This window comes from Hesperophylax consimilis, chromosome 2, assembly GCF_061612785.1.
Source record: "Hesperophylax consimilis isolate HC1 chromosome 2, BYU_Hcon_1.0, whole genome shotgun sequence".
In the NCBI taxonomy this organism is placed as follows: domain Eukaryota; kingdom Metazoa; phylum Arthropoda; class Insecta; order Trichoptera; family Limnephilidae; genus Hesperophylax; species Hesperophylax consimilis.
In genome coordinates, this window is record NC_142837.1 from 4,811,820 (window position 1) to 4,955,998 (window position 144,179).

At 35.1% G+C, this 144,179-nt stretch overlaps 4 protein-coding genes across 11 annotated transcripts; 2 read left to right on the forward strand and 2 right to left on the reverse strand.

The window, feature by feature from the left end:
* Positions 1 to 6,431: 6,431 nt before the first annotated feature.
* Positions 6,432 to 9,540, reverse strand: LOC149425640 (uncharacterized). The gene is made up of 3 exons (XM_089644304.1): positions 9,382 to 9,540; positions 8,898 to 9,307; positions 6,432 to 6,721 (listed from the first exon to the last, which is right to left on the reverse strand). Exons 1-3 carry the CDS (start codon positions 9,422 to 9,424, stop codon positions 6,497 to 6,499), a joined length of 678 nt encoding a protein of 225 aa, XP_089500430.1. The 5' UTR covers positions 9,425 to 9,540; the 3' UTR covers positions 6,432 to 6,496.
* A 1,183-nt stretch (positions 9,541 to 10,723) lies between these two features.
* Positions 10,724 to 77,177, forward strand: LOC149425641 (ral GTPase-activating protein subunit beta). 6 transcript variants are annotated; one of them, XM_089640836.1, is made up of 29 exons: positions 10,724 to 10,839; positions 12,184 to 12,378; positions 14,630 to 14,870; positions 21,546 to 21,780; positions 22,966 to 23,126; positions 27,415 to 27,557; positions 31,192 to 31,309; positions 35,563 to 35,703; positions 38,215 to 38,304; positions 38,598 to 38,720; positions 38,844 to 38,918; positions 41,586 to 41,751; positions 42,382 to 42,591; positions 45,402 to 45,580; positions 48,283 to 48,414; positions 49,457 to 49,591; positions 52,664 to 52,675; positions 53,780 to 54,007; positions 55,765 to 55,871; positions 56,800 to 56,906; positions 57,609 to 57,700; positions 58,614 to 58,794; positions 59,373 to 59,505; positions 60,003 to 60,104; positions 61,410 to 61,615; positions 61,904 to 62,436; positions 68,107 to 68,193; positions 75,271 to 75,514; positions 77,035 to 77,177. In XM_089640836.1, the coding sequence occupies exons 1-29, from the start codon at positions 10,804 to 10,806 to the stop codon at positions 77,156 to 77,158; spliced, it is 4,536 nt and encodes a 1,511-aa protein (XP_089496962.1). In that variant the 5' UTR covers positions 10,724 to 10,803; the 3' UTR covers positions 77,159 to 77,177. The 6 variants fall into 6 exon arrangements, with proteins under 6 accessions (XP_089496962.1, XP_089496971.1, XP_089496979.1 ...); XM_089640845.1 differs by lacking the exon at positions 52,664 to 52,675; XM_089640853.1 differs by lacking the exon at positions 48,283 to 48,414.
* Positions 77,178 to 80,215: 3,038 nt separating this feature from the next.
* Positions 80,216 to 86,090, reverse strand: LOC149425642 (uncharacterized). 3 transcript variants are annotated; one of them, XM_089640894.1, is made up of 6 exons: positions 86,002 to 86,090; positions 85,393 to 85,578; positions 84,877 to 85,261; positions 84,075 to 84,212; positions 83,856 to 83,998; positions 80,216 to 80,828 (listed from the first exon to the last, which is right to left on the reverse strand). In XM_089640894.1, the coding sequence occupies exons 2-6, from the start codon at positions 85,507 to 85,509 to the stop codon at positions 80,241 to 80,243; spliced, it is 1,371 nt and encodes a 456-aa protein (XP_089497020.1). In that variant the 5' UTR covers positions 85,510 to 85,578; positions 86,002 to 86,090; the 3' UTR covers positions 80,216 to 80,240. The 3 variants fall into 3 exon arrangements, with proteins under 3 accessions (XP_089497020.1, XP_089497028.1, XP_089497037.1); XM_089640902.1 differs by having other exon boundaries at positions 85,700 to 86,081; XM_089640911.1 differs by lacking the exon at positions 86,002 to 86,090 and adding an exon at positions 85,951 to 85,996 and having other exon boundaries at positions 85,393 to 85,528.
* A 6,011-nt stretch (positions 86,091 to 92,101) lies between these two features.
* Positions 92,102 to 108,451, forward strand: LOC149425643 (uncharacterized). Its single transcript, XM_089644312.1, has 6 exons — positions 92,102 to 92,215; positions 92,328 to 92,701; positions 101,034 to 101,421; positions 102,297 to 102,397; positions 103,713 to 104,058; positions 107,952 to 108,451. The coding sequence occupies exons 2-6, from the start codon at positions 92,399 to 92,401 to the stop codon at positions 108,134 to 108,136; spliced, it is 1,323 nt and encodes a 440-aa protein (XP_089500438.1). The 5' UTR covers positions 92,102 to 92,215; positions 92,328 to 92,398; the 3' UTR covers positions 108,137 to 108,451.
* Positions 108,452 to 144,179: the final 35,728 nt, after the last annotated feature.

Here is a 144,179-nt window from a genome sequence, read left to right on the forward strand (position 1 = left end):
ACACGACGATTTGAAACTTTAAAAAAGAATCTTTACTGAACCATTAAAAAGGACACCATCAAATAATAATAAATGGAACGTACAAATAAATTTACAGACGAATGAAATACAAAAAGTCGCGGTAAAACAGGACTTCGCCACCCTCAGTTAAAAAACGTGTGCAGGGGGGCATATGATAATAATAAAATTTACCCAACAGCACCCATGTGCAATTGCTGTACATCAGTGCCAAAAGAACTAATGATGCTAGTTGTTTGTATCACCTTATAATTAAATACCTGCAGAACAGGCACAATATTCAGTATTTTAAAAACTACAATCCGTCCTTTGATAGGGTAAGATAATTTATTATTATTTACATAAAGAATATTGTCTGTAGCGGGCGGGCGGCGTGGATTTTCATTTTTATCCAGTTTCATTCTGAATAACATCAAATTTTGCATACTTGACCTTCAAAACAAGAGGAATGCCACTGCATATGTGAGATTTCAATAAAAAACCACCCCATCCCCTTTTCCACCCGAGGAGAATTTCGATTCATCTCGTCGAAATTTAGCACACTTGACGTTCAAAATAAGAGGAAAATTACTGTCTACATCCGATTACGCGGGCTTTACACCGAGCGTACTTCATACAGACTTCTGCTGGTTTATCATAATTAAGGAATACAGGGTTTTTAAATGAACTATAAGTTACATAGCCACAGAAGGGTTAACAAACGGGTTGCACAAACAGGGTTGACCCTACCAGCAGCAATACATCTCATGTTACGAACGGTCATACCATGTCGTATCCTATTGCATTTCTACACCAAACGCTAGGCGGTAGGCATTATATAGCAGGACTATTAGGAGCGTAACACGATATGCTACCTTCACACATGGCTGCGCCTAGGCCAGCCGGTGTCCAAACGTATTCCACACCCGACCAGGATTTCCAATTAGGAGAATACCGCAAACATAATTACGGTCTATCGCCCATCCCTGCCGGGCACTTCGTAGGTACTGTACGGGTAGGTGGCAAATTACTTAAGCACCTGCTGGAAATAAATTCAAACTGGATATGCCCGCCAAATTTACGGCGGATTTGCCGCCCAAATAGCGCCTAAGTACCGGCCATCACTTTTCAATACAACATGACAAGGGATCTTCGAGAACTTCCTTATGCGAAATGAATGTCGTTCGTTTTAAACGTTACCAGATGTGCAACGCGAATTGCATTTTTTACCAATATCTATAAAAATAATATATTATATTTTAAGTTGGTTTTTATAGTTAAATTAATTAAAGTTTGTATATTTTTAAAACCGCCAAAACCGAGCGGTAAGAGGCGGGGGGGTGATGACATCTGTACTCTGGATACCCGTCGTCAGGGCATTCTGTCTGGAGATTTTTTATATTTTTCAGGAAACATTAAGGAAATACAGTACATTAAGGTATTATAATATGCTGTGCTTTAAGACGAAGTGGAGACGAGACCCTCTTCCCTCGCATGGCCTTCAGGGAACCAAGTGGGAGTGGATTCCTCCGTCTTGGGGCGTTCATTCCGGGAACCAAAGAGGAGTGGAGAGGAGAGACGAGACCCTCTTCACGGAACTCTCCTCTTCGGAACCGAGGGGGTTCCGTCATGGGGCCTTCAGGGAACCAAGGCGGAGTAGACTCCTCCATCGCGTAGCCTACAGGGAACCAAAAAGGAGTCGAGAGGAGGCACGAAACACTTTTCCATCCTAGGGCCTTTAGGGAACCAAGGAGGAATATAGAGGAGAGACTAAGTCATTTTCCATCCTGGGGCTTTTAGGGAACCAAGGAGGAGTGGAGAAGAGAGATGAGGCCCTCTTCGAGAGGAGTGGACTCTTTTGTCATGGTTCCTTCAGGAACCAACGTGGCGTGGAAACTTCCCCCCCCCCCCATGGAGCCTTCGGGGAACCAAGGAGGAGTGGAGAGGATAAATGAGACCCTCTTACCTCTATGGACCTTGAGGGAACCAAGGAGGAGTGGAGACGAGATATGAGGCCACCTCCGTGAACTCTTCTCTTGTGGGGCCTTCAGGGAACCAAATGGAGTGGAAAGGAGAGATGAAAGAGATGAGCTCTCTTCTCTTGTGGAGCCTTAGGAAACCAAAGGGGAGTGGAGAGAAGAGATGAGGTTCGCTTCCCTTGTGGGGCCTTCAGCGAACCAAGGGGGATTGGAGAGGAGAGATGAGATCCAGGAAGACACATCGTGGAACTTTATAAAAGGGACCGTGTGACTATTGTTGTGAAAGGAATGAGGTAAAATGGGAGATAGCACAATGGGCCCTATGGCCTAAGTGCTCACGGGAACTATATGTAAACCGTATTCGCTCTATAAATAAATGAAAAATAGGGCAAATGAAGACACTAAAAGCAAAGGTAGAAATGTTCATCAGTCAATTGATTTGCTTCTAGTACCCTCGTTGCTTTCTTGTTACTATGAAGAAATGCACATTTCTTTCTGGTAACCAAGAGGAAATACATATTTCACTCTTAATGTCCATCATTTGACAGATGGAAATTTCTACCTTCGCTTCTAGTACCCTTAAATATGATCTCTCGATGATTTAACAAGTGTAGCCCAGAAGCAAATAGGCAACTTTTACTGCACCAGCTTATATACCTACTGTGGAGCTGTGGACCAACTACAATAAAACGTCTCTAAAAAGAATGGTAGTTCAATACAACAACGCGTACCGAATGCTTTTTGAATTGTCCCGGTACTGCAGTGCCACAGAGAAGTTCTGTTCTGTTCTTTTGTCATTATTGGCCACTTATTTCACAAAACTGAAATAATAACAGAACTTGAATAAATCCTTCACAGAATTTTAAAATTAAATTTCAACCTTTATTTTTGTGTACTGTGAAAGTCATACTTAAGTTCTGTTATTATATCATTATGGGCAAGTTACTCGACAAAACTGAAATAATAACAGAACTTGAAAATTAAGTTTTAAGTAATTTGAAGAATTGTTCAAATTTTCTGAAACAACCCGTCCTTCAAATTAGAAGCAACTGACTGATCTAATATGTTTACACAAAATAATTCACGGCCATCTTGATACTGCATTATGTCTTAACAATATTGAAATAAATGTTACAATTCCCATTTTAAGACGCCATAGCATGTTTCACCTGAAAACATTAAAAAATTATATCGCCTATTCTAGCCCTGACCCATATGTGTCGACTATATAATAAGAGTGTGCTGAAGTAGACATATTCATTACATTGTGATACTTGCGTTTCTATTTGTGTCTCTTTCTTTTCTGTAGTATTTGTCTTTCATATAATTTTATAATTTTGTATTTTTATTTGTTTTATATTTTCCTCTTTATTTGGATATATCAAAATTAATGTATCCTATGTGCGAGTAGATTTTTATTATTAACTTTGTAAATACTGCACCTGGACGCACACATTCCGTGAAATGGGGTAGCTTTAGTTTTTTTTTCAAGTTTTATTAACTCCCTACATTTAATTTATTGTTCATGGTTTTTTTTTTATATAAATGTTTGAATCTTAAATTGCAAAGGTATGCGTATAGACATAAGAGTGGTTTATTTATTTAAATATTTTAGATGTACTTACTTTCTTCTCATCATATTGAGTGGCCATATTTATTAATTTGTAATTATGTCCTAAAATATCACATGAAAATGTAAATAACTTAAACATCTATCGACTTCATTGATGTTTTAGTCAATGATCGACTCACTTAAAAGGGATGCTTTTCAACATCTGTAAGGTATGGTGAAAATTGATGAAAAAACGAGTTCTTCCTTCATGGATAAAAAGCCCTGGACGGAGCATTTCGGAGGAGTGAGGGAGGAGATTTATGGAAAATCCCAAAACCTACTTAATTTTTTTAATGACGTATTCCACTCCTTGTCTTATCAAATACCCTGAAAAAATCATAAGCCAATATAACTGCGTTAACATCACAAATTTTAAATAATAATAGTGCATTATGCACCACTTTGTATTCAAATGAGTTCAAAAGTTAGTCATACAAGATGGTTGCCAGTCAATTTCCCCTCACCAAGATTGGGCTTCAATGCCATTCATACAAAATCGCACTAATGCTCTGTCCAGAGCTTTTAAGGTCCATGTCTTCGTTTGAAAAGGAGTAAAAATCACCATGAAAATAAAATGAATAAATTAGCATGCGCAGAGACATCTAGTACTAGTAAACTGCAACAAATTGTTAAGTATCTAGTAAGTTCCTAGATGTCGCACAGTGACACAGGGGCAGAAAAATATGATATACAAAAAAGGACAATCATCAAAAAGAAGCTCAACTGCGATATTAGCTCAAAAATCTGACCAAATATTGGCTAAAAAAAATTTTTTTCACCAGGTTTTGATGGTCGATCTTCAAAAACGTCTACTAACTGCTCTACTTAATAATTCTCCGAGTTTCTGTTTCTGTCTGGACCTTCAATTGCACTATATTTCAATTATAGATTAAATTCAACCAAACATAATGCTGTATGCAGGATGGGACAAAGGCAGGCCGAGGAGGAAAAACTCACTAGCCTCAAGTTTACTGTAGTTGCCTTCAAGTACTTTTTTGGAAAACATTTGGATGTATCGGTCGGATAACTTCCCTGCTTGTATTCTACCCCTGGGCTCTTATAGTCCATTTCGAGAACATAAATCACGCGCAAGGAAGTAGATGCTGCACACTATATTATAGAGAGGAAAAGAAACAATTGCAGATTTTTCAGCATAATGTTTCCCAATAATTGGGTTAAATTTGTGAGAAACTGAAACCCAACAAAGCCATTTGTAACACTTAACTTACAGTGAAAAGGCTTTTAAAAATATCCTTACTTGAGTACTAAGGTTGTCTTGTAAGTAGAAAAACACAACCGACAGAGAAAATGTCTATACATCATCTTGTGTTTGGTTGCAATTCAGAAAATCCCACCAAGGAATTGTGTTTTTCAAGACCTATCGAACGATCACTCGAATTTATCAACTAATTCAAAGAAAATGTCGCTAACTCACAGACCTTTCGGCTCCTTAGCAACAGTCAGGCCATTGAAATTGATTTTCAGTTTCGAGAATTCAAGAATTTGTGGTCAGGGTGTGGGTAAAGTTTTAGAGTAACTGGACACACTTAATACAAATATTTTTTTTGAAAGAACACTTCGATTCAACAAAATACAATTGTTCAAGTCGGGCAAATACTGCATTTCAACGGATAGTTTTAAGTATTTTTTTACATAATAGGAAGAAAAAACTTTTTATATATTCATAATATATAGGAATACGTGTTCATGCTCCTGCATTTGCCCTGATAATATTTAATGACGAATTTTTATGAAAATGTAATAATCCGACATCGTGATAATATACTTGTATTCTATTGAAATTTTTTCCGGAAATATATTATTCACTCGTTAAGGGCCTGCAATCCCGTTTTTAACCAGATTTCCAATAATTTGAAGAGATTCTTAGTAAATTAACAATACCCATTACTCTCTGTGTAGGTTAGGTTGATAGATTACTTTTTTCATCGCTTTTAATGACTTTATCACTTTTTAAAGGTGTATTGAACTGTCATTGTTTAATTATTATGGAATTCCATTTGGGGATTCTGTGATGATCTTTTTGAGGAAAGGAAGGAGTGAATCTGGGCCTTGTAGAAAGGAAAGACCCGTGTTGTAGGAGGGAGGAAACAATGAAGCCGGCATGCATTAATATATATGTAGTCCTTATAGAGCGGTGAGATTCTTGTCTCTAAACACAGAGATGGGTGTTGAAATTCTGTGAGAGGAAAACAAACTACCTCTTTTATTTTAATTCAAGACACAATTTTCATCTCTTTGTTAAACTCAAACTAAAAACCTGTTATAGATTCATAGTTTGAGTTAAATAAAAGAAGAAAAAAATTAACAGTAAAACTGTCATTTCAAAAGTAATGTCCTCAAAGGTTCTAATTGGTCGATGCCTCCAAGTGAACAAGCAATTTTAAGATTAACAGAATAACCATAAAAAAGCATTATTTTCCATCTTCCCCAACATAAATGGTTGTCTTTTATAGTAATGAAGTTTTATCAAAGTGTTCTTTCAAAAACGTGTTATTAAATTTTATATTATATTTTTTAAATAAGAAAGTTATTACTTTTAATTATAATTATGTATATGTAACAACCAGTGAAAGTTTAAAATATATAATTTATTTATTTTTTCAAAGTTGATTGATTCAAAATATTTCCAGTTTTTTTATATAACCTGACCAACAATTTTATCGTCAGTTCCCGAAGTAAAATAAAATTGACCTTGATTCAACTCACAGACATGGGGCCACAATATCATGTTATCGGTTTCACTTCAGTGATTGAAAAGGTTATGAAAAATAGATTATCTGTATCGATTAAGAAAAAGATAAGATTAAGAAAACACAATATGATGAAAATTTGAAGAAGCTTTTTAATTATTTAAACATTTAATAACATGACACTAAGAGTTGAGGTTCTAATATCCCCTGTAGTTGATCTTGGGGTCCAGCCCAATGAGCTGCCTCATGATGAAGACCGGGAGTCTCTTTCCCTTCCAGGTGCGGGGCATGGGCGGCTCGTAGGCCTGCCGGAACTTCTCGTTGACGTACGCCTCTGCCGAGAAGTTTTCCGCATCCTTTATCCTGGCGATCAGCACCGCCTGAAATGCTTTCTCTTTCCTCATCTCACGGCGCTGCCTGACCTGGAAGATAAGAACAGTTTCATTAACTGTGTCATGAGATATATTATTGCACATAAGAATATAGCTCCTGAACAAATCTCTTCCAATATCGACAAATTTTATGTCAGTGAGGTAGAAACAAAAGAGAAATCCTATTCATGCATCCTTCACCACATCCTAAAAATGTCAAAAAAAATCATAAATCTTTACCTATACATTAGCAAACATTATACCTAATTTCTTATCATACAATAAATACAATAATAAAGTTAGTTGTGTAAATAAGAAAACAATTTATTAGTTTTACATTTATTTTCAATATTATTAACTGCACACAGAACTCATATTTAGTGATGCTGTGTGGAGAGTCTTTTAAGAGCAGGAAGGAGTGAACCTGAGTCTTGAAGAGACCCCGGTTGCAAACGACGCATCCTTATATGGAAAATTTCAACCGTGTCATAATTTTTGTGGTAAAATTTCGATCGCGCTGGCCTCGCTTATTATGAATATTTTTTAGATAAAACCTTTAGATTCACCTTAATTACTGTACGACACAACTTTTTGCATTCGGGGCGGTGGAAAATATTGCAATAAAAATTTCAATTACGTAAAATTAAAATTTGCTTTCGTTTTGTGAAACGAGACCGTCCATTTTCAAACTTTATTTGTTTATTCTCAAATGTCATTTTTTTTTGTTGTTATTTCTGTTACTGTAGGACGAAACGAACGGCTAGAAGTAGCTAGAGACAATCGCGCGGGCGTTTTTTTTAATGTTAAAAAATTCCATCAAATTAGTATTTACCTAATATGCATGCATTGTGTGCGTTGTGATTGAAATTTATTAGCGGGATTTTATTTTTTTACGTTCAAATTTTATTTAAGTTAAATATTTCTGCGATGTTGAGCGGCTACGCTAAGTTTGTAATACAAAAGAAAGTGCCCCCTTTATAGCTCCTGCTCGCGTCAAGGCAAGAAAAACATCCCAGTTTTCAAGTAGTTTAGCGGCTACGCTAGGTTTGTGTAACATGGTTTGTGATACAAAAGAAAGTGCCCCCTTTATAGCGCCTGCTCGCGTCAAGGCAAGAAAAACATCCCAGTTTTCAATTAGTTTAGCTGCTACGCTAGTTTTGTGTAACATGGTTTGTGATTCAAAAGAAAGTGTCCCTTTTATACCGCCTGCTCGCGTCAAGGCAAGAAAAACATCCCAGTTTTCAAATAGTTTAGCGGCTACACTATGTTTGTGTAACATGGTATATATATATATATATATATATATATATATATATATATCTCAAAAACCATGTTACACAAACCTAGCGTAGCCGCTAAACTAATTGAAAACTGGGATGTTTTTCTTGCCTTGACGCGAGCAGGCGGTATAAAGGGGGCATTTTCTTTTTCATCATAAACCATGTTACAAAAACTTAGCGTAGCTGCTCACCATCGCAGAAATAGTTAACTTAAATAAAATTTGAACGTAAAAAAATAAAATCCAGGTAGTAAAATTCAATCACAACGCACACAATGCATGCATATTAGGTAAATACTAATTTGACGGAATTTTTTAACATTAAAAAAAACGCCCGCGCGATTATGTTTCTAGCCTCCTCTAGCCGTTCGTTTCGTCCTATAGTAACAAAAATACCAACAAAACAAAATGACATTTGACAATAAAGTTTGAAAATGGACGGCCTCGTTTCACAAAACGAAAGCTAATTTTAATTTTACGTAATTGAAATTTTTATTGCAATATTTTCCACCGCCCCGAAGGTTAAAAGTTGTGTCATACAGTAATTAAGGTGAATCTAAAGGTTTTATCTAAAAAATATTCATAATAAGCGAGGCCAGCGCGATCGAAATTTTACCATTTTTGATATTCATGTTGCTCACTCGCAATTAATAAAATTAAAAGTTAGATTGGAAAACATGGTAAAATTTCAGAATCGCTCAGCACGCTAACAAATGAAATTTTCAAGCTTTAGATTAAGAAAAATGGAACTTAATGTATCTTTTACCATCTCTACCGAAGTAAATAGTTATCTTGTATAGTAATTAAGCTGAATCTAAAAAAAGCTGAAAATATTTGAATTAAAAGCGTGTCCAGCTATTCTGAAACTTTACAAATATTATATAAATATGACTGGAAACATCTCACTATCTGGCAAATGTAAAGAGCAATAAAAAAATAACACTTTACTTTAGCCCATTCGAACTTCATACGTTTCCTCAATTTTTTAAGTTGGTGTTTCTTCATTTTCCTTCTGCGAATAACTATCAATCTGACAGCTTGTTTTTCAGGTAAATCGCTTTCTGTGGGGCACTCCATGGCATTGTTTGTTAACGGGATATCTTCAATTCTTATTATATTCCTCTTTGGAGCTGAGGGAGTAAACGGTAGGAGTGGCAGGTCCATAATAGGTGGTCTGATTCGGTCGAGATTTGGGGTTATGCTTATAATCGATCTAGGAGAAAATGTAAGGTTTCTAAGACTTTTCGACCCCACATTATCTTTTGATTTGTCAATACTGAGGCAGTTAAATGCAGAAATTAGATTAATTTCACATTTTGACACATTCGTGCTCAAAAACTTGACATTCGGTATCCCAGCTGAAAGAGGTTAGGTTTATTAATATCAATTATTTGTATTTACTTGTGCATAATTAATATATACTTTGACTTACCTTGTAGGGCTCTTAAAGGCGGAATAAGCCTGTTAAGAATCATATTTGTAAAATGCGATCGTAAATCGCTTAACGTAGTTGAGAATTTTATATAGAAAAGCTAAGAAAAACTAAAACCATAGATAATCAATTTTTGACGGATGAAAAAAAAATGTGGCCATACTTGTACATATATTTTAGGACCTAAAATATATGTATAAGTATGGCCACATTTTTTTTTCATCCGTCAAAAATTGATTATCTATGGTTTTAGTTTTTCTTAGCTTTTCTATATAAAATTCTCAACTACGTTAAGCGATTTACGATCGCATTTTACAAATATGATTCTTAACAGGCTTATTCCGCCTTTAAGAGCCCTACAAGGTAAGTCAAAGTATATATTAATTATGCACAAGTAAATACAAATAATTGACATTAATAAACCTAACCTCTTTCAGCTTTTAGGATGCAACAACGGCAGTTCCATGATAAATCAAAACAATGCCAATTCAACACACCTTTAAAAACTGATATAAACTCAGAAGAGACGAAAAAACTAGCATGTAAACCTAACATACATAACCTATTTAAATTCTTTTTTGTTGGATCACTTTTGGATTTTATATCACTATTTAAAGATGTGTTGAATTGTCGTTTTGATGAGTTATCCGGTCACCAACCTATTGCTTTTACTTAAAATGTCACGAGGGGGGCGGGATTTCAAAAAACTAAGGAATGTTATGGGTATATTTTATTATTCGGATTACATTGTCAGAGTTCTTACCGAAGAGCAACTTTATGAATGTAAATTTCTCTCAAATGTCTTAAATTGCTCGGTCAGAGAGATATTTACTTTAGTTAAGTTGCTCTATTGCTCTATTCTAAAAACCCTGTAAAGCAACTAAAATATGGATTCATGCACCATAGATACCTACATATCTACATTTACAATTTGTACATGAATGTTTTGGTTTGCGTGCGTGTTCAATTTTTTTTTTAATGTTCCTCCATGGCAGTCACCTTTTTATAGATTTACCAGTCTAAACAATAACATAAATGATTTCTTAAATAAATGCATTTATATATATATATATGTCAATATACCATCGTCTAGTATCGAACATCGACAATAATTGGCAATGGTGGCATAAATACATAATAATATAATGAATTTATGCCTGAATTATGTAGTGACATAAGAATTAAGTACTTTTGATTTTTTTAAATTCTGCGTACACACTATAAACATCCAAAATTAACGTATTACTCAACGAACGTAGGTACTTCAGAAAACCCTACAGACAAGGGATGTGGCAACATATAATCAAGAATAATTCTACCTGTCAAAGTAGTTGTCAAATAATATAAAAAATTATTGACAATTTTGACGATCAGTCAAAATAACTTTTGTTGTTTGTGTAGTGATAAGCGAATTTTTCACCTATGAATGTGGGTGTATTTAATAAGGTCAACTTCAAGGTAATTATGCGGAACTATTTAATACAAAAAACAACAATGTTATTATTATTTACCGGGGCATCATAATATGTTTTGCATTATAATACATAACGGTAATTTCATTCGCTGTGTAGTTGTAATTTATTTCAGTAGGTACAGTACGTGTACTATTATTATTACACTGTGATTTTTTAACTAGTTCAGCCGTGTTTTGTGTTATTACTCTTTTTTTTAAAGGAGCCATTAGTTTTTCTTCCATATCATCATAAAATTGAGTTTTCACCGAAGGCCAATATAGTTACGGAAGTATACCGCACTTTTATAGTTATTTGATAAGCATATTAATTTAACAACTACAACATTATCAAACGGTGTACACACATGGTTTATACTGCAACAAGAATCCATTTAATAAATACTGTGCACCGGTGATAAAAGTATGATAAACATTTGCCTATTCAACAATAAAAATATCACTCAATGACTTAGGTAAAAACCATTTTGCTGTTGTGTTACTGGGTAAGTGTTTCACTGGCTTAACCTAACTATGTTCCTAACTTTAAAAACCATTTTCTTTTAATTCACGTGGAGTGCATGATATCGCCTAGTGAGAAAGATTCCCTATGTCTTAACAATCTTTTATGCTGTAACGTTGATAGTAGATAAAGATTGTAAGAAAATGTGTAACTTACTATATCATGGTTTCTCACGTCGGAAATATATTTTATAACTTTTATCTAGTTAACCAGTAGTTTTTTGAACAGTATACCTCGCGTCAAAAAGTATGTTTCTAATATTCTCTTATTAAATAAATACCAAAATGTCCTCTGAAATCATGAGATTTGTAAGTAGATAGGTACTTAAACACCCACTTTAATTATAAACCATATATTTTATGTAAGAAATTTTAACTTTCAAATAAGGAATTAGACAATTTTTAAAAGAAAGGTTACTATCCCAATGACAATTCTTTTTCGGATATTTTTCTTTTCTTATCGATAATATTGAAAAAATGCAAAATAGAAAGTTCAAACCAACACAACGATTTCACATTTGAAAAAAGAATCTTTAAAAACAAATTTACAGACAGAATAGGTTAAAACGGGACTTCGCTATGCTCAGTCAATAAAACTGCTGCGGTAAGTAAAGTTATCATTGAGACTCTTAAGGAAGACACTGTATTTTTACTCACCGCGGCAGAATATATAAGAGATACAAAAATACAGGAAATTAAAATTCAGTGACGATATATAATAACAAATTGTTCAGCTAGGTGGGGCTACAAACAATCAGAAGAGAGAATGGGCCTGCGTGGCGACCTGATGTGTTTTGTTGTGTCTGTATCTTGGAACCCGTATGTCTCAGGATCGCAGCCTGAGCGGCTCATCCGACATGTATGGGGAATGGGGCTGTGTGGTGCTTGGCGGGGGCGCTGGCAGCGGGGTGTTGGGGGCGCTCCGTGGCGGGGGGCGAGACGTAGCGGCCGCGGTACTACGGCAGCTGGTGCCCCCACCGCAGCAGGCCAAGATGGAGCAGCCGCCACTCAATACTCATCAAGAGGTAATATTTATATTATTTATTATGTTTTACCTTTTTGTGTGATTACCGCACAAGAATTCTAATTGTCTGAGGTCAGTGGGACTATGGCATTGCAAATAAATACAATTGTTAGTAGTTTCTATTTAAGCGAAGTTTGTAAATGATTATTACTCAATCTCTTGAACTTTGGAGTAAGAAAATCTCCCAACCTCACCTCATTTTCCAAATATATTGATTTTTTTTGAGTTTGTTGTTGATTTTTTTGTGTTTGTGTTTGTGTTATTTTAATAATTTACTAAAAATCCCTAAAACAATTATTTCTCTTTCAAATTATCTCCCACTGTCATAGATTTTTTTTGTGAGAGCGATTTATCGCTGACATCTCACAGACCGAGTGTAGGTAGTTACATGACTAAAATAGGAGGGACGTAGTGAAGAGTTAAGTAAGTATAATAATAATGTCACAGTGTTCACAGACCTTCTCAATAGGATTTCCTGTTCTGAGGCAGCCTGTAGTTTTGATATTTTTGCATATTTTTGAGTTTGTAGTTTAGAAGTGTTTTTTCAAAACTCGTCAAGTTATGCCAGAATCCAAATTTTTCAAGACAATTATTATTTACTAGCTGTACTCTGCCACGCGTTGCTGTTGCTCAGTTTGTCTGTGCAGATAGAGAAACAATAGCACATGCTGCTTTTATGTCCAACATGGCACTGTTAAAAAAACATGTTTTCCAACAAATGGCGCAGTTTTTCAAAAAAAGCATGTTTTTTCCTGTCACAGGGGACATCTCATAATGTAGGTAAATAAAAACACATGCGTATTCGAATGCAACGTTTTGTCAAAATTTTAAAGCAAGTGGTGAAGAACTCTCGGAGATTTAGGGTTTTGAACAAACGAACTTTAACATTTTTATTTGCACAGATTTAGTTAAGCACTCTGTATCTAAATGTGTATTTGGAGGTATGTTGTGAGGCTGAAGGATTCGAGGAGGAGAAGAAGAAGGTTGTGAAGTACATACCTGGCTTTTCAGATCTGGTCACTGAACATGGCTAAACCATTTTCAAGCAATGTCTCAATTTTGAAATTTGATCTTTTACCAAGGCGATGCAGACGAGTATGTACCAATCTGATCAAGACTGATTCTTATTTAAGCGTTTCATTTTTTTATCCCAAAAATTTAATCAATTTAGACAGTTTTTGAATCACTAAATGGCGCTAAATAAAGTTGATAAAAATTTGACCTGTAACAGCTTTGACAGCCAGAAATACACCAAATGCACGCCCAACGTTTGTACACAATTGACATGTGAATGGGTAATTTCTATAACTGGTTATCGAATTCAACAGCCCCGCTGTTTAATAATAATAATAATAATAAACATATTATTGGGATGTTCTATATTAGCACCGTCCGAGTATACATTAAGGCACAATCAAGTTTTAAAAATAATTCACCAAAGTTTGGTAAAAACATAACTTGATTGACTGTCGTAATATAATACCATATTATGAATACAAACCAAATTCATTTTTAGAAAACGAATTTACAAAATATATTATGATAAAACTATACTAACAGACCGAACGATTAGTCATAATAGACCCGATATAGTTTTACATGACAAAATGAAAAAAATAACTTATATCATTGATGTCGCTATTCCAAATTCCTGTAATATTCAAAAATCTGTTAATGAAAAAATAAGAAAATACACAGATTTAGGAAATGAGATTAAAAGAATTTGGCATTCTCAGACTATAAAAATATTACCATTTGTTATTTCTGCTACTGGCATTATACCTAGCTCTCTCATTAAAAATTTAGGCGTATTAGATCTATCAAAAAATTTATATATAAAAATGCAAAAATCAGAAATGTGTGCAGGGATAGTGCAATGCAATACATTCCATAATGTTTTTAGGCTTCTGTTTTTCCTCCCTCCTACATGGGTCACTTCACGACCTTCATTCCTTCCTTTCCTCAAAAAAGCATTAACACATCCCCAAAGATGACATAGTCACTGGGGAAATTATTATTATTATTATTAAAAGAAAAAATGTAATGAGTATAATTTTTTTGACTTTATTTATTTATTTATTAATTTACAGACAATATGTCCATTAAAACCATAATATTGACACGAATAAGAAAACATAGATGACAGTGAATGGAGAGTACATGAATGTGAAGGGCAAAGACAATGTACATATAGAAAATAACTACAAGTCAGAGCATCAATAACGATTATATAAATACGATTCTTTTTATAGGTGGAATGGGTCATGGAGGTAATCCGACACGGTCTATCCCTACCCCTGACGGAACAAGACATTCTCCGGAACTGTGTGACGGTCTACTGTGACTGGTTGTCGGCCCTTATCCCTCCCCACTCCGGACCCATCCCACACATTCTCCCCGCCATCCCAGAACCCGTCATGAAGGAACCCGAGCGCTATGCAAGGAGAATTATACAACACCTACATAATCTGTTTGTGCCGAGGCCTGGTGAAGGTAAGAACATCTTTTTTTATTTTTTACGTTAACTGTACGCAGGAGGCCCTGATGAAAATAATTTCCTTAGGGGCACGTGTCATATTTGGAAATGCTTGGTGGAGGGTCTTTTTTATGAAACAAAAGAGGGAACCTGGGCCTTGAAGAGACCCACGTTGTAGGAAGGAGGAAACACCGGCGGGCAAATCATTCTACAGCAAGTCATGGAAACATGTAGGTAACAAATGTCTACTGTCTATGAATGTTGGACGCGTGTTCGGCTTGTTTCCCGGTGCCGAAGGGATCAATGACACTAGTTCCACGGAACATTGTGCATTGAAATATCGTTAGAACAAAGACAGCATTAGGATAAGGGAATCTATCAGACGGAGGGTTTTTTTAGGAACTTCAGATCAGAAGTGGCTGCCAAATTTAACAGTGAGGCTCACTAAATATATTAAAAACACTAATTTAAGCTGCCGGTGATAGGTACATTGGTGATTGCGTAAGTGTCTTGTCCTGTAAAGCCACGTACTCGCCTACGAGCTGTACCATTACATTTGAAAGTAAAGCCCTAGTGTAAACACTAGAGCCTGATTATTGATAACCGAGTACGCACTGTGTCACGGCTTTATGTGAAAGTTAAACTCGAATTTAAATGTCATTTTCACCATTGGAACTGATTGTTGAGACAAACGAAAAAATACCTAAATATAATTATTTTACAAGCGATAAAGTAAGCGCCAAAATTATTTTATTAATTAATACAATTCATTATTTGAAACTAGTTGAAGTCTCGGGAATTGCTCGTGCTGTAACCCTTTCAGACCTGGCTGATATTATCGCGTGGGTCTGTTTATAAAGATATTTGTTGAAAACGGTTCTAAATTTCTGCAGCATTTCAGCCCACAATGACCTCGCAGGTTCATATCTAACCATACTGGCATATGTTTTCGAAATGGTGCGTCAACAATGAAGCCAATCACTGCATCGTAAGTTATTTAATTATACAATATTTGCGATGTGTTACAGTTTTTCTCGTCTTTTTCAATTTTCGAGGAGATAATGTCACTCTAATAACACCAGATATTAACTTTAGCTATGTTTGAGCACATAATGTCATTTCGTTTAAGTATGTTTGTAATTTTTTACACAATTTTCAAAGGTGAATTTTCTGAAATATCACCAGATGATGAAGAATTCAACACTTTTGTCCTGAATGCTATTGGAGACGGAAATAAAAGGATATTCGAATGACGATGAGGAGCCTCTTGCTAATAGGTACCCTCGCATTATTAGCAGATAGATCCATTATTCCGGACGTCGAAGAGAATGAAAGTGAAAATGATCACTGTTGGATCATGTAGAACCTGTGGCATCTACTTATTCGTGAAACGAATACACAAAAACATATTTGGATGTTCGTGCACCACAAGTTATACAAAAATATATCTAGGAGGTGTTGGTATGCGATATGAGATTTGCATCCTGCAAATGAAGTATTATTGCACTTGGATCAAATCCAATAAATGGACCCTAAAAACCATAATACACTTTTTGGACTCTGTTTGGTAAATTCTTGGTTTTTGTATCATAAAGAACTTTGGACTTATTAAAATTTCATTTGAAGGTTAGTGAAGCGCTTACCAGAAGTCCAGAATGAAAAAGAAAGTCACCTGAGGATCTGAACGCAGAAGAATGTGAGCACACCCAAAGTAAACAATACAAGGCTGTGGATCTGCCATTGTCAGATATGAGATGCATCAGCTACGATCATTTGACAATATTTGATGATACTATTTTTATTTTATTTTTTATTCTTCATTACAAGCACCCGCTATAATGCCAAAGCAGTTTGTCAGCAGGTCAATTTCGCAATATTAATTATAACCATAAAGCACACATATTACGAAAAACCACAATATAGAAAATAGATATAGAAGAATAATATTTCAAGTGACTGCAGTACATAGTCAGATAGATATAACGCAGTCAACATACTCACAGGCATACACACACCCAAAGGTGCACAACATACTTTACACTCTCATAGGCATATTTATACAATTACATGCATATAATCAATGGATTCTAATGTATTTTGTAAAAAATCATGATCTATTAACCATTTTTTTAAGCTTTTTTTTTAGTTTAGTGGCGCTGGTTGATACGCTTTTTACATCCATTGGCATCTTATTTATAGATGGTACAAGATAAGCAAAGTTTTGTTGACCTTTATTATTACTAAATTTTGTGTTGTGTGTGTGATCTACTTTATCTTTATATGTATATGGAATCCTGCAATAGGTTTAAAATTGTATTTTAATTTAGTTAATACTGACTCATATAATAATTTTATATCTCTTCTTTGTGCATAAATACTTTTGCACAAAGAAGATATGGAAAGTTATAATAGTTAAACCAAGAATTTGCCCAATAGAAAATTGTAAAAGCAGAATGAAAATTTTGTCGGAAAATTTTTAATTTTTGGGGTCTCCCGAAAACGCCACCATATATATTTTAACAGGCACTGTATTTTGCTTGGCGGTGTCGAGAGTCCAAACGTTTTTTATTCTTAAGTTCAACCACTTTCAATATTGGAAAACACTAGGTAAATTGTCATAAATATCTCTTCATTACAGTTATTGTACTCTACCAAAGTGCAAAAATACATCAGTGACTGCTCCTGATAAACAATTTCAGTCTTCCAAAACCTGCATTACTACGAAGAAAATGGTGTGACTCCAACAAACTAATCAATATGAAAATGCTCCTTTATCACTTAAGTCAACTGCATTTTATTGTGGGAATCATTTTAATGCAAGTAAAATGTTTAAATGTTTTCCTACAAATGTAACCTGTATGTATTATACAATATTATACAATACTTGGTGTTTCAACTGCATATTTTATTTTAAATTTTCATGAGGGTTTCTAGAAGTTTTCCTTTGTGGTTCCATTGAGGTATATTAATATCTCAATACATGGTACCCATTACCATTGTATAATTATTATAATCAATGATGATAAATTCATATACATTAATATTTTTTCAAATGAAGATGTGGCATTATAATCTGGAAATGGTAAAAAACAAAGTCACTATCCGGTTCTGTCTTTTTGTGCGCTTAGTTCTTCCAAAGTATGCAACAGAGTTTGATAGGGTTTTCACTTAGATCATTTAGAGAATTTCTTCCGGAAGGTTTATGTATACAGGGTGTCCGGGGTGAAAGTGCAGTAACTTCGGGAGGTGATTCTACATAATGGTAGAAGTAAAAAAGAAAAATAACTTTTTTTGTAATTTCAACTTTTAGATGTACTTTTCAGCTACAAACGAAAAATTTCGCCAGCGTGTGCGTACTGTTAGATCATTTAGAGAATTTCTTCCGGAAGGTTTATGTATACAGGGTGTCCGGGGTGAAAGTGCAGTAACTTCGGGAGGTGATTCTACATAATGGTAGAAGTAAAAAAGAAAAATAACTTTTTTTGTAATTTCAACTTTTAGATGTACTTTTCAGCTACAAACGAAAAATTTCGCCAGCGTGTGCGTACTGCATTATTATTGCTTTTGTATCATTTGAAATTGACCGGTAACAGAACAGCTGTGATTTGTTTACTTGAAAGAAATATTATAAACAAATACCTCAGATTCATTTCATTTTTCATCAGATTCACCTCTATTAAATATTATTAATCAGACAATTGAAGAGGGAAAATTTCCACAGTCATGGAAACTATCTACCATTATACCGGTCCCAAAGGTTAAAAATACCAGAAAATGTGAAGAATTTCGACCAATAAACACCTTACCGAAATATGAACAGATACTTGAAGTGATAATAAAAGAACAAATATTGCAATACTTAGATGAACACAATATTTTATACCAAGAACAATCGGGATTCAGATGTAATAATTCTTGTGAAACAGCGTTAAATGTAATCGTTGAAGAATGGAAAGAAGGAATGAATAGTAATAAATTTATCTTAGCAATATTCTTGGATTTTCAAAGGGCATTCGAAACCATAGATCGAGAAATATTGATAAGAAAGCTTAAAGAAATTGGTTTCTCAACTCTAGCCATTAAATTAATAAAAGAGTATTTGAAAGACCGAATACAGGTAAAAAAAATTAATAATCAATTTTCAAAACCAATGGAAAATAAATTAGGAGTACCACAGGGATCAGTCCTTGGACCTCTATTGTTCATACTCTATATTAATGACATGGTGAAAATATTTTCAAAATGCAAAGTACGACTATTTGCCGATGATACACTTATATATATAATTGGAGAAAACTATGAAGAACTAATACATATTTTAAATAATGAACTAGATAATGTATCAAGATGGCTAAAAATAAATAAGCTTAAATTAAATACAAAAAAAAACAAAATGTGTGGTAATTGGTTATAAGAAGACATCCAAAGAAAGCAAAATCAAAATTGATGGTGAAATTATTGAAAATGTTACCAATATAAAATACTTGGGAGTTATAATAGATTCCAAACTGAACTTTAACAAACATGCGGAATATACCCAAAAGAAAATTGGTAAAAAAATATCTTTTTTGGGAAGAATTCGCCAAAAACTGTCCGAAAAAACTGCAATCACCATTTATAACTCCATTATTGCTCCACATTTTAATTACTGCTCAACTATCCTTTTCCTGTGTAACGACCGAGAGCAAAATAAATTTCAAATTCTCCAAAATAGGGCAATGAGAACAATACTCAGACGAAATAGGTATTCAAAAGTAAATAAAATGTTAAACGAACTAAATTGGCTAACGGTGAAACAGATGTTGACCTTGAACACAATGATATTTTTACACAAAATTGTAAACAACCTGCTACCCAAATATTTTTGGAATAAAATTGTATACAACAAGGACATACACAAACATAAAACTAGGACGTACAATCAAATTAGGCTACCAAAGAAGGACAAAGCGAATACCCAGAATAGTATATTATATAAAGGGATGAAATACTATAACGCACTGCCGGAAAACCTTTAGTCTGCCCCAATTGAAAAGTTCAAGATGTTGTGTAGGAGCCACATCAAGCAAGAAAAAAAAAATAGTATATTTGTATGTAATAATTAATTAGTCATTTGTAAACTTAAATGTACAAATTACTAAAATAAAAACAATAAATAAAAATAAAGATACATTCAAGAAGCTGCAGATGAAATGCGCATCAACGTACGAGTAGTAAATTATATCACTTTACGTTTACATACTTACATGCAAGCTGAAGGTGGACATTTTGAAAATCTGTTAAATTAGTAAAAAAAGCGATGACATTAGTTAAGTGTTTAGTAAGTTATTTATATTTTTTATTGTTAAAAGTGTAAATTCGTATTATTATTGTAGTGCAGTTCTCTTTGTTCTTCTAATTTGGTTTAAAACATCACAAAACAGACGATTTTGAAACGCATTGTTATAATTTCGAACTGTCGGTTTACGCGTCACTGGCAAATAATAAACAACTTCACCAGTCTCGCGCTCGACAAGCACACAGCGAATTTATCGGGAAAGTGTGTACCTCCACCAAGGATTTTTAGTAGGTATGCCTTTTGTATGGAAAAAAAATGTTGGAATTTAGGAAAAAGTTTTTTTATCTTTTTTGCTCCTTCCATCATGTAGAATCACCTCCCGAAATTACTGCACTTTGACCCCGGACACCCTGTATACAGGGTGTCCGGAAACTCGTAGTACAAGCGGGAAACTGGTGAATCTACATCACATTTGGAGTCGATTTTGTAGTATATTTTTTTTTTATTTGAGCTTTCGTTATCGAGTAAATCGAGTTTGAAGTTGATTTTTTTTTTTTTTTTTTTTAATCAAATTCTTATAAATTATTACTGAAGATCAAAGTACCCAACTAATTAAAACTATTTGAAAGTAAAACAAATGAAGAAACTCGGATTTGAAGCATTATTTTGAAATCACCCTTCATTTAACCCGGTGTAATCATAAAATATTTCTGCTCTGCAAGGTTAAAACATCTGTTATTCAACCCTAAACACCAGAAAAAACTTTGACCCTAAAATAGCCGAAAAATTTTTTTTTTTGGTTTTTTTTTTTTTTGAAAATGCTCAAATCAAAAAACTTTATGTTTTTTTGGGTTCCCCATGTGGTGTAGATTCTCCAGTTTCCCGCTTGTACTACGAGTTTCCGGACACCGTGTATAATACATGTATTACCAATATGGCTGAAAATTTCAAAGTTTGTTTTTATTAGTTCCAGGAGTGTTAAAAGAGTGGTTTGAATGGCAGAACAAGTCGGGGAGGCCTGAGGAATACTTAACGCAATATCTCTACACCGGAACAAATTAAAATCAATGTAGTTTTTTAACATTAACATTACAGATTTCTTTGCATTCCAAGGGTTTATATGTAATAATAATTTGAATGTATTTTTTTTCAAGTCTTGCCATTTATTTACCAAGAGGAGCTCGGTGAGATATGTTTTTAATGAAAATTAATATTTAGTGTGTCAATTTTGTTTCTTAAATTATAAAACGTTATTGCCTGGCTTTATTGGAGATTTCGACACTCTTTTTTTTATAATTTAACTATTGAAAAAAATATTTAACAATTGAAAATTCGGACCAACATTATGTGTATATTTTTTGTGTTATTTCTTTAAACTCCATATTTATTTAAAAGCATTTGTGTTTATTTTTAGGTTCTGACACTATAAACAAACAAGCCGTCCTTTGTCACCGCGTATTGCGCAGCGTGCAGCAGGTTTGCGCGCGTGCGGAGTTATCGCGTGAGACATGGTGTTCGTCCCTCTCCTTCTTGCTAGCGATCAATGACACTCTGCTCGCTCCTCCTGCTGTCAAAGACGACGTGGCTGACCAACTCTGTGAACGAGTGCTGAGCGTTCTGTTTGAAGTTTGGATTATAGCCTGCCACAAGTAAGTTGAATTGAAAATATATATTTTTTTAACGAATGTAAACATTTGAATGCTTTCTACTACCATCTTACTTAGCGGAAAATGTTCCTTGTGCATTGGAGGACTTAGCTGGTAAACGATTAAATCCACAACGCCTGGGCAGGAGCCTGATGCTTTGGCCGCTCGACCAACTAATATGTAGCTGTTAAAATTCCTTTTCTCAACACAAGCATTGCTTAAAAGAGAAGCATAGTATTGTAATTGAATTATGTATTTGATCAATCATTTAAATAATATATAAATGAAATTTGCATGCCCTGCAATTTAAATGCCTAAAACATGTGCTTCCAATGAAAAGTTATGTGAGGAATATACGAGTTTTGTCTTTAAATGATTAAAAAACTAGGGGCTTACCGCTCTATGTCATCAAAAAAAGGCATTTTCACAATTTTTTATAACTGTTATTCATAATATGTATTTGGTTGTTATATTGTGTTGTCGTGATCTAGTAAAGCACCCCAATATATTGCTAATTATTCAGAAGATGGTCACCCGTTATAAAATGACAACACCGGCCACTCGAGTCACCGAGGGTCCCAGCAGACACGCGGGCGACCGAAGCGTCATTCTGTTCTTGAGCGTTGTATAACCAACACGTTGTTATCCATTCAAATCACTTTCGCTCTAAAATGTTATTCGTAACCTTCTGATTAATAAATTATTAATCGTGGAAGTTTCTTTCATTACTCCGAATCAATGACCCCGCAGCACCGAGTAAGTATCCTGGCGAACCACGACTCCTGCAACATGAAACTTCCACAGTGTATTCAGTATTTCGCTATGTTTTTACTTGCAGATGTTTTCCGAGCCCACCCCTTTGGAAGACACTCAGAGAATCAGCCATGAGGTGGCGTCACCGTATGGCTCTGACAGAACAGTGGACCAGGGTCACCCTGTGCTTTACAGCTAGACTCCTGCAACATGAAACTTCCACAGTGTATTCAGTATTTCTTATATGTTTTATCTTGCAGATGTTTTCCGAGCCCACCCCTTTGGAAGACACTCAGAGAATCAGCCATGAGGTGGCGTCACCGTATGGCTCTGACAGAACAGTGGACCAGGGTCACCCTGTGCTTTACAGCTAGACTCCTGCAACATGAAACTTCCAAAGTGTATTCAGTATTTCTTATATGTTTTAACTTGCAGATGTTTTCCGAGTCCACCCCTTTGGAAGACACTCAGAGAATCAGCCATGAGGTGGCGTCACCGTATGGCTCTGACAGAACAGTGGACCAGGGTCACCCTGTGCTTCACAGCTAGACTCCTGCAGAACATGTATGGACCCACGTTCCCGGCGTTGAACATAAGTGAGATAACTTATTATTATTTACCATGTTGAGTCACATGTGGTTTATGTCATCAATTTTTGGGCTGCTTTCTAATGTATGTGTTTCATTACCGCCACGCAGCACACTTTTTCATCTCGTCTGGTCGACCAATAATACTTTTCAAAACTGTAATTTAACATATTTCACATGATCATTCTTTTTGTAAACCTTGCTCAAATAACGCAACCATATCTTAAATATTCATAAAGAACTCCAAATTATTGTTTTGGGGCGATTTTTATGTAAACAAAATTATATATTACCAAATTTGTAGATAAAACATTACAACTTCAACACGGGCCAAGCGATATCGAGAGGCACTTACATATAAGGCAGGTCTGTTTGTGTTTGAATTTTTATGCCCGTTTGTTAGATCTGTACGTCGATATCATGAGATAATTTAAATAAGGATCTGTTATGAACTTATTTATTCTGAATGCAATCTTACAAATATTTTTATTATTATTATTATTATGTAATGAGCAGGCAGCATTCTGTTGATGCGCTCATATCTGATTTCACAACAAGTTTGACAGTAATTGAGTTGTTTTAAGTTTGAACTAAGTCCTTTCTTCTCTCCAAATGTGAATCCAATAGAGCTTTGAATTGATTTATATTTGTTGCATCGATGACATGTTGTGGGAGTTTGTTCCAAGCATCCACCACTCTATTTGCAAGGAAGTGTTTTCTAGGATTAGATGCAAAAGGCGTTTTGGTAATTTTTTTTGAGTGTCCACGGAGATTTATATTTTTATTAGTAGTGAAGATTTCTTGGATTCTAGGGCAACTGTAATGTCCAGATAAAATTTTGAAAGTCTCGATCAAGTCACCCCTTTCTCTTCTTTCTTATAAGGTTGGTAATCTTAGTTCCTTGAGTCTATCTTCGTATCGTAGATCTTTCAGAGCTCTTGGTATTTTAGTGAAACGTCTCTGTACTCTCTCTAACAGATTTATATCCTTTGCGAAGTAAGGACTCCATATTTGGAAAGCATATTCCAGGAGAGGTCGCACATATGTTTTATATATTTTTAACATCATGTCCGGTGTTAGGTCAAGGAAGGTTTTCCTGATTAGATATGTTAGTGAATTTGCTCTTTTCACAATTCCAGCGATGTGTGGTTCCAATTTCAAGTCCTGTGATATGGTAACTCCTAAGTCTTGTTGTAATGTCACTGCTTTTAGAGGTGTTCCATTAAGTTTGTAGGCAAGTGTAGGGTTAGTTTTTCCAACATGTAGGACAGTGCATTTTTCGACATTGAGTTTTAGAAGCCAATCATTTTTCCATTGATATATTTCGTTTAAATCGTTTTTCAGTTGGTTGTGATGAGTGTGTGGGTTGGCAAAGAATTTTGTGTCATCTGCAAAGCAGCTGGAGTCTGATTTTATTATAGTATGCAGGTCCGTGATGTACAAAATAAACAGAACTGGACCGAGAACTGATCCTTGAGGGACACCACTGGTCACATTTCGCTCAGATGACAGTTGGTTGCCAATTCGAACTTTTAATTTTCTCTAAACATAGAAAATAAAGATGGCATTATTTCCCTTTAAACAATTATATTTAAAAAATATATTATTCTGGGCACTGCGTTAGTTAAAATTCTATTTAAATAAAAAACGTTATGTTCCAACACTTAAATTCTCTAAAATACAAACAATGTGTAGCGTAATATAACAAATCACGCAAATCACAAAATAGAAATGTAATTTTTAATAAAAATATGATTGAAATGAGATTGTCAAATCAGATATCCAAATTCACACTTGTTAAAAAATCGTCATAAAACAAAAATCGGCGCACATTCACACTAATCGTTTATCGTGCCTGCTCGCTTAACAAGGCCCTTTGAACTGGCGCAGGAGATTTGAATCGAGCTCAAAGGACAAAACTGCCTGGGTCGCTTTAAATCCTTACCCAAGATAAACAAATAAAAATTTTGAACATGTTTCTAGAGATGTTGCTAGAGATATAAATACAGAATTTTTACAAATGATATTCGGTTTTGTAGCATGCTTGTACGTAATACAGCGACAACTCAAACTAAGAAATGACTTATGTTGGCTCCCTCTGAGAGGTAAGCGCGTTGAAAGGGCTTTACATAGAGTTTACTAGAGTGTTAATATAGCAAGTTTTCACATTTTTACCATGACACATCTTCGATAAAATCCTTAGCATATCTGAATGCTGAATATATGATACTATCATATCACACTACTAATGCTTATGCTCTACCAGCATCAAGCGCCACTCCTGAGTGAGCGCTGGGCCCAAGCTCACTCAAGACCACGCCCTGCATAATAGTTTAATAGTTGTTAATTTATTATACAAAAAATACATGTATACAATCTATATGGGTTGTGTGGGATTGCACTAACCTCCCCACATCCTGGAATAAACGCATCCTCAAGCATGAGACCAATGCAATTAATTTTAATGAATTTTCGATCTTATCAAGCATTTTAAAATAATACCTTTTGTTCAACTTTGCTCTCTCATGTATTCCTGTGAGGAGGACCACCCCTTTTAAAAATATGTTGGAATGTATAATTTTGGCCAATAAATAGAGAAGTGACTGCTACAAGCAGTTGGTCATTCCTCATCTGACAGCACTTGGGAAAAGTAATTCATTGTTTGGTTGAATATGTTCATACTCCTCCTACAAAGCTCCTGCTGCCTTCACAAGCTAGACTCTACCTGAACAAGGTGTCAATGTGTGCCGGTGTCATGTTGAATTTATAGTATTTGTGCACCCTCCGCTTATCTCATACACTGTTGATTTGATTGCTTTTCAGCTTTTGGTTTTTTAAGAAATTTAATTATGAGCTCTAAAAGTAAAAGCAAATTGTGCATCTAATAAACAGAAGGTTCTGCCAGTAGATCCATGAAAAAATCTTTGCAAAAACGGCCAATGGATTGCGATCTCTGGAATGTAATTGTCAGGTTGAAATGCTGTATGTTTCTGCTATCGTGGTACGAGAACACGCCGTCAGATGGAATGCAGGAAAACACTTCTTCTTGTTGACATATAAATTTATTAGTTCACAATATAATTGCAGAGGATCTTATTTTCCTCTGCTCAAACTTAAACTGAAAGAAATAAAGGTCTAGTTTCCTTTATTCTTCAGTTTTCTCTAGGTTTACATAAACCTAGTAATTATCTCATAACTGACTGCGTAGGTACGCATGTACCTACCAGTTATTTCAATACTGCCCTCCTGCGTAGGTACGCCTGTACCTACCAGTTATATCAATACTCCTCTTTCTGGGAGGTATCTCTATTTAAACTAAATTCTGAAGGACATATTACAAAAATAAAGTTGTTCCACCCGCTCGTCGGCAAACAACATTCTTAAACATAAAAGATAATGCACTTAACTATCCTAAATGATACAGACGTGACTTAAACAATACAAATATTTTAAAGGGATTATTTTAAGGGAGATGAAACTTTATTTGGGTTTTTTATTACTATGGGACATGGGTGGGAAAGGTATTGGCAAATATTTTTAGGCATAATGGTTTAACTAGGGTGATCATAAAATGGAGAGCGAACAGCTCTATTTGAAAGCCGTCGCCGCTTGAAGTAAAATGTCACGAATTCTTAAATCATAAATGATACACAAACAAGACAATATTTTCATAAAAATACCAGGCCAATGAATTGTTTTATTGTAGGGTCGAATGTGCAAATGTGGGAAACTACGCTAACTTTGAAAATACGAACTGTGGGAACGGGCCTGAAGGCTAAATTTTATTGAGCAATATGTAAAAGTCGCATTCTGGAAGATCCACTGTATTTTTTGTTATATTGGTATTTCAATGTAACGATCCTCCACACAGCATTCCCAAAGATGACATTTGCCTCCTGTATGCAGTTAATCTTTGGTATGCACTCAGCTCGAATTTGAGTCCCAATAAGTCTCCATAGTTCTATGTAATTATATAGCACTATGTAATTCAAATTCAAGTCCTACAAATGAAATGTGTGCGTACTACGTATACGTACATTTAAAAGTTGTAGATAAAATCTCTCGTTCTCAGGTTTAACCAGGTTAAGGGTTAGTTAGAAAGCGAAATATGTTTATTTCTTCAATAAGTAACCTAAAAAACGAAAAGTAGAATTGTTGTTTTAAAATAAAATTGCATTTCAGAATGACTTACATACTGTTGTGATATATTCGATGATGTATCAGCTATATATTATTATTCCATTGAAAAGTTGTAGAAATCACTCATAAATATAATGTTGGTGTATCTTGTTTAAAGGTGAAGAGGATTGCAATCTCATTCCTACAGACATGACGTATGAAAACATTTCTCAAAGTTGGTACAGAATGCTGCACACTATTGGTAATCCCGTTGACCTGAGCAGGCCTCAGGTCATTAGTCAAACACCGCAGTTTCTACAGGTAAACTACAGCTCCTGTTTTTCAATCGTTGTGGAACTCCATTTAAATATGTATGAATTAATTATTCAAATTACTAAGTTTTTATGTACGGTTTTTCTTTAAAATATTGAATTATTTTTAAACTCCGAGCGAATCGAACTCATTCGCGGATTAACGATTTTTTTTATTTATTTAAAATGATACATAGTACATGGTATATAATACAGTGTTATCTTTAAAGCAAAGTTAACACATGGCTGCTTGTCTGCCGGTTTTACCTTAACGTTTGTTCATGAATCAATTTTAAATAATCTTTTGAATACATACTTCATATTGTAAATCAAACTCATCAATTCAGTTGAATATGAATCGTCCACCGTCTTCGGTTAGCGGACAGCTCCCCCTACGGGAGAGTGAAAAAAATTATTTATCTTTTTTACTTGCACTATCATGTAGAATCACCCCCGAAGTTAGCGCACTTAACCCCCGAACATCCTGTATATATTATATTTGCGGCACGTTGCAGAGTGGTAGATATTTTCAGTATCGCCCTGGTGAAAGACCGCCATTCAAAATCGAAACGCTGCTTGAAATGGCTTTAGCCGTGTTTGGTGACCAGATCTGAATAGCCAGGCTCTTCCTCACCTTCCTCTTCCCCATCTCTTTCCCCTCCCCGCTACCTTCAGCTTTACAACATACCCCCCTAATTGGGGTATGCCATAGTCTCACTGGCTCCAGACAGTCGGGAGCAGTTTGGTCTCTTGTGCGGTATTCACATAAAAAAAATATCTGCTGATTTCACTTCATATTATGCAACCTAACAAGTATAAGGTCAGTAGGGGCAATTGCGTCATATTTTTTGATTTTTTTTTTACAGTCATCTTTACAGATCACCTGACTGCAACTCATTGGATTTTAATTTGTTTTTTTTGTGAATAACTCATCAACAATAATTTGTTTATCAGAAAATGTTTGCTTTAATTAACAAAATCCTCTTGATTTCGTTAAAATGAAGTAAAAGTAAAAAATGGAAATTATACGCATTTGCCCCTCTTTTGGCCCCTCTATGAGGTAAATGCGTCAAAGATGTATTTTTCATACCTAAATTTCAAATTCCTATAACAAATATTATTATCTTAATTGTTCATACATTTTTACTTCTGATCAAAATATAACAATATAATTCCAGATAATGACAGCCGAAATATATTGTTTTTGGAAATTTCGGGGCAAATGCGTCAATTTAGTGAATGCCGCATTTACCCCTTCTACTAAACATGCATTGCCAACCTTTAGTTATGTGCCTACATAATTAGATAGATGGAACCCCCCCCCCCATACACACAAGCCCTGCTTATTTATGGGGGTAAATCAAATATTTAGATATATACATATATACATATTATGTTATTAATTATTTTATAAAATTTTGTAATTTAATTACCTATCTTATATGAATAAAAAAAATAATATATATATATATCAAGGGAATATGTATAGGGAACTTATCTTCTTTAAATATATTGCGACTGACTTTTTTTCTAATTTGAGTTGTTTCAAACACACGCGGTATATTAAAAACAGCGGTTAAAACCTTTAAATAAGGTAAGCAGAAGGCCGTGGGTTCGAGTCCCATTGGTGGCATGTATCTTTTCTCGTGAGATTTTTCAATTTGCATTATTCTTCTTTTACAATAATTATTGTTATAATAATTTTAAAAATATATATTATTTTAAGGTAATTTGGCAATTTTTAACCATTACCAGAGATTTTAGTTATGGCTTTATGCAATAGGAAAATAGCTTAAATACGGGCTTACAGTATTATTATGCATACCACCGATCAAATAACTGGCTCTGGAGTTTGTAATATAACAAAATAGCTTAAATACAGGCTTACAGTATTATTCGACCATCAGACTAGGCTAGCCCGTGTTGTGACTGTCGGTAACAACACACACATATAGGCAAATCCTGTCAAATACAAATACATAGTATAATATATATATAGAAGTGAAAAAAATATAAACACAGTTATTTTTTAATTAAATATTTATTTAAACAAATGAACATTCATTATAATTACCTTGTTATTTTACAACATAACTATTACTGATAAAGAATGTAAGATTACGTTAGAGAAAATTTAACATGGTCTTGTGAAAACAAAAATAATGATGTTTTCGAAGGGAGTGAATGTCTAGCCAGACACAACAACACCAAAAAAAAAAATGACACTGAAACGCCATTAAAATAGTTAACTTATTATTGTATATTAAAATCAGCGAAATTTTCTTTAAATATTATGTGACCTCTTCTAGCAATAATAGGTTTATTCAGAAACCGAACTATATCTCCTAGGTCTTTTAATTCAGATATATCTTCCACAACAGGATAATGGAAAGCAGTTTCATATTTTCTTTCGGAGGTTAGAATTTTTCTGACATATTTCACAACAGGGATATTGCTACGAGTAAGTATCGATGTCACATTGCCTACGTAATATTTTATTGATTTTTTTGAGGCAAATTTAACCAACACCCAGTCGCCCACATCTGGTTTTCTGGTCATCAGAAAAATGTTATCGTCATTAATTACTTCGGTATTTGTGTTAAATATCAGTTCATCCATGTCGTCAATATCGCTTAAATAGTCATTGCAAAAGTCACTAATATTTTCGTGGTCTGAGTCAGTATTCAATACAAAATTTTCAATGTCAGATTCTTCAGAATCACTAGAAGAGTGTTTCTTTGTAACATTTTTTTTGGAATTATTTTTTTTATTATTAACCCCACACAATTTTTTTTTCGATCTAGACCTGCGTTTTTTAACAGCAATTTCTTGATTAATCTTTTTTTGTATCATATCGTGTTCCTTTTTTTCCCCTTCATCCTTTAGTTTTTTAATAAATTCCTCTCTAGTTATGACCTCGCATCCTTTAGCAACTCTAATTTTCTTTCCTTTTATAATATCAGTTCTTTTTAAATTTTTTAACAACAAGGACTCAAAAGAAATTTTCTCAGTGTCGTTCAAGATTCGATTTTCGGTTATAGTAATTATTTTAGAATTTGTTGGGGTATTTATATTAGATATATCACCAGAAAATATTAGATATATCATTAGAAAATTATATTATATTAGATATATCATTAGAAAAAATATACCATTTATGGTTGTCGATATCTGGAAACGGGGTAATTGCGCCTACTAGACGCATTTGCCTCAAAAAAATAGTCGCATTTACCCCGGGTCACTACTAATAAATCGTATTTTTTCAGTTGTCGTATCTCCAAAATACGCAATGGTTTCTTTAAAATAATTATTTTAATTGAAAACAGTATTACTTTTTATTAACTCACCGTAAATTCAAACTCCACACTCTAGTGATAACAGAGATATTCAAGAATATAGAAGACCACAAAATGCGACACGTCACTCGTTTTTCAGTCACTTTTTTTAAATGGCGAATTACTTCCAACCTGTCGCCAAAAGCGTTGCCTGCAGACTTCTGAGTTATGACATAATACACAAGAAAACCGCTAGATGGCAATAATTACACTTATTGTAAACATTAAACGAAGCAGGATGGATATACGCAATTGCCCCGTAGACGGATTTACCCCGGTTGACCTTATTTTAATTTTGAACACTTCCAGTTTGCAATAACCCAAGGGGCAGAAAGCGATCCCAGCCAACATCCGTGTCTCCTCGTGTTACCAATCATCTTCCTGAAAGCCATGAAGGGGCTTGCAGCTCAGGTCGACGCATTTCTTGGTAAGTTTTCATTATTAGAACATAACATTCTCATTTTCTTTCGCTTCCATTCAAAATCAAGTTAAGTTTTTTAACCAACATTTCCTAAAAATATTGTTAAATAAAATTCATGTTCCATTTCATCAGGCATGAAATTTGTATTTGTTTTATTGTACAATTGCCGATGCCCAGTTTTATTGCGTCAGTAAGTTTGACAGGGATTTATAATATTGATCTTTCGTTTTACAAGTTTGATTGTTCCACATTATACTATACAGTAGAACCCCGTTAATTCGAATCCCGTTAATTCGAAATTTGATGTCCAGTGGATTTCGAATTAACGAGGTTCTACTGGATGTATATGTCAGCTTGACATAAAAGAAAATTGGCCGTAAATTTATGACAGAACATGCCCCTTATTTGGAAAACATAATTACCTGCAGTCTGTCTTTAACTTGACATTTTGGGAGTTAATTCTGTTGCTTGACAACATTTACTCTCGTAATCTAAACATATAGGTACTTATAAAGATTCCCTAATACACCGCTGCAGTGTTGGTGTAGCTATACAGTGAAGAGGGCCGTATACTGCACGGGTTAAAACCTTTACTCATACTAATATTCATGCAAGATTTTTTTAGACTGACACCACTATGTTCCAATCCTCAAAAACACATTTTTGCATTTAGTTGCTAACTAAACGTTTCTTCAAGCGACATTTCCTATGTCATTGACCCGGTCTGTTTTGAATTTGCTTTGAAATTCGGCCAATTATGCCTACCGTATTAGCTTTGGTAAATCGATATTTCGATTTTAAATATTCCTCTGATAGTGTTGCAAATGGGTATTACTGCTTTTTCACGTTTTCATTGTGTGACTTATCGACATTTGTCAAATCAAGCAGATTGTTAACAAAGTCCACAATCTCCGTCCTAATATATTCGTAATACGTTTCTATACATAGGGATCGGGCTGTTTAAAAATCTGTCAACTTCTAATACTGTCATATTACGGCCAGTATACGCAGTGCGCATGCACGTGATTATGAGTAACGATTTCTACTAACCCGTTCTTATCCCCCCATAGTACTTATTATGAGTAAAACGGGTAATGTGCCTGAGAAGGTAGGATTATAATGTTAACCGGTGCAAGGTTTGTCATGGAGTGTTGTTCCATATCGCGTCACTCCCCAGCCCTAGTCCCTTGTAACTATACTGACCAATTAGCTGGGTGCTCCAGGTAATGTTTTATTAATGCTTTACACTGAAATTACTAATGAAAATTTTGCATTTTTGACCAGTGAACAAATTACTACATTCAGTCAAATATCATTTCATCATAAATTTGCTTTGACAAAAATACTCCTGAAAGGAGAATATTCTAATTTTAACAAAACAATTATGTACCTACCTAAAGTCAAAGCTATAAACATTTAAAAAAAATCATTAATTTAGAAATTAATTACCTAAATAACACATCCATTGCATTGCTATTGCTTTTCAGATTATGAAATACATTTTATGTACAACCTCAGGTTTTCTTAAACTTGAATATTATATATTTAATTAAGTAATATGGAGTGTCAAGGACAATAATCTTTATTTTTGTAATAAAATCGCATGATTTTTTTTAATGGACGAAGGACAAAGTTATGTACATATTTATGCTACGTCTTGGGTGGATAACCTTGGATGTCTTTCTCCATAGTTTTTAATAATACTTGTTATCTTGCATCTACATGTTTGGCTGTACTATTCTTTTTTCTGGTTATTGGTTATTGTAACTATAAAAACATGTTCATAATAATTATTTTAACCAAATGGCAATAAGTTCTTACAGTTTTAATAAAGTGCTACATATTTATTTATTGGTGGATCAGGTTTACACACTACACAAATCTGTAACAAAAATACTTATTAATTAATTTTTTCACAAAGGGTTTCCAAAATAGTCTGTGCTTTTTGGTGGTTTATTTTGACTTTCTAACATTTTATTTGTCATTTGGAATATTTTCTGGAATGAGGTTCTTTCTGCACCATGTAAAAAAATTTGAATACTTAGGACGGGTTGTTTTGGAAAATTTGAACAATTCATCAAGTTCTGTGAAAGATTTTTTCAAGTTCTGTTTTATTTCAGTTCTGTCAAGCAACTAGCCTACAATGATATAATTACAGAACTTGAATTGCATTTTCACAGAACCCGAAAATGAACGTTGAAATTTGATGAATTGTTCAAATTCTCCGAAACAACCCGTCCTTAGTTATTTCTTTGACATTATTAAATTTATGCATTAATGTTTTGTTCATTATTGAAATGAATGACAATCTACAATATTCTTTTTTTTTTCATAATTTGTTTTTAAATCCTATAATTTTTTAAGTATAACTATAAATCACAATTATAAATATATTTTTTTAAATTATCGAAGGAAGCAAACACTTTGTGGCTTGACATTATTACACAAATAAAAAAATATCTTTGTTTTAAACCACTTTATTACATTTATAGACGTCGACCGGTTTCGGTTGAACTCAACCTTCATCAGGACAGTACAAATATAAACTAAAAAACTAAACTATAAAATAGTTTATATTTGTACTGTCCTGATGAAGGTTGAGTTCAACCGAAACCGGTCGACGTCTATAAATGTAATAAAGTGGTTTAAAACAAAGATATTTTTTCATTTGTGTAATATTTTTTTAAGTTCAAAGAAATGCACTTTTCTGTAATTAAATTGTCAGTATAATATCATTAAATGTAAATAATAGATTAATAATAAACTTTATGTCTTTCAGCATAAATGAACCTGAATTACGCCGCAGCTGTTTATTTGACGTCAATTTATTTCGTCATACAAACAAAAATAATTCAATTGAAAAGATTATAGTTCACGAAATGTATCCCTTGACTCATGAAACGTGTGTTTAATTGACCTTTTTTTGTAATTATGCATAATAATTACTCTATGGTACTGAGATCAGCAAATAAATTAATTAACTCTAATGGAATCATAAGTCAAAGTATACCTGCAATTCATTTCATATAAGATTTTAAAAACTCATTTTTCATAATAATTCATTCATAGTGTCGGCATGGCAAGCAAGCATGCATTGATAAATTGTTCCCTTTTCATTGTTAAGTACTTTTAAATGCTTGCTGCTCCTGGTATCTGTACCAATTCACATTGTGTGTTGATTCCTTTAATGAGACAGAGAGTTTGGAAACAGCCTGTTAATAAAATTCATGTTTTCTTGAAAAAATAATACTTTAATTTTTTTATTTGAATGTGTTCCAGTTTCAAAATATAGTATGCGAAAGCAAAGGAGTTGTATTTGACAATTGCATTATAAGCGGGGAAGAGAAATGAGTAGGAATAAAACAAGTTTCAATAGTTTTTAAATGAAATAGAGTTTAGTATAATTTTCTTCTTTGAGTTACAGACAGAAGAGAAAGAAGAATTGAGAAAAAACCATATACTGGAAACAGACAACATCATAGTAAAATTAAGTTTCATATCCTGTATTGGAACGGGCATTATCTAGTAAGGCGGCTAACATTTATGTAAACAAAGAAAAAAATTAAATTATAAATGCCCGCGTTGCCTACGATGAAATCTTATCATTAAATATGATTTTTTTCTATTTGCGAGTAAACCAATTCCTCAACCCCGTAATAATGCTGGTGAGATTCACATTCAATACTGTGTTATACTGTTCCGAAAATTGTGTACATCTCGGATTTTCCTATAAATTGCATCATCGGTTAGTTGGTTGAGCCGTTCTAAGCATCGGATTCCTACTGCGGCATCGTTGGTTCATTCCTGTGTTACCCAAGTCGTCCATCATTACACAAGCAACATTTTTCACTTATTATGATTCTATTTTGAGGAAATCAAATATTGTGGGGTTATTTGTAACATGGAAATGTTTGTTTCCTTTAACCTTCGACATGCCATGATGAAAACAAAACTTGTGTTACCATGAGGGGTCACTGAGATACCCCACACATATCATGCTATGTTTACAGGTTTTGTAGGAATACAAAAATACCAATACAATAAATTCACTATTTAAGCTGATATATTATACACAAAGTATAGTACTATTTCAAAGATTTTGGCTATCCCTATTGGCAACGAATGCCCTCATGATCTCAGTGGTATTATGACTCTTCTCAGACTTCTCTGTCTCGTAATGGTAATATATCTATGTAACTGTCAATGAATCAATGCTTGCTTGCGCTTGTTTGGGTTGTGTTCTCATGTTGTCACCGTAGGAGTGGCCCCTCCCGGCTGGTGGGCCGAGCTCTACGAGGGGGGCGGGGTCCGAGATTGGGGAGGCACGGGGGGAGCCGCCACCCCCCCTCCCCACCGCCGCTTGGCCAAAAGTTTCAGCGTCAGCACGTCACAGACAAATCGTAAGGCGACATTTCATCACATGATCAGTGATGTCTAATTTACTACTTAAATTTTTTTTTTCAATTTTCTCTATGGAATGTTATAGTTTTTATTGTTCACGCATTCGGTAGTGCTTATGCCAAAGAAGTGCGACATTCTACTATAATATGACTACAATGATAAAGTTTATAAGCACTGTGCAATATATGTACAGTCAATCATTAGGTTCTTACAATATGTCGGCGCTGATAGCAAAACCATTGGCTATGCGATTAGAAGCCAAAATAAAATTATGAGTTGATGCAATATCACCAAAGAATTGGAACATTTATAGTTAAAATTAAACAATCAAACCCAGGGATTACTGTAACTACATCGTATAAAATATAATAAAGGTTCTTTTACGATGGCACCCTAAAAAGACCTTTGGGAATGAACAATCTTCAAGGTGTTATTTGAAGTTTTCATTGCTAAAAGTATTATTGTGATTCATTTTAGGGTTATTATGCCGTGTTGCCCTTCTTCCTACTTTAGTCAATAAGGACAACAGGACTAAGCTTATCCTTGATATCCGTTATTTGATGGTTACACCAAAACTAAACTCCGAAAACCACATTTATTTCACTAATTAATTATTAAACTGAAATAACGGCTCTGAGAGGATTGATGCGTGCAAAACGGTAACACTTCTGCATACATAAACACGCACTTCACCACAATCTGAATGTACACATCTGCTCTGACGATGGACACTGTAAGGCTGTCTGAAACATTGACGAAAGGAGGAAGAGGCGCATCACGTCATAATAACCATGACGTCAATCATGATAATCTTCAAGGTAACTAAAACTGGCTCAAATTTTTCAGTTAAATTATGTCGACCTTCTTTGGTGTACTCATACCTTTTCCTAAATGCTCCACGCATGTTTTCTAGTCTATTCAATGTCTTTGGTTGATTTTCTGCAATAAACTGTTTTATTTAAATTTTTTTGAAAAATAGGTATGTATTACATGTTTATTGTTTCACTGTTCATTTCCAATGCAATTATTTATGGAGCTTGTGTGTGAATATGTACAATTATTTATTATTATCTGTGTAAACTTGTGTTATTCAGCAAATCATGTCGGTTTTTGTTTGTTCTTGTGAACAAAAATGCTTTTGTCTATTGTAATTATTATTTGCCATGATTTATTCTGTTATGTATCTCAAAATTCTGTGTTTGATTTATACACGATATTGTCGCCTCAAATGAAAATTTAATTTATTTACCATTTTACTAAGGAATACATACTTGAATGGAACTTTTTGAATTGTACCTATGATTTGGCAATAATTTTACATAAAATATTTATTTGTTTATATTATTATTTAGTTCTATACTGTATTGTATATTCAGGATTCGATTTGTAAGTATGAAAATATTTTTCTAAGCACGTTTTTTTCTTCATTTTAACGTTTGCACTTTGAGCTTACGCACAGCTTTTTAATATAAGATGTAAATTTAAACACATTGGAAGAACATATAACTGATAATATTATGAATAGAATGCATTCATATAATTTGTTGTAAATATAGAAACCAAGCACAATTCACAAAATTATTACACACCTTAGAAACTTTAGTCCATTAGGGTGCAGGTATTTTGTTCTATTCTTAGTGATGTTTTGAACATTTGAAAGATTCATTAGCGCCCCTGGGATGATGTTTCAATAATGTACATTAAGAAGTATACTTTGTATAAATTTGTTTTAACAGATCTTGTATGCTATGGATATAATGTACTTATATGAACTCCCTGCCAGGGAAATGAAACTATACTTCCCTTGTTATAAGCAGAACTTAATGTGTTTTTTTTTTTTAATAACTTAATGAATAAAATCTCTAATTGTAATATTTAATTATTGAAGACAATATTAGTGATTCCTAAACAAAAATTTGAAACAGAAATTTTTTTTCTGAAAATTCTGAAATTTTTTCTGTATCAAATTTTCGTTTAGGAATTTCTAATATTGTCTTCAATAATTAAAATAACTTATTGTGTTATCCACTTAAGCGATAGGCGTTCAGGTATTTGGTTTTGAATTCTGCCACGGTCGTTCAAAAAATCATACCTCCGAATGTTAAAACGGAAACTTATAAACTGCTTACTGTGGTTTAAAAGCACTGAATTGTTTTTGTTTTTTAGTGAATATGGAATTTGAGTGAACAATATTTTGACTCTTAAAAAAATTTTTATGCAGATCAAAAAACACCGATTCTGAATATATATATTATTTCTATATTATTATTCTTAGAATTAATATCATTCTTTTAAAAAAAATTATTATTTTTAATTACCCAAAAATCGCTCAGCTGGTTATCTACAGTCAGTTCTGGTGGATTTTTTTTGTGCTTGTAGATTTTTGAGACAACTGCCAAATTGCAGGAAACAAAATCCACTAGATCATTTTTGAATCGGGAAGTAAAAAAATCATAAATTTTTGCACATTATTTACATCATAATCACTTTTTTGTTTGTTATTATGGAAGGTTTACCAAGAGCATCCCTGATTGGACTGACAAGCAGTCGCCCGGTTAGTGTGGCTCCTACAACACCACCAAACCCCGTTCCTGTCATAAGCAAGTACAGATTTATCTTTATCCAATTTGAATATTTTAGTACAACAAAGCTGTTAACGGGACAAAAACTTACTGAATCCAATTCCGATGTTAAAAACAGTATTTTATTGGTCACCATCATCTTCTTCCCTTTCTCATATTTGGGCGGGGGACCCGATTGCTTCGACAAGGAGCCCCTGTCCTTCATCAGCTCTGGAGTTGCTTTCTACAGCTTTGTCGGGGTTGCCAACTGAATGTCTTCCCTCTAGAATTGTTGGATGCCAGTGTTTTATATATTTTTTTTACTCATCTAGATACAACGGAAAGACCCCCGCTGGCTCCTGAAAGACCGAGAGTCAATTCCATCCTTCACCTCTTTGGAGATTGGTTGTTTGAAGCCGCTTTGATCGCCACGTTCAACCCACAATCTGGACAACGTAAGTTAAAACAAACCTCCTTTACATTTCGCTACCTTCTTTCAGGATAAAGTTACACTTATTCAACCAATTTGAATTAATATTGCATATTTTTATCATAACCCTTTGTTAAATTATTTTTAGAGAGATCAGAAGGCACACCACCTCCATCTTTACCAGATGTGCCATTGGGTCATCAGATTCAAAATTACCAGCCAGGTCTGTATGATTTATTTTACATAATATATATTATATATTAGCCGACTGTTCTGTTTTGACTCGACAACTTTGCATTTCGTAAATTTGTTTGTGCATTCCGTGTCCGATCAATCCTATGTAGATGGTAGCCGTTTATTTACCAGAGCGCTTGAGCGTTGCGACTATTGCGAGCTGTCACGTCGGAGTAATCAATACTGTTCACAGAACTACTAGTGTATTTGAATTTTATTCAACAGTTTGACAAATTAATAATACACGGTAGAAGAAAATTTAGGACGCTGCAATTATTTCTAAAATGACTCAAAGGTATAAAGATATAACTTTTAAAAAGTACTTCAATCCAAGTGCATATTTTTGTACATGCAAAAGGGTACATCAAGAAAATCGATTGTTAATCAAAGTGAGACATCAAAGATTGTCTCACGCGTTTATAAGCGCAGGTAGCAATTCAGATAAAATGAAAATCAGCTGGTTAATGTGCCAAAAATCGCTTGAGTGGTTAAAGTGACAGAGCGTTACTACCTACTGCCAAAGTTGACATACCTTTATTGTCATATTCGAAAGACTTACGCTAGGCTAATGTATCATATGGAGAACCATAAGAAATCAATATGTTGTTAGGAGTTCTGCTCTTCCCGCATTTCCTACTGTCCAAAAGGATTCAGGACCCTTCTCAGAGACATAATCTGCATGCTTTAGAAACAATTGTAGGATAACTCGAATTAAGGCTAATACTACCGTATCTTGTTGTGCCATGCTAGATGAACCAGAAGACATTTGTCTCAAAAGATAAGAAGAGGTGAACGTACCGTCTATTAAAAGTCTGAAGATCGTGAATGTGAGGAAATATATCAAAGAACTATGTACTTCACGAGATCCTGTAAATGGAACGTATATAGTAGCCTAGCTGAGTTGTTTCATCCCTCGGGGATTCGTTTAATCTGAAGAAACATTTTATGCCTTGAACGTAAATTGAGAGCTTCGCCTAAATTAAGAGAAGCTTATAACAATATTATTAATGAATATTTAGAGAAGGATTATTTATCTTCCATCACTCCAAATAAGGAGGATGAGACGCCCTCATATATAATACCGCACCACGGAGTCGTACGAGAAGATAAGATCTCAACACGTTTGAGGATTTCTGGTACAAAAATGAGCACTTCCTTATGCTTTAATAATATTTTATACCAAATATTACACTATACAGTGGGGAAAATTTACAGGAAAATTTATTTAATATAATAATGAATTTTAATATAATAATAAAATAATAAAGAATTTTCATGTATTTCCAATAGCTCTCTCGGCTAATAAAAACAAAATGTTTTTGTTTGTGAAGGACAGTGATCGAAAATATCAGGAATTTTGTATTGCTTTCCGCCTCACGAGGATATTTACGAGGATTATCAGTTAAACCATTTCAGCGTTACGCACTATCGAGCGTTGGCCTCAGATGAAGGAAAAGCTTTTCTGAAGCCAAGAAAATTAAGAATTTTTATACATTAATGAATTTGTATATAGTATGAAAACTGAGGAGTGTGCTAAGGAAACGTCCTCTCAGTTAACTACTACATACTGGTCAAATATTGGATCAGCCCGTAGTTTAATTCAAAATCGAGTAAATTAATGCAATTCTTGTTTCCTGCTACACCCTAAAACAATCGCCCCTTTAATTGCCAATCATAAGAATTGTTGTGTCACTCTGTCTTTAAAGACTTACGCATGTCAGCATAGATTTTGCCAGGGCTTTGCGATTAACCATATCACGTGGACGTGGAATTCATTCTCAAACGGCGTATGTTTGCTTATTCATGTGTTTAACAACGAGGGCAATACACCTTGAACTAGTGACATGTTTAAGTACCGAATGTTTCTTGAATGCATTCAAACGATTTCTCTCCCGGCGTGGTCCTATGTCAAATTTATATTCAGACAACGGAACTTACTTTGTAGGAGCAAAGAGAAGATTGAATGAATTGCATGCATTTTTGACATCTTCACATTTTGGTGAAGAATTCGCACGTATTTTGGCCAATAATAGAAAAAGCTGGCACCTAAATGTACCAATTACACCCCACTTTGGTAGGAATTGGGAATCAAACATCAAAAGCATGAAGGCTCATCTTTTTCCAGTAATTGGAGATCAGATTCTATCGAATGAAGAGACAACCACAGTACTTGCATAAGTAGGAACCATTTTGAGAATGCTTTCTTCAGACCCCTCTTAACCTCTCGCTTTAACAGCTGCTCATTTCTTAACTAATTAACTTAACAATAATCATCATGATTTGCTCCATAAATTGATTTTGAAAACTGGAAACATTGGAGATTGGAATACTCTGCATACTGCATCTTTCAAGTACACAGACAAATATCACTCCTAAAATGAACGCGAGCCGCTCCGCATCGCTGCTCTTAACATTACAAACTTAGATGTGTACGTCGTTTGTCAAATTCGGAAGTCAATTATAACATCAATTCTAAAGGTGTTGTAATTTGTTCCAAAATCGGTGTCACTCGGTGTTGCCATAGCAATGAAAGCTGTTTATTAATTAAATTTCTACATTTTATCGTCAAACTACACATACATTTTTAAATCCACTGTTTTGGGTACGACCCAATCGATTTTTTGCAGTAGCAATAATGTTTATTTTGTACTTGCAGGTCGGGCTGAAGCTTTGGGTGCTCTTTGTCGAGTGTTTTGTTCAAAGCAGTCTCGGGAAACTGTTCTTGCCGCATATTATGCAAGGTTCTATATTGCTGTTCAAAAAGGGCTCCAAGATCCAGCAATCGTACCTAGTGTACTTTTAAACGCTGCAGACATTTTCAGGTGAGATTTAAAAAAAATATCATTCTAATATGTGTTTTAACATTTAACCTTTTGAAAGCCGGGATTTTTGGCTGAGAGATCGCTAAAAACCAAAGCGTTTGCAGTGATTGCCGCGCACTGCGCCAGGTGAGTGTAATTTGGACATGCCGAACGCAATACAAATCTTTTGTTACCATGAGGGGTCTTATGTACATCAGTTTTGTCGGTTAACAGTAAGGTCAATGACACTGGGGTAGGTATGAAAACAGAAAAACCCAATTTAAATATTTAGCAAGATTTCCAAAAAACATGAATTCTTTTTAAATAATTTGTAAACTGCACAACTTGGCACAAAATTGTCTGTATTCTTTATGCACGCGGCTGTGAGATAGCAGCTTAAGTGTTTTTCAGATTCCGCCGACCAATCACTGGGCGTTTGAGTGTCTTACAGTTTTAATCAATTTTAAATGACAGTTTATTAATTCTACTTGTAATTATGTATAATCACACTTATATACATATTCAGAATCAGCGGTTTTTGATCTAAATGAATATGTATTTTTTAAGCTGTAATATTTTTCCCTTTAGTTCCTTATTGTTAAATATGTTTTAGTGTTTGCTTATAAATGTATTTTTGGATTAATTCTCCAGGCTAGATCTTGACGGGGTGTACATCCTTGTTCCCGACTTCCTGGAAGCACTAGAGAAGGTGCTCCCCGAGAAGGAGTTGAAACTGAACTCGGGAAATGTGGATAAGAAGGAACTGAGAAGAGCCTCCATATCCATCCTGCTTTCTCTCTTGGTTGTTCCCCATCATCTGCAAAATCTTCCCATTAAAGAGTTGCCGGGAAATCCAGACAGGTATAAAAATTGTTCATTTATGTGAATTTTCAGACATTTTCATGGCGACATAAGTTTTTTGTACATAAAGGTAAAAGTCACTTGTCACCTGAGGGTCACTAGGGTCCCCCATAAATCCATATCTCTTAACATTCTTTTTGCACTTTCTAGTAACACTCGGATATTAGTTACTTTTTTTTTTTACCTACCGTTTTAACCGCACATCGCCCATCTTAACCCAATAATCAATCATTATGTAATGCAAAATGGTAAGAGATGGCAAAATAACGAATGTAATTAAAATATATAAATAATATATTTGTTTCTGAAAAAATAAGAAAATACACAGATTTAGGAAATGAGATAAAAAGAATTTGGCATTCTCACTCATTACGAAAGATTTTTTAAATATTTATATTGAGAGATCAGTAGGATTTATAGGTCCAGTTAGAAGTTCTACCGAGCCGAATCCTCTGATATGAAAATATCTGGAGTCGGTGAATTATTTTCCCATTTGATCTCTGGTAATTTGACGTGTTGTTCTTGTATTGTTTTGTATTTATTATGCTTATCCAATGCACTTGCATAATGTGGATTGACTTGATGATCATTTGTGGAAAAGTGTGTGGAAGGGTTTAGTTTTTCCTGTGGGGAAGATTTAACCCGGACATAAAGTCGGAAAAAAAATGTAGCCCTTTCCAGTAAAATGTACTTTTTACATCCGCACTCGCGGCTTATCTGCGGCGATGATTTTTAAAGTAATGAAGATCCGGTGGTGGGGGAGAGTAATTTTGTTGGAATTGAATAAATATTAATTAATATCTTGATGACAAGTATGAAAAATCGATTTTGGAAAAAAATAAAATCTTGTTTTAAACCATATCTAACATAATACAACTGTGTGTGTCAAACACTAACACTGACCATAAATCGTGATTGTATTGTTCACTGAACAGAAAATCTTTAAAGTGTGATCTGTACCAATTTGAAATAAAACTCATGTCTCCAATTTACCTAAGACTTGTCAACTCCTAGGCCTCAGACAGACCAGTGAAATTGATTATCTGTTCAAGAAATATTTTCAGTATTGAAAATGGGTGTCAAATCTCACTAGAAGCAAGATCAAATTTACATTAATTCGGCCACACAGTCATGTCCACTTCTATCGGCCATTTTCTCTGTGGAAAACTCTTACAGAATTGTGACCAACATGATTACTAGAAGTTCTGTGAACAGTAGCTCTCGCGTCCAAAAAAGTATGTTTCTAATTTTCTCTTTTTTAATAAATCAAATTAAAATTCCCTCTAAAATCATAAGATTAGTTAAAGTAGTCAGAGAGGACAGACCACCAAACAACTCGGTCTTGGCACACACTCCTTGCCTCGTTCACATTCATACATTGTCTCATATATGCTCTTCTATTATTCTGACTTTTGACATGGCCTGACTCAAGTACCTGATTCACTTGATTGTGACATGTCTTCCTCGGGTATCCCTGACCTATATTCTCCTTACACTCCCTTTTTCGCTCATTCACTCTACATGCCCAAACCATCTAAGCGTCCCTTTCTTAATCTTACTCATTATGCTTACGTCAGCCCTGCACTCTTTGCGGGTCTCCACATTTCTCACATAATCATTCGTGGTTTTATCACACATACGTCTCAGGGATCTCATTTTCTACAGCATTCCTCTTCCTCTTCCAGGCGTTTCTTTCGTTCTTTCACTCCAACTTTTTTCTTACACCCCTTATACACTTATTTCGCTCGATCCTTCTCTTCGCTGGAAGGACTGCCAGCCGCTATCAGACATAACAATGCTTTCTTCTTCTCTGAGACCAGTGCTTACATAGACATCTAATTATCCCACCATGCATCACCTTTCTTCCTACCTTGCGCACTTATTCCACACACCCCTCTAGCAGATTCACAAAGACTCACTTTTATGTGGTTCCATGTTTCGTCTATGCTTAGACCAAAGATATTAGAAGAACGAGATGTGCTATGCGCAGTTCGTACTGAGTGGAATTGTTTTGCGGAGTGTCGCCGGTTTTGTTCACCAATACTACTGCACACCTTCGCTTGCGCTAAGGTATCCGCACTAATACATAGAACAGATTTCTGTGCGTACACGTCCCGATACCGTTCAAAGTACCCTAATTAGGTAGTACTCCGGCTACGGTCCGGCGGCCAACATAGCATATCTCGTTCTTCTAATATCTTTGGCTTAGACCATCCATTTCCTTCTCATTAAATCTCATCTCTGCACAATTCACATACTTACTTCTCACATTATCGTTTTGCAGTTTCTATATTTTCACTCTTGTTGGAGTTACTAAAACTTTTTTCACTTTTCACTTTCGCAATACCTACCTACATAATTATAAACCATGTATGTATTATTTTAAGTAAAAAAAAAAAAACAAATTAAATTTCGAATTATACAATCTGTCCAAAGAAACGTCACTATCTCAATGACAATTCTTTTTTTTAAACTTTCTTCAGACAAGTAGGTACCATAATATTGAAAAAAATGCATATGGGAAGTCCAAATAAAAGCGATGGTTTCACATTTGAAAAAGAATCTTTACTTAGCCATGTTCACAGTCATCTAATCAAAGTAAGGCTTGCTTGAATATTAAAGTGGATGCAGCAGATTTTCGAAAACGGAAAAGGAATGCACAAACAAATTAACACACAGACAAAAAAGCAAAACAGTTGAGTCAAAACAGGACTTCGCTACGCTAAGCCAATAATATATGTATGTGTCTAATCAAATTATAATGTATTCTCAGCCTCTCATTTGGAGCTTCATCATTATCTAAATTTCAGGGGACTGACATTCGGCGATCTAAGCGCCCGAGTGTCTTTACTTGTGGTGGGCGCAGTACAGGCTGAGTGGTGGCCCCCTTTGGCTGTGCCCCTTCTGTCGGCTCTCTACCTCTGCGTGAGCCATGCCCCTGGGAGCACCCCCAACCAGGGCTCCTTTGGGCCTCCTCAACCTGCCAGCGGTAAGACACTGAAAAATTCCCAACTTCTACTTATTATAATTACATTTTAGTCTTTTTTCCAATTCGGTATTTTTTATCATCTCTTATTCTAAAACTACGTTTTTCTTAAATAGTTTCTTTGGGGGTATTTCACTACCTCTGAGTAAACTGTTGGGTAACTTCTTGTCAATTAACTTTAATCGTAAGATTAGCACTGCTGAAAAAAAAGCCAATTACATCATAGATTGTAATTGATATAAATATATATCGCTATTCAACAGTTTATTCAGAGGTGGTGAAATATTGCCCTAATCAAGCACAGTTTTATTTGCTTTCGATTAGAACTTTTTTGAGAGCAAGAAGATCCAGGGAAAAATGATGAGTTGTAATTTTTATCAATATTTTTTAAGTTTGTACAAATTCAAATTCTGTTATTATATCATTTTGTGTCAGTTGCTTCATAGAACTGAAATAATAACATAACTTGAAAACTAACTTTGAAATTTGATGAATTGTTCAAATTCTGTGAAACAATGTGTCCTTAATTTTTTTAACTATTTCTTATGTCAAACTGGGTTTAGTAAAGTTTATGTTATTTTTATCAGTGCTATAAATCTACTTTTGCGAGGTCCTGCAATCTTTACAATAACATCACAACGAACAGATTGGCTTACCAAGATGTTTTTGCACTTAAACAAGGACAAAACTCACTAATTGACAAGAATCCAAATTTTTACATCATTGTAGTACATATTATAGAATAATATTCAAATTGCTTCCTACATCTTCTTTTTCCTTGTGACTTCCAATTGCTGAATCATAATTAAAAAAATTAATCCATGATAAACAATTACATACGGGGTCATCCAGAAAGTAAGGTTACAATATTTATATTTGATCGAAAAATGCTTGTATTTAATTGAAATTCTCAGAATACTTCACAAATACATCTATTTTTCAACGCAATCGCCGTTAAGATCGAGACATTTCTGTAGTCAGGGCACCAGCTTTTGTATACCATTGTCATACACCTCCGCCGCCAGCTCTTTTAGCCTTATTCTTCCTCACAGCTTCCTCGACCTCCTGATTGTTGGAAAAACGATTCCCACCTAAACCTAAGTGAAAAGGTAGATAGTCCAAAGGCGCCAAGTTGGGTGTATAGGGGGGATGGGTGACAATATCCCAACCAAACGATGTCATCAGCTAGTGGGGCCTGGCATTGTGATGCAGGAGGCTGACTCCCCGGTCGACGGGAGGTGGCGGGAGCGCCCGATGACCTCTACATCAAAAGAATTTACTGTGACTGAACAAAATGGCCGACAAACACGCGGGACCAAACAAACTGGACGTTATGATCCCCTCTACACGCCAGGTGCACTAATATTGAAACAAAAAAATTCCCCTGGACTCAGGAGCCTTTGTAACTTTACTTTCTGGATGGCCCTCGTATTATTTACTACATATTGATTTTTATTCATTGCTCATTTTTATGGTAACACTTTGACAACTTGAACATGAATTAACTTTCTTCTGTAGTGAGTTAAGTTTTCCCTGGGATGGATAGATTATTTTGTGATGTCATACCCGCTTTACATAGTTGTTTGTCTAGTTGTTTTTCAAAAATTTATTACTGCCTTGTTTTGTCATATTACGCACAGTAGGTTTTTTTAGAAACTATATATATTAGCTGTATTTTTTATTAAAAATGATTTTTTTAATTCATTATCAAAAGTGATAAATATTTTTCCTGCATTCAAATTTTTTTATTAATTCAATATAATATTTTACATGTAAGTAGGTACTTAAATCTTCTTTACTCATCCATCAGATCAGATAGATCAAGTAGAAAAATGATATATCTTTTTTCCAAATTGCTCTCACAAAAAAATGATGTAATATTTTTACTGTCCTGGCTACTAGCATTTATTTATTTTTAATCTGTTGATTTTAATATGAAAAATATCACTTGAAAAAGTTTTGAAAAGAAAGAAATTTTGCAATATATATTATGAAAACCGTTTTATAATTTTTTGTTATTATTAGGTATTATTTTGCATATCACAACACATTAATTTGATACATTGTCATTTTCAATCTGCCAGTGTTAATTGGTAAACAGAACATTTCATAACAGTTTTCAGATTAAACATTTATAGAAATGCGCTAATTGGAATCTGAGAGAAAATGCAAAGTTATGTTACTTTGACTGAAAATCGTAATTAATGCAGTAAAATTGAGTTGTTTTAAATCCCTTCACAATAATTGATGACCATCAAATTGATGATCTGCATCATTTATAATTCTTCAATATTTGAACGACTTTGATTCGGTCCGTTTGATCAAATTGTGATCATCTGACAAGCATAAGAACACGACCATTATGCTTGACAGCTGATCACAATTTGATCAAAAGCTGAAACGGGCTGAAAATCGGCGTTAAAGGGGGACCGTTCAAATGTTAAGAATTCTGATTGGCGCTGACGGTTGATTTGGTGGTCATCAAATGTGATGGAGTTTGAAATGCCCCAACCTAAGTATTAGTAAGCAAAAGGCTTGGATTAAGCGAGTTCATTGGTGGGGACATTGTATAGTCGCGTAGCTCTTGGGTCTTTATGTTAAAGCTGTGAAATGTTGTGTCTACCTTCCAACCGTTCACCCGTTAGGCGGCTTGGCTTGTGTATATCTTGTGCCTGTGTTGACTGGTGGATGGATGGTGGATGCAGGGAGGTCGGAGAGCAGTGCGGGCTGCGGGACCAGTTCTGCCGACAGTCTGCACGGGGCGCTCTCCTCCATAGATGATTTCCCAAATGCAGATTCGCTTTTAAGAGACATTGAACCCTCGACACATGGCTTTGGTAATTTTTTGTTCCATCTTTTCGTTGTTTGACTGTTGTGTGTTATTTTTGTTGTTTTATGTTTTATCGCTTTTCGATGGAGTGTGTCAATAACATCTCAATTGTAATTTAAATGCATCATATTTGTTTTATTATATATAATTGAGGAAAGTATTTTATGTTGCCTCTTTTCCCATACTTATGAAAGTTTTTCAATGATTTCACATTATGTCAACTAATATCATAATTCGTTGCCCACAATACAAACAGGCACATCTATTTGAAAACATTTTAGGAGACCGAAAAAAATTTTCTTCAAAGAAGTATTCTTATACATGTTTCACTGATTGAGATTTTAACTGGGAATTTTTTTAACCCCTTAAGCGAAACATTTAATAAAATGTATAAGAATCAGGCAAACAAAAAACAGTTTTTTTGGCTCTCCCTAAAAATTTTCGAGATACGGCTGTTTTTTTTTTTTTTTTAATTTTTAAATAGAAAGACAAACATTCCCTGGTTACGTTTAACCTGACAATATTTGAAAATCTCCTACTGCCACCACATTAAGGGGAAAATGTTGATTGTTTTGTGATGGAAAACTTAGACAGCCGAGCAATTGAACACACTACGCCTGGGTGGGACCCAAACGCGATGCCAACTCAGCCACTGACCGGTCTGTATTGTGGGTGACAAATTGATGCTGCCTCTAGGAAGAATACTTACAAATTATACCACTAAATGAATATTCCTCGGAAATGGACATTTTCTTTATTTTTTATTATTGATTTTTTAATTTTAATTTAAAGCAAAATGTCGATGACATGAAAACTATACTCACACTGTATTCATACTAAAGTGTAAAGCTTTATAAAAAAAAAAAAAACTGGTTTTATTGAAATTTCAATAAACTTCGTTGACTTCAACACTCACTATCATTTAAAAAATTGCAGCAAAACATATAAAATTTGTGCATGCCTGTATGTATTTCGAATGCATTTGTTTATTTTTAATGGATGGATGGCTGTTTGATTATATGTTCATCTAATGACATTGCCAACTTTAGGGGCAGCGTTGCTAGTGCGAGCCACTTATCTGGTTTGTCACCGTCTCATCTCCTCCTGGAAGTCGGACCTGGTGGTCTCTCTGGCGGCCTTGGAACTCCTGGCTGGTCTAGCCAGATTGCACAACAGTAGATCAGGTATGAATGTGTTCAAAATATGTGCAAATTTATAACATCAGTGGCTTAAAGCCTAGACTACGTATCTCAAAAAAAATATTGTGAATAACAAAGTAAAAAATTTGAAACTCTCTGAAAGTTTGATTTGAATATGTCGAAATATGTACAAAATATTATCAAATTTGGGGTTTCCTGAGTCCCAATTTTGTTTGACTTGCAAACTTGTTAGCAACCCATTTGCCAAAACTGTACCCCTCATATTACAAAAATGCTTAATGTTGTGCTTAGGTACCATACATCTGCCAGTATTGATTTTCTTTGGCGTACCCCCTAGCTCCCAAGCGCCGCACCCTGGGTTGGAAAAGGCATCATCTTTTGATCAGATGTCAAATATAATAGCATGATCGTTATGCTTGTCGGCTGATTACAGTTTGATCAAAACCAGAAATGGGCTCGAAGTTGACATTTAACGAGGACTGCTAAATGTCAAAAATCCAATTGGTGTTGGTTGCCTATTTGATCGCCAATCAAATTTGATCAAGTTTAGAATATCCTAATCCACAATCTAAAAAAATTTCAAAATTCATCAAATGATGTTATTTTCAAATTAATGTTAGATTTTCATGTTCAATGAATGACAAGTTACTTGAATTGAAAAAAAAATAAAAAATTTGAAATTATTGTCTGAATATATTTTTTATTTCAGCTTTTTTTTTTTAAGGGCGGAGATGGCTTACACGTAGTTCCCGTGAGCACTTAGGCCATAAGCCCATTGTGCTATATCCCATTTTACCTCAATACTTTAACAACACCCCAGTCCCTTTAATACAGTTCACCGGGGTTGTTATTGGGTATGTGGCTATGTCTTCTGGTTCTACTGTATGTCTCCCCAGGTATCTGAGCCTAGTTCCCACCAGGGCAGGACATTGGCACCATAGCTGAATTGGAGTCTCTTCATCCTCTTCACATTTCCTGCATCTATTGGTGTTTTCCACTTCCAATATCTGCATGTGTCTCCTGAGATGGCAGTGTCCCGTTAGTAGTCCTACCAGTTCTCTTAGCGAGTTTCTGTCCATATCGAGTAGTTTCTTGGTTCGTCTAAGGTCTGCTCCTTTTATTTCAGCTTAGAATACTTAACACATTGATGGAAAACAGAGGTTCGTGATACGACACATGCTATCACATGTCTTTTGGCACATGTCTCGTGAAGTCAAATATCAGTAATAAAAAATTATTTTCTGTTCACACACACTATCAAATTTAGAAGTGTTCGCATTGTGTCACAAAACTTTCACTTCCCAGTCCATTGTGTCATATCGTGTCCCTGATAAAAGTTGTATTTGTACATTGCGTCATATCACATCTCCTCTAAAACGACATCAATAGACAATATGTCATATCTCATATTCTCTAAAAAGATGTCAATAGACATTGTGTCATGTCACTTCTCCTCTAAAAACAACGTCAGTAGACATTGTGTCATATCACATCTCCTCTTGAACAATGTCAATAGACATTGTGTAATATCACATCTCCTCTAAAACGATGTCGATAGTCATTGTGTCACATCACATCCCATCTTAAATGACGTCAATAGACATTGTGTCATATCACATCTCCTCTTGAACAATGTCAATAGACATTGTGTAATATCACATCTCCCCTAAAACAATGTCGATAGTCATTGTGTCACATCACATACCATCTTAAATGACGTCAATAGACATTGTGTCATATCACATCTCCTCTTGAACAATGTCAATAGACATTGTGTCATATCACATCTCCTCTTGAACAATGTCAATAGACATTGTGTAATATCACATCTCCCCTAAAACAATGTCGATAGTCATTGTGTCACATCACATCCCATCTTAAATGACGTCAATAGACATTGTGTCATATCACATCTCCTCTTGAACAATGTCAATAGACATTGTGTCATATCACATCTCCTCTTGAACAATGTCAATAGACATTGTGTAATATCACATCTCCCCTAAAACAATGTCGATAGTCATTGTGTCACATCACATCCCATCTTAAATGACGTCAATAGACATTGTGTCATATCACATCTCCTCTTGAACAATGTCAATAGACATTGTGTCATATCACATCTCCTCTTGAACAATGTCAATAGAAATTGTGTAATATCACATCTCCCCTAAAACAATGTCGATAGTCATTGTGTCACATCACATACCATCTTAAATGACGTCAATAGACATTGTGTCATATCACATCTCCTCTTGAACAATGTCAATAGACATTGTGTCATATCACATCTCCTCTTGAACAATGTCAATAGACATTGTGTAATATCACATCTCCCCTAAAACAATGTCGATAGTCATTGTGTCACATCACATCCCATCTTAAATGACGTCAATAGACATTGTGTCATATCACATCTCCTCTTGAACAATGTCAATAGACATTGTGTCATATCACATCTCCTCTTGAACAATGTCAATAGAAATTGTGTAATATCACATCTCCCCTAAAACAATGTCGATAGTCATTGTGTCACATCACATCCCATCTTAAATGACGTCAATAGACATTGTGTCACATCTCCTCTAAAAGAAAATCAATAGACGTTTTGCCAATGAATGTGTTAAAGACTTTATAGATCTTTTTTGAATTCGTAATGTATTTTTTCTTTTCAAGTGTGTGTTTTGATAATATGTATATGATGAAAACAAATTCATATTAGTAATGGACATATTTGAAAATCAGTTGAAATAATGAAAGTTGCACATCTTTCGAAAGATCTAATGATGTTGAGTTGTTCCGGGCTGCAGCTTGTTGGGTGGACATTTCTCTGATGAAACCCAACCTTCGACAGGAGGCGCACCCAATCCATTATTTGTTTAGTGATGATTTTCATTTAGATGTCTAAAAAACATGCTGTTTGCTTTTAATCTTGAGAATCTATAATTCATTTGAATAAATTTACATTTGTTAATATAGAATGTCTCGATTATGCCCATTGCTAATTTGGATATACAAAATGGTTTCTAATATTAATGCTATGTTGTAATTTTTTTCTATTTCTATTGATCACTTCTAAAATGTTGCATGCTTCAGATATCGTGATAGGTAAGTTGTATATTGTAATTTAGTTGTGTCGTGTGTCCTGTGTGTGTCTATCTATCATTACATTGTCTATTGTTTTATTTAAACTTATTTACTCGTTTATTATAGAAGAAGGTGAATTTTTACATAAAAAATAAGCTTGATTTGTTGGTATGTAGTTCGGTAGGTTTCCCAGCTGTGCACCGGTGCCATAGAGATTGTACTTATCAAGTTTATCTTCTCTTGGCTGTTTAACTCTATGCACGCGGCCGTATCAACTGTTGTTACGGCAAAAAGTCCATACTCACACGCGGCCGTATCAACAGTTGATACGGAAACTTTGAATGCCGATATTCCAGCGGTCTTTTGACATAAATTTATTTCCCGCTCGCTTGAACATTTGTAGAACTATCACGATGCTGACATCTACAAGAATTTCTCGAAAATAAATTTGTGTTTCATTTAAAAACATCGATAATCAAGTGAGCCTCTTCGCGCCTTCGAGTGCCATAGTTTACAATTTTGTCAACGGATGGCGTTAGTTCAATTTTGTTATTATTTTGTGACATAAAATTTACGTGTCCAGTTTTAAAAAAAGTTTTCATAACAAAAAATGATAAGTGCTCATGGTGTTCCACTTGTGTCTATCAACGCAGTGGCCTAATTACACACACGCCGAGCGAATGGCGGGACCACATTCAAAAGATACGGTACGTCTTTGTATGAAATTTTATGTTTTTGTTTTTATAAACATCCAAGAGTGTTGACACACGAGGATTTGTTATCATATTGTGGAGAATAATCTGTTCTGTCTATATAGTCCAATAAATCATGCCAGAATGCTATAATTTGACATTTAATTGCGTGCATAGGTATTTGAAAATATGTACCGCGTACGGGTATAGATAAAACGGAGCAAATTAACGCGTTCAAAAGGTTAAACCTCTAAAGAACTATTTATAATATATCATGTTGTTTTACTTCATATTAACCCATAGATATAGTATGTACAAAGTTCTGTGCTCCATCTAACCAATTTTTCATAATATTTTTTGACAAAGCCAGTATGAACAAATGAGTATGACACATATTGGGAACCATTTACAGCGTGTATTTGAAACATTCCAGACAGTCTGGAATGCAAGCGCGCTGTCCGCTGGATCTGCGACTACATCAGCGTGCAGTGTTCGCGTCCCCCGCCGGGCCACTCGCGCGACGTCCACTCCTCGGTGGTGGCTGCCTACCAGTGCCTGGCCGCCTGGCTGCCCGCACCCTCGCCTCTGCTGCAGGACCCCGATTGTCTGCACACCGTCATGGAGGTCGTGGAACTGGGCATCTCTGGCTCCAAGAGTCAAGGTAATCATTCTGCTTTTCCTCCTTATAAATAGATGGGTACTGCTGAATATTAGCCACTCAAGTGATAGCGTATTTAAAAAAACGCCTTTAGCGATAGAGATTTTCCGGGCATTCGGTTTTGGATTCAGCCGTGCACATTCAAAAAATCATTAATTAAAAATCAACCTTGAACTTAATTACACCGACTTTATCACATTTTTTATCGGTTCCATGATAACTCCACACATTGACAATTCAACACACCTTTAAAAAGTGATATAAAGTCATTAGAAACGATGAAAAAAAAAAAATTTAACCTAACCTACTTAACCCAGTTAATAAAGTTTTTGTTTCATCACTTTCCATAGCTTTATATAACTTTTAAATGTGATGAATTATCATTGTGATGATTTATCCGCTCACCTTTTTATCATGTAAACAGATTTTTAATTATTAGAAAACTTTTTTTTAATTAGTGCCTACACGTAGACTACCCAATACAAAACATTATGTGAAATATTCCATGTAACCATTCTCAAAAACAGAATAATAAAGTTCACCTATATCTTTGTTTGGGACATATTCTAATTAAAGAACTACTGAGAATGACCTACTTTGTTTTCTGTCAATCCATAATTAATAATATGATGGGGTGGCACTTATAAAACTAATAATTAAAATCATTTTTATATCCTTCAGAACTCATACAAAGAATTTAAGGTCAGAAAATTAAATACTCTGTTCCTATACCACTCAACTTTACAAGTGTAAAAAGAAGATATTTTAAATAAAGCCGAAGCACTCAGAAACACAACAATCTCAGGCAAAAATATGTGTTACCAATTCCGATATGTAAAAAAAACTTTGGGTCAACAGATAGATCTACAAATACCCAAGAACAAAAATATAGGATCCCTTATTAAAAATATCTTTAAGGAATTCAAAGTACAACTAAAAAAACTATACAGAAAACAAAATAAAACATTTTATGAATAAAAAAAATACAAAAAACTTTTATTCAAAATCAATACAAGCAAAGTTTCTCCATAAGCCAAAAAAAAACAATCTATGACCTTTCCTGAAAAGGGCTCTATCAGGGCTTAATTCACTAATGCAATAGTAGATACTTCGGATTCCTTCTCGAATGATATATGAGGTGATGCGATATTATTCCAGGCTTTAACGAATGATCTTGGCGATCCTCGATCCATGATAAAGGCAGAGAATTGGCCTTGGTTCAAGCCAGAACCTCTTCAGAGAAATGCTGCATGTCCAAAGCAGCATGGGCATTATCAAAATCCTGATTTCACCAAAATGTTTGAAAGGAAATAAAAATCATTCCATATAAAAATCCAATCATTTCCGCGTAAAATTTTCCTCGACAGGCTTATAAGATACTTTGGATTCACTTTGTTCTCCACTTTTAAAAATTACATCTCGTACCTTCTTCATTCGTCAGCAACACACCAGGCGGGAGCTCCTGTTTCGTCTTGTGTTTTGTTAAAGAATCACCTTTTCTTCTGTGACAAATCATAAACAACCATCGGGATACAAGTGCATAAAGCATCAAAGACAAATTAATGACTGGGAATGTGGGTACCCTTTATAGTTGCATATTTTATATGTAACAATACCTCCCAGCTTGAAGTAAGCTAAATTGGAGCTGTGAACTTCATTTATTTGTATGTATTTAACCTTCAAATTTCTCCGGAAAATAAACATTCGCAAGTTATGTCCATAGTTATAAAAAGATGTCTTAATATGAATATTTTTCATAGGAAAACCAGGAGAGCCAATCAAGATGAAGGATGAGAAAGAACTGAAGCCTGTATCAATGAGAGTTCGAGACGCGGCTGAAAACTTGCTTGCCCTGATTTTGGAACAGGTAATTATTTCCTCGAAATCTTATTATGTAAAGTATGTTAATTATTTATTTATTTATTAAAGCGGAGACAGTATAATTCCCGTGGATAGTTTCCGTGAGCACTCTGGGCCTGCTGTGCGATCTCCCATTTCACCTCATTTCATTGAGTTTGTTTCCAGGTCCCATGAGGGTTCCTGTTTTCCCACAAATACTTACTTGGAGGATCCTGTAGCGGTAAGGGTTTTCCCGTCGCAATTCCCCTATTGTTTGGGTTCCCGGAAGGCCCCACGAGAGAAGAGCTCACCAAGGTAGTCTCAGCTCTTCTCTCCACTCCCTCTTGGTTTCCCGAAGACCCCACTGAGGCGGCCTCAGCTCTCCTCTCCACTCCCCCTTGGTTTTCCGTAGGTCCTACCGAGTTGGCCTCAGCCCTCCACTCCCCCTAGGTTTCCTGTAGGTCCCACCGAGGTGGCCTTAGTTATCCTCTCCACTCCCCCTGGGTTCCTCAAAGACCTCTAGTTTTTTTGTTGTTTGAATGGTCCATTTTTGGTCCCACAAGTATCTAAGGAAAGAGACAGTCCACCCTAACAGAAACCCGAGTACTAGGGTAAGGTCTAAATACTCCGAGATGCGACCCTGTATCTTAGAAAAACTGTACTTGACACTGTTCCCCAGTGTCATTCAGTCTTAGCATGGAACTCACACCTTGGCTTATTGCTGTTTTTACTCCCCGAGCGATGGGTTTTCCACACTCCCTACGCTAGTAAGTACATTCCTAGGTACTCTCTTTCAATGTCTTAATTCAAGGCCAGATGATTATCGTCGATTATTGTAAAATATGGTATTTGAATTAAACAGAACCATCACAAAATGGAACATGGTAAAAAAGAAGGTTAGGTTAGATATTTTTTTCTGTTTTGTCATGGAACTGTTAAATATATATTTTTTTTAGGTTGGTGGTTTCCCAAGTGCAAACGGAGCAGCCTCGCTGGGTTCTCTTCTGGAAGAGCACTCCCTGGCAAGGCACTGCACCTCCGCTCCACACAATGTCATCCATAGGTTGGTTAATGCCACACATACATTTCACTGAATATATCCTGTAGAGCAGGGGTGCTCAAACGGTCGATCGCGATCGACCGGTCGATCGCGAGTGCTTTTTGAGTCGATCTCGAGAAAAATTTCCCATTTTTCATGTCTTCTTTTTTATTATGTATTTGTAGCTTGTAGAATTCAAAATATAGCAATCGACTAACTGATGAACATATGTCATCGTGCTTGCGATTAGCACTCGGTAATTACGCACCATCGTATGAAAAGTATGCTGAGGGCATGCAGTGCCACGCTTCAACATCCAAAGTCATTATTTAGTTAAGTTTAGAAACTAGAACTCGTTTGTTTTTTGTAAGAACCAATAAACTTGCGATTTTGAATAAATATAATTTTTTTCATTGACTTTTCAGTGCAGACCTCCACCTACCTTGACTCAAAAAAATGCATATTGCGAACTAATGTCTGTCGTTCCTCCAAATTCTATGTGGATTCGTGGCCATGCAATTATGCAACGTCCCTATATATACACTTATACCTGCGCCAGGATACATCCTACCTAAATAGACGACAATCCTGCATCACACATACTTGCAGCCTCTCAGAGTCGATCGATCGGAATCTAATAATATTGAGGTAGATCGCCAGCAGTTCAAGTTTGAGCTGTAGAGTATATCCTGTAAACTGAAAGATTTAATTCTTGCTTTCTTTCAGATTCCGTTACTTTGTAACAGACGACAGTACGCTGTTGGCTCTCTTGGAAGAACCGCTCGCCAACGATCAGGATCCTCAACCAACGCTTACAGGTTAACATACATACTTTTTTGTTTTAGTCCTTTGTCCCGCAGGTCGGTAAACAATCGACGTAAGATCCTGCGCAGAAAATTAAGTTTGTTATAGTAAAGTATGGAACGTTTCTGTGCAGGGTCTTACAGCATTTGGTTTATGTCGATTGCTTACCGACCCGTGGGACGACTGTCTTAGTTTAAAGAACACAATTCAGAATTATTGGAGCATTCCTTGAAATGGTTTTGCCATGTTTGGGGACCAGATCTGAATAACCAGGCTGTTCAGGATGTTCCTCTTCCTTTCCCAGTCCCTTCAGCCTCACAACATACCCCGATGGTTCACGGCAGTTGGGACTCTTGTTCAGTGTTCACATTAAAAATTATTTAATTATTTAAATCCCTAGTACATATTATATCATATTTTTTATTTAATGCCTTTACGTACAATGTAGTACTTTTATTTTTTCATTTTACTGAAAAGTAATACATATTATAGTAAATAACATTGGATTTTCTAAAAAAGGTATTTATCTTTTTTACTTCTACCATCGTGTAGAATCACCCCCCGAAGTTAATGTACTTGCCCCACCGGACACCTTGTATGTATATGTATAATATCATATAAATAATACTTTGTGAAAATAACACATTCTGACTTATTCTGAGCAATCTTTCCTTTCTTAGAAAAACACTAATTAACAGGAGAATGATCCATGACTTTTCACTAAAACCCATATGTACATTGTGTCAAAATGTGCTGTGCCGCGCTTATGGAGAGATTGCGTTGAAAAGGCCAGCGTTGTATAGCTTAATAAAACCCATATGTACATTGTGTCAAAATGTGCTGTGCCGCGCTTATGGAGAGATTGTGTTGAAAAGGCCAGCGTTGTATAGCTCAATGGAAAATATTATTGTATTTACATTTTTTCAGTAATCCTTCGTGGTGCCTTTGGACGCCACGCCTGGACTCTGCAGCTGCGCCAGCTTGCCCGTAGCAGGGCCGGGGGCCGCGTGGGGGGGCTCAGGGGTGCCCGGCCTGTGCCCTTCTGGGAGCCCAGCCCGGCACCCGCCCCCGCCTGCCTGCCCCTGCCGCAGGGGCCCCCGTCCGCAGCGTAAGGAAACTGTCACCATTCATATAAATATTGCATTCACCACTAAAGAGATAATCCTTACAAGTGTGATCTACGTATTACACTGATTTGAAAGAATTCCACCTATTTACTGTTCAGTGTTCACTACCTACATACCAATTTTGTATGGAAATACAGTTTGTTATTTATTTTTATTTTTTTCTCCTCTTCTATAGAAGCGAACGCTTGTGTTTAGAAGAGGAGTGTCATTATGATGTTTATTATAATTTGATCTTAATTAGGTATGTTTTTAAGTAATTATGATAATTTTATTTTTGCATATTGTAGAAGATAATTCAATTATTAGATAGGAACGTAATTTGTTTTGGATCAAGTTAACGCAGTTTAGTCTTTTTTACATTGAATTGGTCTAATTGCTTTTACTATGCAATTATCGTCTTTAATTGTTCTGATGTTTTCTGGTAGTTGGTGAAGTATTTTTTTCCTGGATATGTATTTTGTTGTGTATGAATTTCAATTTAAAAAAACTTTCTTTTTTCATATTAATAATAGTTTAAGTCGTTATATTTTTTATTGATTTTTTATATTTCTATTTCCAGTGACAAGTCATTCCCATCTTTGGATGCTGTACTAAGGTCACTCAACGATCCTGCTGCATCTCAACTCTTCAAATTGTTGGAAACCCAGGCTGCTATTGAAAAGACCGCAAGAGAAAACCCAGAATCACAAACTGTAAGATAACCTTATTTTATTGATTACATATTGTAATGAGCGTTGGTCGGAGAATATAGAATAATAGTGAACGTAAGTCTCTCATGAAGGTACAATGCGAATGGAACGTATAAATGGTCAGTAGCTCTCTTCCATTTTGACAGCTACCAGTTATACTATAAATATAATATACTTATTGTCTCGGAGTATCGAATATACTTATCGTTGCTGGATAATCGAGCGGCAGATTACAGAGAGAATACTGTATTAGTTTTGTTATAAATCATGTATAGTAGTTGCTGGATAATCGAGCGGCAGATTACAGAGAGTATACTGTATTAGTTTTGTTATAAATCATGTATAGTATTTGCTGGATAATCGAGCGGCAGATTACAGAGAGAATACTGTATTAGTTTTGTTATAAATCATGTATAGTAGATGCTGGATAATCGAGCGGCAGATTACAAAGAGAATACTGTATTATTTTTGTTATAAATCATGTTTGAGTCATTTTACAGAGTCCAGAAGAGTGTGTTCCTCCAGAACCAGTTCAAGAATTCCAGACGGCTCGCCTGTTTCTCTCACATTTTGGCTTTTTGAACATCGGCGGGGAGAAAAAGGTGCAATTAATGTTATTTTATGGTTATAAAATTTTGAATTTATGTGTAAATTTGCAATAATAATTAATGGTATTTAATTTATTATTAGGCTGCAAGATTCACTTCTAACTACCTCTGACTGTTTTCTCTTCTCATAAAACATTTGCATGCCACCTTATTTTATTTGTTTATTAATCTTGGGTTAGCCTACATCATTGTGTGCTAACAGCTAATAAATTGAGGTGTGCCAATAGCCTTATTTTATTTTACAATCAATACATTTAAAAACACCATTTTTGACACAAAAACTCAAATATGCCATACTCCGAACAAGTAATGCCAAAAACCTACCGATTTTAATGAAAATTATATAGCTAGTTTACATTTAAGACTTTTCGACCCCTGGGCCTCGAGGCCAGTAAAATTTATTATCTTTTGAAGAAATAATGAAAATTTCACAAGGTAAAATTGTACATACTTCGGTCACACGGACACTCCCATTTTTTAACTTACTTCTAGATTCGAGTTATCTACCTAGTTATTGGAGATGGTTGATACCTTAAATGGGTTGTTACTGCGGTTCCACTCACCGGAGACTGATGTGGAAACGATTCTTTACTCAGTTACTTTTTCCAAAAAGTAAGCGGTATCTCATAGAAATAATATCGACGGTTCCCATGCTCAAACGAACGTAACCGGGACAGGAATATCGACCATCTCTACTAGTTTGTAATCTTATCTCTACTACTAATTGACGGCCGGCATAGTCCAGTGGTAACGCATTGGACTGCCATTCCGAAGGTCGCGGGTTCGAACCCGGCGTGCGCAAATAAATTTTATTTGATTAATTTGTGTTATTTCACAATTAATTAATTAAAATAATATATAGTATATTTGCGGCACGTTCCAGAGTGGTAGATACTACCAGTATCGCCCTGGTGTAAGACCACCATTCAGAATTGAAACGTTGCTCCAAATGGCTTTAGCCGTGTTTAGTGACTAGATCTGAATAGCCAGGTACTTCCCCACCTTCCTCTTTCCCTTCCCCACTTACCTTCAGCCTCACAACATCCCCCAATTGGGGATGCCATAGTCTCACTGGCTCCAGACGGGAGCAGTTGGGACTCTTGTGAGGTATTCACTATAAAAAAAAAAAAAAAAAAAAAAAAGTTATCTTGCTAGATTCGAGTAATCTCCAAAAATTGGCATTATAATTCAATTTCATAATTTAATTCTCTTTCATCGTTCTGGAATTATATCTCTCTTCTATTGTTTTTTCTGTTTTGGGATGGCATAGTAATAAATATGTATTTATTTCCGATTTAGGGCGGAGTGCCTCGTCTCCTAGCCCTCGACTCCTCAAGCGCCGAGTTCCGGCTGTCGCTGTTGGCCCTCGACCGGCTCGGCGCTCGTGCCAGCACCACCGCGCACGTGTTCTACTGCGGCAGGGGGCAGCGCTCCCCCCACCAACTGCTTAGGAACACCCGCCGGAGGGAGACAGTCAGCCAGGGCTTCCTGCAAATGCTGAGAGGGTGAGGGAAACATTAAGACAGTGTTCATAAACCGTCCAAACCCCAAACTTACCAGGCAACAACCAATATGGATAAACTTGTAAGTTATTGTGATTAATTTTTGGTTTATTATGTCGTTTTGCGCTTCCTCCTTCTTTAGCCAATGTTTCAAACAGCATTAGAGTGTCCATCGTCAGGGAAAATGTTTTTGGCTAAAGAAGGAGCATAATAACCCGAAAATGAATCTCAATAATACTTTTGGCTGTAAAAAACTCAAAATATATCTTCGTTGTAATTTTTTTTGTTTAGATTGGGCTGGCCAGTTAAAGTAAAAGACCACGCCGGTTGGACAGGTCACATTGATACCAGCTACAACCCAACGGTTTCCTCGGAAGTCGATCCCGACTTCCACGAAAGCTTCGATGCCAAATCCCTCAGCCAGACTAATGTAGAAGTGGAAGAACACGGAGGAGCCCTGTACAACGGAGACACTCACATCCTGTATTGGGCTGACGCAAGTTCGGAAATCGCCTTCATCGTCCCGACAGATAAAGACGAAGACAGCATTGAAGTCAATGAATCGAACATCAAGTCCGACGTTGACGGGAATTGTCCGTCCCACTGCAGTATGGGTTCAGCCAACAGCAGCTCTTCGTGGGACGTGTCCAATAATCCCGGCCCTGGTCACTGGTATGAACGCAGTGTCAGTGAATCTAACAGCCAGTCTTCAACAAATGTGGCAGCTCCCACTGTTAATCCTAAAACCAGTGTAGCGGATAAACCAAGAACGCTCTCGCTGGATTTTGAGAAACATTCACCGAATTCAAGCTTTAGTTCTGTTGGTAAGCAGCATTGTTTTATTTGTTTTCGTGATAATAACTACGCGTCCCAATTGTTCAGAACCATTTTGACTATATTCTATATTTGGGAATGTTGTTAGGTGAAATTAATCAGGGGAGAAGAATCCTTTGTGATTTCAAATTCCTTCGCAAGCAATGACAATAAAATGGACGACCATCGCCGTTTTGAATTTTTGACATTTGAATGGTTATCATTAAACACCCATTGTTGGCTTTGATCAAATTGTAGTCAGCCTTAAAGTTTGGTAACATTACCCTTGTGCTTGACATCACACTTTGATGTGATCACAAATTCAAAATAATATTAATAATAATTTATTTATTTATTTATTTATTTATTAAACGCCAAAAAAGGCTTTTACAGTAATGTGAAACATTGGATTATAAGTACACAGTTCAGGGCTGTCAGAGACTTGACAATTAGAAATAGCATTTTTCATTAAAATAATACATCCACAAGCAGTTTTTATTGATGCTATACATATACATTTCACATATATGTATATATGTGGAATGTATATGTATAGAACACCATATATATGTTACACATAAAGAAGAACACAACAGTCAGTATGATGCAGTACAAACAGACATTTTACATTTCACAAACATATCAATTACATTCATAACCAAGTATTTTTGCCTTGATGCAAGACGGTGAGGTTTTGAAAATATCAAAAAGGTCTGTATACGTGTTGGCAGTGCGGTGAAAACGCGCCAACGGTGAATGATACAAATGGTTAGTGTTATGATTGTCACTGTGGAAAAGATGGTGGAGTCGAGTTGATTTAACAGGGACACGAAAATTTATAACACTTAACATTTGAGGGCAGTCTATGAGATTGTTCAGTAATTTAAAAAGTATAAGAATGTCATTAATAGTTCGCCGGGTAGAAAGAAGTGGTAGATTTAGACCAGACATTAATGTATTATAGCAGATATCAATTACAGGCTGTCTCAATTTGAATTGAACGTATCGAAGAAATTTTCTTTGTACTTTCTCCAAGCGGTGTAAGTTACAGGTATAAATCGGAGACCATACAGGAGATGCATATTCTAGGTGCGATCTCACAAGAGAGCAGTAGAGTAATTTAATTGACTCAATGTTTTGAAAAGTCCTTGTGTTACGCATTACAAAACCTAGAATTTGCATGGCCTTATTGGAAATTGTTTCACAGTGACGATCAAAGGTAAGTTTTCTGTCAAAAATAACACCAAGGTCTTTGATAAATGGTACTAATGCAATTTCATTATTGTTAATTGAATACGATATGGTTATTGGAGTCCGTGAACGGTAAAAACACATGTGGAAACACTTTTTTACGTTTAGGAATAATTTGTTTATTTCACACCAGCTAGCAAGTCTACCTATATTATGCTGAAGGATAAGTGCATCATTTAAACATTTTATAATCTTAAAAAGCTTTAGGTCATCTGCAAATAGAATGAATTTGACATTTTCGAAACATAAAGATAAATCATTTATAAACAATACGAAGAGAAGTGGGCCCAGATGAGAGCCTTGAGGAACTCCAGATGTTACTTTAAATTTATATGAGACTTTATTATTTAATTTTACCATCAGTTCGCGGTTACAGAGGTAACTATTCAACCATTTTAGGAATGATCCATGTATACCAAGGGCTTGCAGTTTCGCGAGAAGGATATTAATATTTACTTTATCAAAGGCTTTTGAAAAGTCAGTATATATTGAATCTACTTGTGCACGAGACGTGAAAGCTTCACAGATATAGTGTTCATACAATAGAAGATTGGTTGTGGTAGACCGACCGGTCACAAAACCATGCTGTTCTGGAGTAATAATATGCCTAAACTTAACAGCAATTTTATCTAAGACAATACTTTCAAACATTTTCGGGGTGGTAGACAGTATGCAAATTGGTCTATAATTTAAAACACAATTTTTATCACCTGATTTAAATACAGGTGTCAAGTGATTAAGTTTCCAAGGATCAGGATATATTCCAGTTTGAAGTGACAGATTGAATATGTGTTGAAGTGGAGCTGCTATAAACTGAGCGCATTCCTTTATGAATACCGGTGGAATTTTGTCAGAACCTGACCCCTTCTTACAATCTAGAGATCTGATCTTTGTATTAACATCATCCAGAGAAATGTGGCATGTTGATATGTCAGTTACATTGGTGTATTTAAATTCAGGTATAGTTACATTATCATTTTTCTGTTCATAAACACTTGAGAAATGATCAGCAAAGAGGTCAACTATTTCTTGATCACTGTCAGCATGTTTTCGCCCTGAATACATTGATCGAGGACAGCCGTTGTTGTCTTTAAGAGAATTCACATAATTCCAAAAATGTTTTGGATTTGACTTGATAGTCTGCTCTACATCTGTAATATAATCTGAATAGCATTTTTTAGATAGACTTTTACATTTATTTCGTAAAACAGAAAAAATTTTATAGCAGTCAGTGGAGTTATCGGATTTAAAGTTAATGTGGGTAATTTTTTTACATTGAATGAGTTTTTTTAGTTCAGTACTAACCCATTTTGGGTAACAGTCGTTACGTTTTACAATAGAAGTTGGTATGCAATTTTCAATAGTATCATAAAGGTTTGAGTTGAACACATTTGTTGCTTCTTCTACGTTTGTAGACATAAAAATGCGGGACCAATTGAGCGAAGAAAGATATAACCGCACTTGATTATAATCGGCTTTCTTGTAGTTTAGTTCGTGAACGGGAGGTTGGGGACTAAGGAGTTCAATGGGTGCCAAATAAATGGTCGCTTGTAAAGGGGGATGATGAGAGTCAATGGATACTATTGATTCACGCGATTCGCTGACATTACTATTATTTATGTTTGATATGACAAGGTCAAGAATTCTGTCATTTATATTTTTAACATGATTTAATTGTTTAAGGTTGAGAAAGTTGATGATATCAATGATTAATTGGGCTTTAGCAGAAATGGGATTTGAAGACTCGGTGGGTTGTACCCAGTTTACATTTGGGAGATTAAAATCCCCAAAAATTATTAATTTTGCATCAGGATATTTCAATTTCAAAGATTCAATTTCATCACAATGTTTACAATACACATCAGCACTAACTTGGGGGGGGATATACACACACACAATTATTATTTTTGTTGCTTTGAGTTTCACTAATATAGCTATTTGTTCAATGTTTTTATTTTTTAGTTTTAATAGTTTTGAATGGAACATCTTTCTGATCGATATTAAAACCCCGCCGCCAATAATATTTTCACGATCCAGCCGGTAAACATCGTAGTTGGTGAAGCCTAATTCAGGGGAAGATATATTTTCATGAAGCCAGGTTTCTGTTAGGCAGTACACATCGTTATTTATCGTTGGAATATTACACCTTAGGGTGTTGAGCTTGGTACGCAAACCTCTAACATTTTGGTAGTAAAATGTTAGTTTCGTGGGGAGTTTTTTGTATTTACAATAACAGGTTTATTGTTCTTATATTTGATTGTGAGACCTATTTCACCGTCTCGGGTTCTTTGGTCTAGGGTTAATCGTAAATTGGCGAGATAGTTTCTTTGGGCTGGAGTTTGGTCGGAATAAATTTTAATGCCAGGGTACTCTGTTATGCTATTTTTTTTTCGCAAAATATCAATGGCTTGGGTGGGATTGTCAAGCATCACTTTTAGAGGTCTGGGTTTGTCCGTTTTTTTTATCCCCAGACGAAAGGTTGTGATGTTGGCCTTGGTGATGGTTGAGTTTATGGCCGTTAGTGTATTTGATATTTTTGTCGTGTCATCTGTAATTTTGTCAATTTGGGAGCAGGCCAAGCTTTCAGGAAAGTTGAAAATAATAATGTTTTTCGAACGTTTTTTCCTCTCCTCGAGCTCGTCAGCAGCTTCGCACATTGTTAAATTTGGTAAATATGAAGATTCATGTTGTGAGGTTGATTCTATCAATTTTGAGGAGACCATGTGTTCATATGACTTAACCTGTCCCTCGAGGATTCCAACTTTGACACCAACATCCAGCATGGTGCCAGAGAGGTTGGAAAGTTTGTTGAGTAATTTAGTCATCTGATCTTTAGTTAGTTTAAGTGCCGGATCAGTAATATTACTATATAAAGCACTAATTTCCTCCTTAGCCTTGTTGATATATGATAGTGCATCAGTGGTACTCATCTTGCAATTGGATTTTGTATATTAATAATTTATATAAGATGCAGTGACAACCCTGTTCATGCGTTGTCTATGGCGAGAAGTGGGTGGGCGTTTCACTTGTACTCTTCGAAACTTTGATTGTATTAGTATTCTTCCTTCTAATCGGCTTTGTATGTGTGTGTCTAATGGAATCCAGTGACAGTTGAAATTTTAATTAATAATAAAGAATTACCGGTTAGGCAGCTGCAACTGTTGGTACACAATGTTAATTTTTGATTATGGTAAAGTACTAGTGGGTGAAAAACACTACTTTAAGCTCTTAATTTTAATATAATTATTAATTTGTGTGGAGCAAAAATTTACGTGTTGACTGTGACACTTAGTATTGTAGTATTATGTATAATATTGTAGTATTATTATAATATAAAATATTTTACAATAAAACATATGCGGAAACTTTGACTAGCCAACTAGGAATGGATCCTGTTTTAGGCCAGTCAAATTGACAAATTTAGTTCATATCATAATTTCATATTACATTGTTTAATTATAGAATGTATTATTTTAAAGAAGGAAAAAAGTGTAAAAATTGAATTCCTGTTAGAAGCTTTAGTTAAATATACAATTTTGTACTTATAAGAATAAGCGAAAAGAAAAAATAATATCTTAAAATACAAAATTAGTATTGAATGTTTATGTTTAACAATAGATATATGTTTGGTTCTTTAAATCGCTTGCAAAAATCGAGAATCAAAACATTCTTCAAGCTTGATAACAAAATATATTAATTAACGTGAATGACGTGTCCCCCAGCTTTAAGAACTGGTAAATGGTATTGATTCGTCGATTGATTTTGATATTTGAATGTTATGAATTTTAAAACAACTCATCCTTAATCGTCACACTATTTAATCTCAATGTCTCAATTTCTGAGATTCCTCTACCTGAGGGAGTATGGCTACTACCCGTGGCTCTATCCTACTGACTTTCTCTTGGGCATGCTCGGTATGAACCATCTACGGGTCAGAAGAGATGTGCATATTGTATCACACTTCTTCAAACTGATTCGTGGATGGTTAGTAAATCCGACTATCATGGAGAGTATTAGTCTCTATGTTCCTGATGGTTATCTCCGTCACCGACAGCATAGACTGTTTTATCTCCCGGCCTGCAGGACTAACTTGCCAATGGTCATGCCGGTGGGGAGAGCAGTCTTGCTGTTGAACAGAATTAATTCGGATATCGACATATTTAGCATCGGTGAAGCTGCCTTTAAAAGGCAAGCTCTATTGATGCTGGTATAGTTTATACACCGCTAACTATTATGTAATACCATTTTACAAATATACTTAAAAACGAAATAAAATGTAATTTTGTAATGTTTTTAAAGGAATAAACAAATTGAATTGAATTGAATTGAAAAAAAAAAAAAAAAAAATGTGATTCATTTATCAACTTTTTAACTTCTTGTAACATAAATATTTCATGAATTTACCCATATTGACTGTATTTTTTTTGCAGGAAGCGGCAGGCGTAATCGACAGTTGTGCACCAAAATTCTTATTGTGTGGTTGGAGAGCTATGAAGACCATTTAGATGTTTCTATTGGTAAGTAAATATTCCTTACGTCTTAACTTCGCCAATTCATAAATGAATTTATTCCATCCAGACTGACAATACTCAGATGACAAGCTGTCACGTCTGATGTCCCGTCTGATGAGCATGGTCCCTTGTCAATCACCAGGGCTATTATGGGGCTAAGGCAAGGAGACATAATGTATAAAAGCATTGAAAAACCTTGATCATGTTTGAAGGTGTTTGGAGAGTCCGCCAGCGGTGAGCAGGACGACAGGTCTCCACGAAATCCGTATGAGTTAGCTCCGGGTAGAGATTCGTGGGATGGAGTGCGCGAAGCCATCCTCAATTAATCAGCATCCATTGAACGTTTAAAGGGACAATGATGCTTCATCTTTGCGTCACCTCGACAGCATGCTTGGTAATCCAGTAGAGTCTCCAAGGAATTACCCTTCAAAACCACTCACAAATAAAACCATTTTTTAATCCAAATAACTGATTGTATATTTTAATCTCTTCAAACAACAACACTCGAACAAAGAACAGGCCGATCTCACACAGGAGTCAAAACTTTGTTTTTATGTTTGGTTAGTCTACACGGAAAGGCTGTATCCCCAAGATTTCCATCTCACCGAACAACCACACTCGAACTTTAAGAACCGGCTGATCTCGCGCAGGAGTCAAAACGTCTCTTTTGTGTTTTGTAAATTTACACTGAAAGTCTCCGAAGGATCGGTACATGGTATCCGCGTGATCTTTTTCATTATTTTGTAATCTCCATTTTTTCTCGCAAAACGCCACGCGCACCGCAGAATCGTCGTCTCTCGTATTGTTCCCGCTCTACCTACCTGCGTTATTTTTGCTCGCCCGTCAAACCGATCGCAGGGCAGCCACCCGAAAAACTCTCAACAAAACAATAATAGTATATTTGAATGTAATAATTAATTAGTCATTTGTAAACTTAAATGTACAAATTACTAAAATAAAAACAATAAAAAAAAATAAAATAAAAATAATAATAATAATAATAATAATAATCAGGCACTACCGTGGCAATTCAAACTTGCACAATTCTTTGACGTTACAAAGCATTAAAGCGTAACCTATTTAGCTAGGATATGTATTATTGTAATAATGTATAACTTATTGTAAATAGTCATTTTATTATCATCTTCCGCTGATTGCTGAAGACTGCTTTTTTTACACATGATTTTATGTTTTTTAGGAATGTAAAAATGTTTGTCGAAGGACCTTGAATGTTAGTGTAATTACCACTGCACATAAGACAATAATATGTTGTATAGAACGAAAGACTCACCATTAGGAACAAGGGCACTCGTTTTCTTCCTGTTTATCCTCATCAGGGATCACGACTGTGGCACTGAACATGTAACGGTTTTGCACGATATCGGCGCGAATGTAAAATGTAATAAAATAAGCTAGATAAGATCTCGCGCAGATGCGGTTTTATAGTGAGCTATGCGAGTTATTGTAACAGACTGACTGCAATGTGCACAGAAAGGTGCAGGAGTAGAATATGAAGGTAGGAACAAAGGAACAACAATATTCTCTCAGTGGTTGCATGTATGTACATATGTATGCATGTATGTGTGTATAAATTGATGTATAATGCGTATTGGCGCAACCAAAAGCAAAATATTATACAAAGGCCGCATCCTGGCTCTATTGACCCGGTATCTCACCAGGCCGCCAAATCCGTTCAGTCCTAGTTCCGTGAACTGTATCTTCTATATCCAAATATGATTCTACAGGTGTCATTATATTGGATTCGGAGTCATTCAGTAGTGACACCATGTCTCACACGTATACAGGCCGGTACAGAATGCGTTGGACAATGTTTTTTTATAAAGATTATTCCTGCATTTGTAAAAACTGCGGGCAATCATATTAGACACTATGCTGAGGCTTCTCCTTTATCGTTCGATATCGACATTGTCCGATAGATCTTGATTAATAATGTATCCCAAGTATTTTACATTTGTACATGTATTTATTCTTGCCTCACTAACGTGTACAGGGAGTATCTTACTTGTATCTGGATTTTTTCCATGTTGGAATGCAATCATCTAAACCAAGGCTGCCCAACCTTTTTAACAGTTGGGCGAAATTGACGATTTTGAATCACTGGCGGGCCACTGAATACCTGACGGTTCCTATTTCCATGGGGGGGGGGGTTGTTAGAGAATTTCTATAAAACATAATTCCCCACAAAAAAAATTCAAAATGAGTGCTCCCCACAAAATATTTATATTTTGAAATCCATGGGGGGGGGGTTGTTACGGAACTTCGCTGAGAAAAAATTCCGCGCACCCAAAAACATTTTATGTGATTCCCCACAACAATTTTTCGAATTCCATGGGGGGGGGGTGGCTACAAGATTCCATTTCGGACGCAAAAAATATTATATCAAAAACCGGTGTATTTTTGTAGCCTAAATAGCGATAAATCGCCTTCGTTGGCAACACTGGTGACCGCGCGCAAGCTGCATTGTTTGTTTTACCGCGGGCCCGCGACAGTTTTTCAAATTGGCGGGTTTTTTGAAAATGGTTCACGCGGGCCACTTATAATTCGTTCGCGGGCCACATTGTGGCCCGCGGGCCTGGGGTTGGGCAGCCTTGATCTAAACGGTCTCAAAAAGAGAAAACACTACACTTTATATTCAAATCTAGAAGTCAACTACAGAAAAATTAAAATGTGCACCTTTGTGAAACCAAAGGTTCCAACCGCAATTTGAGAAAAATTTATAAAACTGTGAATTTTTTATATGGAACGATAAAAAAGTGATGTGAAATAAAAATAGTTTTTAGTTTTCAGATACTATTTGAATTTTATTGAAAGGGGGAAATACACTTGAATTCTCCGACCTTCTGAAAGCATCTTTAACCTGTCCGGTGGTATGACCGTACAGGTACGGTGAGAAAAAAATTCCTCGTAAGGAGTATGACCGTACCCGTACGGTTGCGCCTAAAATTAATTAATTATTGAATTTCTTCCGGAAATCTAAAGACAATTTGTCATAACTTGCAAAAGTTTTTAGCGATTTCGGTACATTACCAACGGAGTTATTCACAATTAAAATATTCCGTGACGTCACCGTCTGGTAGTTGGGAGTAAACAACATTTTTATTGCGAGCGACGTCTTTTGTGAAGTGAAATTTGTGGTTTTTGTTTGTTTTTACACTGAATAACCTAATCAGCTTGCATTAAAAATTACCTCACGTGTTTGGATGTGAATATTTATTACATATATTGTACCGACAGTGTTTGTTTTCAGTTTGAATACAGTTTTTGACAGTTTGAAAAAAATTCAATAGTGAATCTGAGTGCTGTGAACTATTTGAAATATTATTCGTTATACTGTTATTATCATTGACATTTTATTATTTTAGGTTATTAATAATTTGGACAGTGTTTTACTGTGATTTGACCTTGTGATTCGTATTGATAACTTGTTCAATTTAAATATTTTACTTTTATAAAAAATGGTTAACCCTTTGAATGAACAAGACATTGCTAATATTTTAATCGAAAGTGAAGATGAAGATGTTTACGAGGATCTTCATGATTTGCCAATACATTCGGATAGCTCATCCGACGAATCTGATACATCTGATGAGGATGAAACTCTCCATAGTTGTTCAACATCCAAAAAGAGAAAAGTTGACCATCGTAAATGGGATCAGGGTAAGTTTACGCCCATTATTCATGAATTCGATTCAACTAACTGAAATGAAGTCTTTGAATTCGAACAAACTCATGGCGCTGAAATGGAACAATAAAGGGGATGTACTTATGCTTAGTAACATACATACAAATGCAATAATTGTTACTGATAAAATTGACTTCCCCACGGGAGAAAATAAAATAAAAACCAGAGGTAGTTTTAGATTATACGAAGAATATGGGAGCTGTTGACAAAGTGGACTGCATATTGGGCTTCGCAAGCAGTTTCAGGAAGTCTCTAAAATGGTATAAGAAAATTATCTTCAGATTGATAGACATTGGAACACTAAATGCTTTCTTTTTGCATCGTTTGAAAACGCAAAAGGTTTTATCATTTAACGAATTCCGTGAAAACTTAGTGTCTCAAATGATCTAAAAATATCACACGCCAAGGCTGGCATCATCTGAAGGAAGGAGAGTAGTGGATCAACCAACTCGCCTTTTAGGAAAACATTTTATCCGTCTTGTACCAGAAACTGCAGCCCAAGGAAAGCGAACTCAACGACAACGCCATGTGTGTAGACATCCAGCAGTTCGAGCTTAAAAAAGAAGTGACACAAAATATATAGCCACAAGCTAATGCTTCTATGGAAGAGGAGTCTTGAAATATTTGATCATATATTGTAACAAATAAACAAAAATGTACTTATATAATAAATAAATATAAAAAAAATATGTGCACCGACTGCAATCTTGCATTTTGCGTATATCCATGTTTCGATGACTACCATACGAAAAAGCAGTATAAGTTAGTGAAGACAATTTTATTCCTAAGAAAGTGTACATTATAATTAGATTAGTGTTTTTGTTATCGTAATTATTGACTGCATATACATTGTGTACCTATGTTGAATTTTTATAATGAAAATACAATAGTTTAAGTGTAAATAATAATACGTATATGTAAGTGTGTGAAAAAAGTTGTTCTTCCCCCCTTGATCCACTTGGCATCATTAAAATTGTGGTAAGTGAATCTGATTTTTATTAAGTAAAAACAAAAATCTGCTGCGATTTCGATGGTTGGCGATTTCTGCAAAATTGTTTTTATTTTTTCCTTCTAAATAGCTTAGTATTTTTTTTTTCGTGCTAGTTTCTAAGGATTTTTTTATTATTATTTTTTACCCTACGAAGTGGCATTTATTTTTTTCTATATTTTGATTGTTGAAAAAACTCCCTCCAGCGGGACCGTTTTCTTTCCAGAAACTCACCACCGGACAGGTTAAGAAATACAATGGCCTGAAGAGTTAGTACACTTAATATTGTCCAAATTTCTAGTTAACTTAGTAATAAATCCCAACATTTGTAAGCCGTTGTTAGAGATTCCGTTATGTGGTTAACAAGTGAAACATTTGTGAAAAGTGATGCCTAATTCTTTAATTTTTGTTAATGTCTCAAGAGCATTGTGATGGCAATGTTTATTCATTTATCGAAGGAAGCAAACACTTTGTGATGTGACATTATATATCAAATGAAAAATACACTTTGTAAAACTTTTATAAAAGTGGTGTTTTACAAAGTGTATTTTTCATTTGATTTATTTATTTAATATCCACGGTATAAATATACCATAAACAATAATTTCATGTCTCAGTATAGAAGCATAATCAAATACTAGCCACTGGAGCTTATTTGAACAATAATGTACCCAATTTGAAATAGGAATTTTTTAATTTCTTCAAAATGGCGAGTGCTTCTGGGCTTAACAATCTCGAGCAAAAAGCGCATGCCGGACGGCTCACGTTAGCCCAATTGCAAAGTTTATTGGCTAAATGGGATGATGTCTATATAAGTGATCATCATCATCTTGTAAATCAGATCCTGAGTCCGAGCAAGCTCGTAACAAGCTCGAGCAAAAAGCGCTTGCCGGGCGGCTCACATTAGCCCAATTGCAAAGTTTATTGGCCGAATGGGATGATGTCTATATAAGTGATCATCATCATCTTGTAAATCAGATCCTGAGTCCGAGCAAGCTCGTAACAAGCTCGAGCAAAAAGCGCTTGCCGGGCGGCTCACATTAGCCCAATTGCAAAGTTTATTGGCCGAATGGGATGATGTCTATATAAGTGATCATCATCATCTTGTAAATCAGATCCTGAGTCCGAGCAAGCTCGTAACAAGCTCGAGCAAAAAGCGCTTGCCGGGCGGCTCACATTAGCCCAATTGCAAAGTTTATTGGCCGAATGGGATGATGTCTATATAAGTGATCATCATCATCTTGTAAATCAGATCCTGAGTCCGAGCAAGCTCGTAACAAGCTCGAGCAAAAAGCGCTTGCCGGGCGGCTCACATTAGCCCAATTGCAAAGTTTATTGGCCGAATGGGATGATGTCTATATAAGTGATCATCATCATCTTGTAAATCAGATCCTGAGTCCGAGGGTGAGGTATTTGCAAATGAGGACGTCAAAGTGGGCCCGTCCGCTCCCTTTCCTCCTTCTAAATGCTGCAAGATGTCAATTCCCGACAAATAGGTTTGGAATAGGTGATAGTCCATGAGACTTTAGTGATATCAGGGGGGCCACATCCCAGCATATATTCCTCCAGGCCGCGGAGGGGAGAAATTCCCAACGTGACAATGCTGGGTATGTAGGGCTAGGAAAAAACCTCCGAAACGCACTGGAAATGCAAAAGTTGCAAAGAGGCCCCTCACATCCCCGATTGCTTTGAGTTTTTGCTTCTTCTTTTGAATAATGATTAATGATTAGTTATGGTTCAAATATTGTTACAATATACTGTCAAATTACCCATCTGGTAACACATCTAATACTTATTTTTTCTTCAATTTTGAAATATTTTGTGTTTGTATGTAGAAGTACTTTATGTTTGTGATACTCTTATGTTTGCTTCACTCAAATGTAAACTGTTAACCTCGATACAAGCTCAGTCCTAGTGAGGTTGATTTTTATGTGAAAAAAAAGTGTTTTATGTATAAATAAATTATCATACTAAATTAATTTTTTTAGCCATAAGTATATAGCCATAATATATATTTTAGCCATAAGTATATGTGTAAAAAAACATATACATATATCCATGATAGATTTCTTTATATTATGTATTTTTAACTTTAAAATTAACTAATTGACTAAAAACGTTTAAAAAAAAACCAAAACATATTTTTGTTTCCTAATTTACACATATATCATTTTTTTAAATTCTTTTATGTACCTAAATCTAATTTGAAGAAATTAATTCATTAAAACATATTTTTTAAAAGTTATATTAGATAAGTACAACAATGCAGATTTGCAATTTTTGGTACAAAATTAATTCAGTGGTGAGGGCCAATTTTTTAGCTTAATAATTATGTGGCCAAGGGGTTAATATTATTTATATAAGATGAGAATCAATGGGATCATATTTCCAGATGGCCTCCTGCGCCACACGGAGAGTGGTGTGTCGTGGCGCCGCAGCGGGGTGTGCGTGATATGGGTGCGTCCCTTGGACTGCGGGCTGGTGCGCGTGCGTGTGGAGGGCGGCTGCAGCGGAGGGGGCGCCTGCCCCGCGGGCCCGCTGGCCGACGGGGCCGTGCTCGAGCAGCGCCGACTGCCCGGGGCGCTCCGGCACACGGCGCTCAACGTGGCACGAAGGGCCAGGCTGCAGGATGACAGGTAACATCTTTAATCAACTCTCTCTTCCCTATTCCCACTGCAGTTGCGAATCTCGTGAGGTATTCTATATAAAAAGAACTTACAATAAAGTTCCCAGTTGCATAATCTTAAGATCACAATATTGTAAATAGGTTTTTGTTTCAAATATTCTTTATTCCTCTAAGATTATATAAAGTGAAAACAATATTTGATAGTCAACAGACCTTAAAAAAAATTCTACCTTAATTTAAACATTTTTTGTTTGAAATGAATAAAACAACCTGTAAAAAAGAGAGATTTTTTACTGCAATAAATCTATTTTCAATCTAGTTGCGCCATCTCTTGGTCATCCAATTTAAGAAATATGCGTGTGCATGAGTGCCACCAAAAGTTATTAAAACAAAACAGAATGCAATTTTATCAACAACGATTCTATCTCCCGAGAGTTTCAGCTCAATAGGACATCAGGAAGTAGATTCATTTCCACTTCCAAGATGTCATTCATTCATTTATCCTTTCAATCATGTTTTCAAGAAAACAAAATGGAAATTCAAATAGATGTATTTAGTAGTATTAATTATTTAGTTGTCGTTTAACACTTAAATGAAATGCACTTATTTCCATTTTAGCAATGACTTGCTGCTGCCACAATAGACTAGTTCAACAAGTCTTGTTAAACTAGTCTATATTAGCAATTTATTTATCTATATTGTTAGCAATAAAACGCTATTAGATGTTTGAGAAGAAATATATTGGTCTTGTCTCCACGGTATTACAATCAATAACTTTGTTTGCTCTTTATTCGCTCAGCGTGACTATGCTAATGTGTTGATCTCTTGCAATCCTTGCTCGTCCCGCGGGTGGCCGGTAGGTGGGGGGGAGTCGTTCCCGCCTTAAACCAGCAGCCCCTCTGCCGGCCGTACCGCGAACCACTCGCGAAGTGTAGATCCCTGATTGGCCGACAGTGATGAGAGTGGCGCCTCTGGCGGCCAATTGGTGAACTAAACACTGCGGCGGCAGTATTTGAATGCGCTGCTAACAGTATATATAAATAAAAATCTAAATGTTTGTTTGTTCAAAATCTTTAATCTACAAAAGTTCTTCACCGATTCCTTTTAAATACGCCTGTGTTTTTATATACCTTTATTATATACATGTCACCTGTGATCAGGCGGTTCGTGACTTTTGGGTGTACCAGAGTGAATTTCCTTGAAAATCTTCATACAAAAAAAAAAAAAATTCAAAAAAAAAACTTTTTGGACTAAACAACATCAATAATGTCAAATTTTTCAAACTTTGCATTCTGTCACACTCAAAAGTCACGAGCCGCCACTGCCTGTGACAGGTAAAAACATGTTTTTTTTTTAAAAACAGAGTCATCTGTTGGATGTAAAAACAACATGCGTTATTGTTTCTCTATCTGCACAGATAGACTGAGTCACAGCAACGCGTGGCGGGGTACAGCTAGTTACTAATGTCATATTTTTTTGCAATTTGATATTCATAACAGTCTTTATTATAAATAAATATTTTTGTTTCAGTTACCAACTGCCCCATGTTCGCAGAAGACATAAGATTCAAGAAATAGCGCAAACGTTCAAAAAGAATCTAACAGAACCTGAACTTCTAGCATCACTGTTCACTAATCCAGTTGACAATATTTGAAACTAAAAATCATCACACGGTACTACTTCCTAGGCTTAATTTGTCTTCTTCCACAAATACTCTTTTCACCTCCAGCCCTCAGTCCTTCCCGTCCTGCTCTAATCAACTTCCGTGCAGTCTATCCACATCTTCCTCGGCTTGCCTCTATACTGATTGATTTAAAACTAGCAAACATCTTAAAAGTAGATAATCAAGAACACGTAGTTCAATAATATATAAGTGCTTCTTCTTCTTTCGTACGGCGGTGAAGTTGAATGGGGTCATCTAGGTCTGCGAGCCAGACTAGAGCTTCAGGAGTCATCTTGTGGACATCATCAGTCCCGCCCGGGGATCATGTATGCGCTCATTCACAATGACAAGCCTACGTAACCAACATAGCTTGTAAACCATGCATTTCTCTCTGCATGTTCACACAGAATGTGGGTACGATTGAACCTGAGAGTCTCTTCACCACAAACACGCGAAATGCACCAGATTAATGTGTCCCCGCCCATAAGACAATGTTAACGAGCACTATCTAGATGATTATTTGGGTACAGATGTAACTATAATTATTAAGGGTTGATGTCTAAGTTTGAAAATTTTTTAACATAATTTTTATAAAATGTAATTTTTTATCTCCAAATCTTTCTCCTTCAGATTAAATTTCTGCATTCCATCCTGCGATATCCTATAAAAGACCCCGTAAACATGGTTACGTAATAAATTTATGTATTTTGTTTTAAAAAAACCATACAAACTTGTACATCGATTCGTTCAATAATGTATTTTAACTTTTTTTTTTTTCCACGGAGTTAGAACGTGGAGAATCTAATAGTAGGTATTAGGAATAAAATAATTTATTCTTAAACTATTCTAAAATAATAATAATTAAACAAAAAATTTGTTTTTGTAAGTTTAATTATTTATGTACTTACTTATTATGTATATAAAGGCGAATGTGTTAATAACAGTTAATACTACAATAAAATTATTGTAGGAATCACTTCGTTTTAAAAGTATTACATATAAGCAATTGTGTTGTGTTTCTGTACTTAAACAGTACAATATGCATTCATCAGTGTGCAGTAAATTTTTTTTGTGGTTTTACGTGGATAAAATTAACAACATTCCAAAATATATAATTTTAATAGGTACATATATTAATATTTTCCCCTTGTTGCTTAGTGAAACTGTTTAAATTTTAAATAACAATTATTATTGTTTTTTTTTATGAGGTACGAACTTTGTGTATGTTTATTTAGGCGATGCCATACGTAGTAATGCAAAATCATGTGTTTTTGGTTTGAAAATTTGGTCGCCTAGAAATGTTTCAGATGCTTTAATTAAATACTGCGAGTAGAATACATCTTCGCCTTTGAAATAATGGAGTATTTTTTAGATAAGTCTTTTTATAAGCCCAGAAAAAAATAATGTAATGGCCTATGAAAACTGCTTTAAAGTTCAAAATCTTCTACTTACGAACCCATTTTCTGTTATGATTTTATTGTATAATGTGGCAAATTAAGTTATTTATAAAATGATCAAAAAAAAAATTAAATATTTATGCCTGAACATCCACAAAATAAAATAAAAAGCACTTTTTGGCCATGTTTTTTTCTTGCATAAATTAAAAACAGGCATGGTGTTAAGCGGGAATTTAAACCTTATCGCCATCTACGTAAGGGTTGTTATTGATAGTGGCTCAATTTAAAATATTACACAACGTAGTGCATCGCCTTAAATAAAATCTATGAAAAAAAAAGTGAATTTTTTTAATTATTTTTAGCCATAGTTAGTAAAAATTGAGAAAAAAAAGTTTATTATAATTTGATTTTAACATAGAATATATATTAAAGAAAAATAATAACGTCAGATTTGTCATTTTATTTACTTTTCCAACATATTCATTTCTGTTACATATCTAAATAATTAGATTCTGGCTCAAATAAATTTCTTTGTACCAGAGACTTACTCTCAAGGACGTCGTCATAACCTATTTGAATATTTAAGCCATAATATTTTTCACTTTAGTTCCTTATTGTGCAAGGCATCGCATTATTGCAGAGCGAGCCGCACAAATTTGTTCATGAAAGTGGGGAGAGCCTCGTCTATATGTAGTTGATTGAAATATCGATATGTTTGTCATTTCCTACAACACTCTTACACTACAAGTACACTAAGGATCTAAACCCCAATCTGCAATGTTATAAAAAAACTTGAATAAATTAAATAAATAGATGACAAGTTTACAACATAAACATTCCACTGTTTACATTCAGCTGCAGTAGTCAGTTTCAGTTAAAATAACCATGGAAATGATGGGTTAAGTTATTTAGCAGTGGTAGATGGTGGTAACTGACATTTTTTATGTGTGCTTCAAGAACTGTCCGGAGAATATTCGAAATTCCTCAAAAGATATTGTTTAAAAAGCAATTATGCTTAAAAGGTGACTACTATTATATTAACTTTCTTGAACTAATGCTAGTCTCACACGAGCGCTATACTCCATATATGTGGGCTTGGCCTGTTTCTGCATATTTCTCACCAAACATTCCCAATGGGAATATAATATTATGAGGGCATAGCTCTCGTGTGAGACTAGCATAAAGTAATGCAACTCAAATATATTAATGTTTAAAATCAGATTGACTCTCCACTTGAAATGTTAATTAACTCCACATTCAACTTAAAATGTCATTCTACAAAATTTAAGCTATTTTCAAAGCCATGTATTTATTTACAGGAAAGACTCAAATAGGTTAATAATTTTTTTTGTAAAGAACACTTATTTAACTTTATGAAAAATATAATAAAACTTCAAGAATATTTTCGTATTTCCATATTATATACTTTTCTATAACATGCAAGAGAAAAAACATTCCTCTGAATATAAGGAGCTACTCTGGGGAAACTACTTATGGTAGATTATATACTATATTTATAAATATATAAACAAATTATCTGGTAAGACGGTACAAATGAATATATAATAGTAATTTTGCAGAAGTTAGTACGAAAATAGAATCAGCTAGCGCACAAGCTGAACAAAAATTTTGAGTCGGCACATGACGGAGGTATTATTAATGACCGGAAACAATATTTATAATGTAATATATTTTCTTGGTCTCTTGGAGGGAGGAGTGGTGCTGGTGGGGGTGGGGGTGGTTGGCGAAGGGCGTTGGAACATGTCAACGTGGTGCACCTGCAGGCGATGCTGCTTCATGGTGACGCGATGAGAGAATTGCAGGGAGCAGTCGGGACAGGCAAAGGGCAGCTCCCCCGTGTGCGTGCGCATGTGTACGCGCATGTTGTACGCGTTACCCGACTTCTTGTCGCAGTACAGGCAGCTGTACTTGTCCGTCTGGAAGTGCACCTCCTGCATGTGCTTGTTCAGTCGGATCTTGGTTTTCACGGTGTTGCCGCAGATGGGGCAAACGCACCCGCTGGACTTGTGCACCGCTTTTGTGTGCTGCTGAAGCCGGAAGCTGTTTGGGTACTCCTTAGTGCACAGCTCACACTTAGCGGGTACCTTCTCTTGGAGCTCCTTCCTGCCCTTGTGGGTCATGTAGAGGTGGCTCGAGTAGTAGCGGACCATGCCACCACACACGTAGCACAAGTGCAGCGGCCCGCTGGCCCCGTGCTTCTCCTGCATGTGCGCTGTGCGATCCCTCACACTCTTAAACTTCTCCTGAAACAAGAAACACATTATTATTTTAACCTTTCCAATGCTGTACTTTTCAAAACAATCTATCCCATCACGCGGCTATTTTATGTCTTATATATGACATTCGATTGGTAATATATGCGACAGGGGTGTAGATCAGCATAAATAATCTCACGTTAGAGAGATAATGTAAGTTCGGGCTGTTGGAACCTCTAAGCGATAACTGAATATGAATATTATCCAAACGTACACATAATCCTGAAAGAGATAAATGAGGGTGAGGAACTGCAGTCCATTTATTTTCCAGTGCCATCTAGAGTCCAAATGAGAATCTATTCTATATACCTAGCGTGGGTCCCCAAACTTATCTCCTTTCTTTCTCTTTGATATACAGACAAAGGAGGAAAACACTATAATGTCTGACGTATGCTTAGTATCATACAAATTTTATTTTAAAGGGGTTTTCGGAGATGACTGCAGTGACATAGAGTTATCTACGACTAGGTTATTAGAGGGAGATGTCCAAAAATGTCAGTCGAAAGTTTTTTGTGTGATAAACGATAGCCTTGCACTTGAATAGCATCTTGGACTTGAATAGTTTGCGAAATTATGTTTATCATTGTTGACGTAATTTGCGTGGAATAATTTAAAATGTCAAATTCTGTGGATATTGTATTGAAAGAAATCGCAAACAATTCATTGAATTGTGACAAACTTATTCCAAATAAATAGACAATTTGTTTTCTTTACAACAGAGAAAAATAAAGAGGTAAAAAACGATATTTTAAAATGAAAAGTTATAATTTTTATGAGTGTAAATAAATGTGTAAGTACTTTCGTTTTCATTGTTTACTTTTTAAGTTAGCTGATAAACAATAGGCTGAGATTCGCGCTAGTGATTTTATAAACTTAAAAAGGGAACTTTTTTTTTTTTAAATCTTTTAAAAGAACATTAATTGGTTATATGTGTAAATACATAATTAGATAAATATTCTTAAAATAAACAATATTGTATTACCGGCTTCAGAATAGGAGAGAACCGGAAAATTAATCAAATACATTGGAGTTTTTATTATATTCACTTCGCATCAGCATGTATTAATATTTCCTATTCATTTTTGTTCGATTGACCTCCCATTTCTGGACCCCAAGAGCCGCCTCTGCCCACAAGAGATGAAGAGATTTTCAAATTCCCCACAAAATCCTCAAAAGTTCCTTTACCTCCAAAATGAAACAAAAGTCTAATACAATTTTTTTTTTTTTTTTATGTGACACTTCACAAGAGCGTCCCTGCCTGTGCAGTGTACAGACAGGGGAACTATGTCACCACCCGGTTGAATGATCATTTATTGGCATTTATTTTTTATTATCTAGTCATTTTCATGATCAGCATTTATTTTTTATTTTTTTTATATTAACTCCACACAGGAGGCCCTGAAGAAAATAATTTCCCTCAGGGCCTATGTCATCTTTGGGGATGCTGTGTGGGGGGTCTTTTTGTGGAGAGGAAGGAGTGAACATGGGTCTTGAAGAGTCCCATGTTGTAGGAGGGAGGAAAGACAGAGGCCGGCAGTTCGTTCCACAGCCGAGCTGTTGAACTTAAGAACAAATCGTAGAAGCGACCCGTTCTCATGTGACAAATGTCAACCGTGTACAAATGTTGGGTGCGCGTTTGGCGTGTATCCCGACTACGCACCGGTGCCAAAGGGATCAATGACGCTAGTTCCTCAGAGCATCTTCCATTGTAATACCGATAGAACAAGGACAGCATACCTACCTGACGCCTGTGCTCTAAAGATTGCAGTCCGTTTCTTAATTAATTATAATTGGGGAATCTATCAAACGGACCGCCCGTTTTTGCACAGAGTCAAGGGTTTTTTTCAGGTATTTAGGGGCTCCGGACCAGAGATGGCTGCCAAATTCGACAGTAGGGCACACTTGCGATTTGTACAGGGTCAGCAGTTGTGTACTATTAAAGTATCTGCGGGCCCTGTACAGTACGCCCAGCTTCTGAGAAGCCAACTTTACTCTGGCTTCGATGGAGCCCCCGTACCTGAGCTGGTCACTTATAGTTACACCAAGCAAGGTGTAATGGAAGGCCTGTTCGGAAGATTGCTTCCGTTGAAGGAGACTAGATTATCATTTGGATCCCTTTTAGACGTAATCAGACAGGATTGGGTCTTTGAAACATTAAATTCGACGAGATTATTTTTACCCCAGGAGGAAATACTCTCGAGATAACCGTCCATTCTCTGCTTCAAAGCCCTCCGAGCCGTTGGAGTTTGTGTGCCCTTTGGGGGCTTATCAAACAAAAAGCTATCATGAACTGTACTGTCATCCGCGTAACAATGAATCGGTGCACATGTCAAAAGGTCATTGATGTGCATCAATGATCTTCATTATTGATCTATTTGAATATTTTTAAAGCCATAGTATTTTTCAATGTAGTTCCTTATTGTGCAAGGCATAGCATTATGTATTACGCACCCAAAAGCAGAAAATCTACAGTTGTACGATCCAAAATATATCCATGCTGAAATGGCCATGAAATTATTTAATAAAGTTGCATCTGCTGAATATATATGTTTTAGTGTAAATATGTTTGGTCGATGTCTCTTGGTGTAGATCAGAGAAAATTAAAGACTTAACCTATATATTACTAACTGAAGCGGAGACTTCAGGCAATGCCCGGGCTCTACAAAGACTTTTTCAAAATCAGTCTTACACAGTGACCTTCCTCTTGTTTTGAAGGTCAAGTGGGCAAAATTTAATCAATCCCGGAATAAAACTGTACATTTGTATGCATATCAAATTTACTCCACTTGCCACAGACACTCTTCTTTATATAAATATACTAACTGTACCCTGCCACATGTTAAAAATATATATCTTTATTAATAATAAATATAATTAATATTTTTGTATATAATATGTCTGCAGTTTTATATCTTTTACTTAAATTTTACTTTGATCTTAAGTCGTGTTGACCTTCTGTAACACCGTGTGTAAACTGTTTACAGAGATTTAAAATAAATAAATAAAAGTACTAACCCTGCAGCCGTCCACTTTGCAGAGGACGTAGCAGCCCTGGGGGTCTCGGACGGGCTTGTGGGACTCGCAGTGAGCTTCGTACTCCCGCTCATCGGCACAAATCACGGGGCACTTGAGACATGCCAGCTCTTTCTGCTTCTCTCCTGAAACATCCCAACACATGCGTAAAGAGTGATGTCAGCTGTCAGGCTTCCCAAAAAGAAGTGATAATAATTATACTTAAGTCTGCCTCTTCTGCAAGATTTTCTTCTAGATCTGCGTTTATATAGTTGGACGCATTAAATGAGTCGTCATTCGGGACTGTATCTTCGCAGATATTTTCTTTTTTGAAAATGATTTCGAGTTCATAACCAGCATCTAGAAACAACACATACATGCATTAACAATACAGTTCTAGGAAGATAGAAACGAAGACTTAGGGGGTATTTCACTATGTCGGGCAAAATATCTGAATAGCTATCCGTTGGTTGGCTTTAAAGTTCAGAATAACTTCGTTATTCAACGGCCACCGTTTCACCATTGTTTCGAGCTTCCGGATAGATAACACTCGAAATAGTCTGGCAACATCGCAAAATGTTTGCAGTTACTCCATCTACTGCCACGGCTGTCATGCGTCACAGTCCGCACACCGCGAAGTGTGCATTTGTTTGGTTATGTTATGTTGATTATCAGGTCATTTTAGATAGATTCGTGTCGAATTAATACATTGTTTCTTATTTTGAACACAATCAAATATTTCAGGATGGATCATACAAGCATTCAAATTCATTCTACAAAATTCGACTCACTTCTCAGCTGTTAAACTCGGAATGTTTTGACGCCATCTTTGATTCGAGGAATAGCGCCTAATGTGAAGTTCGAGCACTGATTAGTCAAATCTAACTTTAACCCGAGCGTTAGCGTTATTCAGATATAGTGAAAACGAAAAAATGACTAATCCGCGGATTAGTGCTTGGTCAGAACATAATCAGAGATAGTGAAATACCCCCTTAAAGCGTTTAACCCAATAAGTGAGCCTTACCATCAGAGGGTCTTATTTCAGGAACACTTTCAATTTCTAATTTAATTTCCTTTTTAAGCTTTTTTAAAGCATTTATTTTTACAGCTGAGCGTGTGTCAATATTTACTTCTGAAGTTTCTGTACTTTTATCAGACGTGACAGAGGATTCTTCAACTTTGACTGTATTAAACTGTAAGTAAATGCAATTGTTTTTGGAGCACATTAATCGAAACTGAACACATCGTTTCAAGTTATTCAGACAACTGGGACATAGGTGTGTGTAGGAGTCGCTGGGTAAGACCTCGATAGCACAGCACTGCAATATGTCCTCCGAAAGGCCCTCCTCCCAGATGTAGGCAGGATAAGCATTAATCATCCCCAGACATAATCTGCAGAACACTTTTTCCTGTAGATAAAACATTTGCACAATTAACATAAGAGTGATTTGTCAGCTGTATAATGCTTTTGCACTTAATATAATTAATCATTTTCTAAACATTCAATGGATAAAAAATAAAACATAGTGACAGAAATTACCGTTCTTTGCATTGGCTCTAAAAGAGTTGCATTCTTTCTCCTTTTCTTCAAGTTTGTTACACTTTTTTGGGAACTGCTTTTCCTTTTATTTGATATCTTTTTTATCGTTAGACTCATGTTTAAGACTTCGGCAGGACTTCATTAAATTTTAGGTAAACTTGTCGAATTCCGCCGCACGCAAAGTATCTTTATAAAAAAAACACAAGATTTCAACTTAAATTTCAAATGGGGTTTAAGTAAACATGCACAAAATAGGTTTTTAGGGTATAGTTTGGCTTATTTTAATAATTTGTGCCTATTTTCTAACCTTCAAACTTAACTTTGATTTAGAAAAATGGATCTTATCTCCCACCACATAAATAGTTATTTCTTGTAGTAATTAAGTTGAAACCAAGTGCTGTTTATATTTTTTGCGTACTAAGCGTGCAACGGCACGAATAATAATTTGTATAAATCTAATTTATGTCCGTGCTTCGTTGGTAACTTTTGTGCGATCACTGATACCATAATACAGTATAAAAACAAATATGATACAGTATAAAAACAAAAAACAACTACGAAATAATTTTACGAATAAAGTAATAATTCTGAAAATTTATTCTAATTCACATTTTCAAACTATTATCTTCGTTCTGTCAACCGATTACACATCACATGAATGACAGATGACAGCTGACAGCTGCTGTAATGGCTGCTGCTGTTATCTGCGCTATTGCAACCATAGAAAATCCTCTTGTCCTCCATGCAGAACTAGAACGATAATGCTCCATTCAGACAGAGCGATTTTAGTTGAACGACTTTTATTGAACGACAAAAAATTTTCAGACGTTTCAATTTAACTCGAACCGATATTGTCAATCAAGATAGCGTCAAGTGAAGTTATCGCTGCGTGCGTCCTTATGATTTCGGACCTTTAACGGAACGAACCTTAGAATATGAAAAAGCGCAAAAAACGTCGTATGTGGGCTAGAAAATGGTTTATAAAGAGAAGTGAATTGGATACTTCAAACACTTTATTGAGAGAGATGGCGTTAGAAGATACCGAAGGCTATCGCAATAATTTGCGAATTTCGGAAGAACAATTTGATTTTGTGTACCGTTGTCTAAGATTCAAGAAAAAATCCAAAAACAGGACAGCCACGTGCATGTCCCGGGAAAAACTAAGTTACAAATGACACTAAGATACTTGGCAACGGGGATTTTTTTTCAAGTCTGACTTAAATGCACAGAGTTCCAAAGAATACGATATCATTGTTTGCAAAAATAGTGTTCGTTGCAATAGTTGAAGCCCTAAGATTTGTTGTGAAGGTAAAAAATACTTATTTAAAAAAAAATTCAAAGGTGTCTTATTTAATCATAACTACTAAGTTACAGGAACATTTCAAAAGTAATATTATTAATTACAGTGTCAAGGGCATTCTCATGTTTGTAAACTTCTTGCTTCTGATCCCAAAGACAGTGATGGCTTGGTGTAGATTCATAAATACACTATATTGAAGTAGATGCCATGATGGTGGGTACTAGGTACGCATAAATAAACCAATCCCTAGGAACGTCTAACGCGGTCTAACGTCTACTTTCGACCGCAGGGAACTAAAAATCGCAAGCGACTTGAAACGTATGTTCACACGTTTCAATTCGGCAGGAAAATCGAACTCTTCACTCATACTTCAACAACAAAAGTAGTCGAGCTTTCAACTTTCAAGTGTCATTCAACACAGACTTGATCAAATAAAACCACCCTGTGTGAATGGGGCATAATGGATAAAAGATAGAACCAAAAGTGTCAAAAATGAGAAAATTACTGTACCTTGATTGAACATAATATACGTGTTATAGCGCCTGTATACGTTGTCCCATATATATGCCCAATGCATTGGGCTAACGTTGGAGCCAACATGTGAACCCCGTCGCCAATGTTAGCCGGTTAAAAAGTTCAACTTTAAAAAAGCATAATAAATACTCTTAGACTGTTTATCGATCTGAAAAAAATATTGGTATTTAGCTCTGATTGTTTTTTAGTCTTTACATGTTTTTGTTGTTTTTGTTAAATGAGCAAATTATGAGGTACTAAAGATTCACTGAACCCATTTACAGCCTCTGGGCGGACCTATTCAGTACAATAATTAATATCTGTTTATATTGTATAGTATATATTATATGGTATAAACCAGCGACCGCGGAAGTGGGGGGCAGAGGGGGCCAAATGCCCCCCTAAAATCAAATGAGGGGGGGCCGCGCCCCCTCCAATTTTACTACCTGGGTAAAGAAGGATTATCTCTGCTGGTAAAGATTATCTGTATCCTTCACAGTGCTTTTTTTCATAAATGAAAAAGTGTTTGTTGTATTCAAGAAAAATCGTCAAGAGATAGCATTAGAGCTTTGATTATTTAAATAATCAATACTGCACGTGCATAAGGTGGAAACATTTAGTTTAGATGTAAATGAAATTCTTAGGGAATTCGCTTCAAAGACGGCTGAGAGACGCAACGTTTTTGGTATCGTTCAATGAATGCAATAAAGCAATATTTAAAAAAATAAGTTTTTATTCAGTGAACCTGTTATTTGTTTGACCTAGTCATCTCCGTTTTGTCTTATTTATAACTAGTTGATTGACTGGAGAGGAGAGTGAAGGAAGAGGGTGACTAAACAAGTTTGCCCCCCCCGTCATAGAGTACTTCCGCGGTCCCTGGTATAAACTCATATGTACTACACTATTGTTATGAGTTATATTGTACTATTTAGAGTTTCGTTGTTTGTTTTAATGTATTGAGATAAATTACCAATAATTGTCATTTGTAGGCATGACATTTCAGCGACACCATTTCTCAAATTTGACTCATTTGCCAAAAAAGCTGACGTGTACCCAGCGTTGCTCGAAACACAAGCATTTTGCATTAAATACAACCTAAGCTTTTGTAATTCTGCTTCAATGACTTCCACGACAAGCCTAATAAATAAAATAAATATTATCCATGTTTTGTAAATACGTAAATTAAATAGAAAATATAACAATAATGTTCGGTCTGTTTTAATGCAATGGTACGCCTAAAGGCGGGCTTTTTACTTTCACCTGTATTTGGAAAAGATGACCCTAAAAACAATTGACAGCGTATTCATACTTCTGGTAAATAAATCCGACATTGAATTAATTGGTTTTGAAAAAAAATAATGCAATAGGTGGTTAAGCTAGTCAGCAACACTTTATGGATTATTTTAGAAGGAACCCAAAAAATTGAACCATTTTTTTTTCATAATTTAAACTCAACATGATCTAGAAATTATAAAAATATGTATAATAAATTATTAAACGTTGGATTATAAAAAAGCACCCAGGTTTTTCAAGGGTGGAAGCTTCAGCAAAAATAGTGATGGAAAAGCAAGCACACAATGTTAGCCGGTTTGCCCCCACTGTGCTCAGAAATTCTGGTTTAATCCAATATAATGTAAGCACATCTAAAAAAACATTTTTTTAAAAACATAAGTACTAATGTACAATCGAGGTGTCAAGAATTTGATAACAGAAAAAGGCCAAGGTGATAAATTCTAATGTACCTCTAATTATGTGTAGTTTAGGCGGAAATAATATTATTGTTAAGAATTATTGAAAAACTTTTTTTTCATTTGATCACACCAAGTCTTCCTCGGGCGTCCTCGATATTTTTTCCATTCACTTCCACATCATGCATTCTCCTTACACCACTTTCTTTGGTTAGGCGAAGAAGACTTGATTTATTTATAACCGCAACCTATTTTAGATTGTTTTCCAATGAACTTGTTTATCTACACATACCTACTTTTAGCAGAATAAGATGAGAAATAAGTTAAGCTATTTTTTTCAGATTGGCGGCTTGTGACAGAAATAACTGGCGAGAGAACAAAAAAAATGCTGGCGTCCCACAGGGATCGGTTCTGTCTCCGACTTTGTTTTTGTTGCACATCAATGACCTTTTGACATGTGCACCGATTCATTGTTACGCGGATGACAGTACAGTTCATGATTTTTTTTTGACAAGCCCCCAAAGGGCACACAAACTCCAACGGCTCGGAGTGCTTTGAAGCAGAGAATGGACGGTTATCTCGAGAGTATTTCCTCCTGGGGTAAAAATAATCTCGTCGAATTTAATGTTTCAAAGACCCAATCCTGTCTGATTACGTCTAAAAGGGATCCAAATGATATTCTAGTTTCCTTCAACGGAAGCAATCTTCCGAACAGGCCTTCCATTGATATGCTTGGTGTAACTATAAGTGACCAGCTCAGGTTACGGCGGCTCCATCGAAGCCAGAGTAAAGTTGGGCTCTCAGAAGCTGGGCGTACTGTACAGGGCACGCAGATACTTTGATAGTACACAACTGCTGACCCTCTACAAATCGCAAGTGCGCCCTACTGTCGAATTTGGCAGCCATCTCTGGTCCGGAGCCCTAAAATACCTGAAAAAACCCTTGACTCTGTGCAGAAACGGGCGGTCCGTTTGATAGATTCCCCAATCTTTACAAACGGACTGAAATCTTTAGAGCACAGGCGTCAGGTAGGTATGCTGTCCCTGTTCTATCGGTATTACAATGGAAGATGCTCTGAGGAACTAGCATCATTGATCCCTTCGGCACCGGTGCGTAGTCAGAATACACGCCAAACGCGCGCCCAACATTTGTACACGGTTGACATTTGTCACATGAGAACGGGTCGCTTCTATGACTCGTTCTTAGGTTCAACAGCTAGGCTGTGGAACGAACTGCCGGCCTCTGTGTTTCCTCCCTCCTACAACATGGGACTCTTCAAGACCCATGTTCACTCTTTCCTCTCCACAAAAAGACCCCCCACACAGCATCCCCAAAGATGACATAGTCCCTGAGGGAAATTATTTTCATCAGGGCCTCCTGTGTGGAGTTAGTATATATAAAAAAAATATATATTTTCAGTCGATTTTCTGAGATAAAATGTTGAAAGGTGAAGTAAACTTACGTTTTGAAATGATGCTTAATAATATTTATATTGCTATTAAAATATTTTTTTTGCTGAAATTAGACTATGCTTACGATTATTAACAAATGCAAAAATCTCACAAAAGTATTTCTTCAAGGAAGTTCTAAAGGAACCGGTTCGTCGGAAAAATAATATAATTTCACAAGATCCAATTGATATGTCCCTAGGTATATACATGACTTGAATTCACAGAAAGACCAAAGCGAACACGTGCTCCTGCATCTGTCTCTGTAATTTTACACGCAGATGGAGGCGGCAGTTCGAATTATTAGACCTTAAGTATTTAGTCAATAGCCTGGCCGGAACCCGCAATAAAAATTTAGAAAGCCAACTTATAAATACACCCATTAGTCGGCAGATTTATCTCTAGACCCTCATCAAGTAGTAAAATCTGAAATGGGAACATTAAGCTAGCGACCCGGCAATAAAAACCTTTGCCCAAGGCTAGGCTATTGCAATTGTTTGAAGGTATTTTGCACAAATGTAATTTTAACATCTTTTAAAATAATAATAACTCTAGCGGTGAGGATGGCGATGCCAGCGCCACGGATTCAGACAACGTACCGAAGTGGGGTAAAGTGGAACCACTTTAGTTCCAGCACCCCACGACAGGCGCGCTACGGTCACCGGATTGCGCAGCTCAACAGATTCCGAAACCAAGACAAAGTAAACAGTTGATTTTTGGCACTGGAGAGTGATCATCTCGCCGCCCCGTGCGGCGGTCGCCGAGGCGCTTCCACCTAGGAAGCTGTCCTCTCGGCAGTTCTCATCTCGCCTCAACAGTTAACAGTTCAATTCCTCAACAGTTGATTTTTTGGCACTGGAGAGTGATCATCTCGCCGCCCCGTGCGGCGGTCGCCGAGGCGCTTCCACCTAGGAAGCTGTCCTCTCGGCTGTTCTCATCTCGCCTCAACAGTTAACAGTTCCATTCCTCAACAGTTGACTTTTTGGCACCCGACAATCATCATCTCGCCCCCTCCTTGGGGCGGTCGCCGAGGCGCTTCCACCTAGGAAGCTGCCCTCTCGGCAGTCACGATCTCGCCTAGTTCTCGACAGTTCACATTCCGCACTCGACAGTCATCATCTCGGAATTCATCATCTTGCCCTCCCCCTTGGAGCGGCGCCAGGCTCTGCCGACCAGGGAGCTGCCCGAGCAGAAGTTACCGTCTCGCCTCCGCCGAGAAACTTCCTGCTCTCCCCCTTGGAGCGGTGCCGAGGCTCTCCCGACCAGGGAGCTGCCCTAGCAGGAGTTACCGTCTCGCCTCCGGCGAGAAACTTCATGCTCTCCCCCTTGGAGCGGCGCCGAGGATCTTCCTACCAGGAAGCTTCCCCTCTTAGGAGTCGCTGCCTGCCGACTCCGCCCTTCGGAGCCTTGGCCCAGGCTGAACTAATTCCGCCCTTCGGATCCAACCCAAGTTGCCGCTTGTGTGATGTCGGTGATAAGTGCGAACGTGGAGATCCGCGGTTCCAGATAAGAACTTTAATTTACGACTAGTATTAAGCTAGATTAAGACTAAGCCTTCTTTATACATTTTTTAAAATAAATTTTAAGAGTGTTTGTAACTAAGTAACTTCTTTTTTTTTTGTACTCGTTCCTCCTTTTCCTTTACATGAATAAAATTAATATTAAACTCCCCTTGAGTATAGTTATAACACAGTGACCGCAAAGTCACCGGGACTGCCGGGTCGGAATGTCGACCACCTCTACTCTTGTTGACGGTACGTATGTTTTGAAGGCATTTGAAGTTGAAGTTTTGAAGGTTTTGTTTTGAGTTTTGACATACCGAAATTCGAGATTTGTAATAATTTCGTTTTCCACGGGAAAGATTACAAATTTGGGTTGTATTTTCATTCAAGAGATTATTATTATTTTTATATCAAGTTTGTTGATATTTGCTTCCATATTCCATTCTAATTATTGACAACCTTAACAGATATCCTCATGTTATAGGTTATTGGGATATTATAATAAATATACACTTAAATGTGTTATAGTTTCACTGACTTCAAACTGTAAACAGTATGATGAAACCTAAAAGTACGGAGAAGACTTATACGAAAGTAAAAAATAGTTTTAAAACATGTATGGACTCTCTCACGAGGAAACAGAAAACAGGGCGAGGACAGTTGGATACTTGTTCGAGTGATGGCGAGTTGATATTGCTCACTCCCAAAACCGAACCCTTCGAGGAACCGGAGTCAGGAGTACGGCCAGTAGTAGTGTCCCCATTTCTAAGAACTTATTCAAAGAAAAAACCAGTTCAGCCAAATTACTTACCACAGAAAATATATGTCAATCCCATCACACCAGTGGACTTTCATGATGTAAGTACAATCAGTTGATCATAAACTTTGTGTATTTTGTTGTCGAGTTAAAACGACATTTTATGGGCCGGTTTTAACAATGGTACTAAACGTCTTTACTTTCTAAACTTAACTAAAAAATGAAAGCACTGATAAAGTTGTTGAATAGCACCTGGTTTCAACTTAATTACTTTAACAAAACAACTATTTATGTCGGAGAGATGGTACCTAAAAGATGTTAAAGTTTCATTTTTTCTCAAAGTTAAGTTTGAGGTTAGGAAATACGCATAAATTATTAAAATAAATCAAACTAACCTAAAAACCTATTAGTTTGCAAGTTTACTTAAATCTCCGACTTAAATAGTTGAATCGGCTTAGCTGGCGTGAGTTCTTGAACCCGGATTCCTTGCGGGAAAATGAAATGAAATACCGGCCCTGAGGTTGACAGAAAATTTAATTTATTCATTCTGAGTAACGAAAATGGCACGAAATACGTGCCTTTTAAACAAAACGTTCAATAATGTCAGAGCAGGACCAGACAAGAATTAAAAAACAGCAAAGTTCCAGTGTACCAATGATTTTTACTGTAAATTTCCCAAAATTAATTTTTTTAAACTGTTCCTGCGTGAAGGCATATTTTCAGTATTTCGGTAGAGATTGCAGATATTGTTTGAAAGCCTCAGCACGGGTAAGCCACCCAGTGAGGCCAACGTTACTTAATTGTACTAAGAAATGTAAAATATTGTACCAAAGAAGCTGTCACTGCGATTCCAGCTACAGGAAACCAAAAATCAGAAAAATAACCGTCCTCAGTTACTTTTGAAACTAGTTTCCAATGGCATGAGAGTGGAAAAACCCCCCGATTAATCATTTTGCAATATTTATCCGATTTAAAAAAGGATTTTGATCAACAACTCTCTTTCTCGCAGTTTTTTTTTTTGATCAAGTTTTGCATTTAAAAAAACTACGAATGTTTCTTTGACCCAGTTCCGAAAACCTCACAAATAACATAAGATCATGCAGTGATGGCAAATGATGTTCAATGAAGTTTCATTTTGCTGAACAAAAAAAATCGATAATTTTCTAAAGGAATCGGTCCCTCAGAAAATTCAAAACTCCAAAAATAATTTCGTGACCGCAAAGTCACCGGAGCAATGCCAGAATATCGACCATCTCTAGCATTTCACAAGATGACAGTTGACAAGACGTAAGACGTCAATAACGTGAGTGGTTTATTTATGTCAAGAACGCTCTTCTGTGGCTTAATGGGTAACGCGATGGAATTTGATGAGGAATAAGTGAGCTGACAGTAGGTGTCATTGGATTAACTAGCCAGAGGGTAAGTAGACATTAAATGATTATTATCGATTGAATGAAACCCGCTATCATCCTTTTTTATTTATTAAAAATGAAAAAAAAGAAGACAAAATCTCAAAATGCATAATTTCGGCAGACCCTTTGAAGTTCTTAACCGATCTAAGGCAGTTTGGGGTGCGATGAACTCGAATCTAATGACAAATTACAGATTTCGTCTGCAATATTGGATATCTTGGGTTTTCAACTGATTTCCCTCACAATAACTCATTTGACTCTGTCATCTTGATAGGTTTCTGCATCGACTTTGTTCAAAATCAGTACTCGAGAGTTTAGGGGATGGTGACCATGAATCGAAAGTAAAAAATGCTGCATTCTTTTAACCTTTTGAACGCGTTAATTTGCTCCGTTTTATCTATACCCGTACGCGGTACATATTTTCAAATACCTATGCACGTAATTAAATGTCAAATTATAGCATTCTGGCATGATTTATTGGACTATATAGACCGAACAGATTATTCTCCACAATATGATAACAAATCCTCGTGTTTCAACACTCTTAGATGTTTATAAAAACAAAATCATAAAATTTCATACAAAGACATACCGTATCTTTTGAATGTGGTCCCGCCATTCACTCGGCGTGTGTGTACTTAGGTGATAGACACAAGTGGGACACCATGAGCACTTATCATTTTTTGTTATGAAAACTTTTTCTAAAACTGGACACTTAAATTTTATGTCACTTAATATAATAACAAAATTGAACTAACGCCATCCGTTGACAAAATTGTAAACTATAGCACTCGAAGGCGCAAAGAGGCTCACTTGATTATCGATGTTTTTTAATGAAATACAATTTTATTTTCGAGAAATTCTTGTAGATGTCAGCATCGTGATAGTTCTATGAATGTTCAAGCGAGCGGGAAATAAATTTATGTCAAAAGACCGCTGGAATATCGGCATTCAAAGTTTCCGTATCAACTGTTGATACAGCCGCGTGTGAGTATGGACTTTTTGCCGTAACAACAGTTGATACGGCCGCGTGCAAAGAGTTAATAATTTTCTAAAATATTCCATTGACTTTGATTAAAATTTGGTCGATCATTTAGTGGGCTGATAGTGGTGAGTATTATTACACCAGTCGTTGTACGACCTTATGGTCTTCTGATCACAAAAAAATTCTTCGATGGAAGAAAAAATAGAAGTGACGGTGTCATGCAACTGACTGATGTCTTAGAAAAATAATCTCACTAGCCACAGCGATCTGGGGAGGCTTGGGAATATATGAGATAGTCATCAAATGCTCTGCTGTGAAGGTGGTTGAAGCTGATGTGTTCAAGTTGTAAACAACACCTGTAATATGTTAAGAAGTTTAAAAAATATGTGTGTAAAGTGTAGTGGGATATTTCTTAAAACTATCTTTGTAAAAAAGACCATTTCCCAGATTCATTAAATCAAAATGAAATTGTTATTAACCACCGAGTGAAAACAAGTGTAGGAAGATATTGACACTGCAACAAACTTTAAGATTAAAGGTACACATTGTCGTACATATTTTGTATGTATATAAAATTGTCTTTTGTGCCTCTGTAGCAGAGGGAGGAAAGTCTTAACATGAATCTTAAGGAACACCAACTACGGCGCCAGTCCATAGTACTCACTCAGAGTGGCGTCATGTTAAAGTAAATACAAATTCAAACGTTCTCTAAGGACGGGTTGTTTCAGAGAATCTGAACAATTCATCAAATTTCAACGTTCATTTTCAAGTTCTGTGAAAGATTTTTTCAAGTTCTGTTTTTATTTCAGTTTTGTCAAGCAACTAGCCTACAATGATATAAAAACAGAACTTGAATAAGTCTTTCACAGAACCCGAAAATGAATGTTGAAATTTGATGAATTGTTCGAATTCTCCGAAACAACCCGTCCTTAATAATCATTTGGATAATGTCCATAACCAAAAGCCAAAGAGCAGTTGTCCTTATTGCGACAGAAAGTTCAACTGTTTGTACAACTAGGGAGTCCATTTTATGTGAAACCGCACAAGAGTCCCAACTGCTCCCAATCGTTTGGAGCCAGTGAGACTATGGCATCCCCAATCGGGGTATGTTGTGAGGCTGAAGGTAGTGGAGAGGGGAAGGAGATGGGGAAGAGGAAGGTGGGGAAGTACCTGGCAATTCAGACCTGGTCACCAATCATGGCCAAAGCCATTTCAAGCAACATTTCAATTCTGAATGGTGGTCTTATACCAGGCAGGTACTGAGAGTATCTTCCACTCTGGAACGTGCCGCATATATACTATATGTTATTTTAAATAAGTAATTTGTGAAATAACACAAATAAGTCAAATAAAATTTACTTGCGCACGCTGGGATTTGAACCTGCGACCTCCGCCGCCTCCCCGCTCCGCGCACTTGGTTTCTTTCCTTTCCCTGATGGGCTGGTCTATGACCTGCAGTCAGTAGTGTCACAGTTCAGTTGTTATGCTTGACACTCTGTCCCGCCCATAGAATAAAGAAGAACACTAGAAATGCCTTCCATGTACATTTGAACCTGCGACCTCCGCCGCCTCCCCGCTCCGCGCACTTGGTTTCTTTCCTTTCCCTGATCAGCTGGTCTATGACCTGCAGCCAGTAGTGGTCACAGTTCAGTTGTTATGCTTGACACTCTGTCCCGCCCATAGAATAAAGAAGAACACTAGAAATGCCTTCCATGTACATTTGAATGGAAAACAATGTGGACACTGACTCTTTTTGGTTCTATTCCATCTAGCATGTGATCTGTCTCTCTTATATTATCTTTTCTCTCTTATTGCCATCTCATTTGAATCATAATGATAGTGAAACACAGTTCTGCAAAATGATGTCTGACTTTTGGATCACCAATCACGCCCACTTGATATTTCTTTATTCTATTGTATCACAGATGTAACAGTAACTTACGCATTTATATTGACTCTTCACGAAAAGTAAATACTCTGTACCAAGGAAGGTTTAAGCTAGATGTTTGTGTTTTAGGAGATATGCCATGATTGTGCCCGGACAGTGGGATAAGTTTTTCGCACCGCGTGACCATAAAGCTGCACCAACTGAAAGAGCACAAGGTTGACATGTTCAATCTTCCCACAATAAAGACGGACTCTAGAGAAAAAAAGATGAACCAACAAGAAAACGAAGTAGCACTAAGTCAACATTTTTTTTCTGAAAAACTCAAACACACCTTTTTGTTGTATCAAATATATTTTTTGCGTTTTATAAATGTTATTAATTATTGAAAAATAAAACAATTTGTTTATATTTCAAAAATTTTTTTTTAAAACTAATATTTATTGAGTACCGCAGAAGAGTCCCAACTACTCCTAATAGTCTGGAGCCAGTGAGACATGGCATCCCTGTGTGGGATGTGTTGTGAGGCTAAACGTAGTGGGGAGGGGAAGAGAAAGGTGGGGAAGTACCTGGTTATTCAGATCTGGTCACAAAATACGGTCAAAGCCATTTCCAGCATTGTTTCAATTCTAAATGGTATTTATTTATCCAGCAGGGTGATTCTCAGAGTATCTGCAGCTCTGGAACATGCTGTAAATTTACTAAATATTTATTTTAGTGATTTATTTTTGGGGTATTATGCCGTGTTGGGCTGCTGCCTTCTTTAGGTAGCGCAATGCGTTATAAAACCCCAAAAATAAATCACTATAATACTTTTGGCCGTGAAAATATCAAATCAGATCTACATAATATATTATTTTAAATTTATGTAAATTTACACAATAAAACGTTATTTTAAATAAGTAAATAAACCATTATATTTATCAAATAACCCCATTTTAAACACCCACTTTGAACACCTCTTTCTTAACAACCTCCCACTCGCCCCCCATCGAAGTTGGTGTTCTCTCTCCCTCTTCTATGTTATCTGTAGGTACACTGTAACTCTATAATTATTTTATAAAACCCTGATGAAGGTACAGTTCGAACCGAACCCGTTGGTTTATATATTATATTAGAATAAAGTGGTATTCAAACTAAGTTATTTTATTCTAATTATAATTATGTATACTCACAAAGCGATAGCTACACATGAAAAGAATATTATGCTTTTCCATTTTAATTCTTTTCTCCAACTTGAAAGTGATGAAACAACGGTGTTCTACAGTTATCATGATTATTGATTATATCTTGAATAAATGGTTATCATAACAATACCCTTCGTATAGCCCCTTCCTTAACCCACCTTGCAACATTGATATTTTACATGGTGTTCCTCCTTGCAGGCTGACTGCGAATTTAAGTGTGTCAAGCTGTATTTATTTATTTTTATTCAGCAAATAAATAGAACAAATATATTTTTATTTTGCCAAAATATTATTTTTTTTAAATTTGTCTATCCTCATATCCGCTAAGCAATTTTGGGAGATATTCTTCCCAAACAACAAACATTTTGGGACATATATAACATCCCATCCTGAATTTCTCATAAAAGTTACGCTATCTCATTTTGTATTACAGAGAGAAATCTAATTTAAACGGTCTAAGAAAGAAGGAATATCGCACATTCAATTTCAATTAAATCAATTACTATAAATCCTATCCTTATATTTAATAAAAGTATATTATTTTGAAATATGTTCAACACAGCAAATTTATCCAGAATTAAATGTAATGCAAAAATATTTTCTGCCGAACTTGTATTCTGACGGTTCTCCTAAGCGAAGTACATTGCAAACGTCAGAGGCTTTAGGGGTTCATCATCAATGAGGCAACGACATTTAATACTTTATACACATAGTAGTACTCTAAGTGGAAAGTGCAAGATAATGCAAAATTTTTAATTATATATTTTATGCAATCTGATAACCTGACCTGTTTCAGTTAGGTTATTATAATATTATTAAACACCAAACCCCACCAAAATAAAAATAAAATATCTCCCAATATTGCCCAAGGACTTAAATAATTAGTCATATATTTTATAACGTAATCTGATAATCTAACCTGTTTCAGTTAGGTTATAATAATATTATTGAACACCAAACCCAACCAAAATGAAGAATATCTCCCAAAATTGCCCAAGGGCTTAAATAATTAATCTTGTAGAGAAATAGTTCCAGATATATTGTCTAACATAACATAATATAATCTACTAGTACTGAAAAGAACGGTTGTCGCTCTTCTTATTCAAACTCGTGTCCACAAAAATATGTTTTCTCAGGCGATGAAAGAAACTTTATTTTTAATCATTTATTTTTTATTAAAATAATATTTTCCGATTTTATGTCCGGGTTAAATCTTCCCCATAGGAAAAACTAAACCCTTCCACACACTTTTCCACAAATGATCATCTAGTCAATCAATATTATGCAAGTGCATTATAAAAGCAGAATAAATACAAAACAATACAAGAACAACACGTCAACTCACTAGAGATCAAATGGGAAAATAATTCACCGACCCCAGATATTTTCATATCAGAGGATTCGGCTCGGTAGAACTCCTAACAGGGCCTATAAATCCTACTGATCCCTCAACATAAATATTTTAAAAATCTTTCTTTATCCTACATGTATTCAAAATGACCGACTTTTGCATCTTTATACACCGTGTCCGGAAACTCGTAGTACAAGCGGGAAACTGGAGAATCTACACCACATGGGGAACCCAAAAAAACATAAAGTTTTTTGATTTGAGCATTTTCAAAAAAAAAAAAAACCAAAAAAAAATATTTTTCGGCTATTTTAGGGTTAAAGTTTTTTCTGGTGTTTAGGGTTGAATAACAGATGTTTTAACCCTGCAGAGCAGAAATATTTTATGATTACACCGGGTTAAATGAAGGGTGATTTCAAAATAATGCTTCAAATCCGAGTTTCTTCATTTGTTTTACTTTCAAATAGTTTTAATTAGTTGGGTACTTTGATCTTCAGTAATAATTTATATGAATTTGACTAAAAAAAAAAAAATCAACTTCAAACTCGATTTACTCGATAACGAAAGCTCAAATAAAAAAAAAATATACTACAAAATCGACTCCAAATGTGATGTAGATTCACCAGTTTCCCGCTTGTACTACGAGTTTCCGGACACCCTGTATATAAATTTTTTGATAGATCTAATACGCCTAAATTTTTAATGAGAGAGCTAGGTATAATGCCAGTAGCCGAAATAACGAATGGTAATATTTTTATAGTCTGAGAATGCCAAATTCTTTTTATCTCTTTTCCTAAATCTGTGTTTTTTCTTATTTTTTCATTAACAGATTCTTGAATATTACAGGAATTTGGAATAGCGACATCAATGATATAAGTTATTTTTTTAATTTTGTCATGTAAAACTGTATCGGGTCTATTATGACTAATCGTTCGGTCTGTTAGTATAGTTTTATTATTACTATAACTATATGATCTATCATCAGAGGATGATAATTTAATTCCTAACTTATTACAAACAGTAATAGCACTAGCATATACTATTGTATGAAGATCTAAAAAACTAATTTCGTCAAATATGATTTTTGGTAAAATTTTGTTATTTAATTAAAAAATTAATTTAGATAATTTCTTTGACGTATGCAATTTTGGTCTAACTGTTGGCTCTACACATCTATATTATCTGTTTATATTATTATGAAGTAAGTTAGCTAATTCTACTACATCATTATCAACAAAGTTTAAATTTGCAATGTTGATTTCAATATTAGTTTATTATTAATAAAATAAAAAAAATAAATGCATCAAAGTAATTTAAGGATACACATTTTGAATTTGATGTTACTTCGTCCACCATAATAAAGAGACATCATTAGCATGGCTGGAAAAAAATACTCCTACCTAATAAATTTGACTAAAAACTTAATTTTTTGGTTGACAAAAAAAAAAATGAAACCTTGAATATGTTGTCAAAACATCTGAGTTTTTGTAGTAGGAATTGCCGTGTATTTGGAACAAAGCTAATGGTGGTCAGGGTTATACTACACCAGTCAGTTTACGACCTAATGATCTTCTGGTCTTTGAGCCATCCTAATTAATAATACGTATACATTACAGGATGGTATCGTGAAGGAAGAAAAGATAGACAACGTGATGGTGCCATGCAACTGCCGATTATGTCTCAGAGAAATCACTTCAATAGCCACACCGATCTGGGGAGACTCAGGAATTAATGAGATAGTAATCAGATGCTCTGCTGTAAATGTGCTTGAAACTGATGAGTTCCAGTTTGTGTGCTTACGTTGTAAACATCACCTGGACTACATTAATAGGTTTCAAGAAATTTGTCTAAAGAGTAATGAGATATTTCTTCAAATGACCTTTGTAAAAAAAGAAGACACCTTTCAAGAGCCATTAAATCAAGATGAAATTATTGAACCACTCGGTGAAGATAAATATAAGTTGGAAGAAGTCCATTCTCAGAGAGAGAAGGAAGAGAGTGAAGGTATGCATCATTATAATATAATATATAACATATTTTTTTGGCCTCTTTGGCAACATAAGCTAGGGTGCCTTTTTTTACTCTTCATAGTAAACACAATATTACATAAGTATCTAAATACATAAATGTAATATTTATTACAGGTAGGCTTATTGTCTGGTGGCAATTTCAACCAGTTAAGGCCATTTGTACACGGGGATACTTATAAGCAACTCAAGTTTTGTGCACGCACCATACTCTCGTAATACTATTTTGCTAGCATTCGTACACAACGCGACGCGTCGACTACGGGTTTGATGTCAGGTGCACGCTACTGACAGTACTAATAGCACGCAATGCGAGTTGCATTCGTTGAGAAACGCCTTTGAACATGATTTGAATGTTAAATTTGTTCTGAAGGTGGAAAAATGAAAATGTTAATATAAGTATAATTTACCAGAATACATTAGAAAGGATTTAGGTGTGGATTGAGGTTGGAAAGTTAAGTCAATTTGACATCATTCTTATGTAGTTCCTTGGCAACGATGAATGGCCCTACAATTAACATTTATTTCGTTTGTTTTTTATGCTTGTAAATACAAAGAAGAACAAAATTATTGTCTTCGTTGTTTTAGTCGATTGACATTGTATTAATTCCTCAGCTGCACTTGAAAAAATGATCAAGTTCCCTATAATTTGAGTAACGCCGTGTATGGAAACTGGCTTTGAAGAGCAGCGTATTTTGAGGCTACTTGTGGTTACGTTACAGTCAAGTAGCTTAGAAGTATCTCTGTGTACGAAGGGCCTAAGTCTTAATGAAGGTGTGTATACACTACACTCAATAATATTAGTGTTGCCGCACAATATGCATGTAGCATTAAAACACAGTTGTTTTACAGATGAAAAGGAAGTGGAATACCCCTGCCAGCAGTGCCCCATGATTTCTTACCAAGAAGAAGACTATCTTATCCATCAGCTATCTCATAAAGCGCGATTTAAAGTAAGTTAACCTATTTTAGTTACTATAAAGAATTCTAGTGGAAGATCTTATTAGAAAATTAGATTATTAATTACATCTTCTCAGTCTTTTGTCAAATTACGATTTATTTTAAAATATTAAATTACCTGTTGCAATAGTACCCGTGAGTTAATTTGACGATTATCAGATAAAAAAATTCAGCGTAAAGGCGGCGAATGCGAAAACAGTTTACTGAGCTACAAGTTACAGAGCTTCCCAGCCGTGTGTATAGATTATACAACATACATTACGCAATATTTCCTGCATCTTTACTGCACTCGGTTTTTGTCGATTCCTAACCGACAACGTGAGACGACTGCCTGAGATGTACTTGTGCAACTCTTCTTATTTAGATGCAAATTTTGTATGGATTTCCTAAAATTTCGCTTTTTTCTTTAGGTTCTCCTTAGGTTCCTGTTGATAGTACCGACCCATAGAAATTATTTTAAATTAGTAATTGGTGTTTGAGAAAGAGTTAATCTCCTAGAGGTTTTTATAACAGTAAATGAGATAAGTTATAAGCCCTTCGATTTATAAAGCAAAACTTAATGTGAAGGCTATCTCTATGTTTAGTCTTTAGCTCAGACACAATATTATACGTAGGTACTCACCTAAGATTAGTCTTTTACATATATATTTTTAAATGTTGACCTGTCTTTGCCAAAACCCGTCCGCGTTCTAGTAATAAGTTGTAAGATAAAGGTATTTTGTAGTTTGATAATGGTTCATATTTATGTAGTTGTAAGTTATGAATCAGGTGTAAACTTGTTCACCAACAAACACAAGTTGATAAATAGGCTACCACGATTTTAGCCATTCTCTACATATATCAACGTGTTCTCTGCTGGCTTTGTTCTGGTATTGTAATTATTATGAGTCACTAATAACTCCTTTTGATTACAGAGACTTTCATTTATTTATTTATATTTTTATAATGTACATAGGTATATGAAATTACAAAAACCCACTCAGGCGAATAATTAATGAATAGTGTAGATAATATCTACATAAAATACAAAATATAAAAGTCCACTCAGATGACAAATCATATAAAGAGAGGCAAGAGAAACAAGAGACACAAGAGACACGAGAGACACGAGAGACACAAGAGACACAAGAGACACGATAGACACAAGAGACACAAGGAGAGATACAAGTTGGAGACACTTACTCGAATTGAGTTGTATCCAATTTGTGGAAAGTCATAAAAAGCAGTTCCAGCCGCACATAGGGTCACTGTATTGTATTTAATTATTGACAATTATTGTGACTCACTGATACCTTCTTTTCATTACAGAATTACAGAATTCCTCGAAATGATTTGTGTCCAATTTGTGGGAATATTTTAAAATATCTGAAGTTCTCGCAGCACATGAAGTCACACACACATACACAGCATCCTAAAGAGTGTGATGAGTGTGGGAAGATGATTCCTGGAAACTATATCTGGCAACACAAAAGCCGCCACCGGCCCATTGTGCTACGTGACTGCACATTATGTGGAAGTAAATTTAAAACCAAAGACACTCTTAAACGTCATATGGGCTCTGTACATAACCAAGAGCCATCTGTCAGCTGTCCTTATTGCGGCAGACAGTTCAACTGCCGGTACAATATGCAAGTCCACCTGCGCACACACACAGGTACTCCATATACAGTGTAACTATCTTATAAGGTTTAAAAGTCATATGTGCTCTGTACATAACCAAGAGCCATCTGTCAGCTGTCCTTATTGCGGCAGACAGTTCAATTGCCGGTACAATATGCGAGCTATCTGCGCACCCACACAGGTACTCCATATACAGCGTAACTCTGTTATAAGGTTTTCTCAGTTTAACAATTCTTTTTTATTTGCTTAGTGAGCATACTTACAGCCAAGTTTTAGATGATTTCTTTGATATGTTCATTTCGAAAATACAGAAACAAACTTTTCCCTTCTAATTATCTTGTGTAGAAAGTGGTCAAAAATAACGTGCTAGAATATTAAATTACCATAAAACACAATCTTCTTTTGAAAAGTACCAAAAGTTTCTGAACACAGTGTATAAATAATGTGTAAAGATGCACTTGGACCATAGTGGTTTTTAAAGTTACACCCTTATTCTGTAAACCATCTTGTCGTCATTTAAAGCAGTTAAAACGATTTCAACGCCCTCATTATTTTATACTATTATTTGTCAGACTGTACATGCAGTCATATTATTATAGGTGGCCATAGTTCTAAAATATTCTATGTCTCACCGATCTTACAGTAATTTTTAATTGGTTGTATTTTTGGTATAATTTAAAAGTGATAGAACTCGACTATTGATTTCCCAAAGATTAATAAATAAATAAATATATTGACGCTGGAGACATAAAATAATGGACCTGCCCATTAGGGAAAGGAGAATGGGGAGGTGGCGTGACTGTCTTCCTTTTAGGGTAAACTTAACATATTTGTAAACTGCTCTTTCATAGATTGCGCTAATTCAATTACTTTAAAAAAAAAACACTTTCTCCAAGTTATGCTTCAAAATATTATGTTGAATTGTTTATTTGTGCCTGTATATAGGGTATATGAATATATTGTTTTGTCCATATAAAAATTCAATGCTTCCAAGAAAGGCAGACAAATATAACATTGGATTGAATCACTGATACAATATTGTATTTGTATGCCTTTCTTGAAAGAATTGAGTTTTTATACTGACAGAACTATTTATTCGTTTTCATACCCCGTATTTACAGGTGCAAAAAAATAAGTAAATCTTAGTATATTTTAAAGCATAACTTGCAAAGCGTTTTTTCCTAAAATAATTAAATTAGTGCTGTCTATGAATGAGCGGTTTATGAATAATTTTAAGGTTACCCTTAAGTGATTTGTCAATCAATGAATGTGACAGTATGCAGGCAACTCGAATTGTCCTATCAGTATTTGGTCTTCGAAAATAAAATCTGTAGTCCTTTTTATAATTGCGCGCAAATTGCTGGCTGTGTAAAAACCTCAACTGCAAATCCCAAATCAGGTAAACAAAAGTTTGGGTTTGTTTACAAAATCGAATATTTCGTTACACATTTCAGTTAGACACTTTTACAAATGTGTTATAATTTACTTACCTCACTCATTTTTGCCTCCCTAGACAACCCGATTTGTAGACAGTTTGGTTAAAAAAGAACATTCAGACATGAGTCTACTTTTGTTTTTAAAACGAAGCTACTATTAAATGATTCTAAAAGCCCCCGACTGTCCCTGCCTGACACAACATACATTTATAAATACCAAAAACGTTCTCAAAAAGTGCTCACCCAAGGGAGTTTGTTCTTGTTCTTGAAGCTAGTGGAGAGACATTGAGGAACATACATTAGAAAGTGCTCACCCAAGGGAGTTTGTTCTTGTTCTTGAAGCTAGTGGAGAGACATTGAAGAACATACATTAGAAAGTGCTCACCCAAGGGAGTTTGTTCTTGTTCTTGAAGCTAGTGGAGAGACATTGAGGAACATACATTAGAAAGTGCTCACCCAAGGGAGTTTGTTCTTGTTCTTGAAGCTAGTGGAGAGAAATTGAGGAACATACATTAGAAAGGAAAAAGAAGGGAAAATCAAATTCAAACACATTCCCATGACCGCATTCAACACAATAACAGTAGCTACAGCTTCTGGAAAGCCACAGTAGTCCTGACGAGAGACAGTGAGCAGTGGGACGGGAAGGTGGTCCTTCGAACCTTTCCCCGGCTGCACAGTGGCCAGACGTGACCCTTGTGAAGAGGGTGGGATAGTGGAGAAGAGGCTTCTGAAGAACCCTGGGGACTAAGTAACTCACTCCTGTCAGACTGTCAGAACCGCAAGACAACTGGAGATCAGGGTCGAAGAGTACCGTCCTTTTCACTGCTACCGCTACGTCAGGGGTGGTGGAGTGGACAGCGCAGGAAACTAAGCGCTTACAAACGACAGAAAATAAAGGCATCACCTGTGCCAGTGGCTATTCCACCCTCTTATGGGGAGGGTTTAACAGTATGGATGAAGAAGCAGTACAATTCTACACAATAAGATAAATGAGTAAAAATTTTTAAAGATTTCAGAATCATTCCTAGAAGAAAAACAAATCAAAGCAAAGAAGTTCATAAAGTTATATCCTATTTTATATTACGAGGGCGATAAGTATATAAATAAAAACATTCATGCAATATGCAGTTAGTAAGACAATAGAAGCAGAGTAAAAAAAAGTTTAAGTTGCATAGCGTTCATATCATAGGTTGCATATATCAATTCAAAAGATAATGAATACATTTCTAATTCCCAAGGATACTAGTACCTGCAGGAGCACCACACCTGAAAGTCAAGTCCCACAATAGACTGCCCTGCAAACTGTTGTGTAACTCTAGCGAACTATACTTTTCTGTGCAGGGTCTGGTTATTTCAATGTGCGCTCTTCAGCGGTAAAAGTATGACTGATGTTGTAATTTATTCTAAGTATTCTTGAACCCTCCTGGTGCCAAAAATATGGCCACATGATATCCAGAATTAATGTAACTTCTAATGCAAAGTAAACTGCTCCATCTGCAAACTCGAAACTTTACTGTAGTTGCCAACAATGTAGTTTTTTTTTAATCTGTTTTGTCATATCCATCCAATTGTGTGCGTTTACAGATGGACCATTTACCTCACACATCGATGGTGACCTGGCAATATGTCCTATCTTATTTTTTCCCTCATTTATATTTAAACAACGATTTGCATCAACTGACCTCGCCCGATTGTACAAAATGTTGTCACGATGATTTAATATATTTATTTATTTTTCCTGCCAGATCGCCAACGATATTTAGTTTGTACAAAATAATCTAACAATAACGACATTGCATGCAATTTGCAGCTTACGACATTAACGAGTTTAAATGTGCGATGTGAATTTTAGTTATTTTACTATAAAACTATGCTATGGGGAATTTTAAAGTTTCAACGTGTAATTAGTGTACATTACTTTAATTTTATGCATTCTTTTAATAATTTCGCTAATGGTCCATTACATCTGTGTCTTGCTTCCAAAAGCCATTAATGTATATCAGTTTTGCACAACACTACAACAAGTACACTAGACTGGTTTGGACTCTAGCGACAGAGCTGAGATTAGATCCGGATTATAATATTAAAAAAATAAATTAAACAATATGACCTTAAATAATTTAACTAATAATTAGCATCATATAATGTATCTCATTAGTTCTCTTATAATATTATTTAGTACATTACAAGGTAAATGTGTTTTAACTTATAATCGGAAATACTGTATTATTATGTTATTGTATAAACTTACCGTGTGAATATTGTTAAACTGACATTCGCCCTTTTCAAAGCAAGCCACAGATATCAGGGTCGGTATTAATGTGAATCTAACAGTTCCATAATATATACTTATTATGGAACTGCGAGATTCACTTCTTTGGACAATTTTTTGTTAGAAATGTATAAATAGCTTGAATATTCATCATATTGGGAGCGGATGTAAGTTTTGGAAATGTACGGGAAAAGTTCAAGCTAGTTGTTTGCGTTTCAGGAGAAATGCCGTACTCGTGCCCGGACTGTGGGATATGTTTTGCGCATCGCGTGACCATGAAGCTGCACCGGCTGAAGGAGCACAAGGTCAACATGTTCGACCCTCCCATCCCAAAAGACCGTTTCAAGAGAAAAAGACGGAGAATAAACAAAAAAGGCAGTGTAGCACCAAGTCAAGATGCTTAAATATTATTAAAAAAACTACATTTTCAACGTAATTTGACACGTACGTATTACATTTCCGTACGGACTTGAACTTGAGCGTTAACCGGCCCCCTATTCCATTCATCATCAAATTAGTTTTTTTTTTCCAAAAAATGTTATTTTTTATACCTAGGTATACATTTTTATACATATAATATTATTATTATGTTTTGATAGTACTTAACAAGTAGATACTGAACAATATGATTTGTTTAAATTTCTTAATTTGCTGTTAACAGATTTTAAAATAAAATAATTACGCCGGTTTCGCACATATTGTTATTTAACATGTATTATTTTTTTAAGCTGTATACATATATATATATATTTAATAAAAAAATGTACATCTTCATAATTACTGATTATTTCTTGAATAAATTACCACTCTCCCATATCCCTTCCTACTGTCACTTCCTTAACATCTGGAAAGCCGTTCGTGCACCATTGATGGAATTTTTTGATATGCGTTTTAAACCTGTATGCCATGAGAAAGTTCATCATTTTTTTAACAGAATCACTTGCACTTGAAACACTTTAGAGTTCATTTTTGATTTCCCTCAAAAAGGGTATGGTGTTCCAAAGGTTAACCACTTCCCGGCATCGAAATTTATATGACGAGTTCAATAATAACTCTCTGAATTAATTTTACTGAATAAGTGAAATATTCCTGTACTGTCAATTTCGTTGAAACATTCCTCGTTGAAAAGGTTAACAGAAATTATATGCATGTGGAAACGTTCTTCGGAAGTCCTTATTATGGTGAGCGATTATAGTTAACATAGGTAATGAGACTGAGTTATGAATACTAAATCCAACAGACCACTACAGACCCTCCACACAGCATCCCCAAAGATGACATAGGCCCTGAGGGAAATTATTTTCTTCAGGGCCTCCAAACAACATGGGCATACTTATTTAACATTTCTAGAATGTATATATATTTTTTTGTAATTGTTAGCATTGTTGCCCACACATACATTAAATATTTATAAGTTGATGTTTTCTAATTTAAGTCCAGTAAAAGGCAAAGAGAAACTATTTTACTTGGGAAAGCAAGTTTTCACCCTTCGGTTATGGAAGTTATCTCAGTTTTTTTTTTGGTTAAAATTTTAGGCTATTCAGATGAGTTTGATTCTCATACCTGGTACTGACATACAAGCTTACCCTTTAGATCAAAGTTTTTAGCGAAAGGGCTACATATAGTTGTCCTTGTGAAAAACACTCAACGCTCAAATCTAAACCTGCAACACTGAATGTTTGACCGTGTGACTTATTGAAAAATAAGAACACAACAATACGAATATACACATTACTAACGTGTTTGAATCAGCTCCTGCTAAAATATTAAAAAAATAACTAATTTAAATAGATCCTGATCATAAGTAATACGTTACTCTAGTGCTAATTTAGTAACAGTGCAGTGAAAGTAGTGCATTACTCCACATACGTGTTATGTTAACTCAAAACCTAAGTTTATTAAAAATAATCCGCCATTACCGCTATTTGGTACCTAATTCCACCGAGCGTGACTTACTACTCTAGTGTGACTGTGTGTGTGTCCGTACTAGCCGTCAGCGCAAGTACTCTCTCCTTCCCGCCGACACAAGTCAGGGCAGCTAAACCTATCTCGCCAGCTACTTTATCATGGACTCCTGCGATACATATGCATTCATCACATTAGCAAACAATATTATACGTGATTTAAATACGACCATCATGGATCCCACTAATAAATTTACTAAAGAACAAATGGGTAAATTAACGCCTCAACTCTCAGTGCTATTAGGCAATATTAGTTTGGTTTCCACAAAAGTTGGTTTTCTTGAAGGTGAATTGAATGCCTACAGGAACATTTCACCTAATCATTCCAAAAATTTGTCAACTACCAACATCGAAACGGAACAACTAACAGGAATTTGCGAAACTTTGAATGAAATGGACGAGAGAAAATCGCGATCTAAAAATGTAATAATGTTCAATGTTCCTGAAAGCTCGGGCAATTCTCTAACTGCAACAATGAGCGAAGATCTGAATAATGTCAAGAATATTCTTAACAATGTTGATAATGTAGATACCTCGCTAATTAAAGTGTATCGATTGGGTAAGAAGGACACTAATAAAACACGCCCCATCAAGGTCGAACTGTCCGATAAATATCAAGCCAGAACTGTTTTACAGAAAAAAGGAATACCGTATGGAAATGTAATTATCAAGACCAAGAACGACTTAACAATGCTTCAACGGAAAGAAGTACAAAACTTGTGGAAGGAGCTGGAGGATCGAAAAATCAAGGGAGAAAATAATTTAACTATCAAATATATCAACAATAGACCCAAAATTATAACCAATATACCAAAAAACTTATAACCGCGCCACGTTACATCTTCTACCAGAACGTCAGGGGACTTCGGACTAAACTCAGTGACTTTAGAACTAATGCACCCACCATCTCACAGGACATCATCATACTCTCTGAGACCTGGCTGGAACCATCGATATACTCAGCGGAGCTCGGTCTACCTAACCACAGTATCTACCGAGTTGACCGAAATCGGAACACCAGCTCCAAATCAAGAGGAGGTGGCGTCCTGATAGCAGTAAATAAAAAAATTTCATCGAAATTATTAAAAAACAAAAACAATGATGTTGAGCAAATTTTTGTAATGTTAAACGATAAATCCAAAAAAACTATCATCGGATGTGTATATATTCCACCAAATTCTAATATAATAATGTATAAAAATCATTGTGAAGATGTCGAGCTACTCAAACCTAACCACCCTAATCACAATATTATAATTTGCGGTGATTATAACCTACCTAATTGTAAATTTAATGATTTGGATTACTTACCATTAACGGCGTGCGAGAGAGAAATCTTAGACATGTCGAACTATTTAGGTCTATTTCAATGTAACAATGTGCCGAATTGTAGTAATCGGACACTTGATTTAATTTTCTCTACTGATGTGGATATAAAAGTCTATGAGTCAGCCGAATCCTTTGACCCAATTGATAATCACCACCCTCCACTTACAATACTATTACCTATTACAATAGAGTGTGACCCCCTAATTAAAAATTGTAGTCGTAATTTCATTAATGCTAATTACCAGGACATTAATCATGCACTTAACAAAGTAAATTGGTCTGTTCTCAAGGAAGGTGATCTCAACTATAGCGTAGAACTATTTTACTCTCAACTGAATAGTATCATTTCCGACACAATTCCTCTAATTCATCATAAAGTACGAAAGTATCCGATATGGTTCAGCAAATAATTAATTCAGTTAATTGTTATTAAAAAAGAAACACATAAAAAATATAAAGAACACAGAACAATTCCCAACTATATGGCATTCAACAATATTAGAAGAGATTGCAAAAAAATGACAAAAAGATGTTATAAAAATTACATTAATTCTGTTGAGAACACGATACTTCATGATGTAAAATACTTTTGGAAATACACAAAATCAATGAAAAACAATGATGCTGGTATTTCTGGTAATATACGTTACAGACAAAATAGCTCCAGTAAAATTTATGAAATTGTTAACATGTTTGCTGATTACTTTAAGGACGTGTATGAACCTGATATTCCAGATGACTTAATTCCTAACTTCAATACGGATATAAATTTACACTTATCGCAAATACACATTGATATTGAAAACATTATAGTCTGTATTAAATCACTTGAACCTAAAACAAGCTCGGGACCTTATAAGATTCCTTCCATCTTACTTAAGAATTGTGTCCAAAGTTTATCTGTTCCGCTTAATAAACTGTTTAATAAGTCACTCTCCACAGGACACTTTCCAAAAATATGGAAACTTAGCTACTTAACTCCTGTATTTAAAAGTGGTGATAAATCCTTTGTTGAAAATTATCGGCCTATCTGTATTCAATCGTCTATACCTAAACTTTTTGAGAAATTGATTCTTAAGAAAATCAGCTTCTTTGTAAACTCTTGTATCGCAACTTGTCAACACGGCTTTATCTCCGGCAGATCAACTTTGACTAACCTAACATTATATGAAAATTTTATTTCCAATGCACTTGCCAACAAACAACAAGTTGATTCTATATATACCGACTTCAGTAAGGCGTTTGATAAGGTCTGTCATAATTATTACATATTCTTCATGCTTTGACTTATTATTATCTCCCATTCTTACTTTTATATTATTATTGTCATTATTATTGTCTTCGCTCCTCATTTATATATGCTCTCCTTTCACTGTCATCTCTGTTTATAAAACTTATTCGTGTAATTAATATGTTGTTAATGGACTATTTGTCCGTAAATAAATAAATAAATAAATAAAATCCTCATTAATAAACTTTTGAAACTCGGAATTAATGGAAACCTTTTATCTTGGTTTAAGAGTTACTTACTTAGGCGTCAGTTAACTGTCTGTATTAATGATCACTTATCCTACATGTTCGAAGCTACCAGTGGCGTACCCCAGGGTTCGCATCTTGGTCCTATACTTTTTAATTTATTCATTAACGACGTAACAAACATATTCACTCGTGTTCTCATTCTAATGTTCGCTGATGATATGAAGATATATAGAATTATTGACAATATAGAGGACTGTCTAACACTTCAATCTAATATTAATAGCTTTAACGATTGGTGTCTTAAAAACAAATTAACACTTAATGTAAAAAAATGTCAACTTATGAGATTCCACAGAAAAAAAAACCCATTGTTGTTCACCTACTTTCTCAATAATCACACCTTATTATCTGTTGATGAAATAAGAGACCTTGGTATTACCTTTGACACTAAATTAAAATTTATTAAACATATTAATAATATAACCAGTAAAGCAATGCAAATGTTAGGATTTGTCTTACGGATTTCAAAGGATTTTAAAAATTTAAAAACTGTCAAATTACTTTACACTTCACTTGTTAGAAGCCAACTAGAATTTAACACCACCATTTGGAGTCCTTACTACAGTGTACATGATAATTCCCTTGAGCGAGTCCAACATAAATTTTTACGTTATATTAATTTTAAATTGGGAATACTCATCGAAAACATTAATTACCCCTCTCTGTTACATTTATTGGGACTCGATACATTAAAAGAAAGAAGAATTTGTTTTGACCTATTTTATTTATTTAAAATCGTTACCAACATGTTGAACTCCCCTGAACTTCTTTCGCTAATATGTTTCCGTGTACCTAGTCGATCAGTTCGTTTCAAATTACCCTATCATTGCAACAATACAGGATCTAACGCTGAACTCAATTCCATAATGAATCGCCTACATGTACTTGGTAATAAATATGTTTTGGATGAATCTATAAACATTGCTAGTTTATCCTCATACAAACACCACTTAATTAAAACTGTATGTCAGCGCTTCTCTGATTGAATATAACCAAATACAGTTTTAAAGTATTAGTTTATCCGGGATTTATTGTAAATTAATTGTTTATATATTTATATATACACATTGTTGCATTGTATTTATAATAACCATTTCTATTGTTCTCTTTTATGTATTTTGTATTTATATTTTTTTTATCTATGTATATTCTGTATTTATAATAAGTAAAACAATTGTTTTCTTTTGTAAAAGCCGCTATAATCGGCGTTAATAAATAAATAAATAAATAAAAACACAGTTTTACCGGAAATTGCAGTAGTTTAAATTGAAGCGGTATATTCGTTGGTATTAAAAGAATCCGAGGAATTTAAACAACTCCTATAGTTCCACATCCGGTCAGTATTGTACACTCTATGAACGTTTTTAAAGATTTTACCTGCAAATGTACCATTGCAGAATTTGGGTGGATTAAGGTTCCGTAATAAAATAATAAGACACCCTCTTTTCAACACCAATTCATGTTGGGAGGAGAACAGAGAGTTGCAAGGAGTTTAGAAATTCTGTAGAAAAATGAACAGTCTCTTCAAGATCGAGCACAGTGTCTACAGAGTAGTAGGCTTGCGTCGGTGCATCAATCGTCTTAGAGAATCAAGTTATTTGCCTTGCCAACTTGTTCGTTAGTAGGTTACAGAATTCCTCTCTCCTTGAACAAAGGCGTAGTCTTACAACTTACGTTATTAATAATTTCTGGGTAAACATTATAAACCAATTCTGGGAGGTCATTTATCAAAACGCAAAGGTTTTCATTATCGAGGTTAATTCTTCCATTGTCTTGTGGTTGGCTGCCCATTACCAATTTTGAGCAACAACTCTGCAAAATGCCTGTTTTCATGTGTATTCAACGAAACTCTAATGTTGGTTTTAAGTTCCAATTTATTTACATATGACGAAAGGTCTAAGACCTATTTAATGAATCGTTAATTTCGTCAGCACGTGTACCTCTCGTCACATCCAGTAAGATTTGATGAAAGTCACCTGGCAACAAAACTGTACATCCACGCATAGGTGAGTTTTTGCTGCGCAAATTGCGCATTGTTCTGTCTAATGCTTCCACAGAAATCTTGTTCGACATGGTAGCTTCGTCAATGATTAGAAATACTACAAACACCGTTGGTATCATCAATAACAATTTTTAGTGGGAGTTTGAATGTCGGGTGTGCGTTTCGGCTTTCTTCCAAAAGTGTAGCTGCAATGCCGGATGATGCGACGGCTAATGCAATTTTACCAGTAGATCTGACTTTGGCTAAGAGCAAATTGATTAAAAATCTTTTTTTCTGTTGAACTCCAGTAAAGCCGTCAACTGGAGTACCTTGCTTTCTCGTTGGAAGGATTCGGAAAATTATGAAATTATGAGTTTAAGAAATTTATAACTTATGAACCATGCATTCAATAAAAAAAAACTTGGACAACACCTTAGATAATATTATTAAAAATATGTGTTTGTGAATTTAAACAAAATCGGTTGAGTAGATCTGCACACCACTTTAAAAAAAGTAGTTTCGAACAAAACGCAAAAGAAAAAACAGGATGGCGTCAGCGTCTTATAACCAGATACATATTTAAAATAACTTCCCGCGATTAGTGGACCGTACATGAGGTTCCATTGCTGCCACGATGTCTTCCGACTCATTTTGAGCAGATGTTTTCAATTTCCTTGTTGGGCTCTCATATTGGCTATAGGTATTCTTCCGATAGCCACCTGAGTTTCGGGCCGACTCTGCCGTGCTCATTTCTAAATGCTGTATATAACTTCGGAAATCATTGGAGTTTTGAAACATCATTTGAAACTTTTAAAGTATTCTTTAAAGTATATACAATTTATGTAACAAATGAAAGGTAGTTCGATTTTTTAAATCTCAAGGTTGTGTAACCTAAAGGATTTCAGAGGAAATTATTGATTTTGTTTTATTAAATGAGAGAAAATTAGAAATAAGAGGTCTACTTTTAACAGAACGACTAGTTTTAAATTTTAGCATTTCCGTGTTCTCAGTAGAAAAATCTATTAATTTTCCAATCCAGACGAAAAATATTAAAGTGGGTCGTTGCTTTAAATTAATTTTTGAAATAGACCTTAGTCGTTTTTAACAAAATACCAATATTTAATCAAGTCATCAATTAACATTTTTACCTTTTACCTGGGTAGGCGTCCAATTTGTATTCAAATACGAGAACACTCATTCCCTTCGACCCTATCATATCCCTGTCACGTAGGTAAAGCCGTGTTGGTATTGCGTTCCAGTTACAGTACACGATGTCCGTTTGCATGTGCTAAATAATGTCTTTGTTTTTGTATAAAAATCTCGTTATTTAGTATCCGGTGGTTACGTACTTGTTCAAGAATGGATGCCTCAATTTACCGGCATGATGTCATAATTTGCAGCGAGATGCTGAAACTCACTGCACTGCCACCCGCCATTTACAAGTAGGGTCGAACATTATATTTACGGCTTAGCGTTTATGTAACGTTTATTTATTACTTTACTAACGCCCATTTTAAGGGCTTTTACACATGAACAGTGAAACATAAGTTACATCGTATTTGATAATAGATCATTTTATTTTATGACAATCGTATAAATTCTTATGAAGTTTCTTGGGTACCTCGACACTTAATTTCAACATGGCTCAATGGAAATATTAATAACTTATAAAATATGCATACCCTACTATTCTGTGTGATTCATTATTTATATATCATACGCGGGGTACGGAGGTTGAGGTCTCTTTAAGCGCACTTGACGGCTGTTCACGCTTTCCTTCCGCATCAGCTGTGATTCTTGTGAGAACGAGAGCTCTCTTAGCTTATTCTATTTCAACTGCACTAATAAGAGATAATTCATACGCGGGTGCGGAGGTTGAGGTCTATTTAAGCGCACTTGACGGCTCTTCACGCTTTCCTTCCGCATCAATTGTGATATTTTTCAGAACGAGAGCTCTCTTAGCTTATTCTATTTCAACTGCACTAATAAGAGATAAATCATACGCGGGGTGCGGAGGCTGAGGTCTATTTAAGAGCACTTGTCAGAATCCAAAAACTTTACCTTTATTACGGTTCAATCTTAAGCAGAGAAAGCCAGAAAAGTATTCCCAAAATTACAACAGAAAGCTCTAACTAAGTTCGTCTTCAACATTTCATGTTTCCGGCATTATCAAAGTTATTGCAGAAAGCATTACTTTGTCGTTTGTCTTATTCCAGCGCCCTTGAGGGGATTTTGCACAAAAACGGCGCTATAAAAATCATCCAAAAATTTAATGACAATAAAACACTTATTCCGTGTAAAACAACGAATTTAAACGAGTTTATTTACCGACCGGTTTCGCTTTGCCCAAGCATCATCAGGCTACAAATTAATACTTAACAAGAAATACAAAGTGTGTGTATATATATATATATATATATACATAAAGAGGAAGAAAAAAAGATAAAACATATAACAAACAATACAGAGGCAATAAAACACATTTACATTAGTACAAAGGAATGAGAGAAACTTACAGACAATTATGTGGACTAATGGGTTCTAATAATATACCGAAAGCGACAAAGCATCAACTGACTTTGCAATTAGGAGAACTAGAGAATTTTTTTATTTATTTTATTTTATTTTTATTTTTTTTTAAATACATAAACGGCTATACTGCCTTTTATAAATAAACAACATTGATAGAGTACAAAGTAAGAAAAATAATATTATTACATTATAGTAGTTTCAAACTTAAAAATAACATACAATTATTTTGTGTATCACAACCAAAAATAACAAAAAAAGAACAATGAGAAATATCATCATTTCATTTCAACATGTCCATATTGCGTATATAAAATTACATTATGGAAAAATAATTTTTGAGTGCATGTTTATATTGCGCTAATTTTAAGAAATAAATGTCGCCGATGTTGGCATGTTCATTTCCCAAAATGTGTAATCGACTGATTGGTGAGTAATAATGTGATAATGTATGTGTGTTATTATAGTAGAACGGTAGAGTCAGTCTATTGTTAGCTCGACCAGGGCAATGAAATCGCATTAGTTCTATTAAATCAGGGGTATCCAGGACCGAGTGAATTATTTTATATAATATTAATAGATCACAGATTTTTCTGCAATCTGATAAATTTACGAGATTAGTCCAGTTCAATAACAAATTATAGTCCACGGATTCTCTTGGAATACCTAATTTAAAATTAATATACCTAAGGTATCTATGCTGGACTTTTTCAATAGCTTGAATATGGATATTGTAATGTGGAGCCCAAATCGTAGAGTTATATTCCAAAATGCTTCTCACTAGCGTTATGTATAAAATGCGAATAGTATCAATGTTACAAAATTGTTTGGTTATTCTAATAATAAATCCTAAAATCTTCATTGATCTATTAATAATATTAGTTATATGGCTAATAAATGTAAGTTTTGAGTTGAAAATAATACCTAGATCATTTATTGTTTCTACTGAGTTTAATATTATTTTGTCAAGATTGTATTCATAAATTGTCGGTTTCTTTATTTTATAAAATCTTATTATTTGACATTTACACTAATGTTAAGTGCCAGTTTATTGCATATAAACCAATTAAACAAGTTGTTAATAATTTTAAGTGTTTATTGGAAAAAGACCCAATATTGGGCTACTAGATACATCTAATTGATTATAAATTATATGACTTTTGGTTTTTACATTCGGGATCTATAAATTACTGTAAAAATTATTTAGCCTTTTATGTCGGGAAGACAAAGCGTAATGTCAATATTAGCGTGAAGGAATACTTGCGCTGCCTAAATAATAATGGGTTTTTAGAATTTGCCAATCACCTGATTGATAATGTACCATCAAAAATTGAAAATAACAACCTGATAAAGGAAAAATATCTTGGGCATTGCATTGCTAAGCACTTAACATTTAAACAACATATTAAAGATAAAATCACCCTCTTAATTAGCGTATTCAGCCGGTTATCACATATGTTACCAAATAAAATTAAAAAATGTGTATATTATAGCCTCGTATATTCACATTTAAATTACTTGACTGAAATCTGGGGAAACGCATATGAAACATACATACATGAACTACAGGTAACACAAAACAAAGTAATCAAAAAGCTATTTTACTTCAAACCTAGAATATCCACAAAAAATACGATTATTTGGAAACAAAACTGTTAACCTTAAGAAAACTAGATGAATATAATACATGTCTCCTTATATACATAATAAATAATAAGCTCACAAAAACAGAATTAATTAAAACGTACCAAGTAGATACACACACTTTACACGGCAACACGATAACATACATTTAAACACCATACATACTCACTATGGCAAGCAATCCATTGGTTACGATGGGGGCAATATATATAATTGCCTGCCAGACAACATTAAACAGAAAAAAAGTGTATTCAAAATAAATTGTTAACTTTTATGTTCAATCAGTAAGACACTGAAAGTGAATAATAATGTTATGTTATGTATTTATGTGTAATGTAATTTAAGAAAATGTTTTTATTTTAGTTTAATTCTAGGTAAAAAATACATTTTCACGTATCTAGAATAAAAACTTAAAAAAATAAGAATCATACTTTCTGTCATAGCACTGATGCTAATATCCTTCATAAAAATGGGCATGGCAACGGATTAAATAATTTGGAAGATTTAGAAATCAAAAAAGCCGGACAAATTTGAATTTGGTAATCATGGTGAAACCAAATTAAACCATGAAGTCAATGAGGCCAAATATTCGTACACATGGGATTTCTTGTGTTCTTCTTTATTCTATGGACAGAAATTCTGCTACGATGCGTCTGCTGTTTTTCGAGAGATTCAAACATAAGTGGAAATAATAGACAAAGCATAAAAGGACAAAACCTCAAAGATAGTAAAAAAAGTTGAAAAAAATACCAACAAGTAATTGTAAAAGAACCCAAAAGTAAATTATCTTTATTCAGAGACCCAGACTCCATGTATGTCGGCCATGCTGTCTCAAGTGAGGGACGGTTAAGGGCATAGAACTTTCCATATTTGAGTTGCTTACTTATTATTTTTCTTATAAGTTAATAGTTGGCTGCGATGGTACAATCGCAAATATTGGATAACGCGGCGACTATTGCAAAAGTTTATTACCTACGTCTTTTACAGTATGAATGAATTGACCCTAAGCATCGATATACAATATACTGATCTATGTCCCTATCATAGATGACCGACTTCACCATTGGAAAAGATTTATTTATTTTGTAAGAAACAAACAGCTTTTATATAATATGCAGTGATGGATATAAATATACAAGTTAATTGTAGCCAAGCCACAGAAGTTTCTTATGTTAAAGTGCATTAGAAATGAAGTTTTAGTTTCTTAAAATTAATTTGGTGTTAAAGGAAGGGGAGAGGAAGAGGAAAATAGGAAGAGGATAGGAGATGCTGCCGATACATTCCATACTCTCATATTAATAATCGATCGTATGCATTACTTCATATCGATATTTATTTATTTATTTATATATATATATATATATACGCCTAAAAAGGCTTTTACATAGAAGTGATACATGATGCAGTACAATAAGAGAATATGTATTATACAGGAGATATTGACAGTAAATAGATGTAATCCATTTTAAGGAAGGAAAAAAAAATAACATAAAGTAAAAAAGAAATTACAACAACATTACATATAAAACAAATCATTAAAACTAATTTACCAAAGCTACTCTAATTTGTAGGATTCAACAAAGTGTTGATGTAGATTATGCTTAATTCTATATATGGAGTCAATAAATAAATCAATAACACCCCCATACTTGTTGCCCAGATCATGCATCCTATTGGTCAGTGAGTGTGTCTGATAGTTGGTCGAGTATGTATTACAGAAGAATGTTATATTTTGCCTTGTATTCCTAGTCGGCACATGTAGTTTAATAGTGGCAAGGATGGCAGGACTATCAATTAAGTTGTTAATGACTCTGTGTAACACAACCAGGTCTGAAATAATTCTCCTGTCAGACAGTGTTATTAGATGCAATTGATTCATCAAACTGACATAATTAATGTAATCAATAGGAATTCCGAGCTTAAAATTTACGTACTTAAGAAATTTGTGCTGAACTCTTTCTATATTATTGGAGTGAACTTTATATAAAGGGGACCAAATAGGTGAATTATACTCCAATTGACTTCTGACTAATGAAGTATAGAGGGTTCTCATACAATCTATGGACTTAAAATCGGTTAAAGTTCTGCAAAGGAAGCCAAGCATCTTTAAAGCCTTATTAGTTATATAGTTGATGTGTTCAATGAATGACAAGTTTTCAACGAATATTACACCCAATTCACGAATATGTGATACTGGTATTAATTTAATATTATTTAATGTATATTCATGTAATATATTATAACGAGTTTTGGAAAATCGTATTACTTGACATTTCTGAATGTTCAAAAATAAAGCATTTTGTTCACACCATTGATGAAGTTGTTCTAAATTACTCTGTAAAATTTGACAATCGGATACATTTTGTATTCTTTTATATATTTTTAAGTCGTCAGCAAATAGCAGAACTTCTACATCATTAAATTGGTCAACAATGTCATTGATGAATAATAAGAAAAATATTGGGCCGAGGTGGGACCCTTGAGGAACCCCACTTGTGGCCTCGAATATATAAGATTGTACAGAATTAATCTTAACACTAAGCACCCTATGGCTAAGATAACTAACAATCCAACTCAATAATTTACCTTTGATGCCCAACGATCGAAGTTTATAAATAAGTATGTGATGTCGAACCTTATCAAAAGCTTTACTAAAGTCAGTGTATATACTGTCCACTTGTTGTTTGAGACCCAGAGATTCAGATATGTAATTTTCATAAATCATTAAATTACTTAAGGTAGAGCGACCTGTGATGAAGCCATGTTGGTTAGGAACAATAATGTTGTTGATAGGTTTTACAATGATATCTAGGACTAATTTCTTTAGGTTATTACCAAAAATGTCAATGCTGTAATTTTTTTTATTATATTGTGCACATATGCGAGGAATTAGGGATTTTTTTCGAATGTTTGTTCTACACGAGGGTAGATAAAATAAATCAGATTGTCGGGTTGATCTAGACGGAATATGAAAATTTATTAAATTGGTAAGTTCTGGTGAGTCCAGACCATTATTTAGGATTTTAAATAATAGGATTTGATCAAAAATTAGACGTCGTGTTTGGAGGAAGTTAAAATTATGGAATTTAATGGATTCGGTATAATTTGAGAAGTGTAAGTTTAGTTTATAATTTATGTGTTTAAATTTTTTTTTAATTCTTTCTATTCTTTAGATATGGGCTTGGTATAAAGGAGTCCAGATCGGTGTACAGTGTTCCAGGTGCGGGCGAATATATGAGGTGTAAAGGGAATATAGAGTGTTTATGTTGTGGCAGGGTTTTGCTATGCGAATTATAAATCCCAGCATTTTATTGGCTTTGTTAAACATGAAGAGTAATACGAAAAGAATCCCACTGTGAAGTAGGTATATATAATTTATATACATATTTGGGGATGTGGTAAGGAGACAAGGGTTGTGAGGTATTTGAAGTATTTGAGTCAATAGCGCCGTTGCGTGAGATGACTCCGGACCGATGCTCGCATAGTTGGTAGCTGTAGATCGACGGTGGATTCCCAAGGCCGAAGATCGACATCGCGTCCATGGATATTGTCCGCGGCGAATCCTCCATGTCGAAGATCACACCAGGTGTAAGCGGCGATAAAGTCGGTGGCTCGACACCGCGTTGGTGGAGACCAGACTTGCGGATGTGTTCAGCAGAGTGTTCAGTGTAAGTGAAAAGTGATGAAACAAAAACTAGGTTACATACTTAACTAATTAACCTAGTTTTTTTTCACCACTTTTCAAAACTTTATAGCACTTTTTATAGTTGTGTTGAATTGTCATTTTGAGGAGTTATCATGGAACCCTGTTACCTAGGAACGACGGGAAAAAATCATTAGTTTTGCTGACGATACAGTAATTTTATTTATAGAAAAAGATTGGATAAGCACTTACAAAGAAGCCGAACATGAAGTTAGTCTCCTGAAAAACAGGCTTAAAATAAATTCCCTTACACTTAATGTCATTAAAACAAAATATCTAACATTTTCTATAGCAGCCAGAGGATGACTTTATTCTCAAATTACATACATGCCAAGAAATCTATCAGAAAAAAATGAAGGTTTATCATGCCTACTATAGCACACTCCAAAAACCTTTTATTTTATTTATTAATATATTTTTTGTTATATACATATAAATTTTATATTAAGTAAAAAAGAAAGATTTTAGAAAAGAAAAAGATTTAAGATTTTTTTAAATCTTATATTTAGATTTAAGATAAAAAAATTATACAGTTGAACAAAAAATATAACAATAGTATGTATTTATGCATAATATCAAAAAATCCCACATAGTCATCGCCAGTTCGTGGGTATACCTATGTTTTATTATGCGGTTAAGATTATAAATTATAAAATTATGTTTCAAAATATTTATAAAACAAATAATTCCGTATTTACAAAATTATAGTTATAAAAAAAAACAAGTTAAATAAAAATTAAGAATTTATAAAGTTATAGCAGGTATGATGTTATAGCAGGTAAGTATTTGTGTCATTGGTAACGATCCAAGTCTTTATTACATTTTTGTATACGCTGTAAGACGATATATTTTTACATTTAATTTCTACAGTCTGATAGAGTGCATAAAATCAAGGTTTATCATGCCTACTATAGCACACTCCAAAATCATAAAATATTTTGGAATTGCAATCTCTGATAGAACTCACACATTGACGTAATTGCAAAAAAACTGACCAGGTAAATATAATTCTTTAGAAACATCCGTAATATACCTAACATAAACGACATTAAAAAAGTGTACTTCGCTTTGTGTCAATCACTAATAGAGTACGGGATAACTGGTTGGGGGTCTGCCTTGAGAACTCACACAGAGCTGCTCAACAAAGCCCAAAAAGGAGTACTAAAGACAATTCTAAAAGTTCCAGTTAGAACCCCGACAGAAGAAATATTTTAGAACTTCTAAGTCTGCAATGAACCAAAACTTTATTAAACAAATATTGCTTTGAAAAAAACATATCTCAATAACAAAATAAATTCAACTCTATAACAAAATCCCGAAGGAAATTGCTGTGATAGAAAATATTAATAAGTTCAAAAATGAATTAAGAAAATATGTCTATCTCAATTATTAATGTTTCTTTTTTTGTGACTTTATTGAAATATTTAAAGAAAGATTATGTTTGCCAAACAATGTACATGTTTATATGTTTATAAAACTATTAGCACACAGGAAGATGTGAGCTAACTTAAGATTAATAAATAAATAAATAAAATAAATAAATACTCCACTGCCCAACATACATACTCAACCAGAGCAATAACCCAAACTATACTTGTTACTCATAGTTTGAATGCATCTTAGGGACAGAGAAATATTAAATTATGTGCTACAAAATTAACCAATGTTCTACCAAATGAAAAAAAAAAAATAAATAAAGGAAATTCATATATTTAAAATAAAAGTAAAAACATGGATGAGAGAACAAAGTAATATTCAATTTATAAATACAACATGAAACTAAATCCAAAAGTTTATACAGTATAGGTCGCCTTAGAACAGAAAACCCTAGTGAAGAGGACTGTGATTTTTTAAAAATTTATACTTATATTAGGTATACATTATACCTAAATAGTGTAAAAGCTTTTCAATTGAAACTAATAAAAAATAATAATAAGATACACAGGACATTCATGAAGTTAAAGATCAGTGGTGAACAACGTTACTTATTTGATATAAAAACAACTATTATAAGTGGGAAACGTTCTTCGGATGTCACTACAGATCTTCAGGAAAGATACCACATGTCAAGTTTTTCATAAAATTTAATGTTCCCTTTGGTTTCAAATTATAAACCCATCCTTCTTGTAAAGATGGAAGTAAACATTACTGGAAATTATTTTCAAGCTCTCTCCACGCTTAATAATTATAACGATCCAAATTAAAATGTCGCCAAAAAGCGAAAATAGTAAAACCATCGATAAAGTTGTTTAAATCATTGAGATTTATAAATATGTATATTTAAAACTTGCATTTTTTTAACGAGCAGTAAAACGGGCTCTATTGGCGTATTTGTTTGGGTATATTGTGAGTAATTTTAAAAAAATATTTCAGACTGGTCCCCATGCTCGTTTCGCGCCTAGACTCGTTAAAAGCGTAGTTTTGATTTATTTCAGGAAAAAAGCGACATGTACGTGGCGCGGCGGACAACTAACTGCCCAACGTGGCTTGTTTAAGGGACTGATTCAGTTAAGGGATCTAAAGCTACCACGCACGTTACCCGAAAGAGTACAGCAAGAAAACCGGCATTTCCTTATAAAATAATCACTGATTTAAGACTCTGGATTATTATAGGTGGTAATAATATTGAATTTATATTCAATATTATTGTATGGAACAGTAGAATACTAATCATATGTTTTATGCGCAAAAACTAATCATTTGTCAATTTGACTAACACTACTATCGAACCTCATGAAATGCATTTTTTGCAAATGTTTCAAACGCTTGTGTTATTTTATAACACAACTTGATATAAAGGATAAAAATGAAAACATGCTCGTGGTTCACAGTAAATATTAAAAAAGTTACCTTAAAGGTCAGCAATAATTAGGAAATTTATAAGGTTGCCGAAGGAAACGACTTTCATTGTATCGCGAGATCTGTATTTCCATCGCCCAAAAAACTAATGCTATCCATATTGTATTGAACGTGAAAACATGATTTGTTGCATTTGATTCGATTGCGACTAAGGTTGAACACATGCAAGTTTGATGACCCCTATTCCAACCTATAATGTTTACGAGTTGAAAAATGCACCAAAATAATCGGTTACTAGGCGAATGACTCATACAAACACCTGCGTTTAAACAGTAAACAAGTTTTTTTGTTTGATGTTATTGCTGTCACAAGAACGCTTCTTGGAGAAATTATAAATAATACCCAGTTAAAACTAAATATTGGGTCAGTCAAATTTAAAAAATTAACACGAGTGGACGGAACATTTCCAGTTAAAACGCGATCTGTTAATTATGATTATAAATTCCCGAGTGTCAACTGAAATCTGTAGTCGCTTCTGTTCCTCCATCACGGCACAATAATTTTAAAGATTACAACTATTTCTAACGAGCTGTTTACGGCCGGCACTCTATCAGCTGAGCCAGACGCATCTGTCATCATTACAATATTGGGGCGTCTCCGTGTGCCGGCTCTTATAATCAAATTAACTGCCCACTGCCGGTGATCACCTAGAGGCTGGCCAATCCCTGCTCCATTGATGCTGAAACCTAGAAGCCGGCCAATTCTTCCTGGCTACCAACTGAATTTGCCATTGATGCTGAAACCTAGAAGCCGGCCAATTTTTCCTGGCTACCAACTGAATTAGCCATGGATGCTGAAAACCTAGAAGCCGGCCAAATCTTCCTGGCTACCAACTGAATTAGCCATGGATGCTGAAAACCTACAGGCTGGCCAATTCTTCCGGGCTACCGACTGAATTAGCTATTGATGCTGAAAACCTAGAAGCCGGCCAATTCTTCCTGGTTACCAACTGAATTAGCCATTGATGCTGAAAACCTAGAAGCCGGCCAATTCTTCCTGGCTACTAACTGAATTAGCCATTGATGCTGAAAACCTAGAAGCCGGCCAAATCTTCCTGGCTACCAACTGAATAAGCCATTGATGCTGAAAACCTAGAAGCTGGCCAAATCTTCCTGGCTACCAACTGAATTAGCCATGGATGCTGAAAACCTACAGGCTGGCCAATTCTTCCGGGCTACCGACTGAATTAGCTATTGATGCTGAAAACCTAGAAGCCGGCCAATTCTTCCTGGTTACCAACTGAATTAGCCATTGATGCTGAAAACCTAGAAGCCGGCCAATTCTTCCTGGTTACCAACTGAATTAGCCATTGATGCTGAAAACCTAGAAGCCGGCCAATTCTTCCTGGCTACTAACTGAATTAGCCATTGATGCTGAAAACCTAGAAGCCGGCCAAATCTTCCTGGCTACCAACTGAATAAGCCATTGATGCTGAAAACCTAGAAGCTGGCCAAATCTTCCTGGCTACCAACTGAATTAGCCATGGATGCTGAAAACCTACAGGCTGGCCAATTCTTCCGGGCTACCGACTGAATTAGCTATTGATGCTGAAAACCTAGAAGCCGGCCAATTCTTCCTGGTTACCAACTGAATTAGCCATTGATGCTGAAAACCTAGAAGCCGGCCAATTCTTCCTGGCTACTAACTGAATTAGCCATTGATGCTGAAAACCTAGAAGCCGGCCAAATCTTCCTGGCTACCAACTGAATAAGCCATTGATGCTGAAAACCTAGAAGCTGGCCAAATCTTCCTGGCTACCAACTGAATTAGCCATGGATGCTGAAAACCTACAGGCTGGCCAATTCTTCCGGGCTACCGACTGAATTAGCTATTGATGCTGAAAACCTAGAAGCCGGCCAATTCTTCCTGGTTACCAACTGAATTAGCCATTGATGCTGAAAACCTAGAAGCCGGCCAATTCTTCCTGGCTACTAACTGAATTAGCCATTGATGCTGAAAACCTAGAAGCCGGCCAAATCTTCCTGGCTACCAACTGAATAAGCCATTGATGCTGAAAACCTAGACGCTGGCCAATTCTTCCTGGCTACCAACTGAATTAGCCATTGATGCTGAAAACCTAGAAGCCGGCCAATTCTTCCTGGTTACCAACTGAATTAGCCATTGATGCTGAAAACCTAGAAGCCGGCCAATTCTTCCTGGCTACTAACTGAATTAGCCATTGATGCTGAAAACCTAGAAGCCGGCCAATTCTTCCTGGCTACTAACTGAATTAGCCATTGATGCTGAAAACCTAGAAGCCGGCCAATTCTTCCTGGCTACTAACTGAATTAGCCATTGATGCTGAAAACCTAGAAGCCGGCCAAATCTTCCTGGCTACCAACTGAATTAGCCATGGATGCTGAAAACCTACAGGCTGGCCAATTCTTTCGGGCTACCGACTGAATTAGCTATTGATGCTGAAAACCTAGAGGCTGGCCAATTCTTCCTGGCTACCAACTGAATTAGCCATGGATGCTGAAAACCTAGAGGCTGGCCAATTCTTCCTGGCTACCGACAGAATTAGCTATTGATGCTATCAAATATCTTAAAATTTTTCGAAAAGGTAGCCAAAAAGCAAATACAAAATTTTATTGGAATTAATTTATAGGTATATTTTTAAATTTATTTTTTATTATATATATTTATAAATATTATTATTTTTTATCTATGCACGTATATATTGTGTTATAATTTTTTAACTTTTAATTTTAATTTTTAATAAACTTCTCTATGTTCCCGCCTTTACACACGAGTAAATTAACTCTCGTAAAGGTTATATATTGTATACATATATGTGTTTTTACAGTTTTTTAATCAAAGTTGCAGGCTTAATAACTCATGATTATGTTACATATGTATGTATACAAAAAACTAATAAAAAAACTAATGCTGAAAACCTAGAGGCTGGCCAATTCTTCCTGGCTACCAACTGAATATGCCATTGATGCTGAAGCCTAGAGGCTGGCCGATTCTTGCTGGCTACCAATTTAACTGGCCACTGCTCCAGCAGTCGCCTACGCCATTTGCTTTATCTTATACCTCGATGATGCACAATGTGCTCAAATCAAATTATTTGACAGTGCAAACGTCAACAATTCCTCTCCAGTATAAACAATAAAAATAACGTTCTTACAGTAAATCTGAACACTAAAACAACACACAATATTAATAATAAGTGCTAACTTTATTAAAATAAAGTGTTAAAACTGCAGTTTTTTTAGTGTCCCAGTGCCAAAAGTTCAAAAACGGAAATTAAATACGCCTATACAAAATACATATCACTCTACCTTGCGTCAGTGTAGTTAAACCAGTGGTCCTGAAACGGAGTTCAATTATTTATAAAATAAAAAATAATAATTATAATTATAATAATATACATTTCATGTCCAATCATATATCACAAATTAAAAAATTGCAGTCAACGCCATAAACAAAGTGCTTCTTGACCCTGGAAATAAGTTCAACAAGGACCAAATCGCTAAAATTACACCCATAGCATGCGAAATCTTAGCAGCAATTGGCAGCATGTCGGCAGCGGTAGCTGCCAAAACTGGTGCCTTGGAAGGAGAACTGCGGGCATACAAAGATATTCAAAAAATTATTCCATCTCAAAACAATATTAATATCTGTGAGGTAATCCACGAAATGAACGAAATTACGGAGAGGTCGAAAAATATAATTTTGTGCAATGTACCTGAAAGTGCAAAGGTAACAGCTACTGACAAAATCTTGGATGACCAAACTGCAGTAACGGAAATAATTTCCAATATAGATATATCTGCAAAAAATAAAATTATTAAAGTTTACCGATTTGGTAATAATAATAATAACAAGCCAAGACCAATTAAAATCCAGTTTGAAGACTCCCAGACAGCCAGAATACTACAAGGAAAAAAACATCTCTTAAAGAATAATGTACGCATTTACTCTGACTCGACCCCAGCACAGCAAAAGCACCTAATGGACTTACGGACGGAACTTGAAAAACGTAAAGCCAATGGAGAAACGGACATAACTATAAAGTATATAAATTCGTCACCTAAAATAGTCAACATCCATCCAAAAACCGAGTATAACTAAGCTGAAAATATACTACCAAAACATCCGTGGACTACGAACAAAACTAGACGATCTACACACAGCTCTTCCGTCCCATCATCATGACGTATATGCACTTACGAAAACCTGGCTTGACTCTGCAATAAAATCATCTTAACTTTAACTCACTAACTACAAAATTTTTCGTTGTGACAGAAATGCCAGATCAAGCTCGAAGTCAAGAGGTGGAGGTGTTTTAATAGCAATTAAACGAAAGTACTCATCTAGGAAGTTACCGACGAAAAACAACAACATTGAACATTTATTTGTGCAAATCTCTACTGGACTGGAAAAAAATATTATTGGAACCACCTACCTACCACCACTCTCCGATATTCAAACATACAGAAACCATTGTGAAGACGTTGAACATCTCCTATCAAAATATCCAAACTCAAAACTGGTTATTCTTGGAGACTACAACCTTCCAAATCTAAAATGGGAATCCAACGACAGCGGCTACATCACAAACGAAAGCGAAAATGACCGGGCACGAGAAATCTTGGACACAGCAAATTTTTTAAACCTGTACCAGCACAATTTCATCTATAATAATAACGATCGCTTACTAGACTTGGTACTATCAAACATCCCTAAAATATCTGTAGAACTGTCTAATGATCCGCTCCTACCTGCCGACAATCACCATCCTCCCCTATACACGAAATTAAACATACCCTGTGATAACGATGCCAAACCTGAACAAAAAAGTCTGAACTTTAAACGAGCAGACTTTGACTCAATTAACTGCCATCTCTCAAATATAGACTGGTCTTTTTTGTGTGATGAAAATATTGATAAATCTTTAGACATACTTTATTTTACATTTTCTAACACTATTAAATCCTATGTACCTTTTTACACGCCGAAAAAGTATACTTACCCAGTTTGGTTCTCATCGGAGCTAACTGCCTCTCTTCAGCAAAAAAAAAGTCAACACAAAAAATTCAAACAAAGCAAATCCATAGCTGATTATTTAAACTTTAGGGAAACTAGGAAAAAATGTAAAGATCTTTCTAAACATTGCTACAAAATGTACATAACTACCATCGAGAATAATGTTTTTAAATCCAAAAATCTCTGGAAATTTCTTAAAAAAATAAACAATGAAAACACGGATTACCCACCAATAATGCAAATGAATGGAATCAGTGCAAACAACACACAAGACATTGTAAACCTTTTTTCAGATTTCTTCAAAAACGTATTCGATGACGAAACCCCCGATGATAAAATACCCGAATACAAATTTAGTAATACTACACACTTAACAAATTGCCATATCACACAAAAATCTTGCGAACAGAAATTACTTTCCTTAGACACTGACAAATCTGCTGGCCCAGACAACATTCCACCAATATTCCTTAAAAAATGCTCCAATGCATTATCTAAACCGCTTACAGTACTATTCAACCGCCTCTTGTTCCTTGGATATTTTCCAAGCCGCTGGAAATCAATCTTCATTACACCTATCCTCAAAAAAGGAGACGACACTGACATAACCAATTATCGCCCCATTTGTATACAGTCAGTACTTTCTAAGCTTTTTGAATCAATGGTCCTTGATGAAATCTATCCCAAATTAATAAAACTAATCGACCAAAAACAACACGGTTTTATCAAAGGTAGATCAACCGCAACTAACGTAACAATATTTCAAAACTTTATATTAGAATCTTTTGCAAAAAATAAACAAGTCGACTGCATATATACAGACTTTTCAAAAGCATTCGACAAATTATCCCATAAACTACTAACCCGAAAACTATTTGCCCTAGGAGTAAGAGACAACATGCTAAAATGGTTTACTAGCTATTTAACTAATCGTAAACTATTTGTTAAAATAAAATCTTTGCTATCGAAAGCTTTCTGTGCGACCAGTGGCCTACCGCAAGGTAGTCACCTTGGTCCGGTTTTGTTTCTCATTTTCATTAACGATATAACAAATTGCTTCGACGATGTCGAGGTATTGCTCTTTGCTGATGACATCAAGCTATACAAAAAAATAACTGATGTAAATCATTGCCAAATACTACAATCAAATATTAATAAGTTTAAAGATTGGTGCGTACAAAATAATCTGTTTTTAAATGTAGACAAATGCAAAACCCTGACTTTCTGCAGAAATAAAAATCCTGTTTTATTTGAATATTCCATTAACAATACAGCTTTAGAAAGAGTCATGGAAATGAGAGATCTCGGAATTATTTTGGATGAAAAACTAAGTTTCGCCAATCATATCCACCAAATTGTAAACAAAGGCATGAAAAAACTAGGCTTCGTATTAAGAACAACTAAAAACTTTAACTCCATACAAGACATTAAACTGTTATACATATCTCTAGTTAGAAGCATAATTGAATATAACTCAGTAGTTTGGTCTCCCTCTTACAAAATTCACATTAATAACATTGAGCAAATACAAAAAAAATTTCTGCGTTTTATAAATTTTAAATTAAATATCCCACTAGAAGACTAACAATATCATTTCTTATTAACACTCTAAAAATACACACATTGGAAGACAGGCGTAAAATAAACGACTTAACTTTTTTATTCAAGATTCTAAACTCTAAATTCGACTGTTGCGAACTTCTGCAACTCATAAACTTACGAATACCTACAATAACAACACGACAAAATACACTATTCCACTGCAACACACATAAGCGCAATTACATTGCGAACTCCCCAATACAACGGTTTCACACTATGGGAAACCGATACTTAGGTTATGTCGATATATTCAATATTAACTTTGCGAATTTTGTGGATTATGTAAAAGACCTATTTCAATACTATTCCTAAATGGAAGTTATATTTTTGTAAACCAGTCAAATCGCTGTATTTTTTAATTTATGTTCTTGTTATTTTTAATTTTGCTTCTCGCATATACTTATGTAATTTTATTTTTATTATTTCTTTCTTTTCTTTCTTATGTTTCAAAACTGTCATTAAATTTGTACCACCCACATGTAAAAGCCCTCTGGGCGTTAAATAAACAAAAAAAAAAAAAAAAAAAAAAAAAATCTGAAATTATCGCTGAAAGGATTCCGACTGTATCAGTTTTCTATCCGTGTTTTAAATCCCAGTTGTATTGAAATACATATAACTATTTCCTGTGAATTGGGTTGGCTGTAAGAAATAGGAAGTACCTATAAGCTACACCCCTTTGTACGTTCTGTTCTGTTCTGCAGGCAAACACGTCCCGTACACATATATATATAATAAATAAGAATAATGTCCGGGGAGGGATTTTTACTTTATTTATGAATCTATTTTTTTAATATCTGACGACCTCCATGGTCGAGGTCAGTAAGAGTAAGGCTCTCGACTAGCAATACAGAGGTCGCGGAATCAAATACCGGCGTGCTCAAGTAAATTTATTTTATTTCACAATTGTGTCAATAAAAACATTCTAAATAGAGTGTGTTTGCGGCACGTTCCAGAGTGGAATATACTCTCGGTACCGCCCTGGCGTAAAACTACCATTCAGAATTGCAACTTTGCTTGAAATGGCTCTAGCCGTGTTTGGTGACCAGGTCTGAATAGCTTAGTGCTTTCCCATCTTCATTTTCCCTATCTCCTTCCAATCCCCTCTACCTTTAGCCTAAAAAAATACCCAGATTGGGGATGCCATAGTATCACTGACTCCAGATGGTTAAGAGCAGTTGGGAATCTTTTGCGGTTCTCAATAATACAAATTTACAGTTTTATTCCGAGATCGATAACACTTTGAACACACGACGTTTAAAATAAAAGAAAAAATACTATCTACAGCTGATTTCTAAAAACTTTTCGCAAAGCCCGGCAAATTCGGGAACTTCAATTAATAATGAAATAACTAGGGTAATAATATTATAGATGCGTAAAAAAAAACGTTTTAATAATAATTAACAATAATACGTTTTCGACAGATTTGTATTTTCCAATTTTAAATTTATACTGGCTAAATACATTTTTTTTTAAAATTTTACTTTATTGTATTTGGTTATTTTACAATACATTATAGATAATGTATTGCATTTATCATTATGTCCAACGTCAAGCTGTAAGATTGAAACATAATTTGAATCTATTATAATAAAAATGTAACAAGCAGTAATTGTTGAATGAAACACTAGTATATATTGAATCGTTTCGCGGGTAAGAGATAAGCCGCCATAGCTCAGTGGTCAGAGCTGTCGACCGGAAATCGAAGGGACACGGGTTCGAGTCCCGTTGGCATCATGTATCTTTTATCAGGAGATTTTTCAATGTGGATGAGTGTTTCAGGCGAATAATTATTGCTTGTAAAATAATTGTTACCCTTTGTGCTATGCATAAAAAATCTTGTCTTAAAAACATTAGTTCACCAAAAAAATAATAATTATTATAATTTGTTCCAATATTTGTGTTGCCGCATACCTATGATATGTTTACCAACCTCTGTACTAGAGACTCGTGGAAACGAGTGCCTGGTGCCTGCGATGAATTGGCTCCTTGGCCGGGCACTGCGAGCAGCTGGCGGCCGGCGACAACCATTAGTAATTGGAAATTTGAAATGGAAAAAGCAGATTTGCGCCGGGAAAACAAATATTGTCCTTCGTTTGTTATTGTTCCGTTTGTTCGGGAACGGCGTGCGATTTGCAACGCAACAATACTCGCCTTAATGTTGTTTTAACGTCCGATGGAGGTGTGACTTTGACAAATCAATGCCTAAGTCACTATGGTTTGAAAAGGTTGTAACTTGTTCTGAGTTATTAGATTCCAAACGTTGCAATTTCAATTTCTCATAATGTTTATAAAATTTGCTAAATGTATGGTTGGATCCAATATATATAATAATACAATGTAACGGTCAGAAGTCAGAGGCCACAGATGAACCTTGCAAGAAATGTAATGGTCAACATGTCAGAGACCAGAGGCCAGAAATGAACCTTGCAAGAAATGTAATGGTAATGGTCAACATGTCAAAGGCCAGAGGCCAGAGATGAACCTTGCAAGACATGTAATGGTCAACATATCAGAGGCCAGAGGCCAGAGATGAACCTTGCAAGAAATATAATGGTCAACATGTCGGAGGCCAGAGGCCAGAGATGAACCTTGCAAGAAATGTAATGGTCAACATGTCAGAGGCCAGAGTCCAGAGATGAACCTTACAAGAAATATAATGGTCAACATGTCAGAGGCTAGAGGCCAGAGATGAACCTTGCAAGAAATATAATGGTCAACATGTCAGAGGCCAGAGGCCAGAGATGAACCTTGCAAAATATATTAAAATTGTGTCTTATGTTTGGCACATTACTTACATCGTTAATTCTCAATAGAATGTTTTTTGGATGAATTATTTTGGATGTAGATATGAACTAAAGAAACGGTTTCCCATTAAACAGTAAATTTGGTTTAAATCACAGTTAGAACCTTGTCAAACCATAATGACGTAATGTAAAATGGTTCATAAAGAACTTTGTAAAATTTTTGGACCTAAACTAGAAATAAACGATCAATAAATCTAATCTGGCATGGTGACCTACCAGGTAAGTACGGTACTGTATATTATCTGCATATATAGTTAGTAATAACATAGGTCATTGTAGAAATGTATTACACAAAAACTGCGCTATACAAATCATCCAAATGTTATTATTATTATAGATTCTGTTGGTCCCATAGACGAAGTTAATAGAAGTAAGAAAGATATGGTATGCCGGCTATCACCGAGCTACGACCAAACTACGCGGACTATGAAGGCGGAGCCAATACGAGTCATGCGTTTGGTGTTTATTGCATTAATATGGGTAAACGATGCTTTTCGCTTGTTTATCTGTTTATCATTGTTTAATCTTATTTTTTTCATTTACTTCAGAAAGTATTTCCATAAATGAAAATATATTAATTTCAGTGGAAGTAAGGGAAATTGAGCTTGCATTGGGAACATAGATACGCCCACGACATACTTCTACCTGTTTATCTTTTCAGTGTTGTCAAGGTATAAAATTCACTTCTACCCATAATAAAGGTAATTTGCACAATTAATTGACGGGGCGGAGCGAGTCCTGTTTTAAATCAATTGTTTTGAATTCAATTTATTTATTTGAACTTTCTTATTCGCATTTTCAACGTGCATTGACGGTACCTACCTACCTGTTATAAAGTTTAAAAAGTCATTGAGATAGTGAAGTTTATTTGGACAATTTGTATAATAACTAAGTATATATTAAAGTACCTGCTTAGAAATCTTATGATTTCAGAAGAAATTTTGGTTTTGATTTATTAAATAATAGATAATTAGAAACATACCCTTTAGCACGCAAAGTCTACTGTTCAAAGAACTTTTAGTAAATTGGTTTTCAAAACATGGAAACACAATAGCACGCAGCTCAAGGCAGCCATTTTCCTGTTCTCCCACGCATTCAATAATAATTCAAATCACAGCTTTAGGGAGGCAGATATGTACATTAACGGCAAATACATCTACTTACATATTAAACCTTTGCATATCAAATTAATGCTAAATCATTTATGCAAATGTTAATTTTAGTTTTAAAAACATCATTTATCATTTTTTTTTACTTTGGCTGTCAAATGAAATATAAAGAAGGACCAGATGACGAAGGTCTTTACAAAATAAATAATAACAATAATATCACACACATAAATACCGCTTAGGGCCTTTCTTCCACAGGAATACGCAAGTATCCGATACAGTTGTTGTGGGCACTTTCCATGTACGTCGCTACCGAAATCACGAGAACCGCGTCGCAACTACCTACCTCTCCAAACATCAAAACCAACTTTCACAATAACCTTACTCACAACTGCAAAGCTGTCATTTTTGTAGACTGTTTTGTTCCTTCATTGATCTACAGCACACATATTACAAAATGTCAGACACAAGTAACGGTGAGACCATCATTTTTGCTTTTATTACTGCCTCCGCCATGTAAATCTCTACGACCTGATGGTAACAACTTTGTCCGGTTAGTCGTCATTGACGAGCTTAAATTGTCGGCAACGTGTGCCTGTGTAATGTGTATGAACGCCCAGAAGTATGGCAGTTAGTAGTCGACAAGTTTTTTTTTTACATCGACAGGAGGCCTTAAGGAAAATAATTTCCCTCAAAGCCTACCTTATCTTTGGGGATGCTGTGTGAAGGATATTTTTGAGGAGAAGAAGGAGCTGAGGATAAACACGGATATATTATATTCATGATAATAAACTTAAATCGTGGCGTATCCCCATAGAAGAAGGGTTTTATGTGTCAATTTTTACGGTGGTTTTAATGTAATATGTTTCCTATTTTACTGTGTCAAATACATATATACAATATGTTCATACCTTTAACTGAACCCTTAAATCTCTATACTTTTTATTATGGGTACGTTCCTAGAGTAGAGTTTTGAATTTGAGCTTTTTTGGACCGTGCGCTAACTTCGTTCTTAATGATACAGTTTACCAATTTTGGCGTCATTTTGAAGAATATAAATGAAAAATGAAGGGATAACAAAATACGTAGTTTTTATCGAAGGTTTTTATGTTTGAGAAATGGCGGTCAGATGGCATCTTCTGACGGGATGGTTGATGCCAATTTATATTGTGAATAGAGAAACACCTTTTTCACTCTCAAGCAAAGAACGGTAAAAAACCGCTTTCGACGTTTTGGGGGAAATATCTTACTTGGGTTATAGAAATGTAGAGGCAGAAGATCTCTAATGAAATTATTTGTGACACTCACAATTTTATTAATAACTAGTTGAAATTACAGCTTGGCGCGGGTTTTACACAGAGGTTTTTTGAGATCACATGTAGACTTTTGTGTGCGAAATTTCATAGAAAACTGTAGATCATAAAACTGTATAACTGTAGTATAAAAATCAAGGACAGGCGCCCGCAAAAGTAGAAAAGTATCTGGATATAAAACGGGTTGTTTTGCAGAATTTGAACAATTCTTCAAAATTAAAAGTAATTTTCAAGTTCTGTGAAAGATTTTCTCAAGTACTGTTACAGTTTCACTTCTGACAAGCAAATAGCCTATAAAGATTTATTTATAAATATGTTTCTTTTATATAAAAACATAATGTGTTATACTAAAAAAAAATAATTTAAACTAATAAACTAATTTAAATTAAAACTAATTACAATAAAAATGTATTCTTTTTAACGTAACTACCCAATTCAATAGAGAAAAACATTTCTCGTGTTTGAGTTGGGGAGTTGTAAAATTAGTAAATAGTAAGCAATTACAGAACTTTAATAAGACTTTCACAGAACCCGAAAATGAACGTTGAAATTTGATTAATTGTTCAAATTCTCAGAAACAACCCATCCTAATAATATCTACCCTCCTTTTTCCCTTCAGTCCACAGACATATGAATATATAGACTAGAAATTAAAGATGAGGGGTAAAATCAACTGTTGAAGAACGAAGGGGGTAAAGCTGACTGTGATTCGTCAATAAATCAATCTGACAGTATATAGGCATCTCGCATTATAATATCACCATTTACTTCTTAAAAGTAAAATCTGCTTTTGAATGAATAGACATTTTTACATGGGAGCGCAAATTACTCGCCACGTTATGAACAAATTTACGAAGTCCAAATTCGGCAAAAAAAAAATTCTTCTATTTTCAGAGTCGAATATTTTGTTTACGTATTTAGTTAAGACACTTTTATAAGTGTTCATAATTTACTTCCCAGTAACAACGATGCGCACACTTGGGAATCGCTACATTCGACCAATGTTGGCTCGATGTGATAGTATATGTTTCTACAACTGATTCATATACGACGTGAATAAGCTTAAAATGATGCTTACATATGGAATGTAATACGACAATTGGGTTTATTCTCTTTTTCACATCTATTTTTAGAAATTTTCCTATCACAAGCCACTACTTTGCCGTGTTATTTCATAAAATGCCTCGACCATAGCTCGACGCTAGTTCGAACAAGAATGATGACGTCACATTCTCAAGATTCACGGGAAGCCATACGCGAGCCCAGCCGGCTCCAATGGAACCGGTATGGGGAGTGGGGAATAATACGCTTTTAATCACTTAGGGCAGGTCTACTAATATTCATATGTCTATGCTTCAGTCTCACAACGCATTCACATGGGAAGCCATTATGTCATTGACTCGCATAATTAAGGCAAATGTGCCAAAAAAAACTTGAGTTCATACTGAACCACAAACAACCTTTTGAATTTATAAAATATTTGTAATTAACTATCGACCAACAAAGTTTACATATTACCTACATAGTATAACAGTAGTTGGTAGTTCTGTAAACATTAGACTTCGGGTAATGTTGATTATTCCGATTTGACAGCTCGCCAGGGCGCGTGAGTTTGACATGATTGGAGGGACATACAACACTACAAACAAATACAGATAGACGAAATGCAATGTGGTCATGTTGAAACAGGACTTTGGCTATGCTCAGCCAATAATAGTTTGACCAAAGAAAGCGTGCAGGCACCCCTTCAAACGGGAGTCAGAAGAGCCACCAGTAACCCTCAGAGCCGCCACATTGAACACGTCTTCGAAAATTAGTTCCCCAGTTATATTTTCTCACTCGGTCGACAATATTCGGGCGCGCTTACAAGGAAATATACTTAAGGCCGCTTTACACATCGGAAAAAGCTCATTCCAGCGGACACGTTCTTATCTCTTAACAGCCTCCCGGATTCCCTCCATTTCTGGAATTTATTCGTGGTCCCAAAATAATGAGCCCAAAAGAATGACGATAAATTACGTGACACCTTCGGTTATCATTTTGATAAATTTCTGTTGTCTCGATGTGTGAGAAATCGGGGATAGTAATTTTTATAAATATTTCGAATCCCGTATTTTGATATCAGAAATGTAACTTTTACTTATTGGAAAGGAAACCAATGTTGCCAATTTACACATGCGACCGATGGCACCATCACACTTCTGTTAGTACATATCTTCAGTGAACAAAAGCGTAGTAATGAGCACAGAGCACTAGGCTGGAATTAAATGTCAGAATGTAATAGCAAAACAAACGCCATAAATCATCCATGGTCTCGTAAATATACTTAAAATTTTACATATGTATGTCTTTACCCGACAACTTGTTGATTTATAAATGCGAAAATCATAAATTTCGCCCTCTTTTCGTGAAAACTGTCTGATAAAGGACTGAAATTACTATGTTCTTAAACTTTCAGTTCCTCGATTGAACATTTGTAAGTCTTATTTTTAATGATTTGCTTACATAATATTGGATTTAACTAGAATTTATAAGCACAGAGGAGGCAAACCGGCTAACATCGTGCGATTGCTGATCCGTCACTATTTTCGCTAAAGCTTCCACCGATTATAAGTGAACGAATTATAAAGAATTTTTACGATAATATGGATGATATAAGTCGTCTTTTTTTGTTATTACAATACGCTTATCCAAAAAAGGAGTTCCATTCACTCCAGCCAACTGCGCACCTATTACAGTAGGGTGGGTCACGACTGTATGGGATTTTTTCCCAGTATTGATCTGCGTAAAAGTGATAAAAGGGTGTTAATGGAGATATCAATGACCTAAATTTGTAATATTTCGATATCATCTTTTAACTTCAGATTGACTTTGAAATTTCATAAAATAGAGAAAAACCCACCTTAGTGCAATAAAATGTTTGATAAGGCTTTCGAAATACACTATTTTGGAATAAAACACATAATACAATAAAGATTGATAGGATATCAGCTGACGTTTACTCGGCGTTGCTGGATATTTCTCTACTTTCTATAAATAAAATATGTAAAATATATATAAACTTCTGGAAGAAATTCTCTAAATGTAAATGAAAACCCAATTAAAATCCGTTGCGTGGTAAAGAAGAGCTATGAGCAGGAACAGACATGGTGACCGGATGAATCATCAAAATGATAATTCATCACATCTTTAAAAAGTTATATAATGACTTTTGGTTTAGATAAATGTAGAACGATCCATATAGAGAAAGGCAAAAATGTAGATGGGGACGAGAGTATATTTAGAAATTTCCAAATTACTAGTATGAAAAGGGATGAGGTTTATAAGTATTTAGGATACCCACAATCAAATAGATTAGAGTGATTAGACCATAGTAGTATTAAAAATGATATTAGGATTAAATTTCAAACTAGGATCAGGAAAATTTTAAAATGCAATCTATCTGCTAAAAATTTAGTAAAAGCAATAAATACTTGGGCAATACCTCTATTAACGTACTCATTTGGCATAATTAAATGGTCTAATACAGATTTAGATAACTTAGAAAGATTAATTAGAACTACGCTAACAAAGTTTAATTGCCATCATCCAAATTCAGCTATAGAACAAGTTAATTTACCTAGAAATTTGGAGGTAGAGGTATAGTCAAAATAACTTCTTTGAAACATAATCAGGTAGAAATGCTAAGAACTTTTTTCCATAGGAAAGCTCATAGCTCAGAAATGCACAAAATAATTTGCAAGGCAGATATAAATATTACACCTTTAAATTTATATGATGAGAATGCCAACATTTTTATAAATCCCAACCAGGAATTATTAGATTCCTGGTCAAATAAAATTTTACACGCAAAACACTTCAATTATCTCAACCAAACGTATGTTGACAAAATTTCGTCAAACAAATTGAGTATTGGAGAGTTGAGCGCAGAAATAGAAGGATTTATGCTTGCCATTCAGGATAGAGTCATTAATACTAAAAATTATAGAAAGCATATAATCAAAGATACAAATCAAATTGATGATTTGTGTAGAAAATGTTTGGCTTTTCCGGAAACTATAGAACATATTATATCGAGATGTTCTATATTAGCACCGTCCGAATATACATTTAGGCACAATCAAGTTTTAAAAATAATTCACCAAAATTTGGTAATTAAACATAACTTGATTGACTGCCGTAATGTAGTACCATATTATGAATACGAACCAAATTCATTTTTAGAAAACGAATTTTATAAAATATATTATGATAAAACTATACTAACAGACCGAGCGATTAGTCATAATAGACCCGATATAGTTTTACATGACAAAATTAAAAAAAAAAATTATATAATTGATGTCGCTATACCAAATTCCTGTAATATTCAAAAATCTGTTAGCGAAAAAATAAGAAAATACACAGATTTAGGAAATGAAATAAAAAGAATTTGGCATTCTCAGACTATAAAAATATTACCATTCGTTATTTCGGCTACTGGCATTATACCTAGCTCTCTAATTAAACATTTAGGCGTATTAGATCTATCAAAAAATTTACATATAAATATGCAAAAGTCGGTCATTTTGAATACATGTAGGATAACAAAAGCCCTGTTAGAAGTTCTACCGAGCCGAACCGTCTGATATGAAAATATCTGGAGACGGTGAATTTTTTTCCCATTTGATATCTGGTGAGTTGACGTGTTGTTGTTCTTGTATTGTTTTGTATTTATTTTACTTATATAATGCACTTACATAGTGTTGATTGACTAGCTGATCATTTGTGGAAAAGTGAGTGGAAGGGTTTAGTTTTTCCTATGGGGAAGATTTAACCCGGACAACAAAATCGGAAGCATAAAAAGTCATGGAAAGTGATGAAACAAAAACTTTATTAACTGGGTTAAGTAGGTTAGGTTAGGTTTAATTTTTTTATCGTTTCTAATGACTTTATATCACTTTTTAAAGGTGTGTTGAATTGTCACTGTGTTGATTTATCATGTAACCATAATTTATACGGTATATTCTTTTGTTTTTCATTCCTACAGATTTGAAATTTTCATTTTTTAACAACATTTTGAATCTCGGTGAGTTTTGCCTTGGGTAAATACATGCTTGAAGATAATTCTACGAGATCAACGGATGCTTTAAAATCACATTTGTGCAACATTTGGCTTATACTATCTGAGAAATTATTTACTTACAAAACATTTCGATAGTAAAATTACAGAAATTAAAAAAATGTTTACAGACGAAATCAACGATCTAAAGAGAAGCAGTGATTTCATTTGCAATCAGTACGAAGATCTGCTGTCGAAGTTTAAAATAATGGAAGATCTACAAAAGGAATCTAAATTCTTGCGAGAAGAAAATGAAAACAAAAGAATTAGAATCTCTTCTCTGGAATGCCGTGTCGCAGAATTAGAGCAAGAAAAACTCTCTGATAGCTTAGAGATGGCGGGCGTACAGTTGCAGCCGGGTGAACCACCTGTGGAAGCAGTACTTCGGGTAGCCAGTTCCCTGGGATTACCCCTGCTACAGCAGGACATACGACTGGTGACCAGGACACAGGATCGGCGACAGAATGCCCAGGAAAAACTCCGTGCTTCCTTCCTCAGCCTTAAAACCAGGGATTCTATTATATCACTCAAAAACAAGGCTAAGATTTTAAATACAAACTCTCCCATTTACATTAGTGAAGTGCTTTCACCATAATACAAAGAATTATTATGGAAAACCAAACAATCGGCCAAAGAAAAAAAATTCCAATTCGTGTGGTTTAAAACGGGCAAACTGCTAATCCGGAAAGGTCCGGGGGAAAAATTATGCAAATTATGAAAATGATTTGAAAAAAGTGGTGTAACTATTGTAGGTCACTCAGACCTCATAATAACATTTTTCTTATTTAACATACCACCATGGCTGATCTACTCACAATGAACTTAAATAGCACACACCAACATCACACAACCAATGATACAAAACTATGTGATTCTATTATTAACACCCCAGGTTCTCTTACAATATTTAACCAAAATATAAGATCCCTGAACAAAAACTATGATGAACTTGACATACTCTTAAGCAACTTTAAAACAGATTTCAAAATTATAATTCTAACAGAATGTTGGATTTCAACAACTTTTACAAAAAAATACAAAAATAATTATACTTCATTTCACACATTAAATAATAAAAATCAAAATGATGGCATTGTTGTATACATAAATGATAGTATTAACGCTTCTGTTTCAGAAATTGACTTAGTAAATTCAAACTGTCTACAAATAATCACCGACTGTAATACATGTATCCTCGCCCTATACAGATCACCATCCATACCCAATATTACACCATTTATAATGGCTCTGGATTCTCACCTAAAAAAATTAACTTCATTCAAAAACATCATCATAGCTGGTGATCTAAACATAAACATACTTCCAAATGGTCACCCTCAAAACATTGAATACCAACTGATGCTTCTGGAACATGGCATTATAAGCACCATTAATACTCCTACCAGGGTAACCAAAGACTCAGAATCATGTATAGACCACATTATGGTTAAATCAAAAAGACCAATAAGTAGTGCAGTATACGAATCAACAATCACAGATCACTACACAACAATGATAGGCCTGACTTCCCCAACTATGAAATCAACTTTCCAAAATAACACCGCAAAAAAAATAATTAACTACGAAAACCTAAAACAATGTTTAGAAAAACAGACATGGGAACATCTTACAAAAATTAACTCAACAGAAGAAGCCTTGAATTATTTTTTAACATATCTACAAACTCTCATTATACAAAATACCATAAAAACATCCACATTTATTCCACACCGCAAAGTTAGACTAAAAAAATGGATTACTCAAAGCATCATAAACAGCATTAAAAAAAGGGACAAACTACACAAACAAGTTAAACTGAATCCTTATGATACCTCACTTTATTTATTCTATAAAAGGTACAGAAATATTTGTTCCCTTACAATAAGTAAAGCCAAAGAATTATACTACCGAAACAAACTGATAACAGCCAATTATGACCCTAAAACCGTATGGTCAATTTTGAGGGAAAGTACGC

Bases quoted from the DNA above. Each gene is read 5' to 3' on its own strand.
- LOC149425640 (XM_089644304.1), bottom strand. From the start codon at position 9,424: ATGATTCTTAACAGGCTTATTCCGCCTTTAAGAGCCCTACAAG. The intron at 9,308-9,381 runs GTAAGTCAAAGT...AACCTCTTTCAG, and splicing joins GCCTTTAAGAGCCCTACAAG to CTGGGATACCGAATGTCAAG. The intron at 6,722-8,897 runs GTAAAGTGTTAT...CTTATCTTCCAG, and splicing joins TGAAGTTCGAATGGGCTAAA to GTCAGGCAGCGCCGTGAGAT.
- LOC149425641 (XM_089640836.1), top strand. From the start codon at position 10,804: ATGAATGTGGGTGTATTTAATAAGGTCAACTTCAAG. The intron at 57,701-58,613 runs GTTAACATACAT...ACATTTTTTCAG, and splicing joins TCCTCAACCAACGCTTACAG to TAATCCTTCGTGGTGCCTTT. The intron at 62,437-68,106 runs GTAAGCAGCATT...TTTTTTTTGCAG, and splicing joins TTCAAGCTTTAGTTCTGTTG to GAAGCGGCAGGCGTAATCGA.
- LOC149425642 (XM_089640894.1), bottom strand. From the start codon at position 85,509: ATGAGTCTAACGATAAAAAAGATATCAAATAAAAGGAAAAGCAGTTCC. The intron at 85,262-85,392 runs GTAATTTCTGTC...TTTTATCTACAG, and splicing joins TAGAGCCAATGCAAAGAACG to GAAAAAGTGTTCTGCAGATT. The intron at 80,829-83,855 runs GTTAGTACTTTT...TTCTTGTTTCAG, and splicing joins GCAAAGTGGACGGCTGCAGG to GAGAAGTTTAAGAGTGTGAG.
- LOC149425643 (XM_089644312.1), top strand. From the start codon at position 92,399: ATGATGAAACCTAAAAGTACGGAGAAGACTTATACGAAAGTAAAAAAT. The intron at 102,398-103,712 runs GTAAGTTAACCT...TTTTCATTACAG, and splicing joins CTCATAAAGCGCGATTTAAA to AATTACAGAATTCCTCGAAA. The intron at 104,059-107,951 runs GTACTCCATATA...TTTGCGTTTCAG, and splicing joins CCACCTGCGCACACACACAG to GAGAAATGCCGTACTCGTGC.